The following is a 144,179-nucleotide window of genomic DNA, read 5'->3' as shown; positions in this document are numbered from 1 at the left end:
TATCTCCTCAAGGGCACTAGACTTGGTTTTAGGGGAAAGGATTATCTCATTAACATAAGTGGAATTAGCAGGCATTAGGGACAGAGACTGTGGATAGTTACTTGTAAGATAGTCCTGAACATTAGTCGTGGAAGATGGAATATCATTAGCAAGGGATGACCCAATGGATGAGAAGAACCTATTGAATTCAATAGCACTTTCAGAGGCTGAAAGCAGACTATCGTTATTGGACAGGAGTATTGGTTTGTTATATGAAATCCTTTTTTTAATCCAATATTTGTGAAATTGTGCTCCATGTTTTCTTAATGTTGCCCTATGTTTGGGTAAATTTATCTTCGTAGTATTTAATTTTGGCTCCTCTAATTATTTTAGATAGCAATGATGAGTAATTCTTTGAAAATTCTTTGGAGACGAGTCCTAACTTATACTTCTTCTCAAAGTCATGTTTTTTATTAACAGATTTAAGTATCCCCTTTGTAAGCCAAGGATTTTTTAGCCATTTAGTTGTGACTTGTTTCGTTAGCATAGGACAGTGGGTGTTATAAAGGCTATGTTTTTTTAAGAAATGATTGCACTGCTAGGTTGATGTCCACTATGTTACCTAATTCGGTCTCCCAGTTGATATTAGCTGCAGCAGTTATAAAATTGCCTATAGAAGTTTCATTGTGCAGCCAAAAGGTTATCTTTCATGTATCTAGAGGTGGTTTGTTAATGTTAGTTAGGAGAAATGTGGGGTAATGGTCTGTTGTGCTATCGATGATTATCCCTGAAGTAAGCGGAGAGGTTATGTTGGTCCAGATGTTGGTATTGGTATTTGTATATCCTTTTCTTTACTGTGGGAGTAGTGAAAACTGTCTTCAAATGGTAATGAAGCAAAAACCTCCTACACTTTCCCTCTCAACTGACCTTGTATTATAGCCACCCCAAGAGTCCTATGGCCATTTCAGACTAGTAGCTAATTTTGCAAAGTGCAGTAAAAATAATTTGGGGTCCTTCTCATTAAACTGGGGTAGTTCAAACCCCTCTAGGAAAATATATGCCACAACCGGAAGAACCATTACTACCAGCAGATGCAGTAGTAACCAGCTTTTTCACTTCTAGCCAAATCTGAGCCTCAGCCATCTGCTGTTTAATTCTAAGTGACTAACTCTATTTCTCTCTTCTTAGTTTCTTCCTCTTTCTGCTTAGTTTCTTCTTCTCCCCTGAGTTTAGCTACCTCTAACTCAGCTTCTCCCTGTTTAGTGTCCTCTTCACACTTAAATTTCCCCGAGTTCAATTTGTCTGAACTAAAGTTCTAATTCCTGTCTTCTGATTCTAGCTGCATTCTCAGCCTCATCAGGGTAAGCCTCTAACACCTCATCATCTAACATTTTATCTTCTACCAGATGGAAAAATATGGTTCTCAATAATTTATATTTAGTCATTCTAGGCACAACATCCAGCTCTAGGATCTTACCCATACAAGTAAGTAATTATCAAAAGAAGGTGTCCGCGTAGTAGTAGTGGGAAAAGGCACTACGAGTGTCCGTTTTGCTTTTTCTGGGGGACACTCGTAGGGCCAGGGGTTTTCGTAACATTTAGCCGCGGACACTCGTAGGGCCAGGGGTTTTCATGACATTTAGCCGCGGACACTCGTAGGGCCAGGGGTTTTCATGACATTTAGCCGCGGACACTCGTAGGGCCAGGGGTTTTCGTGACATTTAGCCGCGGACACTCGTAGGGCCAGGGGTTTTCGTGACATTTAGCCGCGGACACTCGTAGGGCCAGGGGTTTTCGTGACATTTAGCCGCGGACACTCGTAGGGCCAGGGGTTTTCGTGACATTTAGCCGCGGACACTCGTAGGGCCAGGGGTTTTCGTGACATTTAGCCGCGGACACTCGTAGGGCCAGGGGTTTTCGTGACATTTAGCCGCGGACACTCGTTAGGCAGGCAGGCAGGCAGCCAGCCAGCCAGCCAGCCAGCCAGCCAGCCAGCCAGCCAGCCAGCCAGGCAGCCAGCCAGCCAGGCAGCCAGCCACTCCCACTTTGTATTTATATGCATTCAATTTATATTCAAACATTATATATGTTAAGGGCCTAGTTTTAGTGTTTATTTTAAAAATGACAAACATCGAGTCGTTTTACCAGTCCTTTAGCGTTAACGGTGATGCATTTTAAAACTGAACAGAAATCACCTTTTCTGGATATATCAAATATCGAATCCGCTTAATGTGCCTACAATTCAATCATTCAAAAAATACATAATTTACATCATGCCTTTTCATAGAACAGACAATAAGATTTGAGACAATAAGAACTTTACTTTTATAACTAAAGTTGCACAATTATACCAACTCTATGGTGGCTGGGTGGTAAGGTGTGTGGCTGGTGTTTTGGAAGTCGCGAGTTCAAACGACCCAATGGGAGTACTTTTTTTTTTTTTGCCATACAATCTTCCTAATACTATTATGTAGGTGTGTGTGTGTGTGTGTTTTTATTCATTCTTTGGTTTTATAGATGACATACATATTGACTCCTTTTACCGGTCCTTAATTAGGCTCTGGGGAAGCAATGGTGGTGGTGGTGGTGGTGCATTTAAAACTAAACCAAAAATCACCAGTTCTGGACGCGTCAAATATCATATCCGCTTAATGTGTCTACAACCTAATTACTTAAAACTACACTATTTAATTCATTCATATCATGTGCATATTGGTCATTATGCTCATACAACCGACATAACAATTTATTTTCATTATTAGAATCATACATTTCATCAAGTAATACAGATACAAAGAGATTTTCTTTCTGAGAAGACCGTTAGTATTGGCAGGCAGGCAGGCAGGCAGGCAGGCAGGCATTTGAGGGTTATTATTTCGCCTGTTGATTGGGGGGAGGGTTGATGTGTTAGGGGGTTTTCGGTTAGGTGTGGTGGTGGTGATTGGTGGTGGTGAGTGGTGGTGGTGGTGGTGGTGGTGATTGGTGGTGAGTGGTAGTGGTGGTGGTGGTGGTAGTGGTAGTAGGTGGGAAGGGGGGCGGGGGGGGGGAATGACCTTTATTCCTGTCGTGATATTCAACTAGGTCGCCTGAGGAAGGACTTGCTTAGCTAACACACCAGTGTAGTAAACAGCTCATTCCTCACTTTGGGACCATGTATGAACAATTGACAAGGCGCGAGCAAACGCCGAGACCCCAATGAAAATTGAAATCCCCTCTCTTAGGCCGCCGACCTTCGCCAATCGCCGAAGCGAATCTAACGAGTAGGTCATGGGCTCTCACAACAATAATTTATTGTTGTGTGGTGCCGTATATTTGATCCAAAGCTCAGAAAATTAGTCTCAATTTTATTAGTCAAGTGTGAAGAACAGTTGCATAACAATAATAATGTGTGGGGGTGTAACGAAAAGACAGTGTTAACCATAACAACTTAGTTTATTTAATAAAGTACTAACTACTACAACAAAACAAAAGAAATGTCAATGACGTTACTCGAAATCCTTCCTGTGACACTATCAATGACAGCTAGACACCAGCCCCTTGGACTGCATAATGAACTAACTCGAACATATGCGTGACCACAGAGGAATCAACAAGAAACAAGAACTAACAGATCTATAATCACAATTACAACAAATGACACAGTAGGTTCTGAAATACGTCTCCAGTAACCTCCTAACTGTTCTACGCCTCAGTGCAAGTAAGTAAGTAAGTAAGTAATTATCAAAAGAAGGCACCAAACCGGGAAGGCTATGTAGCACCATCAAATACGCAAAATAATCAGAGGGCGCTAAATATCACCAAGGATGCCAATACGAGAACAGAAACGCATAAGGCGAACGATATCAAAAGTATCCGAGTCACCAAGAATTCTATTGAGGGACAGGTGACCGCGAGGGGCGGTCGGAAAGCAAGACACACGCTCGTCCCGGAAGTCAGGACATTCAAGAAGGACATGCACGACTGTAAGATGGACAATGCAATTAGGACAATAAGGAGCAGGGCGGCGCTCCATCAAGTAACCATGGGTTAAGCGAGTAGGGCCAATACGCAACCTCGCCAGAGCAGTTTCCCATCACCGGTTATGGTGGTAGGAGGATCGCCACGAGGAAACAACATTTAAGAGTACGGAGTTTGTTACCAGTAACAGATGACCAAGAAGCCTGCCAACGGGTAAGGATGGAGGAATGGATAACCGGGTCAAAGTCGGAATATGGAATACCTTTACGAGAGATGGGACAAGAGAGGACAGTTTCCTTGGCGGCAGCATCTGCACGCTCATTTAAAGACACAACAATATGGCTGGGAACCCAACAAAACTCAACTGACTTAAACTTACTGTGAACAAGAAACAGCCAATGCTGGATCTCGACAACTACTGGATGAACCGGATTAAAGGACCCGAGAGCCATGAGGGCACTACGAGAGTCAGCAACAACCACAAAGGAAGACTGACAACGAGAAAGCAGGAGACGAAGAGCATAGAGAATAGCATAAAGCTCCGCTGTAAGGATGTTAGTCTCCGGAGGTAAGCGACACATATAAGTGCGATCAGGAAAAACAACAGAGTAGCCAACACCGTCCGCAGACTTAGACCCATCGGTGAAGACAGAAACGGAGTGGGAGTGAGAAGAAAAGTGCTCAAGGAAAAGGCGTTTTAGAATCGTAGGAGGAGTAAAATCTTTAGTGACGCGGGTCAAGGATGTACAAAACTGCGGAAGGGGGACTCTCCATGGGGCCAAAGAAGGAACAACACGAGGAGAAACATTAGAAACACGAACGGAAAGAGAATCCTGTAAGCGAGATAACTGGACAGAAAGAGGGAGGTGGTGAAGAGAAACAGGAACCACAGGAGGGGTAAAAGTTAAAGCATGATAGAGGCGAGAGGAAGGATGTTGTAAGGAACGTGCAAGATAGCGAAGACAGTAGCGATTGCGGCGGTCCTGGAGAGACAGGAAGCCAGTGTCAACATACAAGCTAAGAACGGGAGTCGAACGAGAGGCACCAGAACTGAGGCGTAGCCCAGTATGGTGCAAAGCATCAAGACGGCGAAGAGTAGAAGGAGAAGCAGACGAGTAAGCAGGACAACCATAATCGAGCTGAGACAGGACGAGAGAGGAATGCAAAGCAAGGAGAGTGCGCCTATCCGCTCCCCAAGAAGTATGGGACAATACTCGAAGGAGGGTAAGGGCCTTAGAGCACTCAACACGGAGGTAAGAGATATGGGGAGACCAAGACAAACGAGTGTCAAGGAATAACCCCAAAAGCTTTGCGGAATCTTTGTACTCAAGGGGATGACCATAAAGTGACAAAGAGGGACGAAGAACGACCCGTTTCCGAGGAAAAGACATGGCACAAGTCTTAGAAGTAGAGAACCTGAAGCCATGATCGGTGGCCCAAGACAACACGGCACCAATCGCAAGTTGAAGCCGGCACTGAAGGAGAGGCGAATCATCACCCTGACAGCAAAGGGTAAGATCATCGACATAGAGAGCGGAGAAGACACCTGAAGGAAGAGAGGAAAGAAGACCATTGAGGGCAACCAGAAAAAGAGTAGTGCTCAGAACACTACCCTGGGGCACACCTTCGTATTGCTGAAAAGAGGCAGAGAGAGCGGTACCAAGGCACATTCGAAATGAACGACGAGAGAGGAAGCTGCGGAGAAAGAGAGAGAGATGACCACGAAGACCAAAAGAATGAAGCTTGGATAGAATATGATATCGCCAAGTGGTGTCGTAAGCCTTTTCCAGGTCAAAAAGGACGGCAACAACGGAGGTCCTTGCAGCAAAAGCAGTACGAATATAGACCTCCAACTTCACCAGGACATCTGTCGTGCTGCGGCACTTGCGGAAACCAAATTGAGAAGGGGAGAGGAGGTGATGGTGTTCCAGTGACCACATCAGACGAACGTTAATCATACGTTCAAAGAGTTTGCAGACACAACTTGTGAGGGCAATAGGGCGAAAGTCCTTAGGGGAAGTTCCCAGAGGTTTGCGAACAGGGAGGACAACGGCATCGAGCCAGTCCTCAGGGCTTGACGACGACTCCTAGATCCGATTATACAGACTCAGTAAATACTGAGACGTGCACGGAGGGAGATGGCGAAGCATCTCATAATGAATACCATCGGAGCCCGCCGCCGTAGAACCGCAGAGGGCCAGGACAGAACGAAGTTCAGAGAGAGAGAAGGGATCGTTATAGGAAAGTCGAAGACGAGTGCAGAAATCTAAAGGACGAGACTCAAGGACAGGTTTACGAAGAAGGAAAGATTGGGGAAGATGAAGACCAGAGCTAACAGAAGAAAAGTGGGAACCCAGTTCGGTAGCAACCTGCAACGGGTCCGCCACAAGAGTACCATGGAGGTGAAGGACCGGAGAAACATCGGGAATGAACTTACCCGCTATCTTGTGGATACGCTTCCAGATTTGTGGCAGGGAAGTTTCGGACGTAATTGTGGAGACATAAGAAGCCCAACATTCACGTTTAGCTGTACGGATGGCCCTACGGGCCACTGCGCTCGCTTTCCGAAAGAAAAGAAAAGAATAGGTCGTCCGCCGACGGCGGTGCCTCTTCCAGGCTGCACGCTTACAGTGGACAGCCCGAGCACAGTCCGCATTCCACCAGGGAACGCACTTCCGTGGACCTCGAGAGGAAGAGCGAGGAATAGAGCGGAGGGCAGTGTCGAAGACAGTGTCATGAAAAAGGAGGAGAGCGCGAGGGAGAGGCAGAAGGGAGAGGTCAGAGAGAGCAGCACTGAGGGTAAATAGGTTCCAGTCCGCCTTAGCAAACTGCCACCTAGGGAAAGAGGGAAGGGCGAAAAAAGAAAAAGGAAACAAGGATGGGGAATGATCACTACCATGGAGGTCATCAAGAACCTGCCACGTGAAATCTAAGTAAAGAGAAGAAGAGTAGAGAGAAAGATCAAGACAAGAAAGGGTGCGAGTCCGAGAGTAGAAATGAGTGGGCTCACCAGAATTCAGAAGAGACAGGGAAGAATAGAGGAGAAACGGCTCAATTTGTTGTCAACTACCATTCAAGCTGTCATTGCAATCAATTTTAGCTACCTATGTGCTTTAATATACTGTACCTACAATTTTCTCTCATCTTTTTTTTTTCATTTCATGTAATCTGTTATCATTTTTTTGTCTATAAATTTTGCAAGTATTTACCTCCTTAAAATTTTCTTAGATTAAGGACCTGCCTGAAATGCTGCGCGTGCTAGTGGCTTTACAAGACTGTAATTACCATATTTGTATCCTCACATTCCTTATGTACATTCTTGTATATGCATAAATAAATAAATAAATAAAGGCGACCCAGGGTATTCGTCAGAACGTCACCCTAAAGAGAATGACGACAATTGAAGTCACCCAGCAGGAGCACAGGCTCCGGCAAGGAGTCTAGGAGGTGTTTCAAATCAGGAAGAGAAAGCGGGACACTCGGGGGGAGATAAATGGAACAAACTGTGTACCATTTCCCCACAAAGATACGAGCAGCAGAACAATGGAGAGGCGAAGGAAAAAGTAAAGGAACAAAGGGAACATCAGCACGAATCAAGAGAGCAGAAGAATTAGAAGCCCCAGCAACGGCTGGGGGGGGGGGGGCAGAGAAAGGAATAGCCACGAAAACGACCAGGACGAGCACCAAGCATCGGCTCCTGGAGACAGACACAAAAGGCCGAAAACCACGAAATCAGAAGTTGGAGTTCGAGTAAATTGGTGTAATAACCTCGAACGTTCCATTGAAGAATGGATAACGACGAGAAGAGAAAGGACAAAAACAGAGAACAAGGAAGAAACAAAGGCGAAAGAGCAACAGAGCACGTTAAAGAATATCAGGGTCGGGATCAGGGTCAGCAAAGTCAGGGTTAGGGGGCATGGGTAAACTGAGCAAAGACGGAGGGAAGGAAACGGGAGAACAGATCAGAGGTGGGTGGGCGGGGTCCGGAGGAGGAGGAGGAAGAGGAGACAACGGAGAGGAGCAGTCAAGGACAGCAGCAGGAAGAGGGGGGGGGGGGAAGAAAGAGGGGAGCGCACCTCAGCAAGGGCAGCAACCGAGAGGGAAGCGGGGGCTAAAGAAACCTCCATAGCAGGAACAGGGGGCGCAACCATCGAAATGGGAGGGAAAGGAGCGAGAGAAGCAGAAGTAGGGGTCGAGGAAGAAAGCAAAACCTTCTTACCCGCCAGGGAGGAGGAAGGAGAGGAGCCAGGCTTAAGCTTCTGACTTAAAGAGACAGATGTCCCAGCAACCACGTACTGGGCAGCGGATTCTAGCGTCTCAACAGGAGAAGCTGAACGAGAGCACACATGACGGCCGTTTGGAGAGCGATGGACATCAGCCCGCACCGACAGGCGGCGGGGAGAGTCAAGAGACGGAGGGGAAGGATGGGAAGGAGGAACGGAGGGAGACGAGGAAGAAGACACAGGAGACAAGACAGACCGGGTAGAAAGAAGGGGAACCCCAGACAGAGGACCAGGAGGTGGATCCTTCGGGAGAGAACCCAAAGGAACAGAGGAGGGGGCAGTGGGCGCATCAGGGTCCAAGGCCCAGAAACGGTTGTGAGTCTGAGGAAGGTGGGAAGGACGAGGGGAGGAAGAGCGCAACACGCGAGCATAAGAGATATTAGCATAAGGCGGGAGCCGGCGAACCTGGCGTCTCGCCTCAGGAAAAGATAAACGCTCCCGGTGCTTCAAGTTGAGGACGGCTGCCTCAAGTTTGTAATGGACACACGCACGGGAGAAGGTAGGATGGGCCTCACCGCAGTTGAGGCAACGAGCCTGGGGAGAAGTGCACTCCGACTTGGAGTGACCTTCGCCACCACAAAAAAGACAGAGAGACAGTTCCGGAGCAGCGGAGGGCACCATGCCCAAACCTCCAGCACTTGTTACAGAGCCGGGGAGAAGGAATGTACTCCTGGACAGAGCACCTGGCACCAGCAAGAATGACAGAGGGTGGAAGGGTCCTACCATCAAAGGTAATCTTCACAACCCGGAAGGGTTGACGGCGACTACCACGAGGGGGACGAGTAAACGTGTCCACCTGGAGAATAGAATGGCCCTGGGCAGCAAGGATATGTCGAATATCGTCGTGGCAGTCGCGCAGGTCCCGAACACCGGTCGCAACATGGGGCGGGAGCAGAATAGTGCCAACACTGGCATTCAACTGAGCGTTCTTCGAGACCCGAACAGGGGTCTCACCAAGGCAGGATAAGGCAGCCAAGCGGGAAGCAGCATCCTGAGAAGGAGCAGCAATGACACGTGTACCGAGACGAGTGGGGTTGAAAGTAATGGAGGCATCCGCGGAATCAACGAGATGTCGATGGAGGGAGAAATCGTCAGGAGGTGCAGAATCAAGAGGGAGGAGATCAAAATATTTGACCCACGAAGCGGGACCAAACATGGCTTGATAGGTAGCAGAACTGGAAGGAATTGAGCGAGGGCGGCCGTGACGAGGACGGCGGTGAGAACCCCAGAGAGAGAGAGGTTAAAAGGCGCAGTAGTTACAACTAGAGAAGGAGCCGCGCCAGGGGACGAGGTAGTCACCACTGGGGGCTTGGGGCTCGACCCAACCACAGAGGAGGGAGGGGAGCCAGGGGAAGGAGTCAAAGAGGCCAAAGGAGGAGCAAGGTCGTGGCCCAATGCAGCGGAGGCTACAGAGCCCGGTCTTCCAACACGGACCGACTCGGGGGCTTGGTCGCCCACCCCACGAGCCTGAGAAGGTAAAGCAGAAACAGTCAAAACGTGTTATCATCATTACGAAAAGGAAAATTCATTCACGAATGTGCCCCCACACCCACCATGGAGCCACAATTAGAGGCAAGACACCCAACAGGAAGCTATCGCCGATCTTGCCGGGGCCTCCTAGGGGTGCGTCGTGAGTATACACCCCACAAACGCCACCTTAAGAACCGACAGTCCGTCGAGATCGGGTTCAGTAACGAAAGGGGGATTGACAATAAAAGGTTCCCCTCGCTCTCGACGTCGGGTACTGCAGTTCTACGGGTGCAAGAGTATGCCTCCTCCAGCACCCGGGCGTCAAAATAGAAGAAGTCCAAGGGAAGAACCAGAACAAGCAAAAGGTCAGCAGGAAACGGCAAGCAGATAGGAGAAGAAGGGGGAGAAAAACGAAACAGAAGGAAAAGGAAAAGGTGCTCAGCAGAATTGGAGAGGACGGCAGCAGGAGCACAAGGCTAGAAAAGGACAGAGGACTGTCCCAAGGAGCATCACACTTCGGCAGCCGCCCACTAAGCACCCCTCATGGCAACAACGAGCTGAGCGGGGAGGGGGGTACTTTTAGCAAGTCAGTTCTTGGTGGTAGTAAAGAGAAGTACCACCACCTCTTTGTACAGGACGACAGTTGTGAATAGCCGAGTAGTTAGGTATGTTGAAGAGTTGAGTAGTGTCCTCTTTTAACCACGTTTCAGTAAACACAATGAAAGAGAATTTGTTGTCAACTGTTTGAATCAGGGCATTAACATCAAAGTGTTTGCTTAGAGATTGAATAACCATTCAAGTTAATTACAGAAACATTGTGATTACATGTTAAAACATTGTTCACATCAAGAGCTGTTTAATACTTGCAATTTTGATCATTAAAGTGATGATTGTCATAGATACTAGGTAAGAGGTTTAGGTTTGGGTCAATACTAGTTTCCATAAGAGGACTGTTTGACAGAAAAAAAAGCAAAAAAGAATTATAAAAAGATCTATATATAAAAAAAATAGAATATATATATAATTATACACAAAATGAGAGGTTGCTTAAAGGTACTTTCAATAGATGACTAATACAAATCAACTAACAATTAATACAGGTAATTCTATTAAATAAAAACTTACTATAATATTATAATTACAATATTGTTAATTACTTAGGTTACACTAAAACAAAATGAGGTAGAATAGCTAGAGGTACACTGAATGATAAAGTTTAAACTAGAGGACACAGGCAAAGCCAGTGTTCAAAAGGAATAAGGGAGTATGGAGTATATAAAAAATATAGTAAAAAACAAGAAAAGAATAACAAGATCACAATTTAAAAAAAATAAAATTACAATTTTTTGAATGGAAAGGCAGAGCTATAGTACACATTGGTCGTTAGATGAGACTATAATTTGTATTCTGGTTATTCAGCTGTTATCCCACAGTCATTCAGGAAAGAATTGAGGTGAGCTTCAGTGGTTATGACATAGGTTTTCCAACGTCAGACTTCCTAGCAATAGTTTTACCATCTCGCACAAAACAATGTTTAATTGCAGGAAAATTTTTGCGGAATCCACTCAGTTTATGTAAGAGATTTTGTCTGAACCTGGTCAGACATTCATTCACAAAAACAAAAGATTTACTAGAGACTACAGAACTGATAAGGTTTGACTTGCAGGAGCAGCTATCTAATTTCACGCGAATTTTCCTGTAATTTGAACCAGATGATTTGACACCCACTCTAACCTGATTTGATGTCACTTTTTTGGATTGAATAACTTATCCTGCAGTTTCTTGATCAAGATGTGTTACGGCCACTATGGGTTGCAACCGGGTTCTTTGCTGTTGGAACCAAAGTTCTGGTATCCGACCCCAAGTTAGTAGTGGCTTTCAAGGAGTGAGCTTGGTAATGCAAGTAAAACACAATGGGAGAGTTGCAAGGAATACGATACTTCATCAATTATCAATATATTCACATATAATCACTTTCCCATCACCTTAAATACCATCATAAAGGAAGTATTACCACACTGATATATACACAAGTGTCGCTCTCATAGGACACTAAGCGCTCCTCGATGCTCATGTGATGCAGCCTTGTCAACTTCCGTGTTTCCTCAACACACAGTACCGTCCTCAACCAGTACTGGGAAACACCAACGAGTCTACCCTAACCATGGGCCAGCCTATACACAGTCTCACTAGGTGCTTCTTGTGAACACCCACAATCACTCTCCAGCCTGGAGCTGGCAGAGAACATCAGCCTCGCGCTGCTGGGCCTCTTCACGAACAAAAAAAAGGGTAGCGAACCCTTGGCAAGAGCTTCTTGCAACTAGCTAGTTACACTCCTCCATAGCACCTTACTGTCAGTCGTCTCTTCCTCTAGCCAGTCCCGGGATACGCCGAATTCTGTCACTGCCACTTCACAGGCAGACAGCAGATACTACACAGTTCCTCATCGGTGGCGGCTCACTGCTCACATAAAGCAGAATGGAGTAGAGAGATATAGACTGCCCTGGGTAGACTGACTGTCCTCGTACCTCTGCAGCCCTACGTCGCCTCTGTGGATACAGACACGTCATCAGTAAACTGGCCAGCACTTGGGACACTAGGAAATATCACTTACGGACTTTGACATAAACATACAACTCCTCCTACAATAGATGGCGCTGATTTTCTAGGCGCCACCTCACCAGAGGTCAGCAACAGCTATCTCTTGAGCTAACCAGGACAGGAATCTAGCAACTCTTGCAGGTATCATCCTGCCGCCACCAGATGACGTCGTCCATTTTGTGGGGGTTTCGGGAGCGGACTCGCAGATGGCATTGACGTGGCTGCTCCATGCTCCGACGATGGAGTCGGGTTCGTAACACGATGGCAGCACAGTCTTCTCCGTCAGGTTTCATGGGGAAAATTACGTGAGAAGATAACGACAGACTCAAGTAGTTTATGTTGGTCTGTTTCGTCTTGGATAACAGTGTGTTGCTGTTGTAGGTTGTTCAGATGGTTCTCAAACTTTTGTAACATTTTTTCCTGTTTTCTAGTGATTTCATCTGGTTTGAAGTTAGTACTTTTGTTCTTGAGAAGGCTTAATTCTTGTTCGAGGAGGTCGACTTTGGTAGATAGATCTTGAATATTCTTGAGTAAGGCTCCAGCTTCATCCTGCAAAGATAATAATGAACCTTGCAGGTTCATTATTAAGGCCGACTGCTCTTGATTACTGACATTTGATCTTCATGTACTTGAGTTAATAACTTGAGCCAAGGGTTATCAGCAAGGCGCTTGAAGTCAGAACAAGGGGCAGCAGCTCATTAAAGTTGATCCATATGGCTACATAAAAGTTGCCTGGCCCGTGTTGGAGACGGCGCTGCGCCCAGCAGGGATTGTTTGTTATTGCTGATGAGGGGAGAGTCGGTACCCCCCACGGCGGCCACCGAGGGAAAGATAGCTGAAACTAATCATGTTGCTAGCCTGGCTAGTAGGGTTATTCCTGATAGGTGTGCTACCTTACTTAAGGGCCTTACTGGTCTTGTTATGCATGGTAGCAGGATAAATGTAGGCAGGAACAATAGGGAAGACTCGTTGATGAGGCAGCAGTGAACGTCGGGTACAGCTTCCTCCAGGAAGCAACACTAGTGAGGTCGAAATGAGAGAATACGGGTTGGTCTTGTTGGTTTTTTCAATCACATTTGATTCCCATTACCGTTGCTGAAGCGAGAGCCATCAATGTCCTTGTGTTTAGCATTGTAGTCATGGGAGTGTGTGCCTGTAAGACACATGGTGGTGATGTACCATGGGAGAGTGTGCCTGTAAGACACATGGTGGTGATGTACCATGGGAGAGTGTGCCTGTAAGACACATGGTGGTGATGTACCATGGGAGAGTGTGCCTGTAAGACACATGGTGGTGATGTACCATGGGAGAGTGTGCCTGTAAGACACATGGTGGTGATGTACCATGGGTGAGTGTACCTGTAAGACACATGGTGGTGATGTACCATGGGAGAGTGTGCCTGTAAGACACATGGTGGTGATGTACCATGGGAGAGTGTACCTGTAAGACACATGGTGGTGATGTACCATGGGAGAGTGTGCCTGTAAGACACATGGTGGTGATGTACCATGAGAGAGTGTGCCTGCAAGACACATGGTGGTGATGTACCATGGGTGAGTGTACCTGTAAGACACATGGTGGTGATGTACCATGGGAGAGTGTGCCTGTAAGACACATGGTGGTGATGTACCATGAGAGAGTGTGCCTGCAAGACACATGGTGGTGATGTACCATGGGTGAGTGTACCTGTAAGACACATGGTGGTGATGTACCATGGGTGAGTGTGCCTGTAAGACACATGGTGGTGATGTACCATGGGAGAGTGTACCTGTAAGACACATGGTGGTGATGTACCATGGGAGAGTGTGCCTGTAAGACACATAGACATTCACCCATAATGCTATGCGGGCTATTGACTGTACTATAATGTAAGAATCCTCGTGTACAAAAATAATAAATAAAATACAGTAATATATCATAATATATCATATGTGCTATATCATATGTGATATATCATAATATATCATATCAGTAATATATCATAATATATTACTGTATTATATCATAATTATGTAACATATCATAATTCCTATTGTTTAGCTTTTTAAGTTTTCTCAAGCATTACATGGGTTACAGTGTGCAGGTGTTTAACATTAGGGGGGGGGGCAGGGTCCAGGCAGGTTTCACATACAGCTGTAATTAGGTCAGTTTCAGTCTCATCTGTCCTGCACCTCGCAGTGTTCTACAATGTTAAAGATTTTTCTTTTAAACCATTACGTATATTATTGTGCCCCAGAGACATCATCTATAACTTTTGTTACTCCTCTGCATGATCCTTTTGTTTCTAATTTCACCCAAAAAAATCACAAAACTTTTTCTTTGAAAGATTATCGGCTACTTTTGATCTCACAATATTATTTTTCTCTTTCTTAATCCTCTTTCTTGATGATATTGAGCCCTGGTGCCACACCTGAGCTGGGGCCACCAACCGTCTCTGGGGCCCCCTGCATCTTTCCATAGGTTGTGCCAAAAGGTAGATCTATTATGAAATTCCCTAACATGATTATTCCAACCAGGCATACTACTTCTTTTATTGGTTATAAGATAAATACTATCTTCTCCTGCCCTATCTAGCACTGAAACTACAGATGTGAAAAAGTCCTTGAGATTGTTCTGATGCAAATTGCACTGAATAATATTGCAAGCAATTGCATCACTTATGATTTGAGTATTGGTTAAGCAGGCATTTAACCTTATCCAGGTCAGCAAGAGTGGCCTTCCTACGTTTAGGTGTGTTCTAGGGAGGTTTATGTTATCTTTGGCAGCAGCAACTTGTGAGTGAGGTATATTGGAGGTGGCCATGGCAGGATGATACCAGGACAGGTTGTCATCACTGACAGCCTTATACTTAAAGGTGTGACCAGTTATATCATCAATAAGAAAATGATCAATATGAGACCTTCCATTCCTATCTCATGACATAAAGCTATAGTAATAGTAAATAAATCATTAATAGCAGGATTATGTAAATTTTCAGAATTCATGAATTCATTAAACAAATTTAAGTATACATCTTAGCGAGTAAAATCAGTGTTAAAAATCACCTACCACCCCATGAGTTCAGCATTATGATACAAATTAGTCAATTGATATATTTCTGATCATATATTTCCATACTCATCTGCACAGTTGATATTGCTTGTGGAAACCATGCATATACACACACACACATAATCAAATACTGCTGAGCACCTTTCAGGCCCCTGACAACTGAGTGGACAGTGCATCAGATTCATAGTCCTGAGGTTCCGGGTTCGATCCTTGGTGGAGGCGGAAACAAATGTGCAGAGTTTCTTTCATCCTGATGAGTCTGTTCACCTAGCAGTAAATATGTACCTGAGAGATAGACAGCTGTTACAGGCTGCTTCCTTGGGATTGTGTAACAAAAAGGAGGCCTGGTCGAGGACCAGGCCGTGGGGGATGATAAGCCCCGAAATCATCTCCAGATAACTATAGGACACAAGTATAGCAGGAGTGAACCCTGATACAATATTGACAACCTCAACTTTACATTGCATATTGTTATGCCCAGGATAGCAGCAGCACCATAGGGTCTTCCAGGACCTGACCAGTCAATAGACATGTCAATACTGGCAGTGGAAAAAGAACTATCAATAAATTTGAAGTGGTTTTGATATTCATAAGATGTAAGCCAGTGTTCTTGCAAAACAAGAATATTTTGCACATACCAAAATGCTTTTAACGTTTATATATTCAGGGTTTGTTATTTCTCTAATTACCTTAATAACCGGGAATTATAACTTTACAAATACTGAAGCATTGTCATGGGGGTAAATAAACCATATTACGTGAAGATCATTTATGTGCTAATTAAAACAACACTTATAGTAAGAGGACAGTAAATTGGAATGTTGAGACAATTGTCAAGTAATAATAATATTAATAATTAACATTAATAATAATAATAATTAATATTAATAATAATATTAATAATTAACAGGTTTTAAGAGCCATCTATTGCACATTATTCTATCTATAAATAATCTGAACTAATAATAGAGCCTAAATAAATAATAATTAAACATCATTCACATCCATCAAGACAAGAAATTAAACGACCAATCAAAACCATATAGGTTACTCCTACACCTCATAATACAGGCCAATAATGATCATAAATATACTTATCAATTATACAATATTCAAACTAAGGACTTTACATCAAATTTTTTAAATCACTAATTTAAAAGCAGACATTCTTTTATATTAATAAATTGTCAGATTAAGGCATCTGTAAACAAATGAAATAAATATTAGTAATTAAGCCTTCGATGAAATACTCCGCATTATAATACAAATTCTGGAGTCACTCATATAAATGCAAAGTTTTGGTTTATAAAATACCAGATATAAGATAATACAAATATCAGAATCAGGCTAATATTATTGCCAGATTCATATACAGTACTGTGTGTGTATATATAAAGTAGCAAATTGCTTGCTACTTATACATATGTAATTGCCAGATTCATATATATATATATATATATATATATATATATATATATATATATATGTATATATATATATATATATATATATATATATATATATATATATATATATCAAATTGCTAGATCCGTATAAATATAAAACTGCCCGATTCAAGATAATGTAATTAACATATTTATGCTATTTTCATATATATGAGTTTTATAATTGCCAGTCTCAGGATAATATAACTGCCAGATTCAGGTTAATATAATTGACAGTCAGGCTTTGATACTGTAAGCCATACCTACCTCTTTCTTAAACTTAATCATTACAGAATCTGAGGCCTTCCTGATAACTATATTCTATCATATCTTAATGATAGACACCAATATGTAGCCATTAATGACATAACCCCCCCCCCCCACATCTCTACTGTAACCGTAGAGTGCCACAGGGCAGCATCTTAGAACCTCTCCTATTGCTTATACACATCAATGATTTACCAAATGTCTCTAACATCCTTAAACCAATACTATTTGCTGGCGATACTACCTTCATCTATTCAAACTCCAATGCATCACACAATAAGTAATATTGTAAACAACAAATTGAAACAAACTGGATGTGGTTGGATGTCAACCAACAAACTAAATATAGAGAATACCTATTACATTGTATTTGGAAGTAAATTATCAAATGAAATTCACCTTCAAATAGATAATGTCAACATTACCATTAAAAAGATGAAAAAGTTCCTTGGCCTATACATAAACAAGAGACTAAATTGGAACACTCACATACAGTACACAGGCAAAGTCTCAAACTGTTGGTATATTCTCAAAAATCACATATTATATTCCCCATTCTTCTGTCCTTTCACTATACTATTCCCTAAGCTATTCCTGTTTAACATAATGATAATGCTAAAGATGATAATGTTTTTTTGAGAAACGTACATAGAAAATGGGTTACAAGGACAATGTTGGATTTCTAGATAAAGCAAGAATATACTATGCCTAAAGCCACTAATATGCACAGTGTTTCAGGCATGCTGTGGATAAACACTTAAAATTAATTGTTAAAAATAATTGAGATGAAAAGCAAAAGTTGAACAAAAGTAGAAAAAATAAAAAGAATGACAATAATTACATGTTGAACGGAACAGCAAAACTGCAACAGAACAGCCGATGGTAATTTTAACTAAATAAACATGGTAACTTTTTTTGTTTACTTGGCATATAGCAGTATTACAAGTTCAGTCATTATTCATTATTGTTTAATAATAGCAAGACATAGGTTGACAATCAGTAGGTAAGGTAGGTTACATGGCATTTATTAGGTAGTACTTAGTTTCTCTCTTAAACTGGTTGAGAGAGGGACAGTCTTTGATGTTATTGGGAAGAACATTTTACATTTTGGGACTCTTGATTTGTGGAATATTTCCACTTTGGCTAAGTCGCACTCTTGGAATATCAAATAAATATTTGTTTCTAGTGTGGAGTTCAAAGATTCTGTTACAGCCCCCTACCATGTATTTAAGAACAGGCTTAGCATTGCAATTCAGTGTTTCATATTATATTATTATTATTATATATATATATATATATATATATATATATATATATATATATATATATATATATGTATATATATATATATATATATATATATATATATATATATATATATATATATATATATATATATATATATATATATAGTGCACTTGATAGGGTGTGAAGTGACTTAGATTTAATATCTAAAATATTCAATGATTTAGATTTAAGAAAGGGGGGGAGGGCAGAATGCTGTCTGTGGCTTCAGTTTGTTATTGTTCTAAATGATGATTTGTCTTGAGTAATTAGAGATCATAGATAATTTAGGGAGAACCCCAGGCAATGATACCAAAATTGTCATAAGGACAGACGAGAGGCCAATGAAGCTTAACCAAGGTAGAGGGTGACGTACATAATATCTGATTTAGAAAAGAATGCCAGGTGATTTTAAAATATTTTTTAGCTATAATTTGTATGTGACACTGGTATTTCAGCTTTTTATCAATGAGAACATCATGGAATTTACCATCTACTTTATTACCAATCTGGATATGCCAATTCTTAGGATTGGAGAAAATGAGGGTTGTGTAAACAGCAAATAAAACTGGCTTGAGGTATTGAGAGGTATTCGGAATGTCATTAATGTAGATGAGAAAGAGTACGCAAGTAATTATCAAAAGAGGGCACCAAGCCCGGAAGCCTACGAAGCACCATCAACTGTGTGGGATATAAAAAAATGGTAAATATCACTAAGGATGCCAATTCGAAAACAAAAGTGCATAAGGCAAACAATATCAAAGGTATCTGATTCCTCAAGGATTCTATCAAGGAACAAGTGACCACGAGGGACAGTCAGGAAACAAGACACACACGCCTCCTGGAAGTCAGGACATTCAACAAGGATATGCACGACCATAAGAGGGACAATGCAGTTTGGAAAATAAAGAGCTGGGCGGCGCTCCATTAAGTGCCTATGAATTAAACATTTATGGCTAATACGTAATCTCATATGGCTAATACGTAATCAGAGCCATTTCTCACCACCAATTATGGTGATGGGAGGAGGGCCATGGGGACACACTACCTTCAAGAGTATGCAGTTTGTCACGAGTAACAGAAGACCAACAATCCTGCCAATGGGTAAGGATGGAGGAATGAATAACTGGGTAGAAGTCAGAATAAGGAACACCTTTAAGGGAGATGGGGCAAGTGCAGATAGCCTCCTTAGTGACAGAGTCCGCACGCTCATTTAAGGACACAAATATGGCTGGGAAACTGGCAAAATTCCACTGTCCTAAATCTGTTGGAGATAAGAAACAGCCAATGTTGAATTTCGACTACAACCGAATGAACTGGATTAAAGGGCTCCAGAGCCATGAGGGCACTGTGAGAGTCAACTACAACAATAAAGGAAAATTGACAGCAAGAAAGCTGTTGACAAAGAGCATACAAAATAGCACAAAGTTCTGCTGTGGAGATGCTAGTCTCTGGATGCAGGCGACACATAGGTGTGGTCAGGAAAAACAACAGAGTAGGCTACACCATCTGCAGACTTTGACCCCATCTATGAAGACGGAAATGGAGCGGAAGTGTGAAGAAAAGTGTGCAAGGAAAAGTATGACATAAGCGAGAGTGAGGAGGGTGTTGTAGGGACTGTGCAATGTAGCAAAGACAGTAGCGATCATGGCGATCCTGTAGATACAGTATGCCTGTTTCATCATACAGGCTTAGGGTAGGAGTCAAATGCAAGGCACCAGAGCTGAGGTATAACCCATTATGGTGCAGAGCATCAAGACAGCATAGAGTAGAAGGAGAGGCAGACGAGTAAGCAAGACAACCATACTTGAGTTTAGACAGCACGAAGGTGGAGTGTGCTCGTATCAGCTCCCCAGGAAGTATAACTTACCTTAAGTAAATTAAGGACCTTAGAGCATCCAACTCAGAGGTTAGAGATATGGAGAGACCAAAACAAACGAGTTTCAAAGATTAACTCCATAAGTTTAGCAAAATCTTTGCACAAAAGGGGATTACCATAAAGCGACAAAGGGGGATGAAGAACGACCTACTTCCGAGTAAAAGTCATCGCACAAGTTTTAGTTGTAGAGAACTTGATGCCATGACTGGTGTCCCAGGATGACACGGCATCAATCGCAAGTTGAAGTCGCCGTTGAAGGAAAGGCAAGTCATCACCTTGACAACAATGGGTAAGATTGTCAACATAGAGAGCTGATGAGATTCCAGAGGGAAGGGAGTAAAGAAGACCACTGAGGGCAACCAGGAATATTAGTAAGTGCTCAGAACACTACTGTGGGGTACACCTTCATATTGCCGTAAAGAGGCAGAATGGTACAAACCATCACTAAAGGAACAATTAGAGCAGAAACTTCGTAGGAAGAGGAGGAGATTACCACGAATGGAGTTGGGACAAAATATGGTATCTCCAGGTGGTGTCATATGCCTTTTCCAGGTCAAAAAAAGGACAGCAACAACAGAGGTCTTTGCAGCAAAAGCAGTACATATACAGACCATGTTCACCAAGACATCAGTCATGACACTTGTAAAAGCCAAATTGAGAAGGTAGGAGGTGGCGATAGTGTTCCAAGAACATCATAAGGACATTGAACATACGTTCAAAGAGTTTGCAGACGCAACTCGTGAGGGCAATGGGGCAGATGTCCTTAGCAGCTGTCCCTGGAGACCCTGGTTTTTGAATAGGAAAAACCACCACCTGAAGCCAGTTCTCAGGGACAAATGATGACTGCCAGATATGGTTAAACAGATTCAGTATATACTGAAACCATGCATTGAGAGAGGTGACATTCATTAGGAGATGTTTCGCTTTCTGAGCCCGCTGCCATAGAACCGCAGAGAGTCAGGGCAGACTGGTGTTTGGAGAGAGAGATCATTATAGAGAAGCTGGAGATGCATGCTAAAATCTATAGGACAAGATTCATGAAGGTGCTTACGAATAAGGAAAGATGAAGGAAGACTAGAACTGGAGCCACCAGTCGAAAGAGGGGAACACAGTTCGGTGGCGACTGACACAGGATCCGCCACAATAGAACCATGGAAGTGAAGGACTGGTGAGACATCTGGAACAAACTTACCCGCAATCTTACAGGTTTTCTTCCAGATCCGGGGCAGAGGAATATCAGACGTAATGGTAGAGACAAAAGATTTCCAACTCTCACGTTTAACCGTACGGACCGCAGTCACCTTATAAAACAAAAGAAAACAGCTGTCTGTCTGCATCTGTCTTTCTTCCAGGCTGCACTCTTACAGACGACAGTCGAAACACCCAGCATTCCACCTGGGAACGCACTTCCGCATGCCCCTGGAGGTAGAGCAAGGAATAGAGTGGAGGGCAGCGTCTAATATGGTGTGATGAAAAAAGGAGTAGGGCTCGACGGTGAGGCAGATAGGAGAGGTCAGAAAGAGTAGCATGTAGAGTGAATAGATTCCAGTCAGCCTTGGCAAACTGCCACCTAGGGAAGGAGAGAAAAGGGTGAAAAGAGAAAAAGGTGACAAGGATGGGGAAATGGTCACTGTTATGGAGGTCACGAAGAATCCACCACGTGACATCTAAATACAGACAAGACGAAAAAGAGGGAGGTGGTGATGAAGAACAGGAACTACAGGAGGGGTAAAAGTCAAAGCATGACAACAGGCGAGAGGAAGGATGTTGCAAAGACCGCGCAAGATATCAAAGACAGTGGCGATCACGGTGATCCTGGAAAGATAGGAAGGCAGTATCAACATACAAGCTGAGGGTGGGAGTCGAACGAAAGGCACCAGAGCTGAGGCGCAACCCAGTACAGTGCAAAGCATCACGACGATGAAGAGTAGGAGACGAGTAAGCAGGGCAACCATAATCGAGTTTAGACAGGATGAGAGACGAATGTAAAGAGAGGAGTGTGCGGCTATCAGCTCCCCAAGAAGTATGGGACAAAACCTTAAGGATGGTAAGGGTCTTGGAGCATTCAACTTGGAGGTAAGAGATATGAGGCGACCAAGACAAACGAGTGTCAAAGATTAACCCCAAAAGCTTAGTGGACTCCCTGAACACAAGGAGATGACCATAAAGCGAAAGAGGGACAAAGAACGACATGCTTCTGAGCAAAAGTCATAGCACAAGTCTTAGACATAGAGAACTTGAAGCCATGAAAAGTGGCCCAAGATGACATGGCATCAATCGCAAGTTGAAGCCACCGTTGAAGGAGAGGCGAATCATCATCCCGACAGGAAAGGGTAAGATCGTCGACATAGAGAGCGAAGAAAACGCCAGAAGGGAGGAAATAAGACCGTTGAGGGCAACTAGAAAAAGAGTAGTGCTCAGAACACTACTTTGGGGTACACCCTCATATTGCCTAAAAGGGGCAGAGAGAGTGGCACTAAGCCTAACTCGAAAGAAACGAGAGATAAAGCTTTGGAGGAAGAGAGGGAGATTACCACGAAGGCAAGATGAATGAAGTTGTGACAGAATATGATATCTCCAGGTGGTGTCGTAAGCCTTTTCCAGGTCAAGGAAGACAGCAACAACAGAGGTCTTCGCAGCAAAAGCAGTACAAATATAGACCTCTAAGTTTGCCAGGACATCTGTTGTGCTGTGGCACTTGTGAAAACCAAATTAAGAAGGGAAGAGGTGGTGAGTATTCTAAAAACCACATCAGACAAACGTTAACCATACGTTCAAAAGAGTTTGCAGACAACTCATGAGAGCAATAGGGTGGAAGTCCTTAGGGAATGTCCTGAGAGACCCTGGAAACATAACAGGGAGGACGGGTAGGACAACAGCATCGAGCCAGTCCTCAGGTACTGAAGATGACTCTCAGACCCGATTATACAGACTCAGTAAATACCGAGACATGCACAGATGGAGATGGTGAAGCATTTCATAATGAATGCCATCGGAACCCACTGCCATAGAACCACAGAGGGACCGGGCAGATTTAAGTTCAGAGAGAAGGGATCGTTATAGGGAAGGCTGAGATGAGTGCAGAAATCTAAAGGACGAGATTCAAGAACAGGCTTACGAAGAAGGAAAGATTAAGGAAGATGAGAACCAGAGCTAACAGACGAAAAGTGGGAACCCAGTTTGGTCGCAACGGGTCCACCACAAGAGTACCACGGAGGTGGAGGACCGGCGAGACCTCAGAAGCAAACTTACCCACTATCTTGCGGATACCCCTCCAGATCTGCGGCAGAGTATTTTCGGACGTAATAGTGGAAACATAAGACCTCCAACACTCACGTTTACCTGTACAGATGGTCCTACGTACCACTGCACTCACCTTCCGAAACAAAAGACAAGAATCAGCCATCTGCCGGCAAATTGTCTCTTCCAGGCTGCACACTTATAGCAGACAGCCCAAGCACAGTCCATATTCCACCAGGAAATGCACTTCCGTATTCCCTGAGAGGTAGAGCAAGGAATAGAGTGGAGGGCAGCATTGAAGACGGTGTCATGAAAAAGGAAGAGGGCACGAGGGAGAAGCAAAATGGAGAGGTCGGAGAGTAGCACAGAGGGTAAATTGATGCCAGTCAGCCTCGGCAAACCGCCACCTAGGGAAGGAGAGGGGAGGGTGAAAAGAAAAAAGGTAACAAGGATGGGGAAATGGTCACTGCCATGGAAGTCATCAAGAACCCGAAATGTGAAATTCATGTAAAGAGACGACGAGCAAAGAAAAAAATCAAGACAGGAAAGGGTGCAGTCCAAGAGTCCAAATGAGTGGGCTCATCAGAATTCAGAAGAGACAGGGAAGAAGAGAGGACGAACGGTTCGAGAAGGCGACCCCGGGTGCTTGTCAGAACATCACCCCAGAGGGTATGTCAACAACTGAAATCACCCAGCAGGAGCACAGACTCTGGCAAGGAGTCCACTAGGTGTTTAAGATCGGGAAGAGAAAGCGGCACATTTGGGGGGAGATAAATGGAACAAACTGTGTACCATTTACACACAAAGACACAGGCAACAGAGCATTGGAGAGGTGATGGAAAAAGTAAGGGGATGAAGGGAACATCAGAACGAATCAAAAGCAGAAAAGTTATTGGCCCCAGCAAAATCTGAAGGGGGGGGGGTCAGGGGGAGAGAAAGGAATAATCACGGAAGCGACCAGGATGAGCACCAAGCATCGGCTCCTGGAGACGGACACAAAGGAGCGAAAACTGTGAAATCAAAAGTTGGAATTCATGAAAATTGGCGTAATATCCATGAATATTCCATTGAAGAATAGACATCGACAAAAAGAGAAAGGACAGGAACAGAGAACAATGAAGAAACAAAGGTTAAAAAGGAACACAGCATGTCAAAGAAATGCAGGATCAGGATCAGGGTCAGCGAAGTCAGGGATAGTGGGCATGGGTAAACTGAGTAAAGATGGAGGGAAGGGAGTGGGAGGACAGACCAGAGGCAGATGAGCAGGGTCCAGAGGAGGAGGCAACCGAGAGGGACTGTCAAGGACAGCAGGAGGGGCAGAAACCGGGGAGCACACCTCAGGAAGGGCAGGAACTGAGAGCGTAGCGGGGGCCAAAGAAACCTCCAAAGCAGGAACAGGGGGCTCGACCACCGAAATGGGAGCGGTGGAGCGATAGAGTCAGAGGTAGGGGGGGAGGATGAAAGTGAAGCTTTCTTACCAGCCGGGGAGGAGAAAGGAGATAAGCCAGGCTTTTGCTTCTGACTCAGAGAGACAGGTGTTCCAGCAGCAATGTACTAGGCAACAGACTCAAACGTCTCAACAGCAGAAGAACGAGAGCAAACAACACGATGATCACTAGGAGAAGGACATCAGCCCACACAGACAGGCGGCATGGAGAGCTAATAGACGGAGGAGAAGGCTGGGAAGGAGGATCAAAGGGAGTTGAGAAAGAAGACACAGGAGACATGACAGACTGGGTAGAAAGAAGGGGAACCCCAGACAGAGAGCCAGGAGGGGGGACCCTTCGGGTCAGAATGTAAAGGAACAGGGAAGCAGGCAGTGGGCGTATCTGGGTCTAAGGCCTGGAAACTGTTGTGAGACTGAGGAAGGTGGGAAGGACGAGGAGAGGAAGAGTGCAACACGTGAGCATAAGAAACCCCAGTGAAAGGGGAAGGAGGGGGATGGTGAACTTGGCGCCTCGCCTCAGGAAAAGACAAACGTTCCCAGTGCTTCAAGTTGAGGACAGCTGCCTCATGTTTGTAATGGATACACGCGCGAGAGAAGGTAGGGTGGGCATCACCGCAACTGAGGCAGCGAGCCTGGGGAGAAGTGCACTCCGATTTAAAGTGACCTTCGTTCCCACACATAGGGCAGAGAGAGAGAATACTGGAGCATTTGAGGGCACCATGTCCGAACTTCCAGCACTTATTACAAAGCCGAGAAGAGGGTATGTACTCCTGAATGGAGCATCTGGCACCAGCAAGAATAACAGAGGGCGGAAGTGTCCAACCATCAAAGGTAATTTTCACAAGCCGAAGGGACAGATGGCGACAGACACGAGGGGGTCGTGAACGTGTAAACCTGGAGAACAGAATGGCCTTGGGCCTCGAGGACATGTTTAATATCCTCGTGGCAGTCCTTGAGGTTCCTAATACCGGTTGCAACATGGTGTGGGAGGAGAACAGTGCCAACACTGGCACTTAACTGAGCATTCTTGGAGACCCCCAACAGGGGGGTCACCTCACTGCAGGACAAAGTCTCCAAGTGGACAGCTGCATCCCGAGAAGAAGCATCAACAACATGCGTACCGAGATGGGTGGGGTTAAAAGTAACAGAGGCATCTACTGAATCAACAAGGTGCCTATGGAGTGAGAAATTGTCAGGAGTAGAATCTAAATGATGGAGGTCAAAGTACTTCGTCCACGTAGCAAGATCAAACAAGGCATGGTACGAATTGGTATGGGAAGGAAGCATGCGAGAGCAGCCATGGCGGGGACGGTGGTGAGAACCCCCTAGAGAGAGAGAGAGAGGGGGGGGGGGGGTTATAAGGTGCAGTAGTCACAATGAGAGATGGAGTCGTACTAGGGGACGAGGTAGTCACCACAGGGGGCTTGGGGCTCAACCCAACCACAGAAGAGGAAGGGGAGCGGGGGAGTAGTCCAGTCTGGGCCCAATGTAGCGGGGGCTACAGAGCCCAGTCTTCCAGCACAGTCCGACTCAGGGGTCTGGTCACCCCCCCCCCCTTTTTAACAAGCAGTCCTACTGCATAGTTCATTCTCCCACACTGGTGCAAAGACCCCACTCCCCCTATTGCCCCAGCCTGGACACCCAGCCATCCACTCAGGGCTACCCCTCCAGCAGGCAGTTCGATGGCTCACAAGCCCCCTACGTGGTGCCCATCTGCATGTACAACACACAAAGAGGGGACAGGAGAGGGGGCAAAGGCAACCCTCACTAGTCCCAGGGTGGTGTACGTGAGCCCCTCACCACGACAAGGTGACACCACAGAGGGAAGAGGCGAGAAGAGCAGATGTACTCCTGAATACAGCATCTGGCACCAAGAGTTACGGAAGACGGAAGGGACCTATCAAAAGTGATCTTCATTACACAAAGAGACTGGCCATGATGACCACGAGGGAGGGCGAGTAACATATTAATATGGAGGATAGAATGGCCTTGGGCCTCAAGGACATGTTTATTATGGTAGTCTTTAAGTTCCTTATCACCAGTCGCTACATGGTATGGAAGAATAGCTGTGCCAATCCTGGCATTTATTTAACCAGGCATTTTTTGATATTCGAACCAGTGTCTCCCCAATGCAGGACAAGGAGGCTAAGTGGACAGCTGCTTCCCGAGAAGGAGCTGCATCAACACGTGTACCAGTACGGGTGGGGTTAAAAGTGACAAAGGTATCCACCAAATCAACTAAAGTAAGAGTAATTAGGTCAAGTGGAGGAGTAGGTCTGTATATTAAAGAGGAGCTGGAATGCACAGAGCTCCTGAACTTGACCAATGAGGTGGTAGAGGTACTTGGAATCAAGGTAGAGAATATAAATCTAATTATTATTCTAATATACAAACCGCCAGATGCAACAGTTGAGGAATTCACTGAGCAGATCCACAAAATAGAAAATAGCCTTGATAACCTAGCAAACCCAGTACCAGATATTATCTTCCTTGGAGACTTCAATCTACCCAGTTTACAATGAATAGTAAACAGTAATACTATAGCATGAAATCAACTTGGAAATAACCAATCACAGGTCAGAGAACTACTGAGATTCTGTGACAAATTCTCGCTCAATCAGCAGATTACAGAACCGACTAGGAATGAGAACACGCTGGACCTCATATTCACGAACAATGATGAGCTAATCAGAGACATTACTGTCTCGGACACTACGTACTCGGACCACAAGCTCATTGAAGTGCAAACTAACATTAATAACGGTAGTAGGCCCAAGAGAAACAACAAGCGAGAAGGGCTATTCAATAAATTAAATTTTAATAATAAAAGGATAGTCTCGGAGAAAATAAACAGGGAACTTACAACATTCAATGGGAAAATGTTTAAGTAATAAAAATCCTACACAAGGTCCAATGTAGAAAGAGAACACAGACGACATTACAGAAGAAAAAAGTTAACAGAAATGCTGAAGCAGACACGACTTTCCATACAAAGAAGAAATAATTTAAACAGGGAGATTGAAGAAATCGAACAGACTGAAGTATTCATATCAGATTGAAGAAAGGCAACTAAAACAGAAAGCAATTCAAGAAATAAAGAAAAACCCAAAATATTTCTTCGCATATGCTAAATCAAAAGCAAAAACCACTGCCAGTGTTGAACCTATTCGTACTAGTGAAGGTTCATACACTGAGGATGACATAGAAATTAGTGAAATCCTAAAAAAGCAATATGAGGACATGTTTTGCACCCTGATACACAGCATGAAAGTGGAAGATCCGGACAACTTCTTTATGCGTGATATACAAACCCCTGTAAATATAACTGATATCAACAAGAGCGTGGCAGGTTTTGAAAGAGAAATTGACAATATGCCCATGCACTCAGCCCCGGGTTCAGACTCATGGAATTCAATATTTATAATGAAATTCAAAGTGCCAGTAGCACAGGCACTCAGTATAGTGTGGAGGAAGAGCTTGGACACGGGGAAGATACCAGATGCGCTTAAAGCAGCAGACATAGCCCCTCCACGCAAGGGAGGTAGCAAAGCATTGGAAAAGAATTATAGACCAGTTGCACTAACGTCCCACATAATAAAATTACTGTATTTGAGAGAGTGATCAGGAGTCAGGTCACTAGTTTCATGGAGACCAATGACCTCCACAATCCAGGCCAACATGGATTTAGAGCAGGAAGATCATGCCTCTCACAGCTACTTGACCATTACGACAAAATCACTGAGGCATTAGAAGAAAAACAGAGTTCAGATGCAGTATACACGGATTCGCAAAGGCATTCGATAAATGTGACCATGAAGTGATAGCACACAAAAGGAGGTCACTGGGAATAACTGGTAAAGTAGGACGCTGGATACTCAGTTTTCTGTCGAACAGAACACAGAGAGTAACAGTTAACCATATAAAATCGAGTCCAAGCGCAGTTAAAAGCTGCAGTACCTCAAGCTATAGTCCTTGCACCACTGCTTTTCCTTATTCTCATATCAGATATAGACTCAAATACAAGGCACAGCTTTGTATCATCCTTTCCAGATAACACAAAAATCAGCATGAAAATTACCTCTGCTGAAGATATTGAAAAACTACAAGCAGATATTAATAAAGTTTTCGACTGGGCTACAGAAAATAACGTGATGTTTAAAAGTGATAAATTACAGGTACTCAGATATGGCAAAAATTAGAACCTTAAACTTAATACAGGGTACAAAACACAATCAAATTTGCCCATAGTAGGAAAGAAACATGTAAAGGATTTGGGAATAATGATGTCTGATGACCTAAATTTTAGGGAGCATAACCAAGCAAATATTGCGGCAGCCAGGAAAATGATAGGATGGATTACGAGAACTTTCAAAACCAGGGATCCCATCACAATGGTTGTACTCTTCAAATCACTTGTGCTGTCCCATCTTGAGTACTGCTCAGTACTCACTTCCCCATTTAGAGCAGGAGAGATTGCTGAAATAGAGGGAGTACAGAAAACATATACAGGATACATAAACGAGATAATGCATCTAAATTATTGGGTTCGTCTGAAAGCTCTCCGAATGTACTCACTAGAAAGACGATGGGAGAAATATCAAATAATATACAAGTGGGAAAATACTGGAGGGCCAGGTCCCAAATCTGCACAGTAAAATAACAACATACTGGAGTAAACAATATAGTAGGAAATGCAGAGTACTGTACAACCAGTGAAGAGCAGGGGTGCCATAGGCACAATTAGAGAGAACTATATAAACATCAGAGGTCCATAGTTGTTCAACATCCTCCCAGCGAGCATAAGAAATATTGCCGGAACAACCGTGGACATCTTCAAGAGGAAACAAAGTAGTTTCCTCCAACGAGTGCCGGACCAACCGGGCTGCGGTGGGTATGTGGGCCTGCGGGCTGCTGCAAGCAACAGCCTAGTGGACCAAACGCTCACAAGTCAAACCTGGCCTCGGGCCGGGCTTGGGGAGTAGAATAACCCCCAGAACCCCATCAACCAGGTATCAACTAGGTGTTTATGGTTGAATAAATCATTAGGACGAGTAGAATTAACATGACCGAGATTAAAATACTTAGTCCATGTAGCAGGACCAAACAAAGCTTGGAAGGTATTAGAACCGGAAGGAATTGTGCGAGTATGACTGTGGAGAGGACGGCACCGAGCACCCTCAGTAAGAGAGGGGGTAAAAGGCGCAGTTGTTACAATGAGAGATGAAGCCACTCCATGTGATGAGGTGGTCATCATTGGGAGCTTGGGGCTCAACCCTGCCACAGAGGTAGAAGGGGAGCAGAGATAGTCGGGACTGGTAGACTCTCTTAAGTCAAGCCTGGCCTCGGGGACTAGAAGAACTCCCAAAACACCATCAAGCGGGTATCAAGCAGGGAAAGTCCGAAGCTGCTTGGTCTGGGACCAAAGTAGCAGGGGGCTACAGAGCCCGGCTTTCCATCACAGTCCGACTTGGGGCCCTGGTCTCCCACCCCACATCTGAGAAGTTAAAAATAAGTGTCAGATATCAGCATGTAAATGAACAGGTAATCATTTCATCAACAAACAAGCCCCCATACCCACCATGGCGCCACAATTAGAGGATAGGACACCCGATAGGATGTGGCCCCCCCCCCCCTAAGGGTGCATCGTGGATATATGCCCTGCAATCACCACTTTAAGAACCATCAGTCCATCAAGATTGGGCTCAGCAACGAAGGAAAAGAGTGACAATAAAAGTGTCCCTTTGCTCAACAATTTCGGGTACCACAGTTTTAAGGGCGAGAGACTGTGCCTCACCTAACACCCAGTGTCAAAACAGAAGACGACATCTAAAAGAATGATCAAGAATAGCAAAAAGTCGCTGGGAAATAGCAATTAAAAAGGAGAATTGGGAAGGAAAAATTAAACTCAGTAGGAAAAAGCATTCAGCACAATTAGTGAAGAAGGCAGCAGGAGCATTAGGCTTCAAAAGGACAGAGGACACTGTCCCATGGAGCATCACACTCTAGCATCCGCCAACCAAGCCCCCTCACGATGGCAACGAGCTGGAAAGGGAGGAAGAGATGAAAAAGATGAGAGGGTGAAGAATACTGCCTGGTGAGACACCTGTGTTAATGGGTAGAGTGGGAAAATTGGAATTATTCACAGAGACATACTGGAGCCTGTCACTGAGGTAAGATTATAGGTATTGGAGGGAGTGACCTCTTACTCTGTAATGTTTCAATTTAAGAAAGTTAATGTGTTTACAATGTCAAAACGTCTTATGTAGGTCAACAAATAAATGAATAAGTTTTCCAAGGGCTGCATAAATGAAATTAATCATACTAACTGGGCAAGATTGGTCCTGTTTTGGGCCTGAAGCCATTATGGGAAGAACTAAGTATAAATAGGAGTAAGGCTGCGTGTAAATTAACTTTAAAATAATTTAGACAAAATCGGCAGAATTGATATTGGTCTATAATTGTTGACTTCAGTGAGATTGCTGCTTTTATGGACTAAGGTTACTCTTGCTTTTTTTCTCAAAATATCAGGAAAGGTCTAGAGTTCAAATAATTTGTTGTAGAGCAATGCAATGGCTGGAGCTAAAAATCTAGAGGCTTTTTTTGTAAATTAGGGGTGGTATCTCAACATACAGTATCTATGCATGGGGTTCATTCATCCACTGCAAACTACCTCAAGCCCATCATCACCCAACAAAAATCTGCTATCAGAACAATAAAACTGTCTTCAAACAACACCCAACCTCTGTTTAAATCCCTGAACATGCTACATATACACTCGCTCTACACATTCTCTTATGCTATTTACAAGTACAAAACCTTGTTCCTAAATGCTAACCCTGATCTGAAACTCTCCATTGATAGACGTAATAGAACCCACAACCCACAAGCATAAATATCTCTTTGATATAATTTTTTATATAAATTGAGTCAGGATAAAATAATTGCCAATCAGACTAATATAACTTTGAATCAGGCTTTTTCACCCACAGGGTTATTGATCAATGGAACTGCCGACCCACAAAACCCATAACTGCCAAAACTGTGCTGAATTTCAAAATATACCTGGAAAAAATCATGAAGGCAAACTGGGAGGGGGAAGGGAACCTTTAACAAGCCGACGACTTCCTGTTCTCACTGAGGCCACTCGGGTTAGTGGCCCTCAGGTAAATCGGGTAAAATATTATTCCCAGACATCTTATTTGGAAGCAAATCAACAAATGCAATTCAGCTTCAGATAGACAATGTTATCATTAGTAATAAAAATGATGGAAATTTTCTTGGCCTATTCCTAGATAAGAGACTCGACTTCAGCATCTACATACAACACATAACTAAGAAAGTCTCTAAAACAGTTGGTATGCTCTCCAAAATCAGATACTATGTACCTAACTCTGCTCTCATCTCACTATATTATACACTAATCTATGCCTATCTTAATTATGGTATCTGTGCATGGGGTTCAACCACTGCAAACCACCTCTGGTCCATCATCCCCCAGCAAAATCTGCTATCAGAATAATAACAAATTCTGTTTTCAGACAACACTCAGCCCCCTTGTTTAACTCCCTAAACATGCTAAACATAATCTCACTCCACACATTCTCTTGTGTCAACTACATTTACAAAACCCTGTTCTTAAATGCAAATCATGTTCTGAAACTCTCCCTGGACAGATATAATAGGACCCATTATCACCACACCAGAAATAAGTATATCTTTGATATCCCGAGAGTCAAACTTAATCTGTGCAAACAATCTTTGCAAATAAAGGGACCCAGTCTATGGAACTCACTCCTAATGAATTGAAAAGATGTCCAGCTTTTGCATCATTCAAAGACAAAACTTAAAAAGTACTTAATTTCATCTTCATAGTTTTCTACCTTGTTGCTTTAAAATTGCACTGTATCTAGTGCTACCCAATCTCCCAATCTTCATGTACCCAGTCCATACAACTTTACCATTGTGATCATTGCTGTCTTATTATATGTGCTTTCAATTTGCTGTATGGTGCCTATTAATCTTCGTTTAAATTACCAATCAAGCTGTCAATGCAATCAGTCTGTACTTTAATATACCAATGTGCTTTAATATTCCTACTAATCTCTCTCATCTCATTTTTTTTCTTTCTTGCAATGTATCTGTTATCATTTTATTAATTCTGCTAGAATTTACCTACTTAAAATTATCTGTTATATTAAGGACCTGCCCGAAATGCTGCGCGTACTAGTGGCTTTACAAGATTGTAAATACCATGCTATGTATTCTCACAAACCCAATGTACCTTCTTGTATATAAATAAATAAATAAATAAATAAATAAATAATAAATAAATAAACAAATTTGATGCATCACACTATTGTGATTTCTATGTGTAATAAGAGTATTGTTCAATTGAAGGGACAGCAGTTACACATACTGTACTAATGAAGCCACTATTATGCAAAGCGTTTCGGGCAAAATTAATAGTAATATCAAAATTTTTTAATTAATATTGTGATGGGGGTAAAACACTTAATACTATAAGAGAAGTAAGTTAACAAAATGAGAATGTTCAAGGAAAATAAAAAATTAATACAAAGGTGATACATAAGGATGACAAGCATTTATTTATTTATTTATATATATACAAGAAGGTACATTAGGGGTTAAGAGAAAATATAGAAATGAAGTTGATTTTACATTCTTGTAAAGCCACTAGAACGCATAGAGTTTCGGGGAAGTCCTTAAACTAACAGATAATTTTAAGTAGATAATTTACAGTAAAATTGACAAAAAATATGTACAGGTACTTTACAGCCTTACTTTACAGGTACAGAGTATAGTCAGAGTACTGGCATAGATTATTACATTACGGAGTCAGTAGTTCTAACAACAGTACAGTAGTTTATTTACATTAATTACAGAATGGAAATACAAGGTGTAATTTAGAACTGTTCCTCATGACATTTTCTCGGAACATATCAGAACATAGAGTAACATAAATATACTATAATTTAAGGTTAATGAGGCCAGCACTTACAAATAACCAAGATCATAAAGGACACGAGTAAACACTTTATCACAGAAATGCATGAAATTAAATGACATTAAATGTAGACAGTAAATGTAGAAATTATATGAGTAATACAGTGTGCCCTCGCTTGAACGAACTATATGGGGCGTAGCCAATTCATTCATGTGTGGAATTCATTCCATCAATCCGGCCCCAGCATCCCCCTTCCCCCCCCCCCAAAAAAAAAAGTTAATAATACATATGCCAGTACACATTTGCCTTTTGAATAATTTAAACAACAAAGAATTTGAATTGCAATGAAATAAAATGATATTGCACGTTACAGTACTGTACTTACCCTACCAGTTGAGTTTTGTAGTGCAAACTTTGTTAGCCTTAATATCTTGAGAGTGCCACACATATGAATATAAATTGTTTAAAGAACAGTAACTTTTCTAACAAATGTACATTATACACTACAATCTGTACATAAAGTACAGACCACTAGAATCACACTACTGCAGTACACTTATATCATATAAACTACACTTTGTACATTTAATGTCATTAGAACTGTATTGTACAGCTCAATTGGTACTCCCAGGTAAGTTATGGCTAGTGCTGGGTGCTGGTATAGTGGCCTGGGCATCCTCAGAAGGTGAGACCTTGCTAGTGCTGGATGCTGGTCCAGTTACCTGGGCATCCTCGGAAGTTGAGTCCTTGCTGGGTGCTGGTCTAGTGGCCTGGGCATCCTTGGAAGGTGAGTCCTTGCTAGTGCTGGGTGCTGGTCCAGTTGCCTGGACATCCTCGGAAGGTGAGTCCTTGCTAGTGCTGGGTGCTGGTCTAGTTGCCTGGGCATCCTCGGAAGGTGAGTCCTTGCTAGTGCTGGGTGCTGGTCTAGTGGCCTGGGCATCCTCGGAAGGTGAGTCCTTGCTAGTGCTGGTTGCTGGTCCAGTTGCCTGGGCATCCTCGGAAGGTGAGTCCTTGCTAGTGCTGGGTGCTGGTCCAGTTGCCTGGACATCCTCGGAAGGTGAGTCCTTGCTAGTGCTGGGTGCTGGTCCAGTTGCCTGGGCATCCTCGGAAGGTGAGTCCTTGCTAGTGCTGGGTGCTGGTCTAGTGGCCTGGGCATCCTCGGAAGGTGAGTCCTTGCTAGTGCTGGGTGCTGGTCCAGTTGCATGGACATCCTCGGAAGGTGAGTCCTTGCTAGTGCTGGGTGCTGGTCCAGTTGCCTGGACATCCTCAGAAGGTGAGTCCTTGCTAGTGCTGGGTGCTGGTCCTGTAGGCCTACTGTAAAACCGTACCAAAACTTTTGAATCTTAGTTTGTTTCTTTGTTGTGAGCTTCATTACAGTATCTTTCATAATATATAGTTTCAGTTAAATATCTTATCATATATCTTATCATATACATATCTTTCAGATAAAGCCATTTTTATCTGCTTTGTACACTTAAAACCAGCTTTGATTATTAGATATCATGTGCTGAGAAAGTTTATGCTTATATGCATTAGCACTTCCAACATCTGCACTTAATGCCTCGCCACAAATTTTCTTGTTAATGATGCATTGCGTCTCTTTAAATCGACATACTATTCAGTGCTAGCCTTGAAATTGTCGATGTTTAACTTTACAGCAAGTCTCTCAGCTACATTTCTAATAGAATCAACTTACAAATTGTTTTATTTAAAATATTATTATTGTTAGTTTGAAGTTTTATACATTTTATACAGTGCAGTTCTGTATTAACCCTTAAGCTGTGCATGGCATACATATTTATTTATTTATTGATTTATATACAAGAAGTTACATTGGGGGGTTAACAGAGAATATAGAAATTAAGTTAAATTACCATTCTTGTAAAGCCACTAGCACTTATAGCGTTTCGGAACCAAATATGCCATATTTCGGGAGCATATATGACAGGACCTGATGGAAAAGTTCAGTTTCTCAAATTTGCTCTAATGCTTTCCAATTTTTTGTGCATACAGTACTAGCAAATCCTGCAACTTTGTCTAAATGATCACAAACGTAACTTAAAAAATAAGAAAATAAAAAATAATTATAAAAGTGAATATTGAGAACATCAGATTTTGAAATCAGCTGCAAAAATATATACTACCACCAATTGTTTCTTTGGTGTTATTATGCTCTCAGAGTAGTATATGATCTTCATTTTCATAGATTTAGAATATATGTTTTCAGTTTAATTTACTGTAAAAAAAAAATCGTCAATGTGGCATTTGAATTATACGCCAAACCTAGAAAAAAAATTGATAACTCCAAACATGTAGGGTTTGGGAAAAATCCATTCTAATAAGATTATAGAACAGACAGCTGTGTACATTATTTGTAAAAATGGTGAGAATCGGTCAGAAACTGGATTGTTTTAAACTGACTCTAAAGTTGAAACTCTAGTTTTAGAGATAATTGAAGTTGAAGTTATCGACATTGAATAATTTAGTTCTTATTCATTAATTTACTTATTTGTTTTAATAAAGGTAGTTTGACATTCGTACTCGAGTATGTGAAAGTTGTAGGTCAATGTGTGTTGGATTGATAAGAAAAAATAACCCTCAAAAAAACAAAATATAAAAATTCAAAGTCCTAAGTTCTGCCAGTTGTGACTGATTCATTTGGTGATCAATTTCATTCTATCTTGACATAGTTAGGGGATGGGTATGCACTCTCCAGGATGTAGAGGTTACAACAAAATGTGATAATAAACAAAGGAGACAAAAAAAAGGACATTGGTGAAAGTAACAGATATTAACATTAGGCAATACATTTTTATGATATTTAACAAAATAGAGCATGATAACATACTCATTATTATTGGTATTATTATGTATTACTCAGCAATGCTATACAGACACCAGCTGCATATCCACTTTGTGGACACTTCTTGCTACTATTTTTCTTCTTTGTACATTGGACAAGTGCTTGCATCTCTTTATTACTGCATTATCCCTCAGTTCCAGTTAACAGGAGCTGTTCTCCTTATCAACAAAATGTTCTCCTTTTTTAAAAAAATTGTCTAAAATACATTTCTGAACATATTGGAATGAAACTTTCATGATGCTTATGCCAATAAGTTGGAGATTTGTTTAACATTTAATATTAATTTTCACATAATTCAAATATTTTTTGCCCAGCCCCAGCTTCTACAGCCCAGGCTGTAGCAGCTTTAGGGTTAATGCACGTGGTTTGTATTACGTAGGCTTTTTTTTTATTATTATTATTTTTTCTACCACAGACGTGGCCACACATTTACAATGCTAACCAGCATATATACATTTTCTTCTGTCCTCCATGGACAGGGTTAGAGATGTGTTAAACATATAGTTCAAGGGTTTATTGAACAATCAACTACAGAAGGTGATTTGGTGCTTTTAAAATGCTTAGCTAACCTACATACGTAAATACATAGATACACAAATTTACGTATGCCCTACATAAAGTGTTCGATGTGTCTTTTACATAGTGTGATTAATGTGCATTTACAAAGGTGAAATGTAATTTTGATCAGCTTCCATATATACTTTATACACATTCATATACATACACACACACACATATATGAACATATACATATATACATACATATATACACACACACATGCATTCACATACATTTGTCTCTTTTACTCTGACAAGGTGAGATAGCTGATAGAGAAACTAGTGTGCAATTAAGCACTTAATTAATCACTGAAGGTGATGAAGGTACTTTTACACGCTCAGGTTATATAGTTACATCACATACATACATTGTATAATTGATACATTACATGGTTAATCTTGGGTACAGTAGGCTGTTAGAGAGGGAGGGGAGGCAGCCGAGAACCCGCCCATACCGCCTTTCCCTTTCCTGCCCACCCGTCCTTACTCCTGCCCACCCCTCCTTACTCCTGCCCACCCCTCCTTACTCCTGCCCACCCCTCCTTACTCCTGCCCACCCTCCTTACTCCTGCCCACCCCTTCATACTCCTGTCCATCCTCCTTACTCCTGCCCACCCTCCTTACTCCTGCCCACCCTCCTTACTCCTGCCCACCCCTTCATACTCCTGCCCATCCTCCTTACTCCTGCCCACCCTCCTTACTCCTGTCTACCCTCCTTACTCCTGCCCACCCTCCTTACTCCTGCCCCACCCTCCTTACTCCTGCCCCACCCTCCTTACTCCTGCCCACCCTCCTTATTCCTGCCCACCCTCCTTATTTCTGCCTACCCTCCTTACTCCTGCCCACCCTCCTTACTCCTGCCCACCCTCCTTACTTTTGCTCAAAGCATAATACCTAAAAAAAATTATTTAATTTTTCTAAATATTTACTGTGTTTTGGTGGGAAAAATTTAGTCATAGAAACCTTAAATTTGTTTTATTTTGCCTTAATAGGTAATACTGCTTCCAGTCTCTGCTCGGCTACCCAGGACGATAGCAAACACAACTTCTGCCCATTAATGATGGTAAGGACAATTTTATTCTTACTGTATTACCAGTGTGTGTGTTTATCATGTTGATGTCAATAACCAGTGATTGTGAGTGTATTAATCAAGATATTTTCATTAACTAGTGTATTAATGTTGGTGTTGTCATTTACCAGTGATGGCGAGTGTATTAATTATAATCATTACCCAGTGATGGTGAGTGTATTAATCATATTGGCATTACCCAGTGATGTTGAGTGTATTAACCCCTTAACTGCGTTGCCTCCAAATATGACACCCCCGCAGTGCGCAGGAAATAAATTCTCTGGAATTTTTTTTTTAAAGTGTCAAAAACCCTTCCCTGAATATGGGTATGTAAAAAAAAATCGAAATTGTACTTACTTTGGCTGCTATGGGGTCCATAAGTTGGGGCGTGACGTCATCATTCCCCATTCGCCCGTGACGTACGCTCCCGGGGCCAGTGGGGCGTGGGGCGCGCAAGTTGCCGCAAATATATTTTTTTTCATTTTTTGCGCACAGTTCCAAATACATTTTATTTGTTTTTACGTGCTAATTCTATGTATAATGAACACGTACTCTATATTATGGCAGTAAAACATCCGTACTGTCCGAAGAATCTGTGTTACGTGCAAGACACATGTGTACACGTATGTTGCACATATTTACCATGTATCATGCTAATTTATGTATATATACAATCTATTTACACACTATACACTGTCACACAGTATATACATTCACCATCAACATACACAGAACTCCTCGAGTGTGAGCAGCCACACCCAGCCAGCCAGTCCTCCCTTATTCCTCCAACATCGTACTCACTATCACCCCCCTCCTCCCACATTCACACCAATGTTTCAGGTTCATTTATGTATATTTACAACACATTTACACACTCTGCACTGTCACACACCATAAACACACTCAGAACTCAGCGAGTGTGAGCTGCCACACCTAGCCAGCCAGTCCTCCCTCTCTCCAACATCGTACTCGCCATCACCCCTCCTCCCACCATACTCTTACTGTTTATATTACACTATTTACATATGTTATGTATACCTATCTACATGTTTTATTCACCAGAACTATGCAAGTAAGCCGGTATTGTGTCCTAACAGTACAGTTGCTACCATACACTGCATGAGAAATCACACAGCAGACGACGCTGCGATTACGACGTCACCTCCCTCACAAAAATAGCTCCTCCCAACATACTCTTGTTGCTGTTATTATACTATATACACACACTGTATATACCCATGTACATATGTGTTCCCCGTAGTGAACTACTAAGCTAGTATGGTGAGCAAAACAAGATTGGCTCCCACACACAGTGGAGGCTACCTCAATTCTCTCCCTCCCTCCCTCACCAAAATTCCTCCTTCCACAATACTACGCACAATGCTAATTATAACCACAATCCTGGTCACTAATTCCTGTAAATGAATAATTGACCACACGTTTATTTTGAAAAGGAACCTAAGAAGTCATTTGAAGATTCCAAATGGACGAAATAATGCTGTGGTGCTGTGAACATCGTGAACAGCATTGAATCACTGATATTTGAACATTGTTCCAGGTCATTATCACACTCAGGCTCTTCTATAATACTATCATGGCTAAATAATACAGATTATATATATATTTTGACATTATTAGGCGATGCTGTGGTCACACGCTGAACAGCAGTGCTGTGCACTCATACTGCATGCGCCGGTCTTAGTTGCTCACTCACTACTGAGGCTCCAACACCCGGGAATGTGGACCACGATTTTTTTTTAAGATGGCGTCTGTTTACAAGAGCCCTGAGGAAGCTGATGTGAACCCCACATAGCCGCGGGAGTTTTGAATGGAACGTGAAAAATAAAAATACCCGGAGGCGCGTAACGCAAACAAGACGTGGGCCTGCAGGCGCATTGCGCAGTTTAAGGGTTAACCCTTGTGTTGCTAAGGGCTATTTGCATCTTGTCACCCACAGGTGCATAACAAAAAAGAAAAAAAATTGTTTCCTAACCTGTTAATTTGTGTTCCCTGACCACAAGAGAGAAAAAAATTAATCGTACATGCAAATGGCATAAATGAGTCGACAATATGAGCGATGACGTCACACCCTGCATGCTTGCTCATGCAAGGTGCGGCCCAGAGGCATCGGGCGCAGTCTTCAAGCAGCCAGAATTGCTACGAATTTATTTTCGCGGCATTATTTATAGTGTCTACGCATATTTTATCACAAATATTCACTAATTGTGTTGCATATAATGTTACTTCATGTTCAATGGTAATAAATGTTGCATACATTGAGTATACACATGCGCACAAAAATGTTTTCCCATTATGCCAATATAATATGTATTCACATTGTTCATTATTATATTTACACACACACATGCACACACTATTTACAGGTTTTTGTAATATTATTGCACATTTAAGAAGTCTTGGAGAGAGTGGTAGGCATTGAAGCAGTTGACAGCACATAATGGAACTGCACACGCTTCACACCATGTTTGCACATGTTTACGTTTCTGATCTCTCTTTTTTGTTCTACAAACTAAGCAATCACGTTGGCCTATTGCACGCTTTCCAGCTGGTGGCAAATGTTTTAGTCTGTGTGCTTGAATGACCTCCATGTGAGTGAGCCTGGGTGTAGCAGCATGCTGCAACACTGGGTTCATGATGGGTCTTTGTATGCCAGGAACATCTTTGCCAAACTTTGCTAATAACTGTGTCCGAAGTGTAAAAGCAAACGAACGGAAACTTGGTTTACGTCAAGTTTTCACCAGATACATATTATAGCTATTCAGCATGCTTATGTCAACAAGACGGAAAAACACTTTTTTCGTCCACTTCAATGTTTTCCGCACTCACTCGACAGTGCCCACCATCATGTCAGATTTATCAACCAAGCGCATGTTGATATTATAGTCAAGAACACAATCTGGCTTATATACTGGTTCTTGCATTACTCAGTTCACCTTGCCACTGTTCATCATTGTACCATCACGAACGGTTGTCAGCAAGTTCACTTCTCTTTTGTCTTTCCACGTAACTGAACGTATTTGATCACTTTTTCTTAGCTGGCAGTCTTAAACTTCAAGTGTATTGTCAAACACTGGCATTTCCCTTCTTCTTGGCTTTACTGTACCAAACAATCCAGTTCTATTTTAAATCAAGAACCTAGCTGGCAAGAGACTTGTATAGCAGTTATCCGTGTATAAAATGTGGCCCTTGTTCATCCATGGTACCATCAGTGACTTTACCACACTACCTGAGAAACCATGTTGGTCGTTACCGGGAATGTCTACATCACTAGCAGAATACAGAATCGTGTGTAACACGTATCCTGTTTCACAGTCACAAAGAACAAAGAATTTCAATCCAAATCTGTTGCGTTTGGAGGGAATATACTGCTTGAATGCAACACGTCCTCTGAAAAGCACAAGGGAATCGTCAATCACCAGCTTCTGTGCAGGTACGTAGAAATCTCTGACTTTCCAGTCACTTCATTCATATAGTGTCTGACTCTCCAAAATCTATCATCCTCTGTCCGGTCCTCATTACTTGCAAAATGAAGACACCTGAGGAGTATCTGAAACCTGTCTCGGGACATATATTTCCCGAAGAAAGGTGTTGGAATAGTCTGGTCTTTGCTCCAATAATCTGTGATAGCGTGTTTGACACAATGTTTCATCAACATACATATTGGCAAAAATACATACATTTCACCTACAGTAGAGTTTTTCCAATGCTGCAATCGTGAATATTCTGTTATCTCTTTTCCAATGAGATGAGTCGCATGAAGGTTCATTTGGTGTACATTATATTCCATGAGCGGCTCATCATAAAATGCTCTAAAGTAATCCATTTCACACATGTCCTCACCATTATCAGGGAAAAGGTCTGTAATCCCAACTTCTTTATTGTCAAAGGCAGGAATTAGAGGAATAAAATCGTCACTATCACTCCACACAAGGACACCTGGGGTCCTGCGAGGCGCAACAGTGGCACGACAGCGAGGAAGCGTTGCACACCATGGACCAGGAGCTGTAGCCCGTCTACACAAAGTACGGCCGCTATGTGAACGTGAGGTGAAATCATGTGAACATGAGGGTCTTGGTTCCTCAAGTGGTGCCATACGGCAGCGCTTGGCTGGGCGAGACGCTGCTGACGCGACAAATTCTCGCCCGGTATCACCACTGGTACTAGCAACAGGCACGGTAACACTATGCTCTGAATCCACTTCACTAAAACCAGAAAATGAGTCACCTTCCTCTGACTCGTCGCCCAAAATATCCTCGTACTCTAAATAAGCACAAGAACTGTGTGGTCGTGGGTGAATTGGAGTAGACACTGGGCGAGGAAGCACGGGTGAGCATGTATGCCTCGCCGTGGGAGGAGACTGTATCTCATATTCACTGTCTGTGCTACTATCATCGGTCAATTGTCTGTAGTCCTTATCAATATCAGGGTCATCAAAAATCACTTTCCTCACCATCAGAAAATAATTCACTATTTATTTGCTCTTGAGTAAGTGATTGCGTGGTGCGTGCGCGGGAGGCGTTTGGCTGTGCATTTGCCATGGTGACCGCTGGGTAATTGGGGCCTCCCATGCATTGGTAGCGTGAGCTGGGTTTTTTTTACAAAATGGCAGCTGGTTTACTATAGCCCCTGGGCAGCGTTTGGGGGCCCCCCTACCCCGATGGCCATTCAAATCTTGTGCGGTATTCCATCACGTCATTTGCCCAATATATAGCAAGTTACTCAACACATCATATGATGTGTTGCGCAGTTTAAGGGTTAATCATGGTGTTATTACCCAGTTATGTTGAGTGTATTAACCCTCTGAAATGCAAATAGCACATAATTTTGCTCAATCAGGGGTGCGCATAATACCTTAACCACTGCATTGCGCAAAACGACAAATGCCATTCGCCAATTACTGCGCCAACTGACAAAAGTATTTTTTATTTCTTTGTATACGGTCGAAGCACGCTCGCGGTAGGTTGGGTACAAAATGGACTCTTAGGACTTACTGTGAGAGGCAGCCATCTTGGAAAAAATTCCCAGAATGTCGTAGGGCTGCTGGCTGGGTAAGTACTGAGTGAGCAACAATGGGTGGCACACGCGCCTCTGGCTCCCAAACACCTGTCCAACACGGTGTTGACTTGGGTACAAGATGGATTCCTGAGGTGTTTGCCAGATTGAAAAAAATTCCCAGCATTCCCCACGGTCATGGGCAGGCTCATATTCAAGGTAGCAACCATGTCGTATTCATCCATATCAAGCTCCCAGCCCTAGTCGGCCTTGTTTTCAAGAAAACATCATTTGATGTTGGAATAGAAAGGCATATTGCTTGAAGATGAGCATGCCAATGATTTTGATATCCCAAATCTGGAAAAAGACCTAACACAGGTATCTGCTACTAGTGATATGCATATTGAAGTGAACGATGTGGAGAGTGTGTACAATACACAGCTCTCACAGCCCTGCCATGCCGGACTAGGTCATCACCATCAGTGGAACAACACAAATGAATTTTTGTATGTTCCACTGAACATTTAGTGCCAAATGCAATTCACTTGGACCATCCGGGAATTCGTTAGAGCGGGGTCTGTTAGAGTGATGATGCACTGTATTTGAAAAGAAAAAAATGCAAGAATAGAGAAGTGATTGCAAATATTATTCAGCAGATATGTAAGTAATAAAATTTAGCAGATACTGATATAAGTAATAAAATTTACCAGATATAAAAGTAAAAATAATAAAGAACAGAAGAGTGGGAAATTAGATAATTAATCAAATTTAGATTCCTAGAGTAAACAAATTAAGATTCAAATAATTAATCAAATGGAATACAAATAATTAGCTAATTTAAGAATTAGATTAATATTGTAATACATGAATATTATACGGTAATAATACAAGATGGGCAAGGATATGCAATATAAACAGGTAATACACAGGCAAAAAAAAAAAAAAGAGAACAAAGTGAGAATTAGACAATTAGATTAAGATTATGAATAAATAAATGGATTCAGATTCAAAATAATTAATAAAAAAGGAAACATAATTAATCAAATTAAAAATTCAGTAATCTCTTAAGATTGTAATACAGTAATATCATATGGTAATAAGACAAGTTGGATAAGGGTAAGCAATAGAAACAAACACATATTGCCTGGAAGCACTGATGTACTTAAAGCTTAAGAATCCATTAACAATACTGGAATATTAGACAACAAACAAGACTAGTAGCTAATATTAATGGGCAGATATATAAGTGTGAAATTATATTATTAATTTTTAATTCACAAAGTAATGAATTAAAGATTCAGATAATTTGGCAAATTAAGAGTTCAAGGTTTATTACATTTTGGGAAATTGAAGTGTTAGTATCAACAGATAAATGGGTAAGTTGCAAATATTGTAAGCTAAGAATCTGATAACTAGACAAATTAAGTATTCAAAATATTATTACATTTTATAAAATTGAAGTCAATGTAGTAATAGTTATAAGAGGGTAAATTGCATGTATTTGAAGCCAATTATATAAAAAAGAAGCATATATTAATTGATATAAAAAAAACAAAATTTTAATATGGTAAGGCTTGGTCACTTATGTGTTAGTTTCAGCAATGACATTGGAAGTTTGCTGGCTTCCAGTTATGTCACAATCAATAAAGAAAGACAATAATTGTTGGGCACTTTTTATGTCACGTCTTTTGCCTGTTCTTTCTTGCCAATGATTGTTCCATTCCTGGTGCAGCACTGCTTGATAAGATTTAGGTTTTGTTTGTGAACATGATGCAGTCTGTAGAGGAGGATCAACGCTGCTTGGTAAGGCACTCATTAATATAAAGGTTAGTTTTATATTTATAGCAGATTGAATGAGATCTTACTTATCATTGGGATAAGCTAGTTTAGTGAGCTTACCTGTCTGGTGCTTTAGTGACTGTTTTTATCTATTCTGATAGATTTAAAAGTATCATTAAAGTTTATCTCTGATCTAATCAGTTGATGAGCTACACCAGAGTAGTTCTCACATTCTTGTTCTTCAGGCAGTTCAGTAGAGCTGATGATGAGCAAATCATGGAGTTTTTGTTGATCCCTGTTGTTTGGAGAACCTGAAACACTTATAAATCCATTACAGTAGAACCTCGAGTGACGACCGCCTCAAATGGCGAGCAATTTGGTTAACAAACACCCCGATCGCCGACAATTCGTCTTGTTAGGCGAGCTCTCGTTTGAATAATGTCAACACCACATGGTGGGGTCGCGCTGCTTCTCGCAGATTCTCAGACGCCTCCGACGATGCAAATAAATTATTTTTCTTTGTTTAACATTATACATTAATAGCTGTTTTAGTGTTTAGTGCCTTAATTTAAACACCCCGCATAGGATAGGGGGCAGCTATAGTGCAGCCATGACCGATAGTTGACAGACACCACCTAGAAAAAAAATCCTGGCCAACATTCCTGGGTGTGAGAGCTTCAGTACTGAGCGAGCCACCAAGGCTGACGCATGCGGCATGAGCTCACAGAACCACTGTTCAGCTTGTGACCACAGCATCGCCTAAAAATGCCATAATATATATGTTCATGCTATTATTTAGTGATGATAGTATTACAGAAGACCCCCTGACTGTGATCAAACTGACCAGGATTCTGATAATAGCAGGATTGTGATGACATTTAGCACTGTGCTCCATGGTGGGAGGAGTAATATTGAGGGAGGGAGGGTTGTGGCGTCGTCTTCTGACTGTGTGTGGCCACCTTTTATTGACTGGACTTACCATACCAGCTTAGTGGTTCACTATGGTGAACACAAATGTAGATACTTATATGTAATGTGTGTATAGAGTGTAATAACAGCAATAGAAGTATGTCGGGGCCGCCATTTTGGTGAGGGAGGTGCGTCGTCTGCAAGACATGTCTTGTTGTTTACTGGTGGCCACTATGGTCTTTGGGCACCATACCAGCTTAATTGTACAGGTATGGTGAATAAAAGATGTAGATACTTATATATAATGTGTGTATATAGTGTAATAACACCACAAACAGTATTGTTGGAGGAGAAATATTAGTGCATCTGGCCTCAAACCAGTGAAGGTGGCCGCCACCAGCTGACTGTGCGAGTAGCTACGTCTTATTGTCTTTACTCACCATACATGCTTATGTACAGTTATGGTGAACAAAACATGTAAATACTTATATATAAAGTCTGTGTATAGTGAATAAATGCAAAAACAGTAGCGTGGGAGGACAATGTGGGCAAGTAAGGTGTTGTTGAGGGAGAGTGTGGCAGCAAGTGGCTGGCTGGTGTGTGGCGGTCACTCCTCGCTGCATTTTGACTCACAATACCAACTTAGTGGTTCGTTATGGTGAGTAAAACATGCAGATACCTTTATATAACCTGTGTATATTGTATAATAACAGCAAAACTATTTGTTTATTGTTTTATGAACATAATAATTGAATCACTAATATGCACACCATAATTTTGAGTATAGTGATGGTTCACACATTTTATTATATAAATATATCACAATACACACTATTGAATAATATTACTGCAAAACAACAAAGAAAAAATCAATCAGAGACATTGAAATAATTAGGTAATAATATCTTTGTGGCAACACCCCGCCTGACAGCTCGGGCAGAGCAGACCTCGTCTGGCGACTGCTCTGTCAATGCTTCTTTTTTGCCAGATTTCCCCACCCGATTGTAGGCCAAAATATGCCACCTATGATTTTTTTGTTATTTTTTCCGTGACCATGGAACACAAATGAACACTTCTATAAGACGAAATAATTTTTTGGATTTATTTTTTTGTTGCGCCTGTGGGTGTTGAAGCCATTATGACCCTTAGCGGCTCAATGGTTAATGATGCTATTGATGCTGGGATGTTGTAAAGCATTGACTTTTTTGTAGAAAAAACAAAATTAATTAAAAAAAAAAGAACAAATGTCAAAAAGGTTTGTTTGTTGTTTGTCAGGTAGGCTGCTCCATGTTTCTTAAATAAAAAAAAGGATAAAAAAGTTAAAACACTTTGAAAAATGGACAAATGCCATATAAGTTCGTTCAGCGTTTGGCGGGTAGGCTGCTCCATTATTGAAAAATAAATGAAAAATACAAAACAAATGGAACACATTTGAAGCACAGAAAGATTGTCATAATGGAGCAACCTACCCGACAAACACTGAATGAACCTTTATGGCATTTGTTCGTTTTTCAAAGTGTTTCAACTGTTTTATTATTTTATTTTTATTTTTTTTTTATTTAAGAAACATGGAGCAGTCTACCTACTGAACACCGAATGAATCTTTTTTGACAATTGTTCTGTTTTTCAAAATTCTTCATTTTTTCATTTTTTTTTTTTAAGAAACATGGAGCAGCCTACCTGACAAACACCGAACAAACCTATTGCTGTACAAAATAGAAAAAAAGAAAACAAAATTGAACAAATTTGAAGAAAGAAAAATGTCATAAAGGGTTTGTTCAGTGTATGTGAGGTAGGCTACTCCATTATTTATAACATCGAATATCATACTGATGATTTTCGGTAGTAGAACGGAATATTTCTATTTACATTATTTTCAGTGGGGAACTTCGTTTTGAATGACGTCAGTATCACATGACGACCACGGTGCCAGAATGGATTAAATTCGTCATTCGAGGTTCCACTGTACTGCCTACTTAACTACACATACTGTATTGCATATTAATGGGTTATAAGCCAGTCCAAACAGGGTATAAGTATGGAATACTATAACTCTAATACTGGGTGGGGTGGATATTATGAGGGACTGGTGGCTCATAACAGTTGTTGCTAACGTGTGTTGGTGAGTGTATTAATATACCTGAGTCTTGTCTCTCCTTACTCATAACCTTTGTGTACCCGAGTCTTCTGTCTCCCCTTACTCGTAACCTTTGTGTACCTGAGTCTTGTCTCCCCTTACTTGTAACCTTTGTGTACCTGAGTCTTGTCTGCTCTTTCTCATAACCTTTGTGTACCCGAGTCTTCTGTCTCCCCTTACTCGTAACCTTTGTGTACCTGAGTCTTGTCTCCCCTTACTTGTAACATATGTGTTCCTGAGTCTTGTCTCTCTTTATTCTTAACATTTGTATTCCTGTGTCTTGTCACTCCAGTAATGTGAGAGTATGTTAAATTGAGCATTAGTAAATGTGTATGATTGTGTGTGTTAAGTTTTCCCACAAGTTTTCGTGAGAGTACCGTCCCAGCACTCTACGAGGACAGAGAGGGAGGAGCGAGACTTCACACGCTGCGGGTGTGTGGTGTGTGCTGGTGAGGAGTCCACCTCACTGTGTGGGGTTATTTACCTCCATTATATCTCTGTGACTGGAATACTGTCATTAATGGTGAGCGAGATGTTATTCCTTGGTAGTGTATTGTCCCATTTCCTGTGTTTTAATAAATGTAATGCATGTACTGTACTTTGATTGTCGAGTTCTGCCAATTCAAAAAATATGGTACCGGTCCCACGTTGTTACTCTTGTGTTTGAAGGTTTGAAGTGTTTATAAATGCACATTGGTTCTACATCCCTGTTTTAAAGTAACATATCTACACTATAAGTAAGGAAGTAAAGGATTGGTTTTGTGAGTTCGTACTCTAGGGTACGGCTTACAAGTTCATGCCCTTATACTCTTTATTTTTAAACTTTGTATACCCGAGTCTTCTCTCCTACTTGTTCTTAACCTTTGTAAAGAATGTAAAGAAAGTTTTAATCTCTTCATCAGGGACGTTCCTAATTCCATGGATTGTCTTTGTCATCCTTCTCTGTACATGTTCATCAGGGAGGTTCCTAATTCCTGGGATTGTGTTTGGCATCTCTGTTCATGTTCAAAAGTTTGTTTGCTCAATACTGTACTGAAGTTCTGTCCTCTGCGATGTTTGTCAGCAAATTAACCCATATCTCAGATGTTTCTCAGAATGTTAATCTAGCTGTGGGATGTTATTCAGAATATTAACCCAGCTCTGGGATGTTCGTCAGAATATTAACCCAGCTCTGGGATGTTTGTCAGAATATTAACCAAGCTCTAGGATATTTGTCAGAATATTAACCAAGCTCTGGGATGTTTGTCAGAATATTTACCCAGCTCTGGGATGTTACACTTCCCCCAACCTAACTGCCGGACCTCAATCTTTCGTTTATTCCATCTATTCGTTTGCTGTCCGGCCCCAAGCGGTGCCTCAACTCATGAGAGGCTTATGTAGTTTCACATCCGACCACTGCGTTGTAGCAGCGCAACCTCTGCACCTGCTCGACGACTCTGTATTGCTTTTGTGGCTAACTGCGGTGTGCAAAAACTTTTCCCCTCTTACCATTTTATATCTGGGCATATTTTTGGGGAAGACCCTTTGGCATCTCGGAGCAATCCAGGCTGATATGGATATATATTTGACTTTGGCATCAGTCAAAATGCTACTCAAAAAGTATGTAAAAAAGTACTCAGAATGGAGTACTTAGGCCTACCAGAGACCACAAGCCAGAACCTGGCCCCCTCAGAGAGGCACGAGGAGCAATGCACATTTGGTTTGGAGCATTCTATGTCTGCCATCGACCGGATCAGGCACCCAAAAGGTAAGCGCCCCAAAACAAACCCCTATTCTGGTTAAAACTGCTACTGAAAGTCAATTGAGTTGACAGAACTCCCTAAATGAAAACGAGTAAACGAGCATGACGTCACCATGTCCCGCGCCACTGTCTACGCAGGTCCACCCCTCCCAAGAAGGGGGAAAGGGGAGCCCCAGACCCCAGTTTGCAAGCTGATGTGATAGGCAACGGTCGTGTGACTCTGGCTCCATATTTGTTCTCTAGCTCTGTGCCTTATGGTGTGGTGCTGTTTTTTGGTGGTGTGTGAGCCAAGAGTAAGTACTGCCCTTGGGACTTAGAGCCACCTTCTACAAGTCACCTTGGGATCTACCTCTGCTTGGTCTTTTGCTGCTCGGTGATCTGCCACCCTTAGTGTGCTGGGGTGTTTTCTGCACCCTTGGTTGCCTTTGGGAAGGGGTAGTTTGCACTGGAACTGCACAGCTAATTATTACCTCTCATAGCAGCCGGCTCTGTTCCGCCTGGGTACGTTGTCCTCTTGCGGGATTTTTCTTTTGTTTCCCAGCCTGGTGGGGGGTTGCCCCTTGTGTTCGGTTATTACCATTGAGTCTTAGTGGTACCTCCACTAGTTCCCCGTGAGTGGACATGTCCCGAGGGTGCAGCATTTAGTGGTTTTCTTGGTAGACTTGGGTGTCGGTGGTTCGCAGTACCCTGCCTGGGCTTTCCTTAGTGATACTAGTCTAAGGGCCCTGGGAATCCCCGTGGGGCACTTGGGTCTAATAGATGCAACCCCTGGGGTCCCCTCTCGCTTTGTGCAAGTTTGAGGGGGTTGCTCTGTCTTCTTGTCTCTGGGTGACTCTCACCGTGTTTGCCTCCGTCGTGCTGCCTGTTGGGTTGGTGACACCTTCGACCCAGAGTTCTGCAAGTTTTGTAACTTGTTTGTGACTCAGTTCACCCAGTCCACTGATGATTCTATTTGGGTGCAGGCAACTCAGGCATTGCATGCACAGTTTAGGTTGCTGCAATGCGCTCTTTTGATGGCTGCCCCGTTTTGGTTATAGAGACCCGTACAGTGGTACCTCAGCTTACAAGCGCCCCTGGTTACGAGTTTTTTTAGTTACAAGTTATTTTTAGTTACGAGCAGGATTTGCTCGGAAAATTTGTATCGGGATACAAGGGTTGCCTCAGGATACGAGGGTGTTGATACACGTACGGGCCGACTAGCGCGTGGTGGCACGGCAATCGCCGCTCAGTTTACCAGTGCCTCGCGGCCAGTTACTATCTCGCCTCAATTCTTCACCAGGATTTACAGTGTTTTGTTGGATATTTGGCCATTTGAACATAAATGTTATTATATATCTCGCAATGGGTCCCAAGAAAGCCAGTGGTAAGGTTCAACCTAAGAAAATATTTGTGATTAGAGGATGTTCCTTCCTCATTAAGAAAATGTGTGAAGTATGGGAAGAACTGCAAAGTTTTGTTGAAAAAACTCGCCCAGATAAAGCTGTAGCAGGCCATTGCATTGATCTTTTAAATGACAATGTGATGTCTTACTACAGACAAGTGTTAAAATGTAGGGAAAACAAGTGTCTTTAGACAGATTTTAAGTAGGACAAGCAAGCAGTGAGCCACAAGCAGGTCCAGGTGGTATGCAGGCAAAATGTGCCAGAGAGTGCACGCCAGAGAAGTCCTCACTGCCTGATGTTATAATGGAAGAGGACTTCCCTTCCAAACAGTAACATCTTTCCTCCTTCCCCTCCTCACCATCTTCCATATGCCAACAGCAGTCATCAGCAAGGGTAAGTAATAACTTGAACATAGTTTTGTAGTGTAGATTTCAATGAATTAGGTATAAAGTTTAGTTTGAAGTGAGGTTTTTGGGTAGTCAGGACTGGATTAATCCGTTTCATATTATTTCTTTTTGGGAAATTAGCTTCGGTTTACGAGTTTTCGGGTTACAAGTCGTCTCCAGGAACGGATTAAACTCTTAAACTGAGGTACCCCTGTACTTGGGGGAGGTAGTCACCTCGACAATGGTTCTGTCCACGCCCCCTCGTCCTTCTCCTACTGTGGTTCATTCTGGTCCCCCCCCTCCCCTCCACCCTGCTTCCGGCTCCGAAGTGTCTAAGGGCTTCGGGGTCGGAGCAGGGTTTAGCTGGTTTTGAGACTTGGACAGTCTTGGAGGATGCCCCTTCCGGGCTGGCAATGGAGGCATTTGAGTCGGTTCTTTATGCTGTGGCATCTGGGTCTGACCAGTGGTTCCCATTCCTTCCTGCCTTTCTGGCTGCTCCGGTTTTTCTTTTCAGGCTGGGGCTTTGGAGGACAACTCAGCCCCGGGTCCTGATGTGGAGGTTCCCGGGGCTGGGGAGGGGTTGACTTGGGGGCTTTGGGGCCCTATTGGACCCCTTAGTATTTTTTTAACCTTGGAGCGGGGCTTGTTGTTACTAGGAGTGGGGTTTTCTTCCCCCCCTCCTCTGCGTACGAGTTGGTTTTGTGTCAATTCCTCTTCGGGTTTGGTGTCCCTTCGGGTCCATTGGTCCCATACTTCCAGAGGTTATCGGCTTCCCGCATCCCGCCTCATGAGGTGCAGGAGGCCATTGCAGCTTACCTCCACGACCCGGATTCTGCCTCCATCATGAATCCGTCTTCATTCAGGTTTGGGTCTTCATCTCTTTACCGGGTTCGTTATGAGGTTCTGGAGTCGTCCTGGCTAGCGAGTTGCCCTTGTTTTTGTTGGAGGCTTGCCATACTTTCTGTCATTCCCACACGCTAGAATGGCGCGAGGCGCTAATGGTGGTCCAGGGTTACCTCGGGGGAGGGGGGGGGGGCAAGTTTGAGCACCTCAGTGCATGCTTTTTTACCCCTGCCCTTCCTCAGAATATTGGTGTAGTGCAGCTCCACGTGCAGGTTCCCTCCCTTTCAGCTGCACTAGTTGCTGAGGACTTGCACGCTCGTGGCCTGTTGTGTACGATCTTGCAGTTCTTTTTCCTCTTGAAGCTATCCTCGGATTGGCTTGAGGATGTGGAAGTGCTTGGGGCTGTTCCTGGGTCTTGTGCCTGGATCTCGGCAATGCATTTTTTGATGCTGTTTGCGACGATCCTGCGGAATGCGGTGTGTCTTTTTCGCTTCGAGTCTCGTGTGTCAGCAGGTGGTTCTTGCTTCCTCCTTCGAATCTGCTTGGGCCTTGGCTCTTAGGTTTTCTTCACCTTTTTGTCCTTTACTGTTTGCAGAGTCTGTGGTTGGGCAGAACTGCATAAACCCGCTAATCCGGACTATACGGGAAGGATCCTCAGCCGGATTAGCACGTTTTCTGGATTAACGTACTTTTTGACAGTACAGGGTGTGGGGAGGTAAAGGCAGGCAGGGTGGGAGGCAGGCAGGCAGGCAGGCAGGCAAGGGGGAGGGAGGGGGCAGGGAGTGAGAGAGGGAAAGGCAGGCAGGCAGGGTGGAAGGGAGGGATGCAGGCAGGCAGGTAGGCAGGCAGGCAGACAGACAAGGGGGAGGGAGGGGGCAGGTAGTGAGAGAGGGAAAGGCATGCAGGCAGGGGGGAGGGAAAGGCAGGCAGGTAGGGTGGAAGGGAGGGAGGCAGGCAGGGGGAGGGAGGGAGGGAGGGAGGCAGGCAGGGGGAGGGAGGGAGGCAGGCAGGGAGGGAGGCAGGCAGGGAGACAGGGAGACAGGCAGGCAGGGAGGGAGGGAGGCAGGCAGGCAGGCAGGCAGGCAGACAGGCAGGGAGAGAGAGAGGGAGGGAGGGAGGTAGGCAGGGAGGGAAGGAGGTAGGTAGGCAGGGAGGGAAGGAGGTAGGTAGGCAGGGAGGGAGGGAGAGACTGGGAGGTAGGGAGGCAGGCAGAGAGGGAGGAAGGCAGGCAGGCTATGTGACCAGTGGAACAAAGAGTGTATGGGATGTGGGGAGAGGGGGTGAGGAAGTGAGTGTGGGAGGAAGAACAGCAGTGAGGATGACTCCCTCCCTCCCCTTCATGACTCCTGCCCTCCCTTCATGACTCCCTCCCTCCCCTTCATGACTCCTGCCCTCCCTCCCTCCCCTTCATGACTCCTGCCCTCCCTTCATGACTCCCTCCCTCCCCTTCATGACTCCCTCCCTCCCTTCATGACTCCCTCTCTTCCTGGTGGTGGTGTACAAAGAGTGTTAGGCCGGACTTATCGCTCAGTGGTAAGGGAAAGGGAATTTCACATTTTATATTTGGTGGCAAGTAGACCCTTGGTTTGGAGAGATTTTTAGGTATCAAAACTCTCTATCATTATATGCTGATCCGGCCAAATATCCGCCAGTCTGACTTCTATAAACAGTTTGGCCGGATAGGGAGATAACTTTATCTGGCCACGATTTTTGCCAGATTAGGGCGTTTTCCGAATTGGTGGATCCCGCATTAGGGAGTTTCTACAGTACTTGCAGACAGCCTCTTTTAGTTGCTGTCCAATGTTGGACTTGTTGGTTCTCCGGGAGGCCCACGGGGGGGAGGGGGTTCCCGGAGAGGTGGTGCCAAGGCTCGGGGTTCCTCTCGTCATGTTAGGCCGGTGGTGCCAGTTTTCGAGCTGGCGCCACCTTAGGACCTGTCTTCGTCTGATCGGTGTGGTGATCGCTCTGTGTGTAAGTCGGGTTCTTGCAAGGGATGTCGGCCCTTTCGCGCCTCGCCCCATTGATGGGGCAATTGGGGGGGGGGGCGTTAAGTGGCTCCTTCTCCTTCGGGGGAGTTCAGGGCTAGTGGCAGGCCACCTTTCCTGCACTCTGTCGAGTCATCTTGGAGTGGCTGTGCTTGGGCATTGTCAAAACGATGACGTCCATCGGATGGGCTTCCTCTCTGTTCCCAGTCCGCGAAACGGGACTGTGTGGACCTGCGGTTCATTCTGGACTTGTCATGTCTGAACCCCTGGGTTTCTTGCCCTTCCTTTCAGATGACTAGTCTGTCCCAGGTCCAGCTGCTTTTGGAGCCGGGCGCTTGCATGGTGCCCCTGGACCTCCGGGTCGCGTATTGGCACATCCCTATTCATCCGGGGTTCAGGGACTGGCTCGATTTTCTTGTGGGGCATCTCAGTTACCGCTTTTGTTGCCTCCCATTCGGGTTGGATCTGGCTCTTCTCGTGTTTACACGCTTTACCTGGGTTGTGGTGGCCCGTCTGCGTATGTAAGGGGTTTGGGTGCTGGCCTACCTCGACGACTGGTTGGTGTAGGCTCCCAGCCAGTCCGCGTGTCTGCTTGCAAGGGATTTGGTGCTTTCCCAGCTCGCCGGGTTTGGGTTCCTAGTGAACTGGAGGAAGTCTCATCTGGTTCCCTCTCATGTTCGGACTTGGTTGGGTCTTGTGTTGGACTCTCAGACCGCTTCCTTGTCTCTCCCTTCGGAGTCTCTGCTTCAGCTTCAGTCCTGCCTTCAACTGTTTCTGGGGTGCTCTCAGGTCACTCGGCGGTTGCTCGACGGTTTGTGCGGGAGTCTGAACTTTGCTGTGTTGGTCTACCTGCCGGGTCAAGTTTGGCTATGTTGTCTGTACTGGTTCCTTCAGGGACGTCCCTTCTGCCTCTCTTGCGATCGCTGGGTTCTGCCTTCAGGGGGCCTTGTGTCGGTTGTTGCTTCGTCGGCTACCTCTTCAGGTTTTCAGGGTTCAGTGCCTCGGTGCCTACCTGAGCCCTCGCTCAATGTTTTTATGGACGCGTCATCTCTTGGCTGGGGCTTTGTGACCAGTGCTTGCCTAGCGAGCACTCGCCAGGACAATGTTCCTGGCCCTAGCTGGGCGTGTGTCGCCCAGGTCGGCGGTTGCAGCCTGTTGCTTCGGCGGTTGCAGCCTGTTGCTTCGGCGGTTGCAGCCTGTTGCTTCAGCGGTTGCAGCCTGTTGCTTCGGCGGTTGCAGCCTGTTGCAGCATTTGGTCGGCGGTTGCAGCCTGTTGCTTCGCTTTCAGGTTGGTATGCGAGTGGCGACTGCCTCCCGGGTTAGTCCCTCGTTTTTCTTTGGGTAAGTAGCTCAGGCGAATGGATGGGGTCTCCCCCCCCCCCAGAAAATCAGCGTTGAATGTAATGAAACGTCAGTTTCTGGGTGAGACCCGGAGGCTCCCTGGCAACCCTCCATCTCAAGTTAAATGAAATTTCACTCGTCCTAAACCTGCTTCCAACACTAGTAGCACTGTACTATGCCTTCCCTTCATATCTGAACTCAAAACTTTTACTAATACCTTTTGTCCTCTTGAAATAAAGCTCGCTTTTTGACAAACTAACACACTTCGTAGCAATCTAGTTCATACTACTCCAACTGCTTCTAATGCTGCTGGTGTCTACTCTGTTTCCTGTTCGTCTTGTCCTCTCCAATACTTTGGCGAAACTGGCCGTACTCTTAATGACAGGCTTAAAGAACACAAGAGAAGTTAGTGTCTGCAGACACTAACAATGCTCTCTTCTGTCATGTGAGGGATTCTAATCATCCTATTGATTAGTCTTCCTCCAAAATAATCTTTCCTGCCTCTACTCTACACAGACGCCGTCTTGTTGAATTGGCTCTAATACACAACGTACCCAACATGAACTTGAGTCCTGGCTTTATTGCTGTGGACTCTTCCCTTTCACAGTATATACTCAAATGCTTTTAATCTTTCTAATAAACGTGACCTAACATAAGCTTACCCTTCCATTTATCTTTCTTTCTCTTTCCTTTTCTTTCTCTCTTCTCTCTTTTCTGTTCATTGTTTTCTCTTACGTTCCCTTGCTATCCTCTTCTTATTCCTATTACTATCCCCTTCTCATTCGGTGGTTATAATAGGAGCTTCCTCGTATGGGCCAATGGGGCTTCTGCAGTTCTTATTCCTACTATTATCCCCTCTACTACACCTTACCTTGCTCCTCACCTCTCTCTTGCCTATTTATTGCCTGCATCAACTTCCTCATCATAATCGACTTGAGAATGGTCCAGGACGGACCGAAACGTCGTCGTCCCTTCACCTTCTAGTGTGTGGTCTGGTCAACATTCTTCAGCCACGTTATTGTGACTCATCGCCTGCAACCCTCCATCCCTCCAGTAGGCGTTTTTTTTGCATGTTTTGACATCCAGCCTCAGAACTGGGGTGTAGATAGCCGGCACAAGGAGTCTGGGGCTCCCCCTACCCCCTTCCCAGTGAGAAGGGAGCTGGGCAGACAGCGGAGCGGCACGTGGTGACGTCATGCTCGTTTGCTTGTTTTCATTTGGGGATTTCTGTTCACTCGTTTGAATTTCAGTAGCAGTTTTTAACCAGAATAGGGTTTGTTTTGGGGCATTTACCTTTTTGGGTGCCTGACCCGGTCAATGGCAGAAATAGAATGCTCCAAACCACATGTGCATTTCTAAAGGTCCCTTCAGAGGCTCCTTGTGCCTCTGAAGGGGCCAGATTCTGGCTCATGGTCCCCAGTAGGCCTAAGAACTCCATTCACTTGACTGATGCCAAAGTCTAATACAGCATATCCATATCAATCTGGATAGCTCCGGGAGCCTCCGGGTCTCACCCAAAAACTGGTGTTCATTACATTCAATGTTTTTTTTTGTTTTTTTTGCATCCTGGTAATATATCAGGAGATGCAGGAAATCTGTTGTTCATGGCTTCAACAAGTGGTAGAGCCAAGAGAAAACAGGTTGTGATGACTTTTGAATAAAAAGTTCAGCTTATAAAGGAAGTTGAAAGTGGATTTCCTAGAAGTGTTGTGTGCACCAAGTACAGTGGCACCTGGACTTACAACTGCCCCTGCTTACGAATTTTTTGAGTTACGACGTAAATTTCGTCGGAAAATGCAACTTGACTTACGTCCTTTGCCTCGACAAGCGATTTTGTTGATACGCATATGGGTCAACCAATCCCGTGATTCCTGGAGGCACAGCCGACCTGGCCTCAGTTTACCAGAGCTGCCTGCTTAGTGACGATTGTGCTTGTAAAGAATTTAATTATTTTTGTGCTTTTTTGTTTTTTGAACATAAAAAGTAATTATTATATATCACATAATGGGTCTCAAGAAAGTCGGTGGTAAGGTTCAACCTAAGAAAGCACATGTGAGGATGACCATAGAGGAAAAACAAGAGATCATTCATAAACACGAAAATGGTATGAGGGTTGTTGATATAGAGTAGAGGATGTCTCTTCCTCATTTATTAAGAAAATGAATGCAGCATGGGAAGAATTGCAAAGTTTTGCTGAAAAATGTCACCCAAATCAAGCTTTTTTTTTTATTTATTAATTTTTTCTACCACAAATATGGCCACACATTTACAATGCTAACCAGCATATATACATTTTCTTCTGTCCTCCATGGACAGGGTTAGAGATGTGTTAAACATATAGTTCAAGGGTTTATTGAACAATCAACCACAGAAGGTGATTCGGGGCTTTTAAAATGCTAAGCTAACCTACATACGTAAATACATAGATTTACGTATGCCTTACATAAAGTGTTCGATGTGTCTTTTACATAGTGTCATTAATGTGCATTTACGAAGGTGAAATGTATTTCTGATCAGCTTCCATATGTACTTTATACACATACATACTGTGACGGTAAAGCGTTGGTGTTCGGCTGTTTCAAAAGCTAGGGGCAGGGCCTCGTCACATAATCAAAAAAAAGAGAGAAAAGTTGGTCCTTTCGTCTGTGGTAAGGTAATGGGAAGACACACAAAACACAAGTATATAAACAATGAAATTTTAATTACTCAAGAAAAACAAGGCATGAATAAAGGTAATCACATAAAATATGCAAGATAAGTCAACAAACAAAATAATATGAATAATCACTGGCAAATGAAAAGTTACGTTAAGACAAGTAAGTTACAGTGATAGCAAAATAAAATATTAGTGGTGCTGGAATACTGGCTTCGAGCTGCCACCTCCCTTAGTACACGAAAGCCAAGGCTTAGTCTACCAGCGAGAGATGTCAACTGCAAGGAGCACTGAGATATTCTAACGAGACTGTCGCACTGCAGCCCAGACGTCGACTTGTGGTGGAGGCGGAGGGCAGGGGCGACGAGTCACCAGCCAATCAGCGACAGGCAGGCAGAGGATGAGCAGTTAGCTGGTTACGGCGGTGGTAGCAGGTGTCACGGTGTGCTGGGTACGATTTGCTCTCTGGGCAAAACGTTTGGCGATACTTGGTGGACGTATTTTGTATATAGTCTCTTGTATATTGACGTACTTATGTAGGGAAGAGCAGGCTCAATCTCTCTTGAAAGAGATTATCGTCACAATACACACACACACACATATATATATATGTGTACATGTATATGTAACATGTATATGTAACCCATGTACTAGTATATATATATATGTACACATACATATATACATACATGTATACATACATATATACACACACACACACACACACATGCATTCACATACATTTGTCTCTTTTACTCTGACAGAGTGAGATAGTTGATAGAGAAACTAGTGTGCAATTAAGCACTTAATCACTGGTGATGAAGGTGCTTTTACAAGCTCAGGTTATATAGTTACATCACATACATACATTATATAATTGATACATTACATGGTTAATCTTGGGTACAAGTCCAATATATCATCAAGTGTTCCAGTACTCATATAGTAATTACACAGTTCAGCATACCTTAGCCCAGGAGGGCGAAAGTCAGTCAATAAGGGACATTCTACAATGTTCAAGAGAGAGAAATCAAGCTGTAGCAGGCTGTTGTGTTAACTTTTTATTCCTTAAATTGCACAAAGCATCATATGATGGTATGAGTAACTGTCAACAAATTGAGCACAGTATCATATGATGTTTAGGAGTATCATGCAAGATTTAAAAGTCCCACGGCTACACGTGGTTCACATCAGCTTCCTCAGGGCTCTTGTAAACAGATGCCATTTAAAAAAATCTTGGGCAACATTCCCAGGTGTGAGAACCTCAGTAATGAATGAACCACCAAGGCTGGCACATGCAGCATGAGCTCACAGCACTGCTATTCAGCTTGTGATTACAGCATCGCCTAAAAATGTAAAAAATATATGTAACTAGTATTATTTAGTGATGATAGTATTACAGAAGACCTCTGACTGTGATAAAAATGACCGGGATTCTAATAATAGCAGGATTGTTGTGATATAAATAAATAAATAATAATTTGTGCTGTGCGTTGTATTGGGGGGAGGAGTAATGTTGAAGGAGGGAGGGCTATAGTGTCATCTGTCGAATCTATGTGGCCACCTGTTACCGTCTGCACTCACCATACCAACTTAGTGCCCAGGAAACACAAACCGTAACTGTCTCTATTTTCCGCTTGTTACAGCTTGTAATAAAGTTGTTACATCTTGGCTTAACATGTTTATGACGTATTAGAACTTTGTTACAACTTGCTATATTGGTTGTTATCACTGGTTAGGTGGTGTTAAAACGTGTTCAAACATTGTACCAACGTCGTAGTTTCGTTGTGTGTGTTTGGCGGGTGGTTCCCTATGGTGAACACAAATGTATATACTTACATATAATGTACTAGTATTTTCTGTTGCCCAGTCGAAAACTTTATTAATATCTGCTTGAAGTTTTTCAATGTCTTCAGCAGAGGTAATTTTCCTACTTATTTTTGTGTCATCTGCAAAGGATGATACGAAGCTGTGACTTGTATTTTTGTCTATATCTGATATGAGAATAAGGAAAAGCAGTGGGGCATGGACTGTACCTTGAGGTTCAGAGCTTTTAACTGTACTTGGACTCGATTTTTTATGGTTGACTGTTGCTCTTTGTGTCCTGTTCAACCGAAAGCTGAGTATCCAGTGTCCTACTTTACCGGTTATTTCCATTGACCTCATATTTTTTTTTTTTGAGATATATACAAGAGTTGTTACATTCTTGTACAGCCACTAGTACGCGTAGCGTTTCGGGCAGGTCCCTGGAATACAATCCCCTGCCGCGAAGAATCGTTTTTTCATCCAAGTACACATTTTACTGTTGCGTTAAACAGAGGCTACAGTTAAGGAATTGCGCCCAGTAAATCCTCCCCGGCCAGGATACGAACCCATGACATAGCGCTCGCGGAACGCCAGGCGAGTGTCTTACCACTACACCACGGAGACTGTCCACTACACCACAGAGACTGTGGTGCTTATTGTGTGCACTATTGTGTGCAATTACTCCCTGGTCACATATATTGAATGCTCGGCAAAGTCCATGTATACCACATCCACATTCTGTTTTTCTTCTGAAGCCTCAGTGACTTTGTCGTAGTGATCAAGTAGCTGTGAGAGGCACGATTTTCCTGCTGGAAATCCATGTTGGCCTGGGTTGTGAAGGTCATTGGTCTCCATAAAACTGGTCACCTGACTCCTAATCACACCCTCAAATACTTTTATTATGTGGGACGTTAGTGCAACTGGTCTATAATTCTTTCCCAATGCTTTGCTCCCTCTCTTGTGTTGAGGGGCAATGTCTGCTACTTTAACCCTCAAACCACTAGGGGCCCAAATGGAATTCACACCCACAGGCGCAACAAAAAAAAAATCCAAAAAATTCTTTCGTCTTATAGAAGTGTTCATTTTTGTTCCCTGATCACGGAAAAAATAACAAAAAAATCGTTGGTGGCATATTTTAGCTGCAATAGGGTAGGGAAGTATGGCAAAAAAGGGGCATTGGCAGAGCCTTCGCCAGACGAGGTCTACTCCGCCCGAGCTGTCAGATGGCAGTTGCCACATATATACTATTACCTAATTATTTCAATGTCTCTGATTGATTTTTTCTTAGTTTTTTTACAGTAATATTATTCCATACAGTGAATTGTGGTATACAGTGGTACCTCGCATAACGATCGCCCCAAAAGACGAACATTTTGCGTAACGAACGGCCCGATCGGCGTCAAATCGTCCCGTATGACGAACACTCGTTTGAGTAACGTCAACACCACATGGTGGGGTCGCGCTGTTTCTTGCACTTCTTCTTCTTAGACGCCTCCGACGATGCACATAAATTATGTTGTTCTTGTTTAACCCTCAAACCACGCATATCATATATAAATGATATCAGTGACAAAACCGAAACCGCGCACATCATTTATATATGATTTCATGTCTAGCGCTATAATTTAAACGCCTTGCCTGGGATAGGGGCAGCTATAGTTCAGCCACGACCGATAGTTGCCAGATGCCACCTAGAAAAAAAATCCAGGCCAACATTCTTGGGTGTTACAGCGTCAGTATTGAGCAAGCCACCAAGGCTGGCGCACGCAGCACGAGCTCACAGCACCGCTGTTCAGCTTGTGACCACAGCATCGCCTACAAATACCATAATATAAATGATACTGCTATTATTTAGCAGTGATAGTATTACTGAAGCCCCCTGACTGTGATGAAACTGACCAGGATTCTGATAATAGCAGGATTGTGGTGATATTTAGCGCTCTGCTCCATGGAGGGAGGAGTAAGGCTGTGGGAGGGAGGGTTGTGGCGTCGTCTTCTGACTGTGTGTGGCCACCATTTATTGACTGCACTCACCATACCAGCTTAGTGGTTCGCCATGGTGAACACAAATGTAGATACTTATATATAACATGTGTATAGTGTGAGATAACACCGAGAGGAGTAGGTTGGGAGCCGCCATTTTGGTGAGGGAGGAGCGTCGTCTGCTCGAATTGGCATGGTGTTTACTGATGGCCACTATGGTCTTTGGGCACCATACCAGCTTATTTGTTCAGGTATAGTGAATAAAACAGGTAGATACTTATATATAATGTGTGTATATAGCATAATAACACCACAAACAATATTGTTGGATGACAAATATTAGTGCGTCTGGCCTTGAGGGCGGCCGCCGATCAGCTGACTGTGTGAGTAGCTACGTCTTATGGCCTTCACTCACCATACAAGCTTAGATGTACAGTTATGGTGAACAAAACATGTAAATACGTATATATAACGTCTGTGTATAGTGAATAAATACAAAAGAGTATTGTGGGAGGTGAATGAGGGTGAGTGAGGTGGTGTTGAGGGAGGGAGTGGCAGTGAGTGGCTCGCTGGTGTTTGGTGTTTCACTCCTCGTTGCTTTTTGACTCACAAGACCAACTTAGTAGTTCGTTATGGTGTACAAAACATGCAAATACTTATATATAACCTGTGTATATAGTGTAACAACAGCAAAACTATTTGTTTATTGTTTTATGAACATAATAATTGAATCACTAATGTGCACACCATAATTTTGAGTACAGCGACGGTTCACACATTTTATAATATAAATATACCACAATTCACTGTATGGAATAATATTACTGCAAAAAAACTAAGAAAAAAATCAATCAGAGACATTGAAATAATTAGGTAATAATATATTTGTGGCAACTGCCGTCTGACAGCTCGGGCGGAGTAGGCCTCGTCTGGCGAAGGTTCTGCCAATGCCCCTTTTTTGCCACACTTCCCTACCCTATTGCGGCTAAAATATGCCACCTACGATTTTTTTGTTATTTTTTCCGTGATCAGGGAACAAAAATGAACACTTCTATAAGACAAAAGAATTTTTTGGATTTTTTTTTTTTGTTGCGCCTGTGGGTGTGAATTCCATTTGGGCCCCTAGCAGTTTGAGGGTTAAAGATGCTAATGATGCTGGGATATAAAAGGGTGACTGCTGAGATGTTGCAAAACATTGACGTTTTTGTAGGAAAAAAGAAATGAAATGTCTGATGTACAACAAATGTCAAAAAGGTTCATTCGGTGTTCGGCAGGTAGGCTGCTCCATTATAACAATCTTTCTTTGTTTCAAATGTGTTCCATTTGTTTTGTATTTGTCATTTACGTCTCAATAATGGAGAAGCCTACCTTACATACACTGAATAAACCATTATGACATTTTCCTTTCTTCAAATGTGTTCAATATTTATTTTTCATTTGTCTTATAGCAAAAGGTTCGTTCGGTGGTCGGCAGGTAGGCTGCTCTATGTTTCTTACATACAAAAAACGTAAATAATAAAAAAAAATGAAGAATTTTGAAAACCAGTACAAATGTCAAAAAGGTTCGTTCGGTGGTCTACAGGTCGGCTCCTCCATGTTTCTTAAATAAAAAAAGCAAAAAATAAAAAGAACTGTTGAAACAATTTGAAAAATGGACAAATGCCATAAAGGTTTGTTCAGTGTTTGTCGGGTAGGCTGCTCCATTATTGAGACGTAAGTGACAAATACAAAACAAATGGAACACATTTGAAACAAAGAAAGATTGTCATAATGGAGCAGCCTACCCAACAAACACTGAATGAACCTTTTGCTATAACGAATATGAAAGACAAGGGCTGCTGGCTGGGTTAGTACTGGGTGAGCAACCATTTGTAGCACACGTGCCTCTGGCTCTCAAACACCTGTCCCACACTGTGTTGAAAGACTGCGCTCAGTCGGTGCAATTCAGACCCTATTGTTTGAAGAACATAAGGGTCATAACATTGGTGAAGCTAGGCGCAATAAGGGCTTAACACAACGGTCGGATGCCAGTGATACAGCACCTATAAGGATGATACAGCAAGCGTATCCAGTTGTAGCTCTGAGCCCCACCCTTGCCATCTCGAATTTATATAGATGATACATAGATGAATCGTTTTCTGTGTTCAGCGATGATGCATCTGATACAAGTAGCATAGATGAACAGTGTTAGCGGCTTCCATGGTGGTGTTGTTCATTGATATTTTCAAAAATACCTGAATCTCTTCCTGACTGATGGACACTTTTTGAGACTAGCTGAATCTCTTCCTGACTGACGGACACTCTTTGAGGCTGGCTGAATCTCTTCCTGTGTGGAACCTTACAAAGCGATCTTTTCAAGACTACCTTATTAATTGAGCTTTTTCTATAATCGTTTCCATACTACCTTATGCTTTACAAGCTTGGCTACATACCACCTACAAGTACCAAAGCCAAGGGTGTATGTGAGTGCGTTATTTGCAAGCACACAGAACGATGAAACAGGAAGCGAAAATCTATCTGTAGCTGGTGCAATGAGAGCAAAGTCGTGCTGTGTACCATAGACTACTTCGTTGATTATTACATACCTCCAAAGTACTGAGTGTGTAATACAGTGTGTTACTGTGTAAATAGTATGTGAAACTGTACATATTGTAATTTTAGTGAAATTTTACCACGTAATATTGTGACAATAAACATTTATTGTGGACACCTTACTGACACATGTATCACAGTGCTGTGGAAAATTATGAACATTCTACTGTATACATATTGTAAAGGTCACAAATATGCATCATATACGATAAAAGAAACAAATAAATCCGCATTTGAAATACATAGATAAAATATTTGAAAATATATTTGTGGCAACACGCGGTGCTTGAATGGCCCGCGCGACAGTGTCTGGGTGCTTCACACACAGGTGACCAGACCCTGATGACGTCACAGCCCACCTTGTCCACGTCCTCACAGCCAAAGTAAGTGGAATTTGGTAATTATTTTTACATAGACATGTTCAGGGAAGGTAATTTATCATTTTACATAGAAAAATTATTTTTTGGAAACATTTGATGTCATGCACACTGAGGAATTTCACAATAAACACAGTGCATCACAATGGTTAAATGGGGACATTTGTTTTGTATGACGTCCGTTTCACATGACGAACACGGAATGGATTAAATTCGTTATGCGAGGTACCAATGTACTATAGAACAGACTGAACAAAAAACACTTAATTATTTCTGGTGACTTTAACATTGACCTCGATGAGCCTGATAACCCTCCTGCTGCTAGTTTCCTCAACCATATGAATTCCTGCTTCCTCATATCTTTAATCACTAGACGTACTAGAATCACTGACAGTACTGCCACGGCTCTTGATCACATCTGGACTAACATAACCTCTCCACTTACTTCAGGGATAATCACTGATAATCACAGACCATTACTCCACATTTCTACTAACCAACGTTAACAATCCACCTCTAGATACAAGGAAGATAAGCTTTAGGCTGCACAGTGAAACTTCTATAGGCAATTTTATAGCTGCTGCTGCTAATATCAACTGGGAGTTCGAATTAGGTAACATAGGGGACATCAACCTAGTAGTACAATCATTTCTTCAAAAAACTCTCAGCCTCTATAACACCCACTGTCCTATGCTAACGAAACAAGTAACAACTAAAAGGCTAAACAATCCATGGCTTACAAAGGGGATACTTAAATCTATTAATAAAAAACATGACCTTGAGAAGAAGTATAGGTTAGGAATCGTCTCCAAAGAATTTTCAAAGAATTACTCATCTGTGCTATCTGAAATAATTAGGACATCCAAAATTAAATACTACAAAAATAAATTTACCCAAATAAAGGGCAACATTAGGAAAACATGGAGCACTATTTCACAAATATTGGGATCCAAAAAGATTTTAAATAAAAATACAATACTCCTGTCCAAAAACGATGGTTTGCTTTCAGCCTCTGATACTGCTATTGAATTCAATAGGTTCTTCTCATCCATTGGGTCATCCCTTGCTAATGATGTTCCATCCTCCCATACTAATGTTCAGGACAACTTACAGGTTTTTATCCACAGTCTCTGTACCTTACGCCTGCTAATTCCTCTGATATTAATGAGATAATCCTTTCCCTTAAAACAAAGTCTAGTGCCCTTGCAGAGATATCAACTCTAATTTACAAAAAAAGCCTCCAGATTTTTAGCTCCTGCCATTGCATTGCTCTACAACAAGTCACTTGAACTCCAAACCCTTCCAGATATTCTAAAAAACAACACGAGTAACCCCAGTCCATAAATGTGGTGATCTCACTGATGTCAACAACTTCAGACCTATATCAATTCTGCCTAACTTACCTTACCTTACCTTGAGGTGCTTCCGGGGCTTAGCGTCCCCGCGGCCCGGTCGTCGACCAGGCCTCCTGGTTGCCGGACTGATCAACCAGGCTGTTGGACGCGGCTGCTCGCAGCCTGACGTACGAGTCACAGCCTGGTTGATCAGGTATCCTTTGGAGGTGCTTATCCAGTTCTCTCTTGAACTTGTCAAAAATATTTGAAAAACTTATCTACAAGCAGCTTTACTCCTATCTAGCCAAACACAATATACTTAGCTCTTGTCAATATGGCTTCAAACCAAAAAAAAACACTAATGATTCACTTATTAGTATGATTAACTTGGTACATGCAGCTCTTGATAAAAAGGAGTTCCCTGTTGGGTTATTTGTTGACCTACATAAGGCTTTTGACACTGTCAACCACCATAACCTTCTTACATTTCATCATTATAGAGTCAGAGGTCACTCCCTCTAATATCTTCAGTCGTACCTTACTGACAGGCTCCAATATGTTTTTGTGAATAATTCATTTTCTCCCACCCTACCAATCAACATTGGCGTTCCTCAGGGCAGCATACTTGGCCCTCTCTTGTTTCTCATATACATTAATGACCTTCCAAATACCTCTCAACACCTCAAAACAATTCTATTTGCTGACGACATAACCTTCATTTTCTCCAGTCCTGACCCTCTTACACTAAATGTCACAGTGAATACTGAACTAAATAAAGTCCACCTTTGGCTAACTGCCAACAAGCTCACTCTTAACATTGACAAAACTTTCTATATTTTGTTTGGCAATAAATCCTCAAATCAAATTAATCTCAGGATAAACAATATCCAAGTTTGTAACAAAGTTGATGGTAAATTCCTTGGTGTTCTCATCGATAACAAGCTGAATTTCCAGGGACATATTCTAAATATATCAAAAAAAGTTTCTAAAGCTGTTGACATTCTTTCAAAGATCAGATATTATGTACCTCGCCCTGCCCTGGTGACGCTTTATTACTCTCTCATCTATCCTTATCTCAGTTATGGTATTTGTGCTTGGGGTTCTACTACACAAAATCATTTACGTTTGCTAATTATTCAACACAAAACTGCTATTAGAACAATATCTAACTCTGGTCCCAGACAGCACTCGGTACCCCTACTCAAATCTTTGAATATGTTAGATATTAAGTCACTGCACATCCTCTCATTTGAACTCTATATATATATTTAAAACACTGAACTGCATTGTCATTCCTGACCTTAGAAGCTTCCTAGAAGGTTGTAACAGAACTCATGGTCATCACACCAGAAACAAATACCTATTTGATATTCCAAGAGTGCGACTAAACCAAACTAGAAATGCTCCACAAATCAAGGGACCCAGAATGTGGAATGACCTCCCCAATCATGTTAAAGGCTGTACCTCTCTCAACCAGTTTAAGAGTAAAATTAAGTAATTCCTAATTAACTCCATGTAACCTACCTTCCCCCTAAATGTCATCCCATGTCTTGCTATTTTTAAATAATGCTGTTTGTTCACCAACTTGTACAATTGCTGATTTCTGCCATGTTCCCACCCTTTTTTATTTTTTATTCCTTTTTTCAACACAATTTATACCTAATCCCAATTACTATTAAGTTTTAGTCTTAAGTGTTTTTTCCCCATACCTTGCCCAAAACGCTATGCGTATTAGTGGCTTTAGGTATTGTATGTACTAGCTCTATATATAAATCCAACATTATGTTTGTAAATCAGGTATGTATGTATGTACTTTTCCTGAATAAAGAATTTAATTTAATTTAATTTATTTAAAAGCAATTCTGAAGTTAGAAAGTGTAGCATTGGCTCCTCACACAATGTTCTTTATTTGGTCCTCAGGTGATAGTTTTCTATCTAGAACCACTCCTAGATCTCTTTCTTTATCTGAATTCTTTAAAGATTTCTCACATTTCATAGTGGTTTCTAGATATGAAGTTAAAAAAATGCTAAAGGAGCTAGGTAAGAACAAAGCCTTTGGCCCAGATGGAGTTTCATCATGGGTCCTGAGAGAATGTGCACCTGAGCTCAGCATTCCACTTCAACAGATTTTTCAGGCATCCCCGTGAACAGAAGTCATAGCAGATGTGTGGAAAAAGGCTTACATAGAAGAAATGTTTGCACTACAAGGTTGATATTCACTATGCTACCTATTTCAGGCTTCCAGTTGATATTAGAGGCCTCAGCAGCACTCTACAACAGTGGCAGCAGGGAAGATCCCATCAAATATAGACCTGTATCATTGACAAGTGTAAGTCAAAATATTGGAAAAAATAATTAAAACTAAATTGGTAGAACCCCTAGAAAAAAAAAACTATATAATAACAGACAGACAGTATGGTTTTGGATCTGGAAAATCCTGTGTAACAAATTTACTCAGTTTCTAGGATCTAGCCACAGAGATTTTACAGGAATGAGATTGTTGGGTATTTTTATTTTGACTCTCCTAATTATTTTGGACAGCATTGATGAGTATCTCCTTGAAACTTCTTTGGGGGTGACCCCTAACCTATACTTCTTCTCATAGTCATGTTTTTTATTAACCGATTTAGGTATACCCTTAGTAAGCCATGGATTGTTGAACCTTTTAGTTGTGACTTGTTTAGTTAGCATTGGACAGTGGGTATTATAGATGCCACCACAAACAATATGGTGGAAGTGCTGATAATCAAAATAGGGATCTTAAAGTAGTTATTGTCCTTGTATATAAGTCACCGGAGGCATATCATCCGCAGTTTAAAGACCAACTAATGAAAGAGAACACTGCTTAGAAAACCTCACAAATCCAACCCCAAACATCGTCCTGCTTGGGGACTTCAACCTACGGCACCTGAAATGCAAGACCTTAGCTAATACAGTTTTATCAGAGAGAATTCCTGGAAGTAGCCTAAATGAACAGTCACATGCAAATGACCTGCTACAAATGTGCGACAGGTTTGCCTTAAATCAGCAAATAGTAGAACCAATTAGGAAGGAGACCATGCTGGACCTCATTTTCAATAATAGTGATGAATTGATCAGGAATATAATGATTACAAATACCTGTTACACAGATCACACCTTAATTGAAGTTCTGAAAAGCATGAGGAATAGACCTTCTAAACCAGTCTCCATTCCCAGTGGAGGAGATTTCAGCAAATTCAACTTCAATAATAAACAGATAAACTGGGAGCAAATAAACCAAGACTTCACAGAAATAAGCTGGGAAGAACGACTAGAAAATGTAAACCTGAACCAGTGGCTGAAAAAATAAACTAAGTAGCACTAGAACTAGCTCAAACTTCATATACCTAAGAAAAAGAAGAAGAGATGCAGATTGGAACAGACACGTCGTCCCTCTATAGAAAAAGAAAATGAATCACTGAACAACTTGAGAGTCGCACCCTCTCTCAAGATCGGTGAAGAAGGTTGGGTAGAGAAATAGAAACAATTAAACTAAAGCTACAAGAATCATACAAAACCCAAGAGAGGCAAAGAGAGCAAAAGGCCAAAAGTGAAATAGAGAGAAATCCAAAATATTTTTTCTCCAATGCAAAATCAAGATCAAAAACCACATGTTGTATCCGGCCCCTGTGAAAGGGATATGAAACTTTCACAAACGACAACAAAGAAATGAGTGAAATACTGATGAATCAGTATGCGAGGCACTAAACACACTAAAGATTGATAACCCAAATGAATTTTTTCATGGATATGATATCAACATTAACCCTTAACATGCTAGGGGTGTAATATCCTTTCTTCCCCACAGGCGCATGTAATTTTGAAAAAAAAAAAATGTTTTTTCTTCCTAACCTGTTAATTTGTGTTCACTGATCACGGGAAAAATAATAAAAAAATCGTAAGTGGCATATATTGCCCGCTATAGGGTGGGGAAATCTGGCAAAAAATAGGCGCTGACTCAGCGTGCGTCCCAGGCGGTCTGTTGCTCGCCAGCTGTCAGGCCGGAGTTGCCACAAAGAGATAATTACCTAATTATTTCAATGTCTCTGATTGATTTTTCATAGTTTTTTTGCTGTAATATTATTCAATAGTGTGTATTTAGTTATATTTATATAATAAAATGAGTGAATCATTGCTGTACTCAAAAATATAATGTGCATATTGTTGATTCAATTATGTTCATCAATCAGTGAACAAATACTTTGTCGGTTATTACACTATAAGCACAGGTTATATATAAGTATCTGCATGTTTTGTTCACAATAACGAACCACTAAGTAGCTATTATGAGTCAAAAAGTAACGAGGAGTGACTGCCGTGTACCAGCCAGCCACTCCCGCCCTCCCTCAAGTCATCTGATTCACCCACATTCTCCTCCCACATTACTGTTTTTGCTATAATTCATTATATACAGATGTTATATATAAGTATCTACATGTTTTGTTCACCATAACTGTACATCTAAGCTTGTATGGTGAGTAAAGGCACAAAGACGTAGGACCTCACACAGTCAGCTGATGGCTGCCGCCCTCAAGGCCAGACGCACTAATATTTCTCCTACAACAATACTGTTTGTGGTGTTATTATGCTATATACACACATTATATATAAATATCTACCTGTTTTATTCACCATACTTGTACAAGTAAACTGGTATGGTGCCCAAAGACCATTGTGGTAACCAGTAAACAACATGATAAATTGTGCAGACGACGCCACCGCCCTCACAAAAATGGCGGCTCCCAACCTACTCCTCTTACTGTTTATACCCTCTATACACACGTTATATATAAGTATCTACATTTGTGTTCACCATAGTGAACCACTAAGCTGGTATGCTGAGTGCAGTCAATAAAAGGTGGCCACACACAGTCAGAAGACATCGCCACCACCCTCCCTCCCACAGCATTACTCCTCACTCCATGGCGCACAGTGCTAAATATCACCACAATCCTGCTATTATCAGAACCCTGGTCAGTTTTATTACAGTCAGGGGTCTTCTGTAATAATATCATTGCTACATAATAGCATGAACAAGTATATTTTGGCATTTTTAGGTGATGCTGTGGTCACAAGCTGAACAGCAGTGCTGTTAGCTCATGCTGCGTGCATCAGGCTTGGTTACTCACTCAATAATGAGGCCAATAACACCCGGGAGTTTGGCCCACGATTTTTTATTTAAATGGTGTCTGTTTACAAGAGCCCTGATGAAGGTGTGGTGAACCTCGTGTATCCGCAGGCCGTTTAAATCTTGCGTAGTACTCCAACACGTCATATGACGTGATGCGCAGTTGACTGGAACAACGTCCAACACGTCATATGACGTGATGCGCACTTTAAGGGTTAAATAATATCTAAGATTTCACCCTATCCCCACTGGATTTTGAAGAAGTCATAGACAGTATGCCTGTGCACTCTGCACCAGGTCCTGGTTCTTGGGACTTTACATTCATCAACAACTGTAAAAAAAACACTGTTGCAGACCCTTCACATAATTTGGAGACAAAGCCTAGATACTGGTGTTATCCCTGACATACTAAAAACAGCAGAGATAGCACGACTCCATAAAGGAAGAAATAAGGCAGAGGCAAAAAATTGCAGACCGATAGCACTAACATCACACATCATAAAAATCTGTGAGAGAGTGCTAAGAAGTAAGATCACAAAACACATGGAATCCCAGCATCTCCATAACCCTGGACAACATGGTTTTAGAACAGGGCGCTCTTTGCCTATCACAGTTGCTTGACCACTATGGCATAGCATTCGATGCCATGGAAGACAGACAGATCGCTAATGTAATTTATACAGATATCGCAAAAGTCTTCAACAAATGTGATCATGGTGTTATTGCACATAAAATGCATTCAATAGGAATTACCGGAAAAATAGGCAGATGGATCTACGATTTCCTGACTAACAGAACCCAACGTGTAATAGTCAACAAAATAAAATTCGGTCTATCAACCGTGAAGAGCTTAGTCCCTCAGGGTACTGTGCTTGCTCCAGTACTTTTTCTCAAACTCATTTCGGATATCGACAAGGATACAGTCCATGGCACCATATCATCCTTTGCAGATGACACTAGGATTTTTATGAGAGTAGACAACATAGAGGACATGGCAAACCTCCAATCAGATATAAATCGGGTCTTACTATGGGCTACAAAAAATAATATGGTGTTTAACGAAGATAAGTTCCAGCTCAAGCACTACGGAAAAAAATGAAAATATGAGAACGGAAACCACGTACAAAACACGGTCAAATCATAACATAGAACGAAAAAAGGAATGTAAAGGATTTGGGTGTACTCATGGCGGAAGACCTTACCTTTAAAGAACACAATAAAGTAGCCATCACATCTACAAGAAAAATAAAAGGTTGGATAACCTGTTATCTAACCTTTCACACCAGAGATGCTATACCAATGATGATACTCTTCAGGGTGCTAGTGCTCTCTAGCGTAGAAAACTGTTGCACAGTGACAGCCCCTTTCAAAGCTGGAGAAATTGCTGACCTGGAGAGCGTGCAGAGAATCTTTATTGATAGAATCCACTCAGTAAAACATCTAAATTATTGGGGACCGACTAAAATGCCAAAATCTGTTTTTTCTTGAGCACAGGTGGGAAAGATACATAATACTGTATATATATTCGTGTTGGGTGAGGTGACACACAAGTTTTGGGTGAGGTGGGTATATAAGAATGAAAGTAACTGCAGAGAGCCTATTGGCCCATACGAGTTCTTGAAGTGGGTAGAATGTAGTTATGCTTTAATTGGCTGTTGACTTTTTGATGTGTAGTGCCTCGCTGATGTCGAGCCTCTTGCTATCGCTGTATCTATCGATGATTTCTGTGTTGTTTATTAAGATTTCTCTGGTAAGTACCTAAATATAATTACCTAAGTGTAGTTACAGGATGAGAGCTACGCTCGTGGTGTCCCGTCTACCCAGCACTCTTTGTCATATAATGCTTTGAAGCTACTGACAGTTTTGTGCCTCCACCACCTTCTCACCTAACTTGTTCCAACCGTCTACCACTCTGTTTACAATAGAATTTTCTTATATTTTTCCTGTAGCTTTGTTTTGTTAGTTTAAATCTATGACCTCTTGTTCTTGAAGTTCCGGGTCTCAGGAATTCTTCCTTTCAATTTTATCGATTCCTATTACTATTTTGTATGTAGTGATCATATCACCTCTGTTTCTACTATCTTCTAGTTTTTGCATATATAATGCCTCTAACCTCTCCTCGTAGCTCTTGTCCTTCAGCCTCTGTTCAACTCAACAGTAAAATGGGTACTTGGTTGTAACAACGATTCTTCGCGGTGGGGATCATATTCCAGTGACCTGCCCGAAACGCTACGCGTACTAGTGGCTGTACAACAATGTAACAACTCTTGTATATATCTAAAAATAAAAAATAAAATAAAAATAAAGTTCTGGGAGCCACTTGATAGCATGTCTTTGCACCTTTTCCAGTTTGTTTATGTGCTTCTTAATTAAGATATGGGCACCATACAACCACTGCATATTCCAGCTTTGGTCTAACAAAAGTCGTGAACAACTTTTTTTAGTATTATGCCATCCATGTATTTAAAAGCAATTCTGAAGTTAGAAAGTGTAGCATAGGCTCCTTGCACAATGTTCTTAATGTGGTTCTCAGGTGACAATTTTCTATCTAGAACCACCCCTAGATCCCTTTCTTTGTCAGAATTCTTTAAAGATTTCTCACATAATTTATAGGTTGTGTGAGGTCTATATTCTCCTATTCCACATTCCATAACATGGTATTTATTCACATTAAATTTCATTTGCTAAGTGGTGCTCCATATACTTATTTTGTCCAGGTCTTCTTGAAGGGCATGACAATCTTCTAGGTGTCTTATCTTAGTATCATCAGTAAACATGTTGATATAATTCTGTATTCCATCTGGTAGATCGTTTATGTAGACAATGAACATTACCGGTGCAAGAACTGAACCCTGTATTCACCTAGTTGTGTTTGCGGGGGTTCAGCTTTGCTCTTTCAGCCCGCCTCTCAACTGTCAATCAACTATTTACTAACTACTTTTTTTTCCACACCACACACACCCCAGGAAGCAGCCCGTGACAGCTGACTAATTGCCAGGTACCTATTTACTTCTAGGTAACAGGGGCATTCAGGGTGAAAGAAACTTTGCCCATTTGTTTCTGCCTGGTGCGGGAATCGAACCCGTGCCACAGAATTACGAGTCCTGCACGCTATCCACCAGGTTATTAGGTCCCTACTCCACTCCACTTGTGACATTCCTCCAATCCGATACATTGCCTCTGATTACGGCCCTCATTTTTCTATCAGTTAGGGAATTTTTCATCCATGTTAGCTTTACCTGTCACCCCTCCAGTATGTTCCAGTTTCCAGAACAAGCTCTTATGTGGAACTCTGTCAAAAGCCTTTTTTAGGTCCAGATAGATGCAGTCAACCCAACCATCTCTTTCCTGTAAAATCTCTGACTCGATCATAGAAACTGAGTAAATTCGTTACACGGGATCTTCCAGATCGAAAACCATACTGTCTATCTAATATTATATCGTTTTTCTCCAGGTGTTCTACCCATTTAGTTTTAATTATATTTTTCCAATATTTTGACTATTACACTTGTCAATGATACAGGTCTATAATTGAGAGGGTCTTCCCTGCTGCCACTTTTGTAGATTGGGACAATGTTAGCCTTTTTCCACACATCAGCTACAACTCCTTTACACAGGGATGGCTGAAAAATCAGTTGAAGTAGAATGCTGAGCTCAGGTGCACATTCTCTTAGAACCCATGGTGAAACTCCATCTGGACCGACTGCTTTGTTCTTACTTAGCTCCTTTAGCATTTTCTCCACTTCATCTCTAGACACCTCTATGTGCTCTATGCTGTTCTCTGGTATTCTTATTGTCTATGGTTCCCTGAAGATTTCATTTTGTACAAACACTTTGGAACTTTTCGTTCAATGTTTCACACATTTCCTTTTCATTTTCTGTGAATCTATTTCCCATTTTTAACATCTGAATATTATCCTTTACCTGCATTTTGTTGTTTATGAATTTATAGAATAAACCTGGTTCTGTTTTACATTTGTTTGCAATCCCTTTTTCAAAATTTCTTTCTGCCTCTCTCCTCACTGCTGTGTAGTTGTTTCTCGCATCTTTGTATTGCTGGTATGTTTGGGGGTTTGGCGTCTTGCTATATTGATTCCATTTTTTAATCTTTTGGTCTCTGGCCCTCTCGCAAATTCTGTCGAACCAATCCTGTTTCCTTGTTCTGCATCTCTGCTTTGGAATAAATTTTTATTCAGTTTGTGGTGATGGTCTTGTTGTGAGAAGAGATTATATGTTCCTTGATGGAGCCCTGTTGTCTATGCATTGTTAATTGCCTGGAAAGAGACGTTGTCTTGCCTATATACTGAGTTCTTTGGGGCTTACAGTCCCCAAGTGGGCATTTGAAGGCATTGACGACATTGGTTTCCTCAAGGCATTCTGTTTGGTGTCTGAGGAGTTTTTCATGATTAGGTTGGCCATTTTTTTGGTTTTATAGTAAATTGTCAATTGTATTTTCTGATTTTTGTTTGTGGGAATAACGTTCCAATTAACTATATCTTTCAGGACCCTTTCCTCTGTTTTATGAGCTGTCGAAAAGAAGTTCCTGTTAAACAGCCTAATAGGGGGTACAGGTGTTGTGTTAGTTGACTCTTCAGATGTTGCATGGCATTTCACCTTTCTCTTTATGACGTCTACAACATATTTGTTAGAGAAGCCATTGTTGACTAGGACCTGCCTTACCCTACAGCCTCTATATACCCTACATATATATATATATATATATATATATATATATATATATATATATATGCAGCAATGATCACAAAAACACTGATCCAAGTATGCAGAATAACCACATGTGAAAAATAGAAAATGCTTTCTATTTTATAGAAAGCATTTTCTATTTTTCACATGTGGTTATTCTGCATATATATATATATATATATATATATATATATATATATATATATATATATATATATATGTATATATATATGTATATATATATATATATATATATATATATATATATATATATATATATATATATATATATATTTATTTATATAATATGCAAACAAGCCTGAATGGTCCCCAGGACTATATACAACTGAAAACTCACACCCCAGAAGTGACTCGAACCCATACTGCCAGGAGCAACGCAACTGGTATGTACAGGGACGCCTTAATCTGCTTGACCATCACGACCGGACATAAGGAAGTGATAGCCGAAGCTATTTGAACCACTTCCCCGCCGGCACTCGGATGGTAATCTTGGGCATAGCATTTTATCAAATCACCTCATTCTTTGGGGCACACGTGAGGAACACAAATGCAAACAAGCCTGAATGGTCCCCAGGACTATATACAACTGAAAACTCACACCCCAGAAGTGACTCGAACCCATACTGCCAGGAGCAACGCAACTGGTATGTACAGGGACGCCTTAATCCACTTGACCATCACGACCGGACATAAGGAAGTGATAGCCGAAGCTATTTGAACCACTTCCCCGCCGGCACTCGGATGGTAATCTTGGGCATAGCATTTTATCAAATCACCTCATTCTTTGGGGCACACTGTTCATCTATGCTACTTGTATCAGATGCATCATCACTGAATGCAGAAAACGATTCATCTATATAAATTCGAGATGGGAAGGGTGGGGCTCAGAGCTACAACTGGATACGCTCGCTGTATCATCCTCATAGGTGCTGTATCACTGGCATCCGACCGTTGTGTTAAGCCCTTATTGCGCCTAGCTTCACCAATGTTATGACCCTTATGTTCTTCAAACAATAGGGTCTGAATTGCACCGATTGAGCGCAGTCTTTCAACACCGTGTGGGACAGGTGTTTGAGAGCCAAAGGCACGTGTGCCACAAATGGTTGCTCACGCAGTACTAACCCAGCCAGCAGCCCTTGTCTTTCATATTCGTTATAGCAAAAGGTTCGTTCAGTGTTTGTTGGGTAGGCTGCTCCATTATGACAATCTTTCTTTGTTTCAAACGTGTTCCATTTGTTTTGTATTTATCACTTACGTCTCAATAATGGAGCAGCCTACCCGACAAACACTGAACGAACCTTTATGGCATTTGCCCATTTTTCAAATTGTTTCAACAGTAATTTTATTTTTCGTTTTTTTTTTTTTTTAATTAAGAAACATGGAGCAGCCTACCTGCCGACCACCGAACGAACCTTTTGCTATAAGACAAATGAAAAATAAATATTGAACACATTTGAAGAAAGGAAAATGTCATAATGGTTTATTCAGTGTATGTAAGGTAGGCTTCTCCATTATTGAGATGTAAATGACAAATACAAAACAAATGGAACACATTTGAAACAAAGAAAGATTGTTATAATGGAGCAGCCTACCTGCCGAACACCGAACGAACCTTTTTGACATTTGTTGTATATCAGACATTTCATTTCTTTTTTTCCTACAAAAACGTCAATGGTTTGCAACATCTCAGCAGTCACCCTTTTATATCCCAGCATCATTAGCATCTTTAAACAAGAACAACATAATTTATGTGCATCGTCGGAGGCGTCTAAGAATGTGCAAGAAGCAGCGCGACCCCACCATGGGGTGCTGACGTGACTCAAACCAGCGTTCGTCATACGGGACGATTTGACGCCGATCGGGCCGTTCGTTACCCAAAATGTTCGTCTTTTGGGGCGATCGTTATGCGAGGTACCACCGTATATATATTATTATTATTATTAAATATGACCGAAAAAGTAAGATTAATAATTCTAACACGAATTTTCTCGATCTTTCTTATGTTTCTTTTCACTGTTGATGGTAAATGAAAAATCAATTCTCCAAAATTCATTTTTATTTCTAGTCTGATGCGACACTTGAGCGCGTTTCGTAAAACTTATTACATTTTCAAAGACTTTAGTTTACACAAACACACAACTTATAACTGAATAGAGCTTAAACATCTTCAATTTTTATACCTGCATTTGGGTGAGGTGATATGTTACAACAGTTTTGGATGAGGTGAAAACAAACTTTCAACACAAGCCAGAACACGAAACAATGGGTATTGAAGGTAAGAATGGAAGTAATTGCAGAGGGCCTGTTGGCCCATATTTCTTGATGCTTCTATATTGGAGCGGAGTCTTGAAGTGGGTAGAATATAGTTGTGCATTAATTGGCTGTTGATTGCTGGTGTTGACTTCTTGATGTGTAGTGCCTCGCAGATGTCAAGCTGCCTGCTATCGCTGTATCTATCGATGATTTCTGTGTTGTTTGCTAAGATTTCTCTGGTGATGGTTTGGTTGTGGGAAGAGATTATATGTTCCTTAATGGAGCCACTTCGGCCAATCATCAGCCAGATACCCACACCCACGTACAGATTGGCGAAACGACTCAATGGCTTGCTGACTCCTTATGTCCCTTGTGCCTTCAGCCTGAAGTCTCCAAAGGAATTTGTTGACTTACTGCGGAGAACATGGGCCACAGGGATAAGAGCCTTGTTGGACGTAGAATCACTGTTTACCAACGTACCTGTGGAGGAAACAATCGGGATGATAGCGGACAGAGTGTATCGTGATCTGGCCTGTACTCCTCTTGACATACCAGAAAACATTCTAAGGAAACTACTCCAAGCTTGTACTAAAGAGGCACCCTTCTTGAGCCCGGATGGGCACATGTATTAGCAAGTAGTTGGGGTCGCCATGGGTTCTCCCCTAGGTGTCCTTTTGCGAACTTCTACATGGGTACCATTGAGCAAAAAGTCTTAGTCGACATGAACTTGAAACCGGCCATATACTGCAGGTATGTTGACGACATTTTTACACAGGTACCTGATGTCAGACATCTGCAGGAGCTGAAGGAGGCATTTGAGCAGAATTCTGTGTTGCGTTTCACTTACGAGATGGAGAAGGATGGGAAACTGCCCTTTCTAGATGTAACAGTCATGGAAAGGAGCGGAGGTTTCCACACTGCAGTCTACACTAAGGAAACAAACATAGGAATGTGCCTAAATGCCAACAGTGACTGCCCAGACAGGTACAAGAAGAGTGTTGTTAACACTTATGTCGACCGTGCTCTCAGTCACAGCTCAGAATGGAAGCAAATCGACGAAGAACTCTGTAGGGTAAGGCAGGTCCTAGTCAACAACGGCTTCTCCAATGATTTCGTTGAAGACATCATAAGAAGGAAAGTGAAACGCCATGCAACCTCTGAAGAGACAACTAACACAACATCTATACCCCCTATTAGACTATTTTACAGGAACTTCTTTTCCACAGCTCATAAAACGGAGGAAAGGGTCCTGAAAGATATTGTTAATAGAAACGTTATCCCTACAGACAAAAATCAGAAGATACAACTGACGATTTACTATTAAACCAAGAAAACGGCCAGCCTACTCATGAGAAGCTCTCCAGACACAAAGCAGAACGCTTTAAAAGAGACCAACGTCGTCTATGCCTTCAAATGCCCTCTTGGGGACTGTAAGCCTCAAAAAACTCAGTATATAGGCAAGACAACAACATCTCTTTCCAGGCGTTTAACGATGCATAAGCAACAGTGCTCCATTAAGGAACATATAATCTCTTCCCACAACCAAACCATCACCAGAGAAATTTTAGCAAACAACATAGAAATCATCGATAGATACAGCGATAGCAGGCAGCTTGACATCTGCGAGGCACTACACATCAAGAAGTCAACACCAGCAATCAACAGCCAATTAATGCACAACTATATTCTACCCACTTCTAGACTCTGTTCCAATATAGAAGCATCAAGAAATATGGGCCAATAGGCCCTCTGCAATTACTTCCATTCTTACCTTCAATACCCATTGTTTCGTGTTCTGGCTTGTGCTGAAAGTTTGTTTTCACCTCATCCAAAACTGTTGTAACATATCACCTCATCCAAATGCAGGTATAAAAAATCGAAGATGTTTAAGCTCTATTCAGTTATAAGTTGTGTGTGTGTGTAAACTAAAGTCTTTGAAAATGTAATAAGTTCTACGAAACGCGCCCAAGTGTCGCGTCAGACTAGAAATGAAAATGAATTTTGGAGAATTGATTTTTCATTTACCATCAACAGTGAAAAGGAACATAAGAAAGATTGAGAAAATTCGTGTTAGAATTATTAATCTTACTTTTTCGGTCATATTTAATAATATATATCTACAGGAAAGACTGCTACCAATATATATATATATATGTCGTACCTAGTAGCCAGAACGCACTTCTCAGCCAACTATGCAAGGCCCGATTTGCCTAATAAGCCAAGTTTTCATGAATTAATTGTTTTTTCGACTACCTAACCTACCTAACCTAACCTAACCTAACTTTTTCGGCTACCTAACCAAACCTAACCTATAAAGATAGGTTAGGTTAGGTTAGGTAGGGTTGGTTAGGTTCGGTCATATATCTACGTTAATTTTAACTCCAATAAAAAAAAAATTGACCTCATACATAATGAAATAGGTAGCTTTATCATTTCATAAGAAAATAATTAGAAAAAATATAATAATTCAGGAAAACTTGGCTTATTAGGCAAATCGGGCCTTGCGTAGTAGGCCAAAAAGAGAGTTCTGGCTACTAGGTACGACATATATATATATATATATATATATATATATATATATATATATATATAAAGGTTACCACCTTTGGTGGAAGTGTAGGGACCCATAGCCTCGGAGAAGAAAATAATGAATACTCAGAGAAGACCTTGTGGATCCTCACTGAACGCTTTGATATTTTCTTCCCCTACCACCCCTATTCTTTTAGTGTGTGTGTATATATATCTAACTTTGTTTTAAAATTTCATTACACAAAAAGGGTTACAACATTTGTTACATGCAATGTACAAGACTACTTGTCACAAGTTGTACAGCTCCTCCAGCTCCTCAAGATGGCGGGCAGGAACCATGGATGCAGTGAGCATTTCCTCTCTGGATCGCCACACTATGGCGCTGAAATAGAAAACTGGCGGCTATAAGGTCTCTAGTTGTTTCAATTAGCTTGGACCCAGTTCCTTCAAAAAACTTGCAGCACTTTTACCCCAGGCACCAAGTGTCTCTGAGGCAATGGGGAAAAAATTGTTGAGGTGCTCAAGGTCTCTGTATTTACGTTACTTGGCTGCTTCCCGGTGATTGGCAGGTCCTCCTGCTTGTGTAGCACTGAAGTCAACATAGGTGTTGGCTAAGGTTGAAATGCAAGTGTAGTCCCACACCAACTGCCTACCATTCTTCCAGGTGTTCACCGTGATCCTGTCTGGGCGACCGACAGGCTCATCAGAGTTGCAGGGCTTTAGGTAACGGGGCTCTCTCTCTGCTGGACAACTGGCTGTGGTAAGGCTTCTCTTGATAATGTCGTTAACCTCGCAGTGTCTTGCATGCCATCCTCCTGTCCTTAGGCAGAGAAGGCCATGCCGTCCGTACCTGTCGGCCACTACCTCGCCGCAAATACACCTGTATTCGGTGTGGATTAAGGCAGCGAGGTAGAGAGCCACAGCAATTCGGAGGGCCTGCGGTGTGAGACGAGTGCCAGTTGCTGACATTGGGGTTGCTAATTGGAAGTCCCCCTGCATGGGGAGCTGCTACAGCTTTAAGTCGGGCAGTATCGTGTTTTGTTGTCGCAGCTTCTTGGTCGGCAATGGGGCGATCCTAGCTGGATTGCTTATAGGCTTCAGAAAGCAGTGGTTGGGGTGCTGGTCCTGCGAGAGAGACCCATTTGGTGGTGCAGTCTGCAAAGCTGGGATCATGTATCCCTGCCCGTTGAGCTAGGTGCTCAGAAAGGATTTCCTTCACCAAGTTGTTAGATGCCACTGAAGAGGACAGAAACGCTGGTACCGCAATTTGTGTTGCTGTGCACACCCTGAGGCCCCCGAGTCTGACAGGAAGGGAGGCCTGTTTCCACTGTGAGTTGCTGAGAGAAAGGTTGAGGGCTTTTTCTAGCATTGATTTCAGTAAACTGTCGTACTCCTCTATTTTAATATTATTGAAAGATGGCGAACATCTAAGAAAGTAGGTCAGCCTGGGGAGGGACAAGCATCTGGTGATGAGGTAAAGTGCATCATGAGCATCGATGTCTTCAATCCTCTCGTTCATCCTCTTCAGGTCAGTGATCTTACCAAGGACCTCATTGATGGCATTCCCTCTAAGAGGAGCACCTAGAAGTGTGCTGTTCTCAGGGTTGGTTATGTGAATATCAGGCAAAACAACCTTTATTTGCTCTATTATGTTCTGGTTGGTGGAGGTTATTTCACACTTGGAAGAGTTCAGGGTGAGGCCTAGACTTGCTCCTTGCTCCTGAATTACTCTTATGTCGTACAAGAGTGAGGCTGGGGAGCTGGCTAGAATACCATCATCCAAAAATCAAATGTTGAGCTCACTGGAAAGATTATCCGTGACTTCCTTGATGACTAGGCAAAAAAGAAAAGGAGCAAGGGGGTCACACTGTTGGACACCTTCTTGTGACTCAGTTTCATGTTCCCCGAAAAGAAAAGAGAGATTCTTGCTGTAACATGAGTTTACAAATGGGTAGAGGGAAGGAAAAAGGCGATGAACCGCACTGAGTACTGCATCCCTTCTAACCAGATTGAAAGCATTTTTGAAGTCCAGTTTTATCAGGGCTTTTTCATCCGTAATGTTGGCAATGTAGGCTCTAGCTGCATGAGCCGCTGCCTCACACCCTTGGGGGAATGCCAAACCCAAGCTGTTTTGGCTTCAGCATGTCTGCTGCTGACTGACTAACTGTTCTGGCAGCAGCCTTAGCGACGAGGCGCCAGAGTGAATTGCCCACAGCTATCGGTCTGATTCCTTCATCTTTTTTCCTGAGGGCACAGAGTGAAGCACCAAAAAAGATAGGCCGTATGGTCTCTGGTATGTTGCCAGCTAGACATATATTGGAGAATCTAGCTAGTTCCACCAGGAGGCCCTGTGCAATGTCTCCCAGTGCAGGGATAATGAGTTATAATTTTTTAGATTTTTGAACGCATGAATAAATCGACTTGGACAATTAGGAACAGAATTGTTAAGTAAAACACCATACATCATACCCTTGCACACACACTAATATTTTCAACTGAGACATCACTATATTTTTCGAGATTGCTGAAACATTTGGCAATATCTACAAAATTTACTGTTCCGTTAGATGTGGCAAAGCTCAGGCCGTATCCTAATGCAGTAATCGTGTTGTTATCAAGCTGTCTATCCAAGAGTTGATAACAAAATCCCGGTTGGAGTGTTTATTCCAGTTACTTTGTTGAACAAGTCTCTTCAATTTGAAATCAAGTTTAGTACTCACCTTTCTGTAGTCAGACCTCTGACTAGTATAACAGTAATCCATCAAACACTGGCTCCATTCAGGCGGAATGGTTTGGAGGAAAGCATATTTACAGTTATCCACTACTTTAAAGCATTCACAAACTTCTAATTTAAGTAAATCAATGTTTTTCATAAGCACAATGTGGGGTATCTCATCAAACGGACGATCAGACAATTTAAGAACGCTGTTTGGTAATAATGAACAGGGGTAGCACTTGTTCACCGAGGCAGTTTCGAAGAAACCGGAGACGAAGTTTCAAGGAATGAGATTTCACTAAAGTATAACGAAGTTTAGTAACAAAAGGTTTAAGGCTCCTCTCTCTACCCTTCCCTTAAACCTTTTGTTACTAAACTTCGTTCTGCTTTAGTGAAATCTCATTCCTTGAATGTGGAACTGAGCCGTGTTCAAAAGTACAAGTATCTGGGCATGTATGTTGGATACACATGTGAGAGTAAAAATGCTGAAATAAATCATATCAGCACCTTATGTTAAGCCCATCTGCATCCTCTAAAAGCACTGGCTATTTCTGGTAAAGGTGTTGGGGTACCTATCTTGCAGATGTTATACATAAGCATTGTTCGGTCCCTGATAGACTACGCAGCACCCGTTTTGTCTTAAACAGGTCAAGGCAGAATTAAAAAAATAGAGCTGATACAGAACGAAGCTATGAGGATTATTCTTGGATGTCAATGAAATGCAATGATTGAAATAATGAGAATGGAATTAAATTTACAGAGTGTGTATGATAGAGTCCGTGACATTAACACTAGAGTATCTATTCGTTTCATGTGGAGCAAAGGAGGGGATAAGCTGTTTCAGAGTGTTCAGACCTGCTTGAGTGACGTATACACTTACAGGAAACTGAGGGAGACACGCTACACGAGGGGATTAGCTCATGACCTCAGGGAATACGATGTACTTGACTGCTGTAAACCCTCTCAACAGTGTAATAGGTCTGCTCCTGGAAAGTACAGAAAATAGACGTCGAAATTGTACCCCTCAAGGTGAAAAAGATTCATCATGAACCAGGACAATTACGGTGTTTGTATGGAAGCATGATATCTCGGTTACCAAGAGGCAACAGTTTACATGTATATTGCGACGGGTCGGTGGCAGAGGATGGCAGGGCAGGGTGTGGTGTCCTAATAAGGGAATATACTGAGTTTGGGACTATGGACAGGATAATTGAACTCCGACTAAGTAATTATGTATCATCCACACAAGCTGAACTGCAGGCCATTCTGGCGTGTTTGGAGGAAGTACGTCATCACAACAAAAATGTTTTTGTATTTGTCGATAGCCGAGGAGCACTTGATTCCTTAAACAGTCGAAACCCAGTCTTCATGTCCATAGTTGAGGATTGTAAGAAAAGAATAACTGAGATACCGCTGAAAGGTCATAGTGTGAAATTCATGTGGATTGCATCTCATGTTGGAATAGTGCTCAACGAGGTGGCGGATGACTTGGCCAAACGTGCCACATCAAAACCACAAGTTGACATTGAATGTGAATTCACAATGAGACAAATAAGAAGCAAAATCAGAAATATTCAGGCACAGGCAGAAGTGGAGAGGAGAAGTATAATGTATGAGAGAAGTCATATCATGCAACACTACATGTATGCGAGTCAAAACACCCATTTCACTTATGGTAAAAGGAGAAATGCTTGGAGTGACTCTGTGTACATGCGGCTCAGGCTTGGTTACAAATATTACTGGGAATATGGGATAGGTGTTCATGATAATGACACGAAGTGTAAACTATGTGGCATGTTAAGGTCTCACACCTTAGCCCATTATGTTCTTGATTGTCCGTTGATTAATGTATATAGAAACACTGAGGACTGTTCCTGAACAAATAGCCTGGATGTGTCACAACGGAAAGGTTGATAATATTCTTGAGAGATATAAGAATTTTGCACCAAGACTGTAATTTTTTTGTTGAATTATCTGCATGTCTCTTGCAAATTGTGTATACAGTATACCTAGGCCATAAAAGTATTTATGTGTATGTCTGATACCATACTACTTGTGTAAAGGAGGAAATGTATATGTATATCTCTCAGAATGTTTGGTAATATGTTTATTGTTTGTGATGTGTGTCTATGTATGTATTAACACGATGTACTGAATGGGGTGAGAATAGCTTGAGCTGCCTCATCCCTTTGTGTGTATTTTACCTCAATAAACTTATTTCAATTTCAATTTCATCCCTTGAAACTTTGTCTCCGGTTTCTTCGAAAATTCCTCAGTGAACAAGTGCTACCCTGTTCATTATTAGTACGTTCATCATTATTACACTAATAGTATGATCAAGTCCAATTTAATAAAAAATTCTCCTGGTACAGCAGGTTGTGTGTATTTGATTCCCTGCAATGATTGTGATTCTGTGTATCTTGGACAAACAGGAAAGTCCTTACAATTGCGGTTGTCCCAACGTGCTTATAGTATTAGAACTGCCCAAACGTCTAGTGCATTGTATCTACACACGAGTTTGTGTGATCACACTATTAAGTGGGATGGAGCAAAAAGCATTACTAATTGTCGTGGTTTCGTGGAACGGAATTTGATCGAATCTGCCTTAATCAGTGTCTAAATCTTATCAATGTTAGTACTGGTATGTACAAACTTGATCCATTTTTAAGTTACAATATTGCACAACAGTTTAAGAAAAAACTCTGAAAGGGTTACTATGTCTCATTTCAATATTATATTCATATATTGTGTTCATTGAGGCTTTAATCTTTCATCCTTATTCTCTGACCGCTTAATCATATTATTCTAAGCTAAATCTATACCTGCTTCTGGGTAATTCTTTATCTGGGAATATGTGGTCATATTCAGCTGTTGACCTGTACCCTCTCTTTGTTCCTCCTAGTCAGTCTGGTGTTGATAACGGCGGTAAAACGGCCGAAACGTTCATCTTCCTTTCCAATTTTTTTGTGAATTTTCTGCATATATATATACAGTATATATATATATATTATATATATATATATATATATATATATATATATATATATATATATATATATATATATATGTATATATATATATAATGTCCTACCTAGTAGCCAGAATGCACTTCTCGGCCTACTATGCAAGGCCCAATTTGCCTAATAGGCCGAGTGATTTTCTTTATTCTCAATAAATTGTTTCCTATTAGTTTATTTTAAATATTATTATTATATTATATTAAGAACATAAATTATTGATTTAGTTATGTTAGTTTGGGTTAGGTTAAGTTAGGTTAGGTTAAGTTAGTTAGGGTTCGTTAGGTTCGGTCATATATCTACGGTAGTTTTAACTCAAATTTAAAACAATTAGCTCATACATAACTAAATGAATAGCTTTATTGTTTCATAATAATAAAAAAATTGAAATTCATGAAAACTTGACTTATTAGGCAAATTGGGACTTGCATAATAGGCCAAGAAGTGTGTTATGGCTACTTGGTACGACATATATATATATATATATATATATATATATGTATATATATATATATATATATATATATGTATATATATATATATATATATATATATATATATATATATATATATATATATATATATATATATATATATATTATTAAATATGACCGAAAAAGTAAGATTAATAATTCTAACACGAATTTTTTCTATCTTTCTTACGTTTCTTTTCACTGTTGATGGTAATTCAAAGATCAATTCTCCAAAATTTATTTTTATTTCTAGTCTGACGCGACACTTGAGCGCGTTTCGTAAAACTTATTACATTTTCAAAGACTTTAGTTTACAAACACACAACTGGAACTGAATAGAGCTTACACATCTTCGAGGTTTATATCTACATTTGGGTGAGGTGGATGAGGTGAAAAAACGAACTTTCAACAATGGGTATTCAATGGGTATTAAATTCCAACACAAGACAGAACACGAAACAATGGGTATTGAATGGGTATTAAATTCAAACACAAGACAGAACACGAAACAATGGGTATTGAATGGAAGTAATTGTAGAAAGCCTATTGGTCCATATTTCTTGATGCTTCTATATTGGAGCGGAGTTTTGAAGTGGGTAGAATTCTAGACTATATATAAATATATATATATATATATATATATATATATATATATATATATATATATATATATATATATATATATATATATATATGTCGTACCTAGTAGCCAGAACTCACTTCTCAGCCTAATATGCAAGGCCCGATTTGCCTAATAAGCCAAGTTTTCATGAATTAATTGTTTTTCGACAACCTAACCTACCTAACCTAACCTAACCTAACTTTTTCGGCTACCTAACCTAACCTAACCTATAAAGATAGGTTAGGTTAGGTTAGGTAGGGTTGGTTAGGTTCGGTCACATATCTACGTTAACTCCAGTAAAAAATATTGACCTCATACATAATGAAATGGGTAGCTTTATCATTTCATAAGAAATAAATTTGAGAAAATATATTAATTCAGGAAAACTTGGCTTATTAGGCAAATCGGGCCTTGCATAGTAGGCTGAGAAGTGCGTTCTGGCTACTAGGTATGACATTTATATATATATATATATATATATATATATATATATATATATATATATATATATATATATATACATATATATATATATATATACACATTAGGGCCGAGAACAGCACCCTCCTTGGAGCTCCCCTCAGGTCTAACGCCATTGAGGAGATCCTCGACAAGAAAATCGCAGACCTTAGGAGGATGGAAGACAGAATAGGTGACATCGATGCCCACGATGCTTTTTATCTCCTCACCAAATGCCTATCCCTTCCGAGGCTAACCTACTTTCTGAGGTGCGCCCCATCTTACAACAACCCAAAGCTTGACGAGTATGACCTCCTACTGAAGACCATGCTGGAAAAAGTTGTAATCTCTCCCTCAACGAATGCCAGTGGAAACAAGCCACTCTTCCCGTCAGGCTCGGTGGCTTGGGTGTCCGCACCGCCACCCAAATTGCTGTCCCAGCCTTCCTGTCTTCCTCCTCAGCATCAGATGACCTGGTTAAGGAAATTCTACCTGACACCCTGAGTGATGTAGCGGGGATATAGGACCCCCACTACACGGAATGCGACACAAAATGGGGTGCCATGACAGACCCAGCACTCAGACCAGCCATGCCGAAAGCCAAGAAACAATCCAGTTGGGACAGCCCCATTGTAGACAAAGAAGCCACAGCTTTGCTGGAGGCAGCAACAACCCCCAGTGATCGTGCACGCCTCACAGCTGTGCAGGCTCCCCATGCAGGGGACTTCCTTCTGGCAGTCCCTATGTCTGCGACAGGCACACGTCTTGATCCGCAGGAGCTCCGTATTGCAGTCGCTCTCCGCCTTGCTGCCCCTATCCACACTGTTCACAGGTGTATTTGCGGCGAGGCAGATGCTGACGAATATGGATTGCATGGCCTGCACTGTGGAAAATCGGGTGGTTGGCACACTAGACACGACGAAGTCAACGACATCATTAAAAGAAGCCTTGCCTCTGCTCAGTGTTCAGCGGAGAGAGAGCCCCGCAACCTACTGAACCGTGACTCTGTTAGCTTTGCCGGCCGACCAGACGGAATCACACTGCGTCCGTGGAAGGGTGGCAGGCAGTTAGCATGGGACTATACTTGCGTATCCACCCTGGCAACGACATACATCACCCTCTCTGCCGGCACGGCAGGAGCCGCAGCGACACACAGAGAAAAACAAAAGTCAGTCAAGTACAGGCAATTAGATCAAAGGTACAATTTCGTTCCAATAGGGTCTGAGACCCTAGGCCCATGGGGTGAGAGTGCAAGAAGGTTTCTTAAGGATCTTGGTTCCAAGCTCATTGACACCACAAGAGACCCTAGAGCAGCAAGTTTTCTCTTTCAGCGCCTCAGTGTCGCGATCCAGAGGGGAAATGCCCGCTGCATCCTCGGTTCCTGCCCGGCGTCGGAGGAGTTCGAGGAAATCTACAGCCTCTAGGAAGCGAACTTTTTCTTGTGTCCTCTTTATGTTCATTTTTTGTATAAAATCAGATATGTAACTGTATAACCTTGCATAATAAAGTGTACATCATAATAAAAAAAAAAAGGGGGTGGTAGGAGAAGTGAACACTCTTTCGTATTCAGAGTTAAATGTCAAGTTTTTCCCTGAGTGCTCTGTGTTCCCTTCTCTGAGGCTGTGGGTCCCTATAATTGCACCAGTGGTGGTACCCCCCCTATATATATATATACATATATATATATATTTATGATCGATGTTCCCTTCGGGAATCTTAATTTTAAGATGAATAGGAAAACCAGGGATATACTGAACATCTTGTTTCAGATTCTTTACTTTAAAATGCATAACGTTTCGAATACTTCTCGTATTCATCATCAGATCTATAAGAAAAAACAGAAATCACAATCAAATAACTGGTAAACAAAGAACTCATACTGAATATAATTGCCTATCAAAGAAAGGAAAATGCTTAAAAAACAAAACACTTAAGCGCACTTAAAGTGATCAATACAAATAAAACTTATTAACTGTCACATATATTAAAGCTAATTTAAAAATCCATTAAACTACAAGATAAATTTTATAACTACTAAAACAAACCATTCTATTAAACTTACGTGAAGTGATCAGAAGTGAAACTTGATACCTAACACATAGATACTAAACACTATAACAAATATTTATATAATGACTACAAATCTACAAAAAATGTATGTAAAATACAAACAGAATAAACGACAATTATAAAGTACTAACCAAAATCTTATAAAAAACTCAAATATTAAATAAAATTAAATACCAAAAAATGTATTATATATATTAATAAAAGATTATATTAATGTACAATGTCAAGACTTGAAATAAGTAAGAAAGGGCAAAGACATGGTAAACTAAACAGAATTATAATAAAATTAAACTACCAAAATGAACTATAAATCAAATTACAGGGCCTACTGTGCACTATACAGTGTACAATTGAACAGCTGAAAGGTTGCTATTTAACAGAGGCCACAGCTCCTTTTTATATAAGGATTCCATTACTCTCAAATCTGACTGGCCATTCATACAAGTGTCCAGAATTTTAAAATCAGATTCCAGCAGAGAATGATCAAACTCATAACAATGGTTTCTAATCTCCGAAAATGCTGGTTTAGACAATGGTAATCCAGTCCTAAAAGATAATCCCTGGTGCTCAAGTATCCCAATCTTAAAGTTCCCAATGGAACTCCCGATATAGCCAGCATTACAGCTGGAACAATTATACATATATACGACATTTGAGCACAAGGGGGTAGGCACTTTATCTTTAAATTTAAAATAAGAGCCTATGGTGATTTGTGTTGACAAAAATAAATCTAAAGTCTACTTGAGGATAACACTGCTGCAACAGTCTCCTCAAACGACTCCTTACAGAAAAGCTAATAGTGCCATAAAATGGTAATTTAATATATTTAAGATCCCTTTCCACTGTAGTAATCCTACATGATAGATGAAACTTCTTATTTAAGAAATTCCTTATAAAGGTATAAACCATATGCAAAGGATAACCATTAATTGAAAAAAATTTCACAAGAAAATTAATTTCTTGATCAAAGTTATTCCAATTAGAACATAAAACAAAGGCCCTATTCAGTAGAGTGTTAATTGCATTTTTCTTAAAAATATCAGGAACAAAAGAATTAAAATTTAAACCTAAACCAGTAAAGGTTGGTTTCCTAAAAACATTAGTGTTGAACCCATTGAGGTTATTCACTTTTACATCAAGAAACGACAATGAATTATTAACTTCACACTCTGCAGTAAACCGTATATTACTATGTTGTGCATTAAGATACTCTCTAAATTTCTCAATATGACATTGGTCCCTAAACAACAAAAAAGTGTCATCTACATATCTCCTGTACAAGACTGGTTTAAAGGCCGAAGGACAATTATCAAGCCAATTTATTTCGTGAAAACTCAAAAAAGCATTAGCCAGTGCAGGACCTAAAGGAGACCCCATTGCTACTCCATCAATTTGTTTATAATAAATATTATTAAACATAAAGATGGAGTCTTTAACTGCTATTTCTAACAGCCGTCTGAATATTTTACTACAAAATCCAGACACTAAGTTAGTGTCAGCAAATAATTGACTTACACAGATATCAATGGTTTCCAACAAAGGAATATTAGTAAAAAGTGATTCAACATCGAAACTGGCTATTATAGTTGGGAACTCAAAATTTAAAGAGGAAAGTTCTTTTACAAAATCCTGAGAATTTCTCAGTAAATTCATTATGCATTAATGGTTCTAATAATGGAACCAGAAACTTTGCCAGTTTATAATTAAAAGTGCCAATCGCTGATAAAATAGGACGAATCGGTATACCTGTTTTATGAACTTTAGGTAACCCATATAAGATGCCTGGCTTAGAGCCAGTTGCAAGTAATTTAGTATAATCAAAAAGAGAGTCTTTCAGACTCTCAGGTTGTTAGAAGACCCCTCTAAATTTACGTTGGTTGATATAGACCCTTTCTCGTATATTTTGAAATGTGAGGATAAACTGAATAGAGTTTTAAGAAGTCTGAAAGACTCTCTTTTTGATTATACTAAATTACTTGCAACTGGCTCTAAGCCAGGCATCTTATATGGGTTACCTAAAGTTTATAAAACAGGTACAGTATACCGATTCGTCCTATTTTATCAGCGATTGGCACTTTTAATTATAAACTGGCAAAGTTTCTGGTTCCATTATTAGAACCATTAACGCATAATGAATTTACTGTGAGAAATTCTCAGGATTTTGTAAAAGAACTTTCCTCTTTAAATTTTGAGTTCCCAACTATAATGGCCAGTTTCGATGTTGAATCACTTTTTACTAATATTCCTCTGTTGGAAACCATTAATATCTGTGTAAATCAATTATTTGCTGACACTAACTTAGTGTCTGGATTTTGTAGTAAAATATTCACACGGCTGTTAGAAATAGCAGTTAAAGACTCCATCTTTATGTTTAATAATAAATATTATAAACAAATTGATGGAGTAGCAATGGGGTCTCCTTTAGGTCCTGCACTGGCTAATGCTTTTTTGAGTTTTCACGAAATAAATTGGCTTGATAATTGTCCTTCGGCCTTTAAACCAGTCTTGTACAGGAGATATGTAGATGACACTTTTTTGTTGTTTAGGGACCAATGTCATATTGAGAAATTTAGAGAGTATCTTAATGCACAACATAGTAATATACGGTTTACTGCAGAGTGTGAAGTTAATAATTCATTGTTGTTTCTTGATGTAAAAGTGAATAACCTCAATGGGTTCAACACTAATGTTTTTAGGAAACCAACCTTTACTGGTTTAGGTTTAAATTTTAATTCTTTTGTTCCTGATATTTTTAAGAAAAATGCAATTAACACTCTACTGAATAGGGCCTTTGTTTTATGTTCTAATTGGAATAACTTTGATCAAGAAATTAATTTTCTTGTGAATTTTTTTTTCAAATAATGGTTATCCTTTGCATATGGTTTATACCTTTATAAGGAATTTCTTAAATAAGAAGTTTCACCCATCGTGTAGGATTACTACAGTGGAAAGGGATCTTAAATATATTAAATTACCATTTTATGGCACTATTAGCTTTTCTGTAAGGAGTCGTTTGAGGAGACTGTTGCAGCAGTGTTATCCTCAAGTAGACTTTAGATTTATTTTTGTCAACACAAATCACCATAGGCTCTTATTTTAAATTTAAAGATAAAGTGCCTACCCCCTTGTGCTCAAATGTCGTATATATGTATAATTGTTCCAGCTGTAGTGCTGGATATATCGGGAGTTCCATTCGGAACTTTAAGATTAGGATACTTGAGCACCGGGGATTATCTTTTAGGATTGGATTACCATTGTCTAAACCAGCATTTTCGGAGATTAGAAACCATTGTTACGAGTTTGATCATTCTCTGCTGGAATCTGATTTTAAAATTCTGGACACTTGTATGAATGGCCAGTCAGATTTGAGAGTAATGGAATCCTTATATATAAAGGAGCTGTGGCCTCTGTTAAATAGCAACCTTTCAGCTGTTCAATTGTACACTGTATAGTGCACAGTAGGCCCTGTAATTTGATTTATAGTTCATTTTGGTAGTTTAATTTTATTATAATTTTGTTTAGTTTACCATGTCTTTGCCCTTTCTTACTTATTTCAAGTCTTGACATTGTACATTAATATAATCTTTTATTTAGGATATATAATACATTTTTTGGAATTTAATTTTATTTAATATTTGAGTTTTTTATAAGATTTTGGTTAGTACTTTATAATTGTCGTTTATTCTGTTTGTATTTTACATACATTTTTTGTAGATATGTAGTCATTATATAAATATTTGTTATAGTGTTTAGTATCTATGTGTTAGGTATCAAGTTTCACTTCTGATCACTTCACGTAAGTTTAATAGAATGGTTTGTTTTAGTAGTTATAAAATTTATCTTGTAGTTTAATGGATTTTTAAATTAGCTTTAATATATGTGACAGTTAATAAGTTTTATTTGTATTGATCACTTTAAGTGCGCTTAAGTGTTTTGTTTTTTAAGCATTTTCCATTCTTTGATAGGCAATTATATTCAGTATGAGTTCTTTGTTTACCAGTTATTTGATTGTGATTTCTGTTTTTTCTTTTAGATCTGATGATGAATACGAGAAGTATTCGAAACGTTATGCATTTTAAAGTAAAGAATCTGAAACAAGATGTTCAGTATATCCCTGGTTTTCCTATTCATCTTAAAAAAAAAAATATATATATATATATATATATATATATATATATATATATATATATATATATATATATATATATATATATATATATATTTTAAGATGAATAGGAAAACCAGGGATGTATATAAAATATATATATATATATATATATATATATATATATATATATATATATATATATATATATATATATATATATATATATATATGTCGTACCTAATAGCCAGAACGCACTTCTCAGCCTACTATTCAAGGCCCGATTTGCCTAATAAGCCAAGTTTTCATGAATTAATGTTTTTTCGTCTACCTAACCTACCTAACCTAACCTAACCTAGCTTTTTTTGGCTACCTAACCTAACCTTACCTATAAATATAGGTTAGGTTAGGTTAGGTAGGGTTGGTTAGGTTCGGTCATATATCTACGTTAATTTTAACTCCAATAAAAAAAAAATTGACCTCATACATAGAGAAAAGGGTTGCTTTATCATTTCATAAGAAAAAAATTATAGTAAATACATTAATTCAGGAAAACTAGGCTTATTAGGCAAATCGGGCCTTGAATAGTAGGCTGAAAAGTGAGTTCTGGCTACTAGGTACGACATATATATATATATATATATATATATATAATATATATATATATATATATATATATATATATATATATATATATATATATATATATGTCGTACCTAGTAGCCAGAACTCACTTCTCAGCCTACTATGCAAGGCCCAATTTGCCTAATAAGCCAAGTTTTCATGAATTAATTGTTTTTCGACTAACTAACCTACCTAACCTAACCTAACTTTTTCGGCTACCTAACCTAACCTAACCTATAAAGATAGGTTAGGTTAGGTTAGGTAGGGTTGGTTAGGTTCGGTCATATATCTACGTTAATTTTAACTCCAATAAAAAAAATTTACCTCATACATAATGAAATGGATAGCTTTATCATTTCATAAGAAAAAAATTGGAGAAAATATATTAATTCAGGAAAACTTGGCTTATTAGGCAAATCGGGCCTTGCATAGTAGGCTGAGAAGTGCATTCTGGCTACTAGGTACGACATATATATATATATATATATATATATGTTTCATTGAATATGACCGCATATTCTGTATTTATTATTTTCTGGTTTAGGGCTTCTATCCCTCTAACTATTTTCTTAGCATCAGGGCTTAATTGGAATAGGAGTTCTCCAAAACTCATTTTCGTACTTTTAAGGTGAAGAAAAGAAGTGATTTACTATAGAGTGTATTACACTTATTTGTATAATTTGTACGACGTTTCGAACCTCCATGGTTCATTCTCAAGTGAACAGATCTTACAATACTAGTTGATTTTATACCCGCATTAGGTCAGGTGATAATACAATGAAGGTGAAAAACATGGGGGGATACATAAGGGATAAACATAGGGGCTGCAGAAGGCGTATTGGCCCATACGAGGCATCTCCTATCTAAACACAAAGATTAATCCAGTGTAATTGGCCTGTTATGTTGGACATTGTCTTCTGTGTTGGCATTGATATGTTCTTGTCTTGTCCTTACTCTCATGGTGGGTAGAGTAAATAGTTCCGTGATTTGGGTGTTCATGGTAGGTCGCTCTATTCTTATGTGAATTGCCTCAAGAATTTGTAATCTTCTTGAATCTTGGGTTTTGTCTATTATGCAAGTATTCTTGTTCAACATTTCTCTTGTTAGAGTAATGTCATGGGCTTGTCTCATGTGATTCCTAGGGGCACCAGATTGAAGATGGCATGTCAAACGCCTCGTCAGCTTGGTCGACGTCATACCTATGTACTTACATTGAAGGTTACATCCTTCGTGGGGGCAAGTGTACATGTATACAACGCTTGACTGCTGTAGAGGGTTCTCCATCAGCTTCGGGCTGTTTTTGATAAGGAGTTCGGAAGTCTTCTTGGTTTTGTAGAATATTATCAGGTTTATGTTTTGGTTAGGAGTAGTGCTTTTTACTCCTTTACGGATTATTTCTTTCATTATTCTTTCCTCTTTTATATGTTCACTGTGCATGGTTGATTTGTAATATAATTTTATTGGGGGTGTTGTGGTTTCTGTTCTAGGTTCTGAATTATACCAACGGTCCAAGTGTCTTCTTATAGCAGCGTTTATTTACGCGTTGCTATATCCGTTGTTCACCAATACCTGAGTTACTCTTTCAAACTCTCTACTCACGTTGCTCCATTCAGAGCAGTGGGTAAGCGCTCGACGAATATAAGCATTGAGAACACTGGCTTTGTATCTTTGGGGGCACTCACTTCTACCGTTCAGGCATAATCCTATGTTGGTGGGCTTGGTATATACGTTGGTGCTTAAAGAGGTTCCTGTTTTTGTTATTAGTACATCCAAGAATGGCAGACTGTTATTTTCACTATTTTCATGTGTAAATCGGAGTACTGACTCTCTCTCTAGGTGTCTTTTTAGGTCAGTTAGTTCATCTGAGTCTTTTACTATTACGAATATGTCATCTACATAACGGCAGTATACAGTTGGTTTTTGTCTGCTACTGAAGACCCTATCTTCGATGGTTCCCATATAAAAATTAGCAAATAAAACTCCTAAGGGGGAGCCCATTGCTACTCCGTCTATTTGTAAATACATGTCTCCTTGTGGACTGATGAAAGGGGCTTCCTTTGTACATGCTTCGAGAAGACTTTTCAAGTGTGGCTCAGGTATGTCTAATTTGGGGGTGCTCTCGTCTCTGTATACTCTGTCCAGTATCATTCCTATGGTTGTGTCGACTGAACTAATTGACCTAAAAAGACACCTAGAGAGAGAGTCAGTACTCCGATTTACACATGAAAATAGTGAAAATAACAGTCTGCCATTCTTGGATGTACTAATAACAAAAACAGGAACCTCTTTAAGCACCAACGTATATACCAAGCCCACCAACATAGGATTATGCCTGAACGGTAGAAGTGAGTGCCCCCAAAGATACAAAGCCAGTGTTCTCAATGCTTATATTCGTCGAGCACTTACCCACTGCTCTGAATGGAGCAACGTGAGTAGAGAGTTTGAAAGAGTAACTCAGGTATTGGTGAACAACGGATATAGCAACGCGGAAATAAACGCTGCTATAAGAAGACACTTGGACCGTTGGTATAATTCAGAACCTAGAACAGAAACCACAACACCCCCAATAAAATTATATTACAAATCAACCATGCACAGTGAACATATAAAAGAGGAAAGAATAATGAAAGAAATAATCCGTAAAGGAGTAAAAAGCACTACTCCTAACCAAAACATAAACCTGATAATATTCTACAAAACCAAGAAGACTTCCGAACTCCTTATCAAAAACAGCCCGAAGCCGACGGAGAACCCTCTACAGCAGTCAAGCGTTGTATACATGTACACTTGCCCCCACGAAGGATGTAACCTTCAATGTAAGTACATAGGTATGACGTCGACCAAGCTGACGAGGCGTTTGACATGCCATCTTCAATCTGGTGCCCCTAGGAATCACATGAGACAAGCCCATGACATTACTCTAACAAGAGAAATGTTGAACAAGAATACTTGCATAATAGACAAAACCCAAGATTCAAGAAGATTACAAATTCTTGAGGCAATTCACATAAGAATAGAGCGACCTACCATGAACACCCAAATCACGGAACTATTTACTCTACCCACCATGAGAGTAAGGACAAGACAAGAACATATCGATGCCAACACAGAAGACAATGTCCAACATAACAGGCCAATTACACTGGATTAATCTTTGTGTTTAGATAGGAGATGCCTTGTATGGGCCAATACGCCTTCTGCAGCCCCTATGTTTATCCCTTATGTATCCCCCCATGTTTTTCACCTTCATTGTATTATCACCTGACCTAATGCGGGTATAAAATCAACTAGTATTGTAAGATCTGTTCACTTGAGAATGAACCATGGAGGTTCGAAACGTCGTGCAAATTATACAAATAAGTGTAATACACTCTATAGTAAATCACTTCTTTTCTTCACCTTAAAAGTACGAAAATGAGTTTTGGAGAACTCCTATTCCAATTAAGCCCTGATGCTAAGAAAATAGTTAGAGGGATAGAAGCCCTAAACCAGAAAATAATAAATACAGAATATGCGGTCATATTCAATGAAACATGTTTGAAAGAAAACCTGCTGCCAGTATACACCAATATATATATATATATATATATATATATATATATATATATATATATATATATATATATATATATATATATATATATATATATATATATATATATACTGTACTTAGTTTATAAATCAAATAGATAAGATTTGGTGGTCTTATCACCACCAAATCAACTAAGCCCAGATTTGTGTGAGACCAATAGTCAATTTATCCATCATGGTTATGTTTGGTGAAGAGTATCACTCAATCTCAACAGTCCTGTAACGTAATTGTGTGTTCCCATAGTAAGTGTAAAATAATCCAGAGTTGTTCAATAAAACCCATGTGTTAAGATGTAACCCACAGTGTACTTATTGTCCAACTTAGACTAAGAATACTTGATCCTTCCCCCATTATCACATACGATACATACATTTCCTTCCATTATTCATAATAAAGTAAGGATGGGATTTGTTAGTCTGTACTCTCGGGTACGGCTTACAAACAGCCCTGCTGCTGCAATATGTTACCTAAATATATTATCCCATACTCCGGGATATATTTATAAAAAATATTGGCCTTGCTGTGAATGTGTTAATCTGTCAGTAATATTAACCCTGCTCTGAAATAGCTAATGCAAAGAATGTATAAAAATATTATGTAATTTGTATTAGTAAATAAAGTACTGTAATATTAGTTTTTGTTGTAAATACATCTAGTTTAACCAAATATTCTTTTCCACAGGATAACAAGCCAGAGGAATGTTCAGTGTGTTTTAACGATTATGACGACAATCAACTACGACCTCGTACACTGCTGTGTGGCCACACATTCTGCTCCCAGTGTATTGACAATGCTATCAAGAATGGTCAGCTGACCTGCCCCAGCTGCCGTGCCGAACACGCTGCCACAGCCGCTACTCAGTTCCCAATTAGCTACGCTGTGGAGGCTTTAGTTAGGAAACTCAAAAATATCCAGCTAACAACTGAGGAAGTAGTGCCAGCAAAACCTTATGAAGGTCCCGCCAGAGGCATCAGTAAGAAGTTACGTTCCCTGGTGCAGGAGCAGAAGAGCATCATCAGCAGCCTCATTACTAGCTGTGAAGAGGTACTGTCCCAGCTGGGGGAGTACCGGGGGCAGCTGGGGGACTGGAAGACTCACCACCTGCAGCTCCAGGACAGACTCTATGCTCTGGTAGAGCAGAACAAGTCAGCAATGAAGCTCTTGGAACTGGAGGATACCAGTGTGGTGGATATGACAACACAAGGAGAGGAAGGGAAGACTCAGCTGCAGGTCATGGTGGGGAGCCTCGACACAGTCAACACCCCACAGGAGGTTGACACAACCATAGACACAGCTGATGAGTGCAGCATGAAGGTAGAAGATTGGCTCCAGAAGTGCCAGGAACTCTTCCCAAATGTCAAGACTGTCCACACCTCAGTGAAGGTACACTGCTGACGGTCACATTGTTCTCACCCAACTGAGTGTAGTATTTCATCTATATAAACACTTTTGACATGGAGACACATCAAGATGAGAGTTGACTTTATATATAGGAAACTTTCTGGGGGCAGCCCCGTTGGTTTCCTGAAGCTATCCAGGCTGATATGGATATACTGTATTAGCTTTCTGGAATCAGTCGATGTGCATGGAGTTCTTGCCTACCGGGGACCACATGCCAGAACTTGGCTCCCTCAGAGAGGCACAAGGAGCAATGGCCTATAGAAACTCCCATGTGGTTGGGAGCATTCTATGTCTGCCATCGACTAGGACAGACACTCAGAGAGGTAGGTGCCCCAAAACAAACCCCTATTCTGGTAAAAATATTGCTACCGAAATCCGAACGAGTGGACAGAACTCCCCAAACGAAAATTAGCAAATGATCATGACGTCATCATGTTGCTGCGCTGCTGTCTGTGCTACCTTACCACCCTCCTCCCTGGGAGGGGGGAGGGGGAGTCCCAGACCCTCACACCAGCGATCCACCCTTCAGTTCTTGGCTGATGTGATAATGGCGAGGTCTTATGCTTCTGGCTCCTGAATTTGTCTCAGTTTCTGTGCCTTGTGGCATGGTCTGTGTCTAAGGGTGGTGTGCAAGCCAGGAGTAATATTCTTCAGTATTTGGGCTGCATGCACCTAGGGTCGCCTTCCCTCGGTGCTTTGTAAGTACTGCCCTTGGGGCTTATGGCCTCCTTTCAAAAATCACCTTGGGATCTACCTCTGCTGTGTCTTTTACTGCTCGGTACTTGGCTACCCTTGGAGTCAACTGGCGCTTTTGTTGCCCTTGCTTGCCTCAGGGTAGGAGGTAGTTTTCGTCACTGGTATGACGTACCCCACTGGTAGCGTGGGGTACTGCACAGCTAGTTATCACCTATTATAGCGGCCGGCTCTGTTCCGCCTGGATAAGTTGTCCTCTTGTAGGGTTTTTCTTTTGTTTTTGTTTTCCTGCCTGGTGGGTGGGTCTGCCTTTGGTTGGTTGCCCCTATATATATTCAGGGTATCTATATATACATATCTGTGTTCTTTGTTGTATCCCCTGCTGGGTCCTCTGTGAGTGGACACGTCCTGGGGGTTCAGCTTTTAGAAGTTTGCTTGGTAGTTTTGGGTGCCAGTTTGCAGGATTCCTGCCCGGCTTCCCTTAGCTTGTTACCAAGGCTAAGGGCCCTGGGAAACCACGCAGGGGCTCCGAGGTCCGATGGATGCGACCCTTGAGTTCCCTCTTGCTTTGTGTGAGGTTGATAGTTGCTGCGGTTTAGATGCTGCGTGTAGGGTCAGTGATTCTTTTGACCCAGAGTCATGTGACGTTTGTTGTTTGTACATTCTCTAGTTCACCCATGCTACTGATCATGATATGATGGTGCAGGCAGCAGCTGCGTTGCATGCTAGGTTTAGGTTGCTGCAATGTGATAGGTTAGTTGCTCCCCTGGATGCCCCAAGACTGGCCCGTTTTGGTTTTAGTGGCCCGGACTTGTGGATTGGGAGTCACTTCGACTTTGGTTCCATCTGCCCCTCCTTGTATTTCCCAGTTTTCACCTATAACAGTGGGCGGCACTTTTTCATCTTGGTATGATGTCCTCTTGTGAGGTTTTTCTTTTTCTTTTAGCCTGGTGGGGGGGGGGTCTGCCTTGGTATGCCTCCTCCTTTATATTAGGGTTGTTTCTGGGGGGAGCCCTGTCGGCTCCCCAGAGCCGATATGCTAATGTCAGACTTTGGCATCAGTCATGTGTATGGAGTTCTAAGGCCTACCGGGGACCATGGCCAGAACCTGGCCCCCTCAGAGAGGCAAAGGGAGCAATGGCCTATAGAAACCCCCGTGTGGTAATTACCTAAGTGTAGTTACAGGATGAGAGCTACGCTCGTGGTGTCCCGTCTTCCCAGCACTCTTTGTCATATAACGCTTTGAAACTACTGACGGTCTTGGCCTCCACCACCTTCTCACCTAACTTGTTCCAACCGTCTAGCACTCTGTTTGCGAAAGTGAATTTTCTTATATTTCTTCGGTATCTGTGTTTAGCTAGTTCATATCTATGACCTCTTGTTCTTAAAGTTCCAGGTCTCAGGAAATCTTCCCTATCGATTTTATCAATTCCTGTTACTATTTTGTATGTAGTGATCATATCACCTCTTCTTCTTCTGTCTTCTAGTTTTGGCATATTTAATGCCTCTAACCTCTCCTCGTAGCTCTTGCCCTTCAGTTCTGGGAGCCACTTAGTAGCATGTCTTTGCACCTTTTCCAGTTTGTTGATGTGCTTCTTAAGATATGGGCACCACACAACTGCTGCATATGTTGGAAGCATTCTATGTCTCCATCGACCGGGTCAAGCATCCAGAAAGGTAAGCATTCAAAAACAAACCCCTATTCTGGTGAAAATTGCTACCTAAAGCCGAACTAGTGGATAGAACTCCTCAACAGAAAACAAGCAAACTAGTATGACGTCACACGTCACCGCGCCGCTGTCTGCACAGCTCCCCCCTCCCCGGGAGGGGGAAGGGAGAGCCCCAGACCTCCCACGCTGGGTATCCACCCATCAGTTCTTCGGCTGATGCTATAGGCACCGGTTATGTGCTCCGGCTCCAGTGGTTGTTTCAGCACTGTACCTAGAGTGTGGTGTCTGTTTTCTTGGTGGTACGTGAGCCGGGAGTGATTCTCCAGTATTCGGGCTGCATGCGCCTAGGGTTCCCTTCCCTAGGCGCATGCTGCCCGACCTTCCACAAGTTCCTTGGGTCCTGCCCCTGCTAGGCCGTTTACTGCTTGGTTTTCGGCCGCTCTTTGTGTGCTCGGGTGTTCTTTCTTCCTTGTTCGCCTTAGAGTAAGGGGCAGTTTTTGCACTGGTGGGGCGCAGGGTACTTTGCAGCTTGTCTTTACCAATCATAGCGGCCGGCTCTGTTTCACTTGGGTACGCTGTCCTCTTGCGGGGTTTTCTTTTTCTTTATCTACCTGGTGGGGGGTCTGCCTTCGTTCTTGCCCCTTGTGTCCCTTGTGTTCTGAGTATTTTCTGATGGTACCCCCTGCTAGGTTCCCATGAGTGTACATGTCCCGGGGGGGGGGGGGGGGGTTCAGCTCTTTGAAAGTTGTTTGGTAGCTTTGGGTGCCGGTTAGCAGTACCCTGCCTGGGATTACCTGAGCGTAATTCCTCGTATAGTAAACGCTCAGGACCCTGGGAAACCCCTGGGGGCACGCAGGTCCGATGCATGTGATCTCAGAGTCCTCCCCCCCTCGTTTCCAGCGAGTTTAAGGGTTGCTCTCACCCTATGTCTCTGGGTGACTTTCTGTTTTGCCTCCGTCTGCTGCCTGTGGGGTCGGTGACACCTTCGACCCGGAGTCCTGCGAGTTTGGTTGCTCGTTGTGGCTCGGTTACCCAGTTGTGCTGACTAAGCGGGTGCGGGCAGCAGGGGCGTTGCACTTTGAGCCTTGGTGGTGGCAACGTTCTCGTGGTTTCCTCCCTGGGAGCCCCGGGGCTGCCCCGTTTTGGTTCGTGTTGGGACTAGGGGGTGTTGGTTGCTTCTGTTCCTTCCACGCCCCCTTGTCTTTTCCCTGGATCCCCCTTCCTGCCTACATCCGGTTCCTTACTGTCTGTAGGTTCGGGGCGGGGTTTGATGGTGCTGAGACTCGGCAGTCTCGGGGAATTCCCCTTCCGGGGTAGTGACGGGGGCATTTGAGCCTGTTCCTCCAGCCGTGTTGTAAGAGTCTGCCAGTGGGCTCCCTTCCTTAGTGTTTTCGTGGCTGCCCCAGTTTTTTGGTACGGCCGGGGCTTTGGGGGGACGGCTCGGCCCCGGAGCCTGTCGTGTAGGTTCCCGGGGCTGGGGAGGGGCTGACTTGGGGGGCCTTGGCCCTGTAGGACCCCGTGGTTTTTTTTTTTTATCCCCTTCTAGGTGGGGCTTGTGGTTACGCGGAGTGGGGTCTTTCCTCCCCACTCGCTGTACGTGCTGTTGGGTGTCGGCCTCTTCCCGGGCTCGGTTCCTTGGCCTTTGAGTCAGTTGGTTCCGTCCTGTGGGTGGATGTTTCCTCCCACCCTTTTTGGGACGGTGTTTTCATCATGTTTCTCCCGTTCTTGGGGTTCTACCTGACTTCTGGTCTCAGGTGCGCCTGCGACTTTGTGTGCCTTCGGGACTAGTGTTGGCTTCTGTGTTCTCGAGGGTTCGGGAAGGTTTTCGCTACTTCCCGTGTTATTGGAACGTCTATCGGCTCCTCGTCCTTGTCGCTGTTTTGGGCTACTTGCGGTTGGGCTGCTTGTGGCCAGTGGCCCGGTTTGGGCTACTTTTGGCCCGGTTGGGCTACTTGTGGGCCGGTTGGGCTACTTGTAGCCCTGTTGGGCTACTTGTAGCCCTGTTGGGCTACTTGTAGCCCTGTTGGGCTACTTGTAGCCCTGTTGGGCTACTTGTAGCCCTGTTGGGCTACTTGTAGCCCTGTTGGGCTACTTGTAGCCCTGTTGGGCTACTTGTAGCCTTGTTGGGCTGCTTGTGGCCCGGTTGGGTACCTTTTTGGGCTGTCTTCGCTTCGTTGGCCGGTTTTATTGTTCCTGCTTCCTCTTTTGGCTACTTTTCTAGTGCAGTAGTCCTGGTTGGCGCCTTCTCGCAGAGAGGGTTGTGCGGTTTGGCCAGCCTGTCATGCGCATGCGCTGTGGAGTTTGTTTTGGTCTGTGCGGTGTGTTTCAGTGCTGGTGTTTGGCGCCTTTTTTTTTGCTCAAGTGCTTCGCCTCTCGCTCTTCTCCCTTGCTGCGGTATGTGCCCCTTCGCTTCAGGGGTGTCCTGGTTTCCAGTTGTGGGGAGGCCGCTGAGGTTTTCCCTGTGTCATGGGTGTGGGCCGCCTCCTTTGCCTCTACCCTGCTCTCCTGCGGGTCCAGCTCTAGCGTCTTCATCTGGCGGTGCTCCCAGGTTCTTCTGGGCATGGTTGAGTCATGTCACGTTCGTGCCACCATTCGCCAGGTGAGTTTCTGCGGTCTGGCGTCTTTTGGCCGGGTGCTGGATGCGGTGTTGTTTATATACCTGTCTTTATTTAGGTATATTTTGTACGACTGAGACCGTTCGCACACCAGTGACTGTCCCTTTTTTCAACCCTTCCTGTCCCACTCATGTGCATGTCCAACCCATGCTAGAGTCATTCAGAGGACCCACCTTTTTTCGTGTTATGAGGTGTGGGGGTTGTGGTGTTGGTTCTGTACTCACCTGGTAAGGCTCCTGGCTGTGCTTGCAGGGTTTGAGCTCTGGCTCTTGGGTCCCGCCTAGCTGGTAGAACTTGCGGGATAGTACCAGTGGAGTGCAGTGGTGCTATAGGCACAATTGGGGAACACTGTATAACCGTCAGAGGTCTGCGGTTGTTACACGACCTACTTGTGAGCATACGCCTTATTGCTGGTACGTCCGTGGAACACTAGACTGTTTTCGATTAGAAGTTCCGGCCCATCCTGGTTGTGGGGGGTATGTGGGCATGCGGGCCGCTCCAAGAAGCTACCTGGTGGGCCTCCCTCTGGTCAGTCTAGCCTGGCCTCGGGCCAGGCTTGGGGTGTAAATGCGCTCCCAGTACCCCATCCAGCAGGTGTCGAGCGGGGTTTCTCCGCGGTCGGTCGCCTGGTGTGCAGGTTTCTGGGCCTGCTGTGTTCTGTTGTGTCTCCGTTGGCCCTGTCTGGGGTCTGCCTGCTCCGTTCTATGCCTTTGCAGAAGCGAGTTGCTATTTACATGTTGCGGTGGTGCCTGTTGCTGCTACTGCACGTGAGCATTGGTACCGTGTTTCGTAGTGGCGTGTCCTTGTTCCTGTGTCCGGTTGTGGTGTGGCACTTTGCTGCTGTTTTGTGCCTAAGGTTTGCGTATGGGGGTTTGCTTGTAGTTTTTCGTGATCTTCGGGTCCCTGGTTTGGCCCTCTCATGTGCGTGGGGTTTTTCTGTCCCTGCCTGATTGTCCACCCCTGGTTGTTTTCCTGTTTTTTTTTTTGTCCTTCTGCTCTTTCGTCCTGCCTCTCCCCAGTCGTTTTCCTGGCATCTCCTTTGGTCGGTTTTGCCTGCACTTGCTGCTATGTTGGGGGACGTGGTCGGTTTCCACCGCTTCATTTCCTTGTGCGTTCCCTTGTTTCCACCTCTGCGGCAGGGGGTGTTCTTTGTGTGTTTCTTGGCTTCTTGGGCGTTTTTCAGCCTGTGTCCTGTGGTGTGCTTCTTTGTCTCGGTCTGTTGCAGTTGCTCGTACCCCTAGATTCGGGTACTGTTTTTGGTGGCAACCCTTCCGCCTTCTTTGGTTTCCTAGCTTGCCCTGCCGGTTGGTTTTTTCGGGGTCTTGCGATGTCTCGTGTCGGACCCGTCGTTTCTGACCTCCTGGCGGGCTTGCTTGCTTTGGGGAGTTTTTCTGTTTGGCAGACGTTCCATCTCCTTGTACCGCCTGGGTTTTGGTGGTCGCGCCCGAGATCTTCCTCCGGCTACACCTTTTCCTGGGCTCGGAGGGGCCTTGTCGGGGCGGCTAATGTTCTGCCTCGCAGTCTCGCCTCCAGTTGGTGGTCGGGTGGCTTCGTGGTAGGTGTCCCACCTGCGTACTTCTCTTGGCGGCAGTATGGGGTATTTTGGTGGTCCGTCCTTTTCCTGTCCCTTCTTAGGTGGTTACTCTAGTTAGCGTCGGCTTGGTTTTCTGGTTGGGGTTGGGGGCCGTCGTCTTGCCACATACTGTCGCCTCTTTTCGTGTGGCGCTGGCGGAGCTGCTTCGGTTTGCTTTCGGTCTTGGTGGTGCTTCTGCGCCATTAGTAAGCTGTCTCGTGCGGCGTTTCACCTCCGGCCTGTTCGTGCGCCATTTGCACCATCCTGGTCTCTGGTCAGCGTGCTCTGTCTTCTCCTCGGTTGGTAGTGCACCTTCGGTTCCAGTTTGATTTTCGTTGGCTCTTTTTCCTTTTGGCATTTGCCTCTTGGGGTCGGGTCGCTGAGTTTTCTTGCTCCTTCGGTTTTAGCGTTTTGGTTGTTCGTTGATCGGGCCTGGGGGTGTGTCGTGTTTTATGTTCAGTGGCGGCCCTCCGCTGTTGTTTGCGTGTCATGGCGTCTGTGTCTGGAGCGCGTTTTGCGTTGATCCGGTTCTGTTCTTCCCAGTTCGTGGGTGATGGTGTCCCGGGTTGTCAACTGTGTTCGTGCGGCTCAGCTGCCTGTGTTCTTCCCTCATGTCTGTGGAGTTCGTGGCTTCGCTGCTCTCGCTGCCATCTGGGCGACGTGTTTTAGCAGTGTTTCGGGCCTGGATCTTTGGTGTTCGTACGGAGGCCTTGTTGCTCACTGTTCTCGTGTTGTTCCCAGGACTTTTTGGGGCTGTGGCGCCTTGGGTTGGCGTTTGCTGCCGGTTGTCTCGCTTCCGTGGGGGGTGCGTGGTGTCTGCCTCCTGGTTCCGTCCCTTTGACCTTTCTCTGTGGGTATTTAGCTCCGGGGAGCCCCGTCAGCTCCCCCCAAAAAACCAGCGTTGAATGTAATGAAACGCCATTTTCTGGGTGAGACCCGGAGGCTCCATGGCAACCCTCCCTCCCTCTGGTCGGCGTTTTTTTGCGTGTTTTGACATCCAGACTCAGAACTGATGGGTGGATAGCCGGCATGGGAGGTCTGGGGCTCTCCCTTCCCCCTCCCGGGGAGGGGGGATCTGTGCAGACAGCGGCGCGGTGACGTGTGACGTCATACTAGTTTGCTTGTTTTCTGTTGAGGAGTTCTGTCCACTAGTTCGGCTCTAGGTAGCAATTTTCACCAGAATAGGGGTTTGTTTTGGAATGCTTACCTTTCTGGATGCTTGACCCGGTCGATGGCAGACATAGAATGCTTCCAACCACACGGGGGTTTCTATAGGCCATTGCTCCCCTTGCCTCTCTGAGGGGGCCAGGTTCTGGCCATGGTCCCCGGTAGGCCTTAGAACTCCATACACATGACTGATGCCAAAGTCTGACATTAGCATATCAGCTCCGGGGAGCCTCCGGGTCTCACCCAGAAAATGGCGTTTCATTACATTCAACGCTGGTTTTTTGTTTGGTGTTACCCCCGGGTTCACCCTCGTGAGTGGACACGTCCTGGGGGTTCAGCATTAGCAGTGCTGACTGGTAGCTTGGGCTCTGGTTAGCAGTACCCTGCCTGGGATTACAGGCAGGGTACTGTAATCCCAGTAGCAGACCCAGCAAACAATTTTAGGTTGCCACAACATATCTGGAAAGTATTTGAAAGTATTGGAAACGTTTGTTTTATCGTATCAGATACGATATTGTGTGTGGACTTAAATAGGTTTCCAAAACTTATAACCAAGACATATGTATCTAACACTAATTTGAGATGTTGTGGCAACTTTACACTCCTAACATGAGTCATTCATAATCCATTCATATACCAATATGAATCTCTTATGAAAGGTTTGAGCCAATAATCTGAACCCTTTTCACATCTTTGTGTGTAAAGTTAAATTTCTTGAAATTAAATTATATTTTATATTATCATTTTTATTATATTTTATATTATATTATTATTTTCAATTTTAATATTAAAACCAATTGAAGGGTAAAAAAAATCTAATAATTTATATTTCTTTTATTATTTACTAACAATTAAAATTATTTACTAACGGAGAGAGGGGAGGCTGTACGGCGGAGAGTGGCGGCTGTGGCGGAGAGTGGCGGCGGTGGCGGATAGTGGCGGCGGGCGGACAGTGGCGGCGGCGGGCGGACAGTGGCGGCGGCGGGCGGACAGTGGCGGCGGGCGGCGGTGGCGGATAGTGGCGGCGGGCGGACAGTGGCGGCGGTGGCGGACAGTGGCGGCGGGCGGACAGTGGCGGCGGGCGGACAGTGGCGGCGGTGGCGGATAGTGGCGGCGGGCGGACCGTGGCGGCTTTGGCGGCGGTGGTGGACAGTGGCGGCGGGCGGACAGTGGTGGCGGCGGGCGGACAGTGGCGGCGGCGGGCGGACAGTGGCGGCGGCGGGCGGACAGTGGCGGCGGCGGGCGGACAGTGGTGGCGGCGGGCGGACAGTGGAGGCGGCGGGCGGACAGTGGTGGCGGCGGGCGGACAGTGGTGGCGGCGGGCGGACAGTGGTGGCGGCGGGCGAACAGTGGTGGCGGTGGCAGACAGTGGTGGCGGTGGCAGACAGTGGTGGCGGTGGCAGACAGTGGTGGCGGTGGCGGATAGTGGCAGCGGGCGGACAGTGGCGGCGGGCGGAAAGTGGCGGCGGTGGCAGACAGAGGCGTCGGGCGGACAGTGGCGTCGGGCGGACAGTGGCGGCGGTAGCGGATAGTGGCGGCGGGCGGACAGTGGCGGCGGTGGCGGATAGTGGCGGCGGGCGGACAGGGCGGCGGCGGGCGGACAGTGGCGGCGGGAGGACAGTGGCGGCGGTGGCGGATAGTGGCGGCGGGCGGACAGTGGCGGCGGGCGGACAGTGGCGGCTGTGGCGGATAGTGGCGGCGGGCGGACCGTGGCGGCTTTGGCGGCGGGCGGACAGTGGCGGCGGCGGGCGGACAGTGGCGGCGGCGGGCGGACAGTGGTGGCGGCGGGCGGACAGTGGTGGCGGCGGGCGGACAGTGGTGGCGGCGGGCGGACAGTGGCGGCGGCGGGCGGACAGTGGTGGCGGCGGGCGGACAGTGGAGGCGGCGGGCGGACAATGGAGGCGGCGGGCGGACAGTGGAGGCGGCGGGCGGACAATGGAGGCGGCGGGCGGACAGTGGTGGCGGCGGGCGGACAGTGGTGGCGGCGGGCGGACAGTGGTGGCGGTGGCAGACAGTGGTGGCGGTGGCGGACAGTGGCGGCGGTGGCGGACAGTGACGGCGGTGGCGGACAGTGGCGGCGGTGGCGGACACTGGCGGCTGTGTCTGGCAGTGGTGGCGGGCGGTGGCTGGTGGCGGCGTCTGTGATGAGTAGTGGCGGCTGGCGGTGGTGGGTGGTGGCGGCGGTGGTGGTGGGTGGTGGTGGCGGCAGTGGTGGTGGTGGGTGGTGGTGGCGGCGGTGGTGGTGGGTGGTGGTGGCGGCGGCGGCTGGTGGTGGTGGGTGGTGGCGGCGGTGGTGGTGGGTGGTGGTGGCGGCGGCGGCTGGTGGTGGTGGTGGGTGGTGGCGGCTGGTGGTGGTGGTGGGTGGTGGCGGCGGCGGCTGGTGGTGGTGGGTGGTGGCGGCGGGTGGTGGGTGGCGGCGGCTGTGGTGGGTGGTGGCGGGCGGTGGCGGGCGGCGGCGGCTGTGGTGGGTGGTGACGATCGGCGGTGGGGGGGGGCTGGTGGCGGCTTGCGGTGGCGACTGTGGCAACGGGCGGTGACGGCTGATAGCGGGCGGTGGTGGCGGCTGGTGGCAGGTGGTGGTGGCGGCGGCGGTGATGGGTGGTGGCGGCGGCGGTGGTGGTGGGTGGTGGTGGCGGCGGCGGTGATGGGTGGTGGCGGCGGTGGTGGTGGGTGGTGGTGGCGGCGGCGGCTGGTGGTGGTGGGTGGTGGCGGCGGGTGGCGGTGGTGGGTGGCGGTGGCTGGTGGCGGGTGGCAGCTGGTGGTGGGTGGTGGCGGCGGGTGGTGAGTGGCGGTGGCGGGTGGCGGCTGGTGGCGGGTGGTGGCGGGTGGCGGCTGGTGGTGGGTGGCGGCGGGTGGCGGCTGGTGGTGGGTGGTGGCGAGTGGTGGCGGGTGGCGGCTGGTGGTGGGTGGCGGCTGGTGGTGGGTGGTGGCGGGTGGAGGCTGGTGGTGGGTGGCGGCGGGTGGTGGGTGGCGGTGGCTGGTGGCGGGTGGCGGCTGGTGGTGGGTGGAGGCGGGTGGCGGCTGGTGGTGGGTGGTGGCGGGTGGCGGCTGGTGGTGGGTGGTGGCGGCGGGTGGCGGTGGTGGGTGGCGGTGGCTGGTGGCGGGTGGCGGCTGGTGGTGGGTGGTGGCGGCGGGTGGTGAGTGGCGGTGGTGGGTGGCGGTGGCTGGTGGCGGCTGGTAGCGGGTGGTGGCGGGCGGCGGCTGGTGGTGGCGGCTGGTGGTGGGTGGTGGCGGGTGGCGGCTGGTGGTGGGTGGCGGGTGGTGAGTGGTGGCGGCGGGTGGTGAGTGGCGGTGGCGGCTGGTGGTGGGTGGTGGCGGGTGGCGGCTGGTGGTGGGTGGTGGCGGGTGGCGGCTGGTGGTGGGTGGTGGCGGGTGGCGGCTGGTGGTGGGTGGTGGCGGGTGGCGGCTGGTGGTGGGTGGTGGCGGGTGGCGGCTGGTGGTGGGTGGCGGCTGGTGGTGGGTGGTGGCGGGTGGCGGCTGGTGGCGGGTGGCGGCTGGTGGTGGGTGGTGGCGGGTGGCGGCTGGTGGTGGGTGGTGGGTGGCGGCTGGTGGTGGGTGGCGGGTGGCGGCGGGTGGTGGGTGGTGGCGGGTGGCGGCGGGTGGCGGCTGGTGGCGGCCAGCTGGGACACACCCTTCACCATTGAAGGTCTGAGTACAACTAACCATATGTCTCTCTCACCCACCAGAACAGTGTTGCCAGCTCGCGCTCTCAAAATGTTTCCTTCAAAGATTGTATATTATCTTTGAACAACAAGTTTGATTATCAAGGAAATAATGCATATATTATTGTCACATTAATACTGTGCAATATCTTATTACATTCCTGCTAAATAATTATAATTTGAAACAGGACAAAAAAATCCAACATATATATAAAAACCAACATTAGAGATCACGAGGCCTAGGCCTCGCCTGTGACCACACATCCTGCCTCCCTGACCTGCTACCTCTCACACCTCACACTCTTAACTCTCTCATAATCACTCTCACTCTCTTACTCTGTCACTCTTACTCTCTGTCACTCTTACTCTGTCACTCTTACTCTCTGTCACTCTTACTCTGTCACTCTTACTCTGTCACTCTTACTCTGTCACTCTTACACTCTGTCACTCTTACTCTCTGTCACTCTTACTCTGTCACTCTTACTCTCTGTCACTCTTACTCACTGTCACTCTTACTCTCTATCACTCTTACTCTGTTACTCTTACTCTGTCACTCTTACTCTCTGTCACTCTTACTCTCTGTCACTCTTACTCTCTGTCACTCTTACTCTCTGTCACTCTTACTCTCTATCACTCTTACTCTGTCACTCTTACTCTGTCACTCTTACTCTCTGTCACTCTTACTCTGTCACTCTTACTCTGTCACTCTTACTCTCTGTCACTCTTACTCTCTGTCACTCTTACTCTCTGTCACTCTTACTCTCTGTCACTCTTACTCTGTCATTCTTACTCACTCTCAGTCAACCTTACCCATTCATACTCACTCTCTCACTCTTACTCTCATACTCTTACTCTCAATTACTCTTACTCTCAATTACTCTTACTCTCAATCACTCTTAATCCCAATCACTCCTACTCCCAATCACTCCTACTCTCAATCACTCCTACTCACATTCTTACTCTTACTCTTACTCCCAATCACTCTTACTCTCAATCACTCTTATTCTCATTCTTACTCTTACTCTCACTCTTACTCTTACTCCCAATCACTCTTACTCCCAATCACTCTTACTCTCAATCACTCTTACTCTCAATCACTCTTACTCTCAATCACTCTTACTCTCATTCTTACTCTTACTCTTACTCTCAATCACTCTTATTCTCATTCTTACTCCTACTCCCAATCACTCTTACTCCCAATCACTCTTACTCTCAATCACTCTTACTCCCAATCACTCTTACTCTCAATCACTCTTACTCTCAATCACTCTTACTCTCAATCACTCTTACTCTCATTCTTACTCTTACTCACTCTTACTCTCAATCACTCTTATTCTCATTCTTACTCCTACTCCCAATCACTCTTACTCCCAATCACTCTTACTCTCAATCACTCTTACTCCCAATCACTCTTACTCTCAATCACTCTTACTCTCAATCACTTTTACTCTCAATCACTCTTACTCTCACTAACTCTCAATCACTCTTACTCTCACTCTAACTCTCAATCACTCTTACGCACTATTACTCACTCTTTCTCTCAGTCATCCTTACTCACTCTTACTCTGTCACTCTTACTCTCTGTCACTCTTACTCTCTGTCACTCTTACTCTCTGTCACTCTTACTCTCTGTCACTCTTACTCTCTGTCACTCTTACTCTCTGTCACTCTTACTCTCTGTCACTCTTACTCTGTCATTCTTACTCTGTCACTCTTACTCACTCTCAGTCACCCTTACCCATTCATACTCACTCTCAGTCACCCTTACCCATTCATACTCACTCTCTCACTCTTACTCTCATACTCTTACTCACAATTACTCTTACTCTCAATCACTCTTACTCCCAATCACTCCTACTCCCAATCACTCCTACTCTCAATCACTCCTACTCTCATTCTTACTCTTACTCCCAGTCACTCTTACTCTCAATCACTCTTATTCTCATTCTTACTCTTACTCTCACTCTTACTCCCAATCACTCTTACTCCCAATCACTCTTACTCTCAATCACTCTTACTCCCAATCACTCTTACTCTCAATCACTCTTACTCTCAATCACTCTTACTCTCAATCACTCTTACTCTCAATCACTCTTACTCTCATTAACTCTCAATCACTCTTACTCTCACTCTAACTCTCAATCACTCTTACTCTCATACTCACCCTTACTCTCAATCACTTTACTCTCACTCTTACTCATTCTGTCACCCTTACTCTCACTCTTACTCACTCTGTCACTCTTACTCACTCTCAGTCACTCTTACTTATACTCACTCTTACTCACACTTACACACTCTCTGGCACTCTCACTCACCTTCAGTCACTCTTACTCACTCTTACCCACTCTCGCTCACTCTTACTCACTCTAGTTAATAAGAACACGCCAATATAAGACAACAAAACGGTTTCAGATTCTTTCTCACCACTTTCCAGCAACTTTTATAATTTATATAAATTATCTTAGGGAATAATACATAAATTATATATTTAAACATGATATTAGTGTTTAGTGGAATGCATAAGGAGTCAAATTGTGTTAAAAAGAGCGATTTTTAGAAAATTTGGGAAACTACTTTTTTCTGTTCATATTATAACTAAATGGATTTTAAAGGTTTCACTCAGCCAATATATATCATTCACAATTTATTAATGAATTTTACAAAAAAACACCATAAATTTTATATTTAAACATGTAAAAACTATTTGTTATACATTTGGAAGAAAATAATTGTAGAAAAACAATTTACAATTAAACCTTTGTGTTTGGATTTTTTGAGTAAAAGTTTCTCAAAGGCTCTCCTGCACCATTCTCAATGCAAATCATTCCCACACCTATGGGAAGAGATAGGCGAACGTTGTGTAGATGATTTGTGTTTGCTGGGTACAGGTCCAGCACCAACCCCCTGCCAGTAGAGTGGGGGTTGGAGCTACAGGTCCAGCACCAACCCCCTGCCAGTAGAGTGGGGGTTGGAGCTACAGGTCCAGCACCAACCCCCTGCCAGTAGAGTGGGGGGGCTGGAGCTACATGCCCAGCACCAACCCCCTGCCAGTTGAGGTGGGGGGGGGGGCTGGGACTACTTTTTCAGCACCAACCCCCCTGCCAGTAGAGTGGGGGTTGGAGCCACAGGTCCACCAACAACCCCCTGCCAGTAGAGGGGGGCTGGAGCTACAGGTCCGGCACCAACCCCTGCCAGTAGAAGGGGGATGGGGCTACAGGTCCAGCACCAACCCCCTGCCAGTAGAGTGGGGGGGCTGGAGCTACATGCCCAGCACCAACCCCCTGCCAGTTGAGGTGGGGGGGGGGGGGCTGGGACTACTTTTTCAGCACCAACCCCCCTGCCAGTAGAGGGGGGGCTGGAGCTACAGGTCCAGCACCAACCCCCTGCCAGTGGAATTGGGCTGGAGCTACAGGTCCAGCACCAACCCCCTGCCAGTAGAGAGGGGAGGGTGGAGCTACAGGTCCAGCACCAACTCCCTGCCAGTAGAGGGGGGGGGGCTGGAGCTACAGGTCCAGCACCAACCCCCTGCCAGTAGAGTGGGGGGGCTGGAGCTACAGGTCCAGCACCAACCCCCTGCCAGTAGAGTGGGGGGGCTGGAGCTACATGCCCAGCACCAACCCCCTGCCAGTTGAGGTGGGGGGGGGGGCTGGGACTACTTTTTCAGCACCAACCCCCCTGCCAGTAGAGGGGGGGCTGGAGCTACAGGTCCAGCACCAACCCCCTGCCAGTGGAATTGGGCTGGAGCTACAGGTCCAGCACCAACCCCCTGCCAGTAGAGAGGGGAGGGTGGAGCTACAGGTCCAGCACCAACTCCCTGCCAGTAGAGGGGGGGGGGCTGGAGCTACAGGTCCAGCACCAACCCCCTGCCAGTAGAGTGGGGGGGCTGGAGCTACAGGTCCAGCACCAACCCCCTGCCAGTAGAGTGGGGGGGCTGGAGCTACATGCCCAGCACCAACCCCCTGCCAGTTGAGGTGGGGGGGGGGGGCTGGGACTACTTTTTCAGCACCAACCCCCCTGCCAGTAGAGTGGGGGTTGGAGCTACAGGTCCACCAACAACCCCCTGCCAGTAGAGGGGGGCTGGAGCTACAGGTCCGGCACCAACCCCTGCCAGTAGAAGGGGGATGGGGCTACAGGTCCAGCACCATCCCCCCTTGTCAGTAGAGTGGGGGGCTGGAGCTACATGTCCAGCACCAACCCCCCTGCCAGTAGAGGTGGGGGGGCTGGAGCTACATTTCCAGCACCAACCCCCTGGAAGTAGAGGTGGGCTCGAGTTTCAGGTCTAGCACCAACCCCCTGCCAGTAGAAGGGGGGGGGGGGCTGGAGCTACAGGTCCAGAAACAACCCCCTGCCAGTAGAGGGGGGGCTGGAGCTTCAGGTCCAGAACCAACAGCCTGCCAGTAGAGGGGGGGGGGGGCTGGAGCTACTGGTCTAGCACCAACCCCATTGCCAGTAGAGGGGGGAAGCTGGAGCTACAGTTCTAGCACCAACCCCCTGCCAGTAAAGGGGGGCTGGAGCTACAGGTCCAGCACCAAACCCCTGCCAGTAGAGGGGGCTGGAGCTACAGGTCCAGCACCAGCCCCCTGCCAGTAGGAGGGGGGTGGGGGGGCTGGAGCTACAGGTCCAGCATCAACCCCCTGCCAGTAGAAGGGGGGTGGGGGGGGGCTGGAGCTACAGGTCCAGCACCAACCCCCTGCCAGTAGAAGGGGGCTGGGACTTCTTTTTCAGCACCAACCCCCCCTGCCAGTAGAGGGGGGGGGCTGGAGCTACAGGTCCAGCACCAGCCCCCTGCCAGTAGAGGGGGGGGGGCTGAAGCTACAGGTCCAGAACCAACAGCCTGCCAGTAGAGGGGGGCTGGAGCTACTGGTCCAACACCAACCCCCTGCCAGTAGAAGGGGGGTGGGGGGCTGGAGCTACAGGTCCAGCACCAACAGCTTGCCAGTAGAGGGGGGCTGAAGCTACAGGTCCACCACCAACCCCCTGCCAATAGAGGTGGGCTGGAGCTACAGGTCCAACACCAATCCCCTGCCAGTAGAGGGGGGGGGGGGGGCTGGAGCTACAGGTCCAGCACCAATCCCCTGCCAGTAGAGGGGGGGGGGCTGGAGCTACAGGTCCAGCACCAACATCCCTGCCAGTAGAGTGGTGGGGCTTGAGCTACAGGTGCAGCACCAACCCCCCTGCCAGTAGAAGGGAGATGGAGCTACAGGTCCAGCACCAACCCCTGCTAGTAGAGGGAGGCTGGAGCTACAGGTCCAGCACCAGGGGGGTGGAGCTACAGGTCCAGCATCAACACCCCTGCCAGTAGAAGGGATGGCTGAAGCTATAGGTCCAGAAGCAACCCCCTGCCAGTAGAGGGGGGGGGCTGGATCTATATGTCAAGCACCAACCCCCTGCCAGTAGAGGTTGGGGCTGGAGCTACAGGTCCAGCACCAACCCCCTACCAGTAGAAGGGGGGTGGGGGGGGGCTGAAGCTGCAGGTCAAGCACCAACTCCCTGCCAGTAGAGGTTGGGGCTGGAGCTACAGGTCCAGCACCAACCCCCTGCCAGTAGAAGGGGGGTGGGGGGGGGCTGGAGCTACAGGTCCAGCACCAACACCCTGCCTGTAGAGGGGGGCTGGAGCTACAGGTTCAGCACCAACTTCCTGCCAGTAGAGGGGGGCTGGAGCTACAGGTCCAGCACCAACCCCCTGCCAGTAGAGTGGGGGGCTGGAGCTACATGCCCAGCACCAACCCCCTGCCAGTTGAGGTGGGGGGGGGGGCTGGGACTACTTTTTCAGCACCAACCCCCCTGCCAGTAGAGTGGGGGTTGGAGCTACAGGTCCACCAACAACCCCCTGCCAGTAGAGGGGGGCTGGAGCTACAGGTCCGGCACCAACCCCTGCCAGTAGAAGGGGGATGGGGCTACAGGTCCAGCACCATCCCCCCCTGTCAGTAGAGTGGGGGGCTGGAGCGACATGTCCAGCACCAACCCCCCTGCCAGTAGAGGTGGGGGGGCTGGAGCTACATTTCCAGCACCAACCCCCTGGAAGTAGAGGTGGGCTCGAGTTTCAGGTCTATCACCAACCCCCTGCCAGTAGAAGGGGGGGGCTGGAGCTACAGGTCCAGAAACAACCCCCTGCCAGTAGAGGGGGGGCTGGAGCTTCAGGTCCAGAACCAACAGCCTGCCAGTAGAGGGGGGGGGGGCTGGAGCTACTGGTCTAGCACCAACCCCATTGCCAGTAGAGGGGGGAAGCTGGAGCTACAGTTCTAGCACCAACCCCCTGCCAGTAAAGGGGGGCTGGAGCTACAGGTCCAGCACCAAACCCCTGCCAGTAGAGGGGGCTGGATCTACAGGTCCAGCACCAGCCCCCTGCCAGTAGGAGGGGGGTGGGGGGGCTGGAGCTACAGGTCCAGCACCAACCCCCTGCCAGTAGAAGGGGGGTGGGGGGGCTGGAGCTACAGGTCCAGCACCAACCCCCTGCCAGTAGAAGGGGGCTGGGACTTCTTTTTCAGCACCAACCCCCCCTGCCAGTAGAGGGGGGGGCTGGAGCTACAGGTCCAGCACCAGCCCCCTGCCAGTAGAGGGGGGGGGGGCTGAAGCTACAGGTCCAGAACCAACAGCCTGCCAGTAGAGGGGGGCTGGAGCTACTGGTCCAACACCAACCCCCTGCCAGTAGAAGGGGGGGTGGGGGGGCTGGAGCTACAGGTCCAGCACCAACAGCTTGCCAGTAGAGGGGGGCTGAAGCTACAGGTCCACCACCAACCCCCTGCCAATAGAGGTGGGCTGGAGCTACAGGTCCAACACCAATCCCCTGCCAGTAGAGGGGGGGGGGGCTGGAGCTACAGGTCCAGCACCAATCCCCTGCCAGTAGAGGGGGGGGGCTGGAGCTACAGGTCCAGCACCAACATCCCTGCCAGTAGAGTGGTGGGGCTTGAGCTACAGGTGCAGCACCAACCCCCCTGCCAGTAGAAGGGAGATGGAGCTACAGGTCCAGCACCAACCCCTGCTAGTAGAGGGAGGCTGGAGCTACAGGTCCAGCACCAGGGGGGTGGAGCTACAGGTCCAGCATCAACACCCCTGCCAGTAGAAGGGATGGCTGAAGCTTAAGGTCCAGAAGCAACCCCCTGCCAGTAGAGGGGGGGGGGGGGCTGGAGCTATATGTCAAGCACCAACCCCCTGCCAGTAGAGGTTGGGGCTGGAGCTACAGGTCCAGCACCAACCCCCTGCCAGTAGAAGGGGGGTGGGGGGGGGCTGAAGCTGCAGGTCCAGCACCAACTCCCTGCCAGTAGAGGTGGGCTGGAGCTACAGGTCCAGCACCAACCCCCTGCCAGTAGAGGTTGGGGCTGGAGCTACAGGTCCAGCACCAACCCCCTGCCAGTAGAAGGGGGGTGGGGGGGGGGCTGGAGCTACAGGTCCAGCACCAACACCCTGCCTGTAGAGGGGGGCTGGAGCTACAGGTTCAGCACCAACTTCCTGCCAGTAGAGGGGGGCTGGAGCTACAGGTCCAGCACCAACCTTCTGCCAGTAGAGGGGGGGGGGGGCTGGAGCTACAGGTCCAGCACCAACCCCCTGCCAGTAGAGGAAAGCTGGAGCTACAGTTCCAGCACCAACCCTCTGCCAGTAGAGGGGCGGGAGCTACAGGTCCAGCCCCAACCCCCTGCCAGTAGAGGCGGGCTGGAGCTACAGGTCCAGCACCAACCCCCCTGCCAGTAGAGTGGGGCTGAAGCTACAGGTCCAGCACCAACCCCCTGCCAGTAGAGGTGGGCTGGAGCTACAGGTCCAGCACCAACCCCCTGCCAGTAGAGGGGGGGGTTGGAGCTGCAGGTCCAGCACCTACCCCCTGTCAGTAGAAGGGGGGGGGGCCGGAACTGCAGGTCCAGCACCAACCCCCTGTCAGTAGAGGCGGCTGGAGCAACAGGTCCAGCACCAACCCCCTGCCAGTAGAGGGGGGGCTGGAGCTGCAGGTCCAGCACCAACCCCCTGCCGGTAGAGGGGGGCAGGAGCTACTGGTCCAGCACCAACCCCCCTGCCAGTAAATGGGGGCTGGAGCTACAGGTCCAGCACCAACCCCCTGCCAGTAGAGGGGAGCTGGAGTTACAGGTCCAGCACCAACCCCCTGCCAGTAGAAGGGGGCTGGAGCTACAGGTCCAAAACCAACCCCCTGCCAGTAGAGGGGGTGGGAGGGGCTGGAACTACAGGTCCATCACCAACCTCCCTGCCAGTAGAGGAGGGGGGGTGTTGGAGCTACAGGTCCATCACCAACCCCCTGCCAGTAGAGGGGGGCTGGAGCTACAGTTCCAACACCAACCCCCTGCCAGTAGAGGGGGACTGGAGATACAGGTCTAGGACTAACCCCCTGCCAGTAGAGGGGGGCTGGAGCTACAGGTCCAGCACCAACCCCCTGCCAGTAGAGGTAGGCTGGCGCTACAGGTCCAGCACCAACGCCCAGCCAGTAGAGGGTGGCTGGAGATACAGGTCTAGGACTAACCCCCTGCCAGTAGAGGGGGGGGGGGGCTGGAGCTACAGGTCCAGCACCAACCCCCTGCAAGTAGAGGTAGGCTGGAGCTACAGGTCCAGCACCATCCCCCTGCAAGTAGAGGTAGGCTGGCGCTACAGGTCCAGCACCAACGCCCAGCCAGTAGAGGGGGGCTGGAGATACAGGTCTAGGACTAACCCCCTGCCAGTAGAGGGGGGGCTGGAGCTACAGGTCCAGCACCAACCCCCTGCCAGTAAAGGGGGGCTGGAGCTACAGGTCTAGCACCATCCCCCTGCCAGTAGAGGGGGCTGGAGCTACAGGTCCATCACCAACACCTTGCCAGTAGAGGGGGGGGGGGCGACTGGAGCTACAGGTCGACTACCAACCCCCTGCCAGTAGAGGGGGGGGGGCGGCAGGAGCTACAGGTCCACTACCAACCCCCTGCCAGTAGATGGGGGTCCAGCACCAACCCCTGCCAGTAGAAGAGGTCTGGGGCTACAGGTCCAGCACCATCCCCCTGCCAGTACAGGGGGCTGGAGCTACAGGTCCATCACCAACACCTTTGCCAGTAGAGGGGGGCTGGAGCTACTGGTCCAGCACCAACCCCCTGCCAGTAGAGGGGGGCTGGAATTACAGGTCCATCACCAATCCCCTCTCAGTAGATGGGGCCTTGAGCTACAATTCCAGCACCAACCCCCTGCCAGTAGAGGGAGGCTGTGGGTACAGGTCCAGCACCAACCCCCTGCCAGTAGATGGGGCCTTGAGCTACAATTCCAGCACCAACCCCCTGCCAGTAGAGGGAGGCTGTGGGTACAGGTCCAGCACCAACCCCATGCCAGTAGAGGGGAGCTGGAGGTACAGGTCCAGAAACAACCCCCTGCCAGTAGAGGGGAGCTGGAGGTACAGGTCCAGAAACAACCCCCTGCCAGTAGAGGTGGGCTTGAGCTACAGGTCCAGTACCAACCCCCTGCCAATAGAGGGGAGCTGGAGCTACAGGTCTAGCACCAACCCCCTGCCATTAGAGGGGGCTGGAACTACAGGTCCAGCACCAAACCCCCTGCCAGTAGAATGGGGTAGGAGCTACAGGTCCAGCACTAACCCCCTGCCAGCAGAAGGGGCTGACCCTACAGGTCCAGCACCAATCTCCTGCCAGTAGAGGGGGGCTGGAATTACAGGTCCGGCACCAATCCCCTGTCAGTAGATAGGGGCTGGAGCTACAAGTCCAGCACCAACCCCCTGCCAGCAGAGGGGGCTGGACCTACAGGTCCATCACCACCCCCTGCCAGTAGAGGGGGGGGGGGCTGGACTTACAGGTCCAGCACCAACCCCCTGCCAGCAGAGGGGGCTGGAATTGCAGGTCCATCACCAATGCCCTGTCAGTAGAAGTAGTAGGGATGGCAACGCACAGACGATTTTTTTTTTGGGGGGGGGGGGAAATCGTCTGTGTGAGCCATGGTTTTCAGGGTTTTCAGGTCAAAAATCGTCTGTGTGAGCCATGGTTTTCAGGTAAATTTAGAATATCGTCTGTGCGTTGCCAGGGTTTTCAGGAGAATTTGGCTAGTCACAGATTTGGGATTAAGGATTTCTTATGAGCAAGTAATTTCTGAGATTTTAGAAGTTTGTTAAGGTTTCTTATGATGAAAATAAGTTCATACGAGTTTGTTAAAGTTCTTATGGGAGAAATTCAAATATCGTCTGTGAGTTGCCAGGGTTTTCAGGAGAATTTGGGGAGTCACAGATTTGGAATTAAGGAATTCGTATGAGGAAAATAATTTCTGAGATTATAGACGTTTGTTAAGTGTTCTTATGAGGAAAATAAGTAGGAAAATCTTATAGAATTTTTTTAGAAATATCGTGTTTGTGTCACAGCATTTCCAGGTAAACTCTATGGACAACCTTTGCCCGTTTTCAATCACACATTTTTCAAAGAGCATTTTCAGAGAATATTGTCTTAGACGTTTTGTTAAGGAAAACAGACAACTTAGCCATAACATTTAGTTTTATATCCATTTACGGCTATTTCACCTGTAAAGACCAAAATTGAACAGAGCCCAGTTATAGACAGAAATTCGTTAGAGACCAGTTTGTGCCCAAAATTCTCAGAGTCCACTTTGTTAGCAAAATTAGTCAGAGACAGTTTAAAGCTCAAATTTCATCAGAGTTCTGTTTATGCTTGAAATAATCAGAGTCAAGTTTTAGCCAGAAAATTAACAAAGTCCAATTAACAACAGAAATTCGTCAGAGTCCTATAATCTACCAAAATTTGTCAGAGTCCACTTTGTGAGCAAAATTCGTCAGAGTCCATTTTCAACCCATTTTTATCAGAGTCCATTTTATACCGAAATTTCGTCAGAGTCCAGTAAAGGCCAAAAATGATCTGAGTCCAATTATCAACAGAAATTCATCAGAGTCCAGTTTTCTAGCAAAATTCATCAGTCCTGTAATCTGTGAAAATATGACAGAGTCCATTTTATACCCAATTTTCGCCAGTCCAGTTTATACCGAAAATTCACCAGAGTCCACTTTGAGAGCAAAATTCATCAGAGTCCAGTTCTTGATCGAAATTAATCAGAGTCCAATTGAAGACCCAAATTTGACAGAGACCACATTTTCGTTAGTAACAGACCAATTTTCTCCGAAATTTAAAGCAGACATACTTCAAAGTTAGTAATTAAGATCAAGTCAGTTACTGAGCTCCAGCTCTCGTCCCCCACCCTACTTCCCCCTAAAGTCTTTGTTAATATCCTATCAATTCCCCTGAAATTTTACCCCTCTGTATTTCAGACACCGTAAATAAGATAAAAACAGTTATCAAGCTCCAGCTCTCGTCCCCACCTTAGTTCTCTCTCGTATCTTTGTAAATAACCAATCAATTTTCCCTGAAATTTTTACCCTCTGTATTTCAGGCATAGTAAATATGATATAAACAATTATAAAACTCTAGCTCTTGTCCTCTGTCCAAGTTCACTCCTGTAAATTCATTACTATCAGTCCAAATCCCCCTGAGATTTGAACACTCAACTACATTTTCAGACCCCCCTGCAAATAAATCAAAGCAAATTATCAAGTTCCAACTCATGTTCTTCACTTAGTTCAATGTTCATCAAATTATTTCAGATCAAGCCTCTCTCCAGTCTATCAAAGTAAACATCATTTCCTTTAATACCCTTTTTGTACTCAGCTATGTAATATTCACCCGGTCATATAACACCTTACCTTCAATACCTTTTGTTTACCCAAGTAAGCAATAATCACACGATCAAAATCACACCGTACACTTTCCCTCCCTTACCTTCTCATCCCCAACTTATCCAACCTTCAATAATCCTACTGTATTTGCATATTTTCTCTATATTCAGCTGTGTTCTTCACATTTGTCCATGTTATCTGTGTTTGCTCCATGTTCTACAAATGTTCACAGCAAGCTCAGTTCAAATTTTTTCACCTGTTTTTCTCATTTTTTCTGTTTTCTACCATTCTTCCCTGTATGTTCACTCTGTTTTTGTTATGTTTTTCATGTACATCATATGTTCTCTGTATAACTTTTATACTCAATATTCATGTTCTCAATGTTCTTAGCTTGTTCTTCACATGTTCAGTGTTCATTCTTTGTATTCCCTATGTTCCTTATCATGTCTTCATATTCTCTATAAGTTGATATTCCCTGCATGTTCACTCTATTCATCAACTTTTTCTTACATGTTTTCTGTGTTCACTGTGTTCATTCCCTTACTTAACCTCAATTTTTTATGTTCTTTGTTTCTTTAAACCATTTTGTTTCTTCCATTCACTAACTAGTTCTTTTTTCAAATACTGTATTATCATCGGCAATACAGTTCCCTCAACAATTTTAGTCACCCAGTTTTATTTGCAAAAACTATGTCAAAGTAATTCTCGTAGTCAACTTAATAGTTCTACCAACCCTGTTCTTAAACAAATCTACACTTTACTCAGTTCCAAATTTACAAAGACAAACCTTTCTTGTAACTTCTTATCTAAAAATCTTTCGCCAATCAACTAAAACATAGTCACTTTCGTCATTTCTCAACTAAACTTATTATCCAATCAACCAAAAATAGTCAGGATTAATCTCATTCAACACCGTTCTTCACTAAAACAACCTTTCTCTTAGCTAAAAATTGTCAAAGGAATCTTTCCAACACTGTTCATAACTAACTTTATCTATCGTCAAGTAATTGAAAATAGTCTTGTTCATCATTTTGTAACAGCCATTATGTTTCGTCAAGTAAGAAAAAATAACCAAAGATATCTTTCATAGCTGTTCTTAACTGACATTATACTTTGGGGAGCACGAAATAGTCTCCCTCATCATGTTTTGTCTTTTTTGCTTAACTAAAAGTATTCAACAGTCAACTAAAAAATAGTTACTTCATCATGTTTCCCTGTCATTTCTTAACTGAAATATCACTTCTCTCATCTGAAAAATAGTCATGTGTTGCCTCTTTCCAACACTGTTCTTGACTAAAGTAACCTTTCACTTCGCTAAAATAGTCATATTCATCATTGTTCCTAACTAAAATTATATGTCGTTAAGTAAGAAAAATAGTCAAAGGTGCTCTCCGTAACACCAAAGTTACTCTTCGAGAAATCAAAGACACTCTTCAATACATCAAGGACTTACTCAAAGACACCAAAGTTGCACTCAAAGACATCCTTTGAGACATCAAAGACATCCTTTAAGACATCAAAGTTATTCTCAGAGGCATAAAAGCTATTCTCAGAGACATAAAAGTTATTCTCAGAGACATGAAAGTTATTCTCAGAGACATAAAAGTTATTCTCTAAGTAACCTTTCGTTCATCAGAGAAACTTTCTAAGACATCTTCGTTCATTAAAGTTAATCTCAGAGGCATAAAAGTCATTCTCAGAGCTATCAAACTTGTTCTCAAAGTCATCAAAGTTATTCCAAGAGACGTCAAAGTTAATCTAAGACATCATCTTTCATCAAAGGTATTCTCTCTAAGCCATCAATGTTCTTCTCTAAGACATAAAAAGTTATTCTCTGAGCTAACAAAATACTACTCATGTTCTCAAAGACATTCTCAAAGTCATCAAAGTTATTCTAAGAGCTAACAAAAGTTATTCTCAGAGTCACCTTCGTTCTTCAGAGAAACTTTCCAAAACATCTTTGTTCATCAAAGTTACTCTCGGAGTTATCAAAAGGTTTTCTCTACCTCACTTTTGTTCATCAAAGTTGATCTCAGAGATAACAAAGGTAATCTCTAACACACTCTCGTTCATCAAAGTTGTTTCAAAGACATCAAAGTTAATCTCAGAGATATCCAAAGATATTCTCATGTTCACAAAAGTTATTCTGAGCTATCAAAGTTAATCTCAGACATCTTCGTTCATAAAAGTTATTCTCAGAGACATCTAAAGTTATTCTCTAAGACATCAAAGTTATTCTAAGAGCTATCAAAAGTTATTCTCAGTCATGATATGTTATTCTCTAAGTAACCTTTCGTTCATCAAAGACACCTCTCGAGGCATAAAAGTTATTCTCAGAGTCATCAAATGTTATTCTCGAAGTCATCAATGTTGTTCTCTTAAGACATCAAAGATGTTCTCTAAATCATAAAAGTTAATCTCTAAGTCACCTTCGTTCATTAGAGAAACTTTCCAAAACATCTTCGTTGATCAAAGTTATTCTCAGAGTCATCAAAAGTGATCTCTAATTCACCTTCGTTCACCAAAAGTTGTTCTCTAAGACACCTTCGTTCATCAAAGAAACTCTCCTTCTTCCATCATGTTATTTTTTAAGACATCTTCAGTCAAAAATTTCTCTCCAAAATGTAACTAGTTCCACTTTTCATACCAAACCTGCACTTCTGTTAAAATATATTTTCTTAGTCACTTTACCCTAAAACTGTTCTCTGAACTACACTGCTCAAACCTACGTAACTTATCCTCTCCACCCAATGTTACTTAGTTAACGTAACGTTCCTAAACCTAACTTTACCTATCCTAACATAACTTACCTTACCTTTACCTATCTTACCTAACTTAACCTGCATAACCTAACATTACCTATCCTAACTTAACTTACCTTACCTTTACCTATCTTACCTAACTTATTAACCTGCATAACCTAACTTTACCTATCCTAACTTAACTTACCTTACCTTACCTAACTTATCCTGCTTAACCTAACTTACCTAACTTAACCTGCTTAACCTAACTTTACCTATTCTAACATAACTTACCTTACCTTTACCTATCTTACCTAACTTAACCTGCATAACCTAACTTTACCTATCCTAACTTAACTTACCTTACCTATCTTACCTAACTTATCCTGCTTAACCTAACTTACCTACCTTACCTAACTAAACCTAACCTAACTTACCTACCCTACCTAACTTAACCTGCTTAACCTAACTTACCTTACCTTACCTAACTTACACTGCTTAACTTAACTTACATAACCTGCTTAACCTAACTTACCTTACCTTACCTATCTTACCTAACTTACCTAACTTAACCTAACTTATCCTGCTTAACCTAACTTACCTACCCTACCTAACTTAACCTGCTTAACCTAACTTACCTTACCTTACCTAACTTAACCTAACTTATGCTGCTTAACCTACCTTACCTAACTTAGCCTGCTTAACCTAACTTACGTAACTTATCTTACCTATCCTAACCTAACCTAACTTGCTTTACCTAACTTAATCTTACATTCCCAAACTGATGTATCCTAACTTATCTAGTCCAACCAGACATGATCTAACTTACATAATTATTCCCCCCTCCCCGCTCAGCTCGTTGTCGCCGTGTGGGGGCTTCGTGGGCGGCTGCCGGAGTGTGATGCTCCTTGGGACAGTCCTCTGTCCTTTTCTAGCCTTGTGCTCCTGCTGCCGTCCTCTCCAATTCTGCTGGGCACCTTTTCCTTTTCCTTCTGTTTCGTTTTTCTCCCCCCTCTTCTCCTATCTGCTTGCCGTTTCCTGCCGACCTTTTGCTCGTTCTGGTTCTTCCCTTGGACTTCTTCTATTTTGACGCCCGGGTGCTTGAGGAGGCATACTCATGCACCCGTAGAACTGCAGTACCCGACGTCGAGAGCGAGGGGAACCTTTTATTGTCAATCCCCACTTCGTCACTGAACCCGATCTCGACGGACTGTCGGTTTCTTAAGGTGGCGTTTGTGGGGCGTATACTCACGACACACCCCTAGGAGGCCCTGACAAGATCGGCGATAGCTTCTTGTTGGGTGTCCTGCCTCTAATTGTGGCTCCATGGTGGGTGTGGAGGCACATTCGTGAATGAATTCTCCTTTTCGTCAAGATGATAACCCCTGTTTCGGCTGCTTCTGGCTTACCTTCTCAGGCTCGTGGGGTGGGCGACCAAGCCCCCGAGTCGGTCCGTATTGGAAGACCGGGCTCTGTAGCCTCCGCTGCATTGGGCCCCGACCTTGCTCCTCCTTTGGCCTCTCTGACTCCTTCCCCTGGCTCCCCTCCCTCCTCTGTGGTTGGGTCGAGCCCCAAGCCCCCAGTGGTGACTACCTCGTCCCCTGGCGCGGCTCCTTCTCTAGTTGTAACTACTGCGCCTTTTAACCCCTCTCTGGGGGTTCTCATCGCCGTCCTCGTCACGGCCGCCCTCGCTCGATTCCTTCCAGTTCTGCTACCTATCAAGCCTTGTTTGGTCCCGCTTCGTGGGCCAAATATTTTGATCTTCTCCCTCTTGATTCTGCGCCTCCTGACGATTTCTCCCTCCATCGGCATCTCATTGATTCCGTGGATGCCTCCATTACTTTCAACCCCACTCGTCTCGGTACACGTGTCGTTGCTGCTCCTTCTCAGGATGCTGCTTCCCGCTTGGCTGCCTTATCCTGCCTTGGCGAGACCCTCGTTCGGGTCTCGAAGAACGCTCAGTTGAATGCCAGTGTTGGCACTATTTTGCTCCCGCCCCATGTTGCGACCGGTGTTCGGGACCTGCGCGACTGCCACGACGATATTCGACATATCCTCGCTGCCCAGGGCCATTCTATTCTCCAGGTGGACACGTTTACTCGTCCCCCTCGTGGTAGTCGCCGTCAACCCCTCCGGGTTGTGAAGATTACCTTTGATGGTAGGACCCTTCCACCCTCTGTCATTCTTGCTGGTGCCAGGTGCTCTGTCCAGGAGTACATTCCTTCTCCTCGGCTCTGCAACAAGTGCTGGAGGTTTGGGCATGGTGCCCTCCGCTGCTCCGGGACTGTCTCTCACTGTCCTTTGTGTGGTGGCGAAGGTCACTCTAAGTCGGAGTGCACTTCTCCCCAGGCTCGTTGCCTGAACTGCGGTGAGGCCCATCCTACCTTCTCCCGTGCGTGTGTCCATTACAAGCTTGAGGCAGCCGTCCTCAACCTGAAGCACCGGGAGCGTTTATCTTTTTCTGAGGCGAGGCGCCAGGTTCGCCGGCTCCCGCCTTATGCTAATATCTCTTATGCTCGCGTGTTGCGCTCTTCCTAACCTCGTCCTTCCCGCCTTCCTCAGACTCACAACCGTTTCCGGGCCTTGGACCCTGATGCGCCCACTGCCCCCTCCTCTGTTCCTTTGGGTTCTCTCCCGAAGGTTCCTCCTCCTGGTCCTCCGTCTGGGGTTCCCCTTCCTTCTACCCGGTCTGTTGTGTCTTCTGTGTCTTCTTCCTCGTCCCCCTCCGATCCTCCTTCCCATCCTCTTCCTCCATCTATCGGCTCTCCCCACCGCTTGTCGGTGCGGGCGGATGTCCATCGCTCTCCTACCGGCCGTCGTGTGTGCTCTCGTTCGGCTTCTCCTGTTGAGACACTGGAATCCGTTGCCCGGTACGTAGTTGCTGGGACACCGGTCTCTTTAAGTCAGAAGCGTAAGCCTGGCTCCTCTCCTTCCTCTTCCCCGGCGGGTAAGAAGGCTTCGCTTTCTTCCTCAGCTCCTTCTGGCTCTGTTGCTCCTTCCCCTCCCGTTTCAGTGCTTGCGCCCCCTGTTCCTGCTATGGAGGTTTCTTTGGCTCCTGCTTCCCTTTCGGTTGCTGCTCTTGCTGGGGTGCGCTCCCCTCTTTCTACTCCCCCTCCTCCTGCTGCTGCCCTTGACTGCTCCTCTCCGTTGTCTCCTCCTCTTCCTCCTCCTCCTCCTCCGGACCCTGCCCGCCCACCTCTGACCTGTTCTCCCGTTTCCTTCCCTCCGTCTTTGCTCAGTTTACCCATGCCCCCTAACCCTGACTTTGCTGACCCTGATATTCTTTAACGTGCTCTGTTGCTCTTTCGCCTTTGTTTCTTCCTTGTTCTCTGTTTTTGTCCTTTCTCTTCTCGTCGTTGTCCATTCTTCAATGGAACGTTCGAGGTTATTACGCCATTTTCCTCGAACTCCAACTTCTGATTTCGCGGTTTTCGCCCCTTTGTGTCTGTCTCCAGGAGCCAATGCTTGGTGCTCGTCCTGGTCGTTTTCGTGGCTATTCCTTTCTCTCCCCCCCCCCAGCCATTGCTGGGGCTTCTAATTCTTCTGCTCTCTTGATTCGGGCTGATGTTCCCTTTGTTCCTTTACTTTTTCCTTCGCCTCTCCATTGTTCTGCTGCTCGTATCTTTGTGGGGAAATGGTACACAGTTTGTTCCATTTATCTCCCCCCGATTGTCCCGCTCTCTCTTCCTGATTTGAAACACCTCCTAGACTCCTTGCCGGAGCCTGTGCTCCTGCTGGGTGACTTCAATTGTCGTCATTCTCTTTGGGGTGACGTTCTGACAAACACCCGGGGTCGCCTCCTTGAGCCGTTTCTCCTCTCTTCTTCCCTGTCTCTTCTGAATTCTGGTGAGCCCACTCATTTGGACTCTCGGACTCGCACCCTTTCTTGTCTTGATCTTTCTCTCTGCTCTTCTTCTCTTTACTTAGATTTCACGTGGCAGGTTCTTGATGACCTCTATGGAAGTGATCATTTCCCCATCCTTGTTTCCTTTTTCTCTTTTCGCCCTTCCCTCTCTTTCCCTAGGTGGCGGTTTGCTAAGGCAGACTGGACCCTATTTACCCTCAGTGCTACTCTCTCTGACCTCTCCCTTCTGCCTCTCTCTCGCGCTCTCCTCCTTTTTCATGACACTGTCTTCAACGCTGCCCTCCGCTCTATTCCTCGCTCTTCCTCTCGGGGTCCACGGAAGTGCGTTCCCTGGTGGAATGCGGACTGTGCTCGGGCTGTCCGCTGTAAGTGTGCAGCCTGGAAGAGGCACCGCCGTAGGCAGACGACCGATTCTTTTCTTTTCTTTCGGAAAGCGAGTGCGGTGGCCCGTAGGGCCATCCGTACGGCTAAACGTGAATGTTGGGCATCTTATGTCTCAACAATTACGTCCGAGACCCCTCTGGCCCAGATCTGGAAGCGTATCCGCAAGATAGCGGGTAAGTTTGTTCCCGATGTTTCACCGGTCCTTCACCTCCATGATACTCTTGTGGCGGACCCGTTGCAGGTCGCTTCCGAACTGGGTTCCCACTTTTCTTCTGTTAGCTCTGGTCTTCATCTTCCCCAATCTTTCCTTCTTCGTAAACCTGTCCTTGAGTCTCGTCCTTTAGATTTCTGCACTCATCTTCAGCTTCCCTATAATGATCCCTTCTCTCTCTCTGAACTTCGTTCTGCCCTGGCCCTCTGCGGTTCTACGGCAGCGGGCTCCGATGGTATTCATTATGAGATGCTTCGCCATCTCCCTCCGAGCACGTCTCAGTATTTACTGAGTCTGTATAATCGGATCTGGGAGTCGTCGTCAGTCCCTGAGGACTGGCTCGATGCCGTTGTCCTCCCTGTTCGCAAACCGGGGTCTCTGGGTACTTCCCCTAAGGACTTTCGCCCTATTGCTCTCACAAGTTGTGTCTGCAAACTCTTTGAACGTATGGTTAACGTTCGTCTGATGTGGTTCCTGGAACACCATCACCTCCTCTCCCCTTCTCAATTTGGTTTCCGCAAGTGCCGCAGCACGACAGATGTCCTGGTGAACTTGGAGGTCTATATTTGTACTGCTTTTGCTGCGAAGACCTCCGTTGTTGTCGTCCTTTTTGACCTAGAAAAGGCTTACGACACCACTTGGCGTTATCATATCCTATCTCAACTTCATTCTTTTGGCCTTCGTGGTCATCTCCCTCTCTTTCTCCGCAGCTTCCTCTCTCGTCGTTCCTTTCGGGTGCGCCTTGGTACCGCTCTCTCTCCCTCTTTTCAGCAATACGAAGGTGTGCCTCAGGGTAGTGTTCTGAGCACTACTCTTTTTCTGGTTGCCCTCAATGGTCTTCTTTCCTCTCTTCCTTCTGGTGTCTTCTCCGCTCTCTATGTCGATGATCTTACCCTTTGTTGTCAGGGTGATGATTCGCCTCTCCTTCAACGCCGGCTTCAACTTGCAATTGATGCCGTGTCGTCTTGGGCCACAGGTCATGGCTTCAAGTTCTCTACTTCTAAGACTTGTGCCATGACTTTTACGCGGAAACGGGTTGTTCTTCGTCCCTCTTTGTCACTTTATGGTCATCCCCTTGAATACAAAGATTCCGCGAAGCTTTTGGGGTTATTCCTTGACACTCGTTTGTCTTGGTCTCCCCATATCTCTTACCTCCGTGTTGAGTGCTCTAAGGCCCTTACCCTCCTTCGGGTCTTGTCCCATACTTCTTGGGGGGCAGATAGGCGCACTCTCCTTGCTTTACGTTCCTCTCTCGTCCTGTCTAAGCTCGATTATGGTTGCCCTGCTTACTCGTCTGCTTCTCCTTCTACTCTTCGCCGTCTTGATGCTTTGCACCATGCTGGGTTGCGCCTCAGTTCTGGTGCCTTTCGTTCGACTCTCATCCTTAGCTTGTATGTTGACACTGGCTTCCTGTCTCTCCAGGACCGCCGTGATCGCTACTGTCTTCGCTATCTTGCGCGGTCCTTGCAACATCCTTCCTCTCGCCTCTGTCGAGCTTTAACTTTTACCCCTCCTGCGGTTCCTGTTCCTCTTCACCACCTCCCTCTTTCTGTCCGGTTATCTCGCCTACAGGATTCTCTCTCCGTTCGTATTTCTGATGTTTCTCCTCGTGTTGTTCCTTCTTTGCCCCCGTGGAGGGTCCCTCTTCCGCGGTTTTGTACTTTTTTGACCCGTATCACTAAAGCTTTTACCCCTCCTACGGTTCTAAAACGCCTTTTCCTCGAGCACTTTTCTTCTCACTCCCGTTCCGTTTCTGTCTTCACCGATGGGTCTAAGTCAGCGGACGATGTTGGCTACTCTGTTGTTTTTCCTGATCGCACTTATATGTGTCGCTTGCCTCCGGAGACTAGCATCTTTACAGCGGAACTTTATGCTATTCTCTATGCTCTTCGTCTCCTGCTTTCTCGTTGTCAGTCTTCCTTTGTGGTTGTTGTTGACTCTCGTAGTGCCCTCATGGCTCTCGGGTCCTTTAATCCGGTTCATCCAGTAGTTGTCGAGATCCAGCATTGGCTGTTTCTCGTTCACAGTAAATTTAAGTCGGTTGAGTTTTGTTGGGTTCCCAGCCATATTGGTGTGTCTTTAAATGAGCGTGCGGATGCTGCCGCTAAGGAAGCTGTCCGCTCTTGTCCCATCTCTCGTAAAGGCATTCCGTATTCCGACTTTTACCCGGTTATCCATTCCTCAGTCCTTACCCGTTGGCAGGCTTCTTGGTTGTCTGTTACTGGTAACAAGCTACGTACTCTTAAATGTTGTGTATCCTCGTGGCCGTCCTCCTTCCACCGAAACCGGCGGTGGGAAACAGCTCTGACGAGGTTGCGTATTGGCCATACTTGCTTAACCCATGGTCACTTGATGGAGCGCCGCCCTGCTCCTTATTGTCCTAGTTGCATTGTCCCTCTTACGGTCGTGCATGTCCTTCTTGAATGTCCTGACTTCCAGGACGAGCGTGTGTCTTGCTTTCCGACCGCCCCTCGCGGTCACCTGTCCTTCGATAGAATTCTTGGTGACTCGGATACTTTTGATATCGTTCGCCTTATGCGTTTTTGTTCTCGTATTGGCATCCTTGGTGATATTTAGCGCCCTCTGATTATTTTGCGTATTTGATGGTGCTACATAGCCTTCCCGGTTTGGTGCCTTCTTTTGATAATTACTTACTTACTTGTTATATATGGGAATTTACTCGTTTCAAGGGCTAATTTCTCAAATGGTCATTTTTTTTTGCAGATCAAGGGTTATTTGTTAAAGTTCATCAAGTTGCTCATAAGTTGTATTTATTATGTTTGTTATCATATGTTCTTATTTCCCAACCCCTTAACCTAACCTCTTGTAATCTTAGTGTATTTAGTAGGTTCTATCATATGTTCTTATTCCCCAACCCTTTAACCTAACCTTTCAGATGTAGTTTATTTTGTTTTTGACGTATTTGTTAAATATATTATCCTTTTCATAACCTTTCAGATGTAGTTTTGTTTCTCCTTTGTATATTTTTACCCAAACCCACCATCCCACTTAACCTTCTTTCCATCTTTTACTTTGTTTCTCCTACTCCTTCTAACCCCCCTTTTCTATCTTTCTCCCTTATTCTCTCTCTTCCTCCCCCCCCTCTCTCACTCATTTGCTCAAATGCTCTCTTGTTTCTCAATTATAAGTCTTAGTGCTCCCATGCTCTCACTACCTTGCTCTCTTGTTTTTTCTCAAATGTCAAGTCTTAGTAGATCTGATTCTTTACTATTGTAATTTTATTATTACTAAGATAAAGAATGAACTTATATGTGAAAACAAAGTAAAAGAAGGAAAGAAGGTTAAGTGGGATGGTGGGTTTGGGTAAAAATAAAATATGGAGCTACTGATCCAACACCAGCCCCTTGCCAGTAGAGGGGGGCTGGAGCTACAGGTCCAGCACCAACCCCCTGCCAGTAGAGGGGGCGCTGGAGCTACATTTCCAGCACCAACCCCCTGCCAGTAGAGGGAGGCTGGAGCTACAGGTCCAGCACAAACCCCCTGCCAGTAGAGGTGGGATGGAGCTACAGGTCCAGCACCAACCCCTTCCAGTAGAGGTGGGCGGGAGCTACAGGTCTTGAACCAACCCCCTGCCAGTAGAGGGAGGCTAGAGCTACAGGTCCAGCACCAACCCCTGCTAGTAGAGGGAGGCTGGAGCTACAGTCCAGCACCAACCCCCTGCCAGTAGAGGGAGGCTTGAGCTACAGTCCAGCACCAACCCCCTGCCAGTAGAGGGAGGCTGGAGCTACAGTCCAGCACCAACCCCCTGCCAGTAGAGGGAGGCTGGAGCTACAGGTCCAGCACTAAGCCCCTGCCAGTAGAGGGAGGCTGGAGCTACAGGTCCAGCACCAACCCCCTGCCAGTAGAGGGGGGCTGGAGCTACAGATCCAGCACCAACCCCCTGCCAGTAGAGGGGGGGCTGGAGCTACTGGTCCAACACCAATGCCCTGCCAGTAGAGGGGAAGCTGGAGCTACTGGTCCAGCACCATCCCCCTGCCAGTAGAGGGGGCTGGAGCTACAGGTCCAGCATCAACCCCCTGCCAGTAGAGGGGGCACTGGAGCTACTGGTTCAGCACCAACCCCCTGCCAGTAGAGGGGGCTGGAGCTACAGGTCCAGAATCAACCCTCTGTCATTAAAGGGGGGCTGGAGCTACAGGTCCAGCATCAACCCCCTGCCAGTAGAAGGGGGCTGAAGCTACAGGTCCAACACCAACCCCCTGCCAGTAGAGGGGGCACAGGAGCTACTGGTCCAGCACCAACCCCCTGCCAGTAGAGGGGGCTGGAGCTACAGGTCCAGAATCAACCCCCTGCCAGTAAAGGGGGGGTGGAGCTACAGGTCCAGCATCAACCCCCTGCCATTAGAGGGGGGTTGGAGCTACAGGTCCAGCATCAACCTCCTGCCAGTAGAGGGGGCTGAAGCTACAGGTCCAACACCAACCCCCTGCCAGTAGAGGGGGGGGTGGAGCTACAGGTCCAGCATCAACCCCCTACCAGTAGAGGGGGGCTGAAGCTACAGGTCCAACACCAACCCCCTGCCAGTAGAGGGGGGGGGATAGGAGCTACAGGTCCAGAACCAACCCCCTTCCAATAGACGTGGGGGGGTTAGGAGCTACAGGTCCAGAACCAACCCCCTGCCAGTAGAGGGGGGGGGGGCTGGAGCTACAGGTCCAGCACCAACCCCATGCCAGTAGAGGTGGGCTGGAGCTACAGGCCCAGAACCACACCCCTGGCAGTAGAGGGGGGGGAGGGGCTCTGGAGCTACTGGTCCAACACAAACCCCACTGCCAGTACAGGGAGGCTGGAGCTACAGGTCCAGCACCAACCCCCTCCCAGTAGAGGGGGGGCTGGAGCTACAGGTCCAGCACCAACCCCTTCCAGTAGACGTGGGCTGGAGCTACAGGTCTTGAACCAACCCCCTGCCAGTAGAGGGAGGCTAGAGCTACAGGTCCAGCACCAACCCCTGCTAGTTGAGGGAGGCTGGAGCTACAGTCCAGCACCAACCCCCTGCCTGTAGAGGGAGGCTTGAGCTACAGTCCCCCTCCCCGCTCAGCTCGTTGTCGCCGTGTGGGGGCTTAGTGGGCGGCTGCCGGAGTGTGATGCTCCTTGGGACAGTCCTCTGTCCTTTTCTAGCCTTGTGCTCCTGCTGCCGTCCTCTCCAATTCTGCTGGGCATCTTTTCCTTTTCCTTCTGTTTCGTTTTTCTCCCCCCTCTTCTCCTATCTGCTTGCCGTTTCCTACCGACCTTTTGCTCGTTCTGGTTCTTCCCTTGGACTTCTTCTATTTTGATGCCCGGGTGCTTGAGGAGGCATACTCATGCACCCGTAGAACTGCAGTACCCGACGTCGAGAGCGAGGGGAACCTTTTATTGTCAATCCCCACTTCGTCACTGAACCCGATCTCGACGGACTGTCGGTTTCTTAAGGTGGCGTTTGTGGGGCGTATACTCGCGACGCACCCCTAGGAGGCCCCGACAAGATCGGCGATAGCTTCTTGTTGGGTGTCCTGCCTCTAATTGTGGCTCCATGGTGGGTGTGGGGGCACATTCGTGAGTGAATTCTTTCTTTCGTCAAGATGATTACCCCTGCTTCGGCTTCTTCTGGTTTCCTTCTCAGGCTCGTGGGGTGGGCGACCAAGCCCCCGAGTCGGTCCGTATTGGAAGACCGGGCTCTGTAGCCTCCGCTGCATTGGGCCCGACCTTGCTCCTCCTTTGGCCTCTCTGACTCCTTCCTCTGGCTCCTCTCCCTCCTCTGTGGTTGGGTCGAGCCCCAAGCCCCCAGTGGTGACTACCTCGTCCCCTGGCGCGGCTCCTTCTCTAGTTGTAACTACTGCGCCTTTTAACCCCTCTCTCTCTGGGGGTTCTCACCGCCGTCCTCGTCACGGCCGCCCTCGCTCGATTCCTTCCAGTTCTGCTACCTATCAAGCCTTGTTTGGTCCCGCTTCGTGGGCCAAATATTTTGATCTCCTCCCTCTTGATTCTGCGCCTCCTGACGATTTCTCCCTCCATCGACATCTCATTGATTCTGTGGATGCCTCCATTACTTTCAACCCCACTCGTCTCGGTACACGTGTCGTTGCTGCTCCTTCTCAGGATGCTGCTTCCCGCTTGGCTGCCTTATCCTGCCTTGGCGAGACCCCCGTTCGGGTCTCGAAGAACGTTCAGTTGAATGCCAGTGTTGGCACTATTTTGCTCCCGCCCCATGTTGCGACCGGTGTTCGGGACCTGCGCAACTGCCACGACGATATTCGACATATCCTCGCTGCCCAGGGCCATTCTATTCTCCAGGTGGACACGTTTACTCGTCCCCCTCGTGGTAGTCGCCGTCAACCCCTCCGGGTTGTGAAGATTACCTTTGATGGTAGGACCCTTCCACCCTCTGTCATTCTTGCTGGTGCCAGGTGCTCTGTCCAGGAGTACATTCCTTCTCCTCGGCTCTGCAACAAGTGCTGGAGGTTTGGGCATGGTGCCCTCCGCTGCTCCGGGACTGTCTCTCTCTGTCCTTTGTGTGGTGGCGAAGGTCACTCTAAGTCGGAGTGCACTTCTCCCCAGGCTCGTTGCCTCAACTGCGGTGAGGCCCATCCTACCTTCTCCCGTGCGTGTGTCCATTACAAGCTTGAGGCAGCCGTCCTCAACTTGAAGCACCGGGAGCGTTTATCTTTTCCTGAGGCGAGGCGCCAGGTTCGCCGGCTCCCGCCTTATGCTAATATCTCTTATGTGCGCGTGTTGCGCTCTTCCTCTCCTCGTCCTTCCCGCCTTCCTCAGACTCACAACCGTTTGCGGGCCTTGGACCCTGATGCGCCCACTGCCCCCTCCTCTATCCCTTTGGGTTCTCTCCCGAAGGATCCTCCTCCTGGTCCTCTGTCTGGGGTTCCCCTTCCTTCTACCCGGTCTGTCGTGTCTTCTGTGTCTTCTTCCTCGTCCCCCTCCGATCCTCCTTCCCATCCTCTTCCTCCATCTATCGGCTCTCCCCGCCGCCTGTCGGTGCGGGCGGATGTCCATCGCTCTCCTAACGGCCGTCGTGTGTGCTCTCGTTCGGCTTCTCCTGTTGAGACACTGGAATCCGTTGCCCGGTACGTAGTTGCTGGGACACCGGTCTCTTTAAGTCAGAAGCGTAAGCCTGGCTCCTCTCCTTCCTCTTCCCCGGCGGGTAAGAAGGCTTCGCTTTCTTCCTCAGCTCCTCCTTCTGGCTCTGTTGCTCCTTCCCCTCCCGTTTCAGTGCTTGCGCCCCCTGTTCCTGCTATGGAGGTTTCTTTGGCCCCTGCTTCCCTTTCGGTTGCTGCTCTTGCTGGGGTGCGCTCCTCTCTTTCTACTCCCCCTCTTCCTGCTGCTGTCCTTGACTGCTCCTCTCCGTTGTCTCCTCCTCCTCCTCCTCCTCCTCCTCTGGACCCTGCCCGCCCACCTCTGATCTGTTCTCCCGTTTCCTTCCCTCCGTCTTTGCTCAGTTTACCCATGCCCCCTAACCCTGACTTTGCTGACCCTGATCCCGACCCTGATATTCTTTAACGTGCTCTGTTGGTCTTTCGCCTTTGTTTCTTCCTTGTTCTCTGTTTTTGTCCTTTCTCTTCTCGTCGTTGTCCATTCTTCAATGGAACGTTCGAGGTTATTACGCCAATTTCCTCGAACTCCAACTTCTGGTTTCGCGGTTTTCGCCCCTTTGTGTCTGTCTCCAGGAGCCAATGCTTGGTGCACGTCCTGGTCGTTTTCGTGGCTATTCCTTTCTCTCCCTCCCCCCCCCCAGCCATTGCTGGGGCTTCTAATTCTTCTGCTCTCTTGATTCGGGCTGTTGTTCCCTTTGTTCCTTTACTTTTTCCTTCGCCTCTCCATTGTTCTGCTGCTCGTATCTTTGTGGGGAAATGGTACACAGTTTGTTCCATTTATCTCCCCCCGAGTGTCCCGCTCTCTCTTCCTGATTTGAAACACCTCCTAGACTCCTTGCCGGAGCCTGTGCTCCTGCTGGGTGACTTCAATTGTCGTCATTCTCTTTGGGGTGACGTTCTGACGAATACCCGGGGTCGCCTCCTTGAGCCGTTTCTCCTCTCTTCTTCCCTGTCTCTTCTGAATTCTGGTGAGCCCACTCATTTGGACTCTCGAACTCGCACCCTTTCTTGTCTTGATCTTTCTCTCTGCTCTTCTTCTCTTTACTTAGATTTCACATGGCAGGTTCTTGATGACCTCCATGGAAGTGATCATTTCCCCATCCTTGTTTCCTTTTTCTCTTTTCGCCCTTCCCTCTCTTTCCCTAGGTGGCAGTTTGCTAAGGCGGACTGGACCCTATTTTCCCTCAGTGCTACTCTCTCTGACCTCTCCCTTCTGCCCCACTCTCGCGCTCTCCTCCTTTTTCATGACACTGTCTTCGACGCTGCCCTCCGCTCTATTCCTCGCTCTTCCTCTCGGGGTCCACGGAAGTGCGTTCCCTGGTGGAATGCGGACTGTGCTCGGGCTGTCCGCTGTAAGCGTGCAGCCTGGAAGAAGCACCGCCGTAGGCAGACGACCGATTCTTTTCTTTTCTTTCGGAAAGCGAGTGCGGTGGCCCGTAGGGCCATCCGTACGGCTAAACGTGAATGTTGGGCATCTTATGTCTCGACAATTACGTCCGAAACCCCTCTGGCCCAGATCTGGAAGCGTATCCGCAAGATAGCGGGTAAGTTCGTTCCCGATGTTTCACCGGTCCTTCACCTCCATGATACTCTTGTGGCGGACCCGTTGCAGGTCGCTTCTGAACTGGGTTCCCACTTTTCTTCTGTTAGCTCTGGTCTTCATCTTCCCCAATCTTTCCTTCTTCGTAAACCTGTCCTTGAGTCTCGTCCTTTAGATTTCTGCACTCATCTTCAGCTTCCCTATAATGATCCCTTCTCTCTCTCTGAACTTCGTTCTGCCCTGGCCCTCTGCGGTTCTACGGCGGCGGGCTCCGATGGTATTCATTATGAGATGCTTCGCCATCTCCCTCCGAGCACGTCTCAGTATTTACTGAGTCTGTATAATCGGATCTGGGAGTCGTCGTCAGTCCCTGAGGACTGGCTCGATGCCGTTGTCCTCCCTGTTCGCAAACCGGGGTCTCTGGGTACTTCCCCTAAGGACTTTCGCCCTATTGCTCTCACAAGTTGTGTCTGCAAACTCTTTGAACGTATGGTTAACGTTCGTCTGATGTGGTTCCTGGAACACCATCACCTCCTCTCCCCTTCTCAATTTGGTTTCCGCAAGTGCCGCAGCACGACAGATGTCCTGGTGAACTTGGAGGTCTATATTCGTACTGCTTTTGCTGCGAAGACCTCCGTTGTTGCCGTCCTTTTTGACCTAGAAAAGGCTTACGACACCACTTGGCGTTATCATATTCTATCTCAACTTCATTCTTTTGGCCTTCGTGGTCATCTCCCTCTCTTTCTCCGCAGCTTCCTCTCTCGTCGTTCCTTTCGGGTGCGCCTTGGTACCGCTCTCTCTCCCTCTTTTCAGCAATACGAAGGTGTGCCCCAGGGTAGTGTTCTGAGCACTACTCTTTTTCTGGTTGCCCTCAATGGTCTTCTTTCCTCTCGTCCTTCTGGTGTCTTCTCCGCTCTCTATATCGATGATCTTACCCTTTGCTGTCAGGGTGATGATTCGCCTCTCCTTCAGCGCCGGCTTCAACTTGCAATTGATGCCGTGTCCTCTTTGGCCACCGATCATGGCTTCAAGTTCTCTACTTCTAAGACTTGTGCCATGACTTTTACGCGGAAATGGGTTGTTCTTCGTCCCTCTTTGTCACTTTATGGTCATCCCCTTGAATACAAAGAATCTGCGAAGCTTTTGGGGTTATTCCTTGACACTTGTTTGTCTTGGTCTCCCCATATCTCTTACCTCCGTGTTGAGTGCTCTAAGGCCCTTACCCTCCTTCGGGTCTTGTCCCATACTTCTTGGGGGGCAGATAGGCGCACTCTCCTTGCTTTACATTCCTCTCTCGTCCTGTCTAAGCTCGATTATGGTTGCCCTGATTACTCGTCTGCTTCTCCTTCTACTCTTCGCCATCTTGATGCTTTGCACCATACTGGGTTGCGCCTCAGTTCTGGTGCCTTTCGTTCGACTCCCATCCTTAGCTTGTATGTTGACACTGGCTTCCTGTCTCTCCAGGACCGCCGTGATCGCTACTGTCTTCGCTATCTTGCGCGGTCCTTGCAACATCCTTCCTCTCGCCTCTGTCGTGCTTTAACTTTTACCCCTCCTGCGGTTCCTGTTCCTCTTCACCACCTCCCTCTTTCTGTCCGGTTATCTCGCCTACAGGATTCTCTTTCCGTTCGTATTTCTGATGTTTCTTTTCGTGTTGTTCCTTCTTTGCCCCCGTGGAGGGTCCCTCTTCCGCGGTTTTGTACATCCTTGACCCGTATCACTAAAGCTTTTACCCCTCCTACGGTTCTAAAACGCCTTTTCCTCGAGCACTTTTCTTCTCACTCCCGCTCCGTTTCTATCTTCACTGATGGGTCTAAGTCTGCGGATGGTGTTGGCTACTCTGTTGTTTTTCCTGATCGCACTTATGTGTCGCTTACCTCTGGAGACTAGCATCTTTACAGCAGAGCTTTATGCTATTCTCTATGCTCTTCGTCTCCTGCTTTCTCGTTGTCAGTCTTCCTTTGTAGTTGTTGTTGACTCTCGTAGTGCCCTCATGGCACTCGGGTCCTTTAATCCGGTTCATCCAGTAGTTGTCGAGATCCAGCATTTGCTGTTTCTTGTTCACAGTAAATTTAAGTCGGTTGAGTTTTGTTGGGTTCCCAGCCATATTGGTGTGTCTTTAAATGAGCGTGCGGATGCTGCCGCCAAGGAAGCTGTCCGCTCTTGTCCCATCTCTCGTAAAGGTATTCCATATTCCGACTTTTACCCGGTTATCCATTCCTCCATCCTTAAACGTTGGCAGGCTTCTTGGTCGTCTGTTACTGGTAACAAACTACGTACTCTGAAATGTTGTTTCCTCGTGGCCGTCCTCCTTCCACCGTAACCGGCGGTGGGAAACAGCTCTGGCGAGGTTGCGTATTGGCCATACTCACTTAACCCATGGTCACTTGATGGAGCGCCGCCCTGCTCCTTATTGTCCTAGTTGCATTGTCCCTCTTACGGTCGTGCATGTCCTTCTTGAATGTCCTGACTTCCAGGACGAGCGTGTCTTGCTTTCCGACCGCCCCTCGCGGTCACCTGTCCCTCAATAGAATTCTTGGTGACTCTGACACTTTTGATATCGTTCGCTTTATGCGTTTTTGTTCTCGTATTGGCTTCCTTGGTGATATTTAGCGCCCTCTGATTATTTTGCGCATTTGATGGTGCTACATAGCCTTCCCGGTTTGGTGCCTTCTTTTGATAATTACTTACTTACATCCGACGACGACGATTCCGCCACTGCAATGCAGACTTCAGATCCTGTTCGGGTACCTACAGCTCACAAGACTCTGCCTCCTGTGACCCCCACTTCTGCAACAGTTGGTTACTAACCATGACATCACTGTGAACGCGGCCACGCTTTCAGACTTACTGTCGGCTCCTGCTCCACACGCTTCTCCAGCTGCTGCTGTCCCTTCACCCGTCTCAGTGATGAATTTCGCTGCAATCGACCCTTGGTGTGACCCTATAGAGGGTACCTACTATGCAGCCCCTTCTGCTGCAGTACCTACCACTGCTACTCAACCTCCAAGAACTCAACCTTCAAGACATCAACCTTCAAGAACTCTACCCCAGCGTGTCAACACCCCTGCTCTTCACTCATCTGATGAATCGGATGAAGAAATATCTGTTGGAACACCATCACCTCCACGGAAAGATCACCTCCAAGCATCAACAAGAAACGTGACCACCAAGACCGACAAGCCCAAAAAGACCAACGATCAAAGTTTGGTGAAATCAACAAGGAAGAAGACTACTAACGAACTGACTTAACATCAACATCTGACATCAAACCTCCACTGCCAGCTGCTTGCGTTCCCGGCCCCTGTGTGTACTGCAAATGACACCCTACTCAATTCTACTTCCATCTGATAAAGTTCAAATCCGCGGTGGTTGGGCCACCGACCTTTCATCTCCCCTCTTCACTTCATCCCCGGATCCTTGCTCAAGATTTCTGCAGCCTCGCCCCATTCTTTCATCCCCTGCTTGCCAGCTCTATGGACATTTATGCTTCGCTTCGCTACCATTCAAGCTGTCATTGCAATCAATCTGAGCTACCTATGTGCTTTAATATACCTACAATTTTCTCTCATCTTTTATTTTTTTCTTGCTTTGTAACTGCTATCATTTTTTATAAATTTTGCAAGTTTTTACCTACTTAAAATTTTCTTAGATTAAGGACCTGCCCGAAACGCTGCGCATACTAGTGGCTTTACAAGATTGTAATTACTATGCTATGTATCCTCACAATCCCAATGTACCTTCTTATATATATATATATATATATATATATATATATATATATAAATAAATAAATAAATAAATGTATTATGCAAGTACCTAAACTGTAATTACATTAAATTGAGTTTTAGTTTACTTACAGTAAATAAATTTTCTTCTTTTATTAGTGTCCCTGGCTCAAAAAAAGAAGGCAGTAGATGTGGAGCTTCAGGAGATCCAGAGAGGAGCAACAACATACCATTCAAGAAATGCTGCATTCTCACATATTACAAGAATAGAGATTTTAACCGAACATACTAAAGAGTTATGTGGAATTTTCCCTTCATATCTAAGCAAGGTAAGCTAACAGCTTAAATTAAATGTGTTACAATTCAGTTCTTCATAAACATTTATCCAGCAGAACTTTAGACTTATATATACTAATTTTATACTTTGTCTTGCTATTTATGGCTTTGACAGGTAGACAATTCCATGGTTTTAATATACTGGTGACTTTTACATGTGAACTTTTATCAAAAATTTCCATTATATATATATTCTAATTTCTTTAGTATTTTCAGACAAATTTGTAAATGTCTTAAATCCCATTAAATATTTTATATATTACAGGATCCTAACAAGTACACTATTGAAGAGAAGCACTTATCACCCAAAAATAATAGTGGAATCCTGGCTCTTTTGAAGCAAGGGCAAAAGTTGTGTACTGACAAGCTGATTACTACTGGCCTCCATTGTCTTGCCTGCACTTTGTTTCCCATCAATCATATCACTCATTCTTACAGGTGTGAGACAGAGAGGGACAAGATCATCCAAGAGGAACAACACCTGAAGGCTGATCCACACCTGAAGGCAGCACCTCACCTGAAGGCAGCACCACACCTGAAGGCAGCCCCACACCTGAAGGCAGCCCCACACCTGAAGGCAGCCCCACACCTGAAGGCAGCACCACACCATCCACTTTTGCAGTTTTGCCCCATTTGCCAGCAACATTTGGCTGCTTTAATTAATAAAAACAAAATCGCTTTCATTGCTTCACTCATCCTGACCCAAAAAGACATTTTAACAATTTATTTATTAATTTATTTAAGTAAAATGCTTTTCTATGTTTAGTGTGAGTTTGTTGGTTGACATCCACAAGTGGATTTTTTTAAGCATGTTAGAGACATTAGGCAGATCATTTTTTTTTTTTTTAATTTTTATTTTATTTATTTATATACAAGAAGGTACAATGGGTTTGTGAGAATACATA

The 144,179-nt window shown here is 44.6% G+C and overlaps 1 protein-coding gene and 1 long non-coding RNA gene across 2 annotated transcripts; both read left to right on the top strand.

The window, feature by feature from the left end:
- Positions 1 to 38,258: 38,258 nt before the first annotated feature.
- LOC138361050 (tripartite motif-containing protein 59-like) lies at positions 38,259 to 100,678 on the top strand. The gene is made up of 2 exons (XM_069320525.1): positions 38,259 to 38,352; positions 99,635 to 100,678. Exons 1-2 carry the CDS (start codon positions 38,347 to 38,349, stop codon positions 100,346 to 100,348), a joined length of 720 nt encoding a protein of 239 aa, XP_069176626.1. The 5' UTR covers positions 38,259 to 38,346; the 3' UTR covers positions 100,349 to 100,678.
- A 223-nt stretch (positions 100,679 to 100,901) lies between these two features.
- LOC123750219 (uncharacterized) lies at positions 100,902 to 143,902 on the top strand. Its single transcript, XR_011226765.1, has 3 exons — positions 100,902 to 101,052; positions 143,098 to 143,267; positions 143,713 to 143,902. It is a non-coding gene; the product is annotated as an uncharacterized lncRNA (long non-coding RNA).
- Positions 143,903 to 144,179: the final 277 nt, after the last annotated feature.

The sequence above is a fragment of the Procambarus clarkii genome, unplaced genomic scaffold, assembly GCF_040958095.1.
Source record: "Procambarus clarkii isolate CNS0578487 unplaced genomic scaffold, FALCON_Pclarkii_2.0 HiC_scaffold_155, whole genome shotgun sequence".
NCBI lineage: Eukaryota > Metazoa > Arthropoda > Malacostraca > Decapoda > Cambaridae > Procambarus > Procambarus clarkii.
This window is presented reverse-complemented; position numbering and strand designations above follow the sequence as displayed.